This window comes from Saccostrea cucullata, unplaced genomic scaffold (assembly GCF_032062105.1).
Source record: "Saccostrea cucullata isolate Sc308-1 unplaced genomic scaffold, CSIRO_AGI_Scuc_v1 ctg11, whole genome shotgun sequence".
In the NCBI taxonomy this organism is placed as follows: Eukaryota; Metazoa; Mollusca; class Bivalvia; order Ostreida; family Ostreidae; genus Saccostrea; species Saccostrea cuccullata.
The window spans coordinates 451,812-558,011 of NW_026933222.1; the positions used below are offsets into that span (position 1 = coordinate 451,812).

Below are 106,200 nucleotides of genomic sequence, written 5' to 3' on the forward strand. Positions count from 1 at the left end.
ACCCCCGGGGGTGGGGCGCGGGCCACAATAAGGAATCCCTTCTATACATTATAAGTCTTTCTAATGCAACATGTGAATTTATATGGACAGAAGAGGAAAACGTCATGCTTTCAAAATATGAACTTCATTTGAATAAGAATCTTTGTATATCAATTAACCAGTGGTCGAAGTTAGACAACAGGCATTTTAAATTTTAGCGCGCAATTTCTGTGTGGATACAAAATTGTCCAATCAGAAGACAAGTTTCATTTACTGCTGACTAACACATGATTCAGATCACATGATAACAGTTTTGTCAACAAGATAGTGACAATGAGGATGCTTTTGCTTTTAATTTTTCTTGTCGGTCTAGGTATGTATTTAAGTGGATTATTGACACATTTTTACTTTATAAAAAATAGAAATTTCACATAATAAGGGGATAGTTCGCGTGAAGAAAGTGCAACATAACGATATTGTGTAATCTTTGAAAATGAAAATTGAACAATCATGCGCAACGTTATAATAGTTCTGGTTTTTGTAAGTTACATTTGATCAAGGTATTGGTTACCAGAATTACAATGTATAAACAAATGATTTAGGAAGACGGAGCAGTTTGAAAATGATTACCTAAAATTTTATTTTAAAATTCTTGATTGATCTCAGCTGACTGGAAAATTATAAGTTTTAACACACATTGAAATCGCCCAAATGGGATATATATTGGGAAATATCCCAAATGGGCTATAAATTTACAGTGCAAAAATTGAAATTTTTTATTTTGGCATTAAATATCATAAATCCGCATCAAAACACTTAGAAATTAAGGAATAACCTTTGGTAAGCAAGTTTTTCTGCAATCCTACCGTTAGTTAGATTGATCCCCAAGAAGTTAAGGAACTTCTGAGGGATCGATCTCCTAATCAAATGACATACAGGAAAACTTGTCAACCAAAAGTTATTCCTTTTTAAGTGTCCTGATGCAGATTTATGATATTTTTAGCCAAAATAAAATTTTTCAATTTTTGCACTGTAAATTTATAGCCCATTTGGGATATTATATCCTAAACGGACTATTATATTCCATTTGGGCGATTAGTCCCAACCTGACATAAGCATTTTTAATATGCTGGATAGATGTTTGATACTAACATTTTAACTAAATATAGACTAATGTACAATTAACTGAATGTTCAAAAGTTTGAAATGTATCAATCATTGTGCTTTGCTTATTAATTAAGTTAATAACTTGAATATTTTTCTTAACCACCTTTTTGGCACTGTGGTTATCAGCTCTACATGCTCTAAGAGTCATGTGTAGAGTAACTAAGGAGGCAATTCTTTCGTTCTGGATTTGAGGTCACTGTGTGAAAGTTGAGATCAGTCCTTTATAATGAAGTGTTACATAAGTAGACCCTTTCACAAGAAGCGTTGTTCTACTCTTTTGCAAGGCAAAATGATATATTTGGTGACATTAAAAGCAAATGTTAAGAAATCATCATTTAAATGTCTATCAACAGACACTTTGCCATACATTAATATTAATTTAATTGACCTGCAGAAGAGTAGTACCATAGTTACTGTATAAGGGCTTATTGACAGTATCAAATTTATGATGTATATCATAACAACAACCAGGGTTAATGTACGTGAAATTGGCCAATAGGAACTAATATGTGCATGACATACTGTCTACTTCAGCAACTTCCCGAAAAGCTAAAACTATGATTCAGAAATGTATCTCAGTCCCATGTACTGATCACTGTAGAATGCAATAACCTGTACTTTGGATATGTTTATAGGTTTCACAAGTTTTAATGTTGAATTGTTTGCGTCACATCATATTTGCAGTTTAGATTATAATTAGGTTGTATAAGAGCCTCATGTGAACACTGATCCTCTTAATGGCTTGATGTTTAAGATCAGTGGATACATTCCTCATGAATATATAATTTTCCCCAAATATAACTTTATTGAAGTATTGCTGCTCTAACAAGTTTCATAGCAAAATATCAAGTTACCTTATAAAGAATTTGTTCAAAATTACAGAGGATGGTAAAGATTAATGGTTACAGTTAAGGACATGACAAATCACATATTGTAATCAGTTTCTCTTCATAATATTACAGTTTTCAGTAGAACCGTATTTCAGGAAATATTTATCTTGAGTTTACTAATACTATATCATTATATGTTCATAATATATCTTAAGAAACAGATTTTGCACTATTTTTTACAAACCTGTATTTTTGGGAAAAATTTTTTTCTTAGGTCAAATAGAAATGAAAATGAATTCCAGACACACAAAATAAAATACTTGTATACATATTTTAGGGCAAAACTTAGTCTGAAGGCTATTTTATAAACTCTGTTTATTTTTCAGCTGCCAGCACTCCTCTGGTAGGAAAGAATGAATGTTCATGGGGCCCATCCTATTGGTGCAGTCATGCAAAAAATGCCAAAGCCTGTGGTGCAGTGCAGCACTGCCTGGATACAGTGTGGAGCAAACAGACCATAGCTGAGGATCCCCAGGTTGTCTAGCTACTTACAGTTGTAATAAATAATACATGACAATTCTGTATCTCATGTTTTACAGTGGAGACAATATTGGAAATCAATGCTTACACAAGTGTTTATGTTTTTAAAAAAAACAGAGTTGAAAGGTTTTCGTTGTAGTTCAATTAAATTTAAATCAATAAATTTTAATATTTGAAATTTTATTTTTTAAACATGTTAAAAAAGTGATTAATTATCAATTTGCCCTGCTTTTTAGGACTGTTTGTTGAAATAATAGAAATGTACAATTTAGATAATAGGTCCTTTTCTGAAAGTTAAAAAAATTTCAATGATATTCAAACTTAAATTTTTCAATGAACTTTTACTTATAGTCAACAAGCTGTAGCCTTTGCAAAATGGTTGTCAAGGAGACAAGGAAAATGCTGAAAAATAAAAGTACAGAAGTAAGTATGGTTTTCAAATTTTACATACCAGTAATGGCTAAAAATAAAAAAAAAAAACAAATGCAAAAATTATGCAAATTTATTTTAATTTAGTTTGAATTTTGTGAGTATTGATATATCATATTATTTTCATTTCTAGAAGATAGTTGATTTCTTCACCATGGCCTGTCAGTTCATGCCAGATGAAAACCTGAAGAAAGAAGTAAGGTTTAGAATTTTTTTCCATGTCTTTTTGTTTGATTTATAAGGGAAAAACTGCAGCTTTTAGTTCTGTTTAAAACAATTTTATATTTCTTATTTTCCAGTGCAGTTTCCTTGCCTCTGACTCAAAGATGTTGATCAAACTTTTGGAGAGTAAGATTGTAAGTGAAAAACTAGAATTGTTTTGACAAGAGACTAGTATATAAACTGTTCAGTAACTATTAGTTTTCAGCGGAGGTTACATGTTTTCCGAGGGGTGTCAATTAAACATGTTACCCTCATAACAATTTTATTATACTGAAAGGATTATTTAGGACGTGCAAAAAAAAAAAAACCGTCGATCGTCTTTACGTTCATGTATATATTTTTTACTAATTCCTTATTGTTTGTTTGTGCGAGTCATTTATCATATAAATTTTCCTTGCCTCATGTTTCTTCACTCGCAAGCATGTATCGTCTGTCGTTTGTTGTTTTCAAGTAAGCTTATCAAACTTTTGGAGAGTAAGATTGTAAGTGAAAAACATAATTTCCACGCATGTGGCATTTGTGTTACCCGTTGTCACGTGTGTTGCTAAGGCTAGTATTTATTGTTACCTGATCTAAAAAAAAATTTAACATGAAAGTATAATAATATTCATTGTTGCTGATAAAAAAAAAAATCAGGTAGTTCACACAAACATATACAATCACTTCCTGAATTTTATGTGTAAAAGATCCCATTGCTTGTCACATGATATGGTTCTATAATTACTTGTGAATTACAGTAATATGCATTTATCACTCAATGACATGGGGTGGTGACCTATAATTGCTGTAAATTACAATAACATGGATTGACAATGCAAAAAAAACCCAAAATCATCAGATATCAGGGTGTGTTACTTATTGAATTCAGATCAAAGCTTTTCCCCCATAAAATTAAACAAAAGAGACTGCTTTTGTCAGTTTAGGTGACCTTGTAATTGAATCATCCTAAAGCTTCATCAGTTTACAAATAACATACTAGGTACATGTACTAGTAGACGAATACTACCGTAGATTGTAAGATACTTGTCAAACTTCAGGCTCATAGTGCAGGTTCCTGGATTGAAAAAAAATAGTTTTTTTTATCTGTGGTCAGAAAACATTAGTATGGGTAAAAGGAAATAAATCACATGATTTTTGCATTTATTTAGAAATTCCCAAATGACTGAAAACTTGTTTACTTCTTTCATTTGATTATCAATAATTCAAAGGTCAATAATGTTATGCAAGAAATATTTCCTTGTATATATTTACTGGTAATGCTTAGTTTGAATTAAAACAAAAGTCCACAATTTTTGATCAGCTGTGTTTATATTTAGACATGGATAGGGAAGTAATGTCTAGTTCATTTGTTTAATGAGGAAACAATTTAATTATTGCTTTGTTATTTACTTCCAGTCTGATGGTCAGCTGTGTGCCGCTGTCAAGCAGTGCAAAGGTTTTGAAGACAGAACCCATGAGGTAGAAACAGAATACCATTACAAAAACTTAAATATTTTATAAATATGTTCTCTTGAGTCAAAGACTAACACTGTGTCCATATACAGAAGTGAAAAAACATTACAATATATACTCTGGCCACTCTTTTACAGTAACACTACCCCTTTATTTCCTACACTACACATTTCACAGTTTACTCCCTGGTTGATGGACATTAAGCCTGTCATTATTTTTTTTTAAAGGAAAATTATGAACGTTTCTTGCTTGCTTTGAAAGTCGGGGAAATAGGGTAAAAATAAAGCCCATACTATATTCAAAGAGAATTTTAAATACAATGTGGTTTTATGTTTTCAGCTTCCCCCAAAAGTCCCTGAGATGCCTGGTAACACAACAAAGATCTGTAAGGATTGTGTGGCCTTTTTTGGTGACATCAAACAGATGATATCTGACAATGCTACAGTTGTAAGTGAACCTAATCTTGTTATTTTATCATCAACAACAAAAAAAATTTAACTTCACCCATGTGTATATTCAAACAAATATCAAACAAAATTTCGTTGCTATGTGTTATGTTTGCTATGGCAACAGCCGGAAAAGTTTGAAAAATGTAGTGTGTACCACTTTAAATCTTGACTGTGGCTTAGGCAAAAAAAAAATTTCTTGGTTCTAGAAAAAGGAAACAAACCTTTTTATTCTAAATCAATAAAATAAAAACATGACACCTTGATATCACTTATACTGTAAAGAAACTGTTTAGAATATATTGTACAATGTAAGTGGTAAAAGGTACATTTGGATTACATTTAAAATGCTGAAATATGCTGAAAAACACACCGTATCCACTAATGGTAGGTGTTATATGCTCAAACTCAATCAACGTTTTAAAGTTTAAAAACAATGAAAATGTTTGAAAGTATATAGGTATAAGCAATATTATTCTATAATAACTTTTATGGTTGCCATGGTAACACAGTGTAACCATGCAAAACTACATATATTCTCTAAGATTGGGTTAATTCTTTTAACTGTTGAGGAAAAACATGAAAATTCAAGATAAAATATGCATCCTTAGGACCTTGCAACACCAAAACCACAAGAAAAAGTGGGTATAATTATTACTTGCAGTGTTACCATGGAAACAAAGTACCAGTGCTTGAAGGTGAATTATTTTTCGCTGCATTAAGAATTAAATTGAAATTTAATCAAGTAACAAATTAAAGGACTCAGCTTGTATAGAACTTATCTGTTAGAACTAAAGTTGAATATCATATATTGATAAAATTTGATGAAGAAAGCAACATTGTTGCTATAAAAACCAAGAAGGGAAAATGTTCGATTTTGTGAACTTTATATCAATATTAAACCCTGTGTGCCAACTTATTGCATCCACTTAGAGATGTGTGATGACAGTCAAAATTAAAAGTCAGGTAAGCTGTTAATAAATATCAATCATAATAGTTTTGGGAATTCTACATTTTGTTAAAGTCCAAGGAAAGAAAATATTTTTAAGGTTTTTAAGCATATATTTTCTGCTTATTTCAAAATAGCAACGCTCTAGTTAAAGAATCAAATCTGAATTTTTTCAAAGTGGAAAACTATAAAGCACACCAACATCTTTAAAAATTGATCATTTTACAGGAAATGTGCTTTTTCAACAAGACAAGGAACACACACAACATACAGAATTTACTTTAAGGCTCTCTGTGATATAAAAACCTTGGCAACCATTGCCAACCAAAATGAAATATTAATTTTGTTCTTGGAATATGTTTCAACCTCTTTCACTTTATGTCACATTTTATCCTATAATTGCTTTTTATTTTTACGATAGCCATTGACTTTATAAAATTCAATGAAATTTTTTTTTACTTTTGAATTGTTTGTTACTATATAACGTATGTAATAGTTGATTTACCAAACATGTTTATCATGCATTTGAGACATCTGACCTTCAAATTTTGGAAACAGTTATCGCCATAAATAGTTTGCTTTACAGCAAATGTTAACTATTGTTTTACAAACATGTTAAAAAATGATTTTTCTTGAACTTTTATACAGGTTGCATTCAATGGTAACTATAAAACATAGCAACCAATTTTTGCCTGATTTCAGTTTAGGGTATCAATGACTTTTATCATAGAGAGTTTGGAGAAATTCTGAGACTATGCGTGCCACAGCTCCTATATAAATTTCAAGTCATTACAGAGAATTGCTCTTAATCATCAACAACAACAAAAATTTAATTACGTGTATATTCAAACTGCTATAGCATATTTTGAAGTAGTTTCTGTACATGTAAGTCTTTATGTTTAATTATAGGAGCAGATAAAAGATATGTTAAAGAATGTAGTGTGTACACAGCTGTCTTCTTCAGAGGGTCTGGTAAGGAATGCTTACATGCTTGCCCATATCAACTGGGTTTTAATATTCTGTTTATGTAACAAAATTCAGTGATTTAAAGCAAAATGTCATACAAAATATCATCTGTATATCCAAATTGTATCTATATTCAAGTTATTTCATACCATACATATATTCTCTAATTTGTTTTCTTTTAAGTTTATGATTTTGATAAAATTTATGCATCTTTTAATCTCATTGGCCCTAAATGATGTAAAAAGCTTAAGAATTTCAAAAGGATATTAGACTGTTTTTCCCCCAGCAATCTGTAGAAATATTTTACACGTTATTGATTACCTATATGATTCAGTAATTATTTTATATTTACAGTGTGATTTTGTTGTTGATGAGCTCGTCCCAGAACTTTTGCAGGTGCTTGGTGGAGAGGTGGTACGTAAATCTAAGAAGTAGTCATTCTGATTATTTTAAGGCAAAAAAAAATTAATTTCTTGGTTCTCAGGTCCTCCCTCATCTCTTCCAAGGGTGCCTCATTGACCCTTTTTATTGCTAAATCAATAAAATATAAACACTAAATCACCTCCCTCATCATTTTTTGAGGTTTTGTACAATGGAAAAAGCTGCCTCATCAACAATCTGAAAAAAAAATTTAAATATATATTTCTTATAAAAAAAAGGCCTGAGAACCAAGTAATTAACTTTGCATGGCCTAAAGTTGATATTTTTTCTAAATAAATCAGAAAGAACCTTAAGTTCTTTTCCTATCAAGTGATTCAAGTTTCATAGTAATCTTGACATTTATAGCATCACTTAAAGAGACCTTTACACTGCAACACTCAAAGTGTCCTTGACACTGCAACACTCAAAGTGACCTTGACACAGCATCACCCAAAGACACCTTGACACTGCAACACTCAAAGTGACTCTGACACTGCAACATGTTGCCTCAACATGCTGGTTAATAGTTTGGTAATTCTGTTGTCTTTGTGAAAGTGGACTATGTTATGATCTTTTCTTTTTTTTTCTTATTTAGGAGCCTCAGGTCCTTTGTAACATGCTTGGTTTCTGCCAAGGAACCAACATTTATAAGGCACTGGTCTCAAGAATTCAATTTAGGACAGAACTGAAGAAAATTAACAAGGTATGATGTTGTAAATCAAAAATATTTTTCTTGTAGACCTGTCTGAACTCTGGATTTATGTTTGAAGAGAATCAATGTAGGAAATATTATTTGTAACATATTTTAACAATTTGTAGTTAAAATCAATTTGTAAAAAAATTTAATTTCTACAATGCTTTATAGGTTTATATGAGAAACAAAGATGAAAAGTGTGACATGTGTCACACAGTTTTTATGGAAATCCAGAATGTGCTGAAAGATAAACTAAATCAGGTAATTTTTTTCCCCTTGTTAATGAATTTCTGAATACTTGTAGGGTAAGATTGGTGGGACTGAAGAATGTGACATGTGTAAGGAGGTCATGACAAAGGTCAGGGATATGGACCGTGACCCCGCTAACCAGGTAACATTGAAACTATGTCAGTGATAAATCATAAAGCAGGTCAGGGTATTGAATCCTTGTATTGAAATATAGTAGGGAAATAAACACTTGGATTTAAAAATGGTGTTCATTAACTGACATTTTTTAAGGAAATTTTGATGTGCTAGTAAGTACTGTACATGTACTTGCATTTTTAGCTCACCTCAACGAAGTTAGGGGAGCTTATGTAATACCCTCGGCGTTGGCGTTCTGGGTTAAGGTTAAGTTTTTTGGAGCAGTTTTCTTTTTAAGTACTTCTATGTCCTATATTGATTAGACATGCATGGAAGATGTTTCTAATGTGTTTCATTGTACAAGTCAAAGTTTCAGATGCTGCAGTTTCAGCAAAGGAATGACCAGGTTAATGTTTTTGGAGCAGGTTAACATTTTTGGTGCAGTTTTGGGTGTAGGTCTCATTTTCGAGTAACTACATGTATAAGCCCTATGTTGACCAAACTTGCACAGATGATACATATAAGGATGTACACTACCAGACTTGCTTCGGATGCTGAATCTGACCTACATTTTCCAGTTGAGTGAACAGGTAAATGTTTTTGTTGCAGGTCTTATCTCCAAGTAACTATAAGCCCTGCTTGGACCAAACTTGCATGGATGATACATCTAAAGATATACACTACCAGACTTGCTTTGGATGCTGAATGTGACCTACATTTTCCAGTTGAGTGAACAGGTTAATGTTTTTGGTGCAGGTCTCATCTCCAAGTAACTATAAGACCTATGTTGACCAAACTTGCATGTATGATACATCTAAGAATGCACATTACCAGGCTTGCTTCGGATGCTGAATCTGATCTATATTTTCTGGTTGAGTGAACAGGTTAATGTTTTTGGTGCAGGTTTCATTTCCAAGATACTATGAGCCCTGTAATGACCAAACTTGCATGGATGGTATATCTTAGGATGCATACTACTAGATGTGCTTCGGATGCTGAATGTGACCTACATTTTCCGGTTGAGTGAACAAGTCAATGTTTTTGGTGCAGGTTTCATCTCCAAGTAACTATAAGCCCTATGTTGACCAAACTTGCATGGATGATACATCTAAGGATGCGTATTACCAGGCCTGCTTTGGATGCTGAATGTGACCTACATTTTCCAGCTGAGTGATTAGGTTAAAGTTTTTGGTGCAGGTTTCATTTCCATGATACTATGAGCCCTATAATGACCAAACTTGCATGGACGATACATCTAAGGTTGTATTCTACCAGACTTGCTTCGGATGCTGAATCTGACCTACATTTTCCGGTTGAGTGAACAGGTAAATGTTTTTGTTGCAGGTCTTATCTCCAAGTAACTATAAGCCCTGCTTGGACCAAACTTGCATGGATGATACATCTAAAGATGTACACTACCAGACTTGCTTCGGATGCTGACTCTGACCTACATTTTCCAGTTGAGTGAACAGGTTAATGTTTTTGGTGCAGGTCTTATCTCCAAGTAACTATAAGCCCTATGTTGACCAAACTTGCATGTATGATACATCTAAGAATGCACATTACCAGGCTTGCTTCGGATGCTGAATCTAACCTATATTTTCTGGTTGAGTGAACAGGTTAATGTTTTTGGTGCAGGTTTCATTTCCAAGATACTATGAGCCCTATAATGACCAAACTTGCATGGATGGTACATCTTAGGATGCATACTACTAGATGTGCTTCGGATGCTGAATGTGACCTACATTTTCCGGTTGAGTGAACAAGTCAATGTTTTTGGTGCAGGTTTCATCTCCAAGTAACTATAAGCCCTATGTTGACCAAACTTGCATGGATGATACATCTAAGGATGCGTATTACCAGGCCTGCTTTGGATGCTGAATGTGACCTACAATTTCCAGCTGAGTGATTAGGTTAAAGTTTTTGGTGCAGGTTTCATTTCCAAGATACTATGAGCCCTATAATGACCAAACTTGCATGGACGATACATCTAAGGTTGCATTCTACCAGGCTTGCTTCGGATGCTGAATCTGACTTACATTTTTTTGGATGAGTGAAGAGGTTAAATTTTCATGCAAGTTTCATTTCTTAGTAACTATTAGCCCTATGTTGTTCAAACTTGCATGGATGATACATCTTATGATGCACACTAATGGATTCGCTCTAGATGCTGAATTCAACATACATCTTTCAGATAATGTACCAGGTAAAAGTTATGGGTGCAGTTCTATTACCAAGAAACTATAAGGCTTATATAAACCAAACTTGCCCAAATGATGCATCAAGGGATGAAAACTCACAACTTGCTACAGATGCTGGATTTTAATCACATTTTTGTAACAAAGAACTAGTTTGAAGTTTTTATATAGGTCTATTCCAAAGTATCAGATCAAAATTACATAAATTTTGAATGTACACTTTTTGTTGGGTTATTGTGTGACTTTGCCTTACTTAAAGACAACATTCGTTGAGGTGAGCTCTGTAATCTCTGATTACCTATGTTTCTTTTTACAGGAGAAGGTTAAAAATTTTATCAAGACAGAATTATGTGAGAAACTTGGAGCTTTGGCAGATCAGGTATGTATACACCAGTATATGTTTTCTTTTTAAAAGTTACATTATGGAAACAGTAGTTGCTTTAACAGAGCACTTGAATGAAAAAACTATTTGTTCTTGCCATGGATGTTTATTGGTCAACATTTTGTATTGAATTACTCAAAGTCCTAAATATTTGACAGAACATGTAAAAGTATTATAATGAATTACTTGTTGATTATTTTTGTTAGTTTGTTTCTGTTTCTCTTTCACAGTGTAAGACAGCAGTGGATGAGTATGGAGGTATTCTCTTTGAGCTGATTGCCAGTGAACTGGTAAGTTACAGTAGATCACTAAATTTTAATGACACCTTATTTTAGCAAGATAGTCATAACTCTTTATTAGCTAGATAAAATTTTCACAATTAGTGGTTATTGCTCTATAAGATTATAAGATGTTTTGAAATGGAATGAAATTTTCGTAAGCACACTGTTTTGCATAAGTATGTGAAAATAACATTCTCATGAATCAAAAGCAATTAACAGTAAACATTTTTTTTTTAAGAAACATAAACTTCCTACTCTATACACTGTATTTGGCATGAAGCTTTAAACACATCAATTTTCTTACATAGGACCCTGCCTCAGTCTGTACCATGCTGGGATTCTGTAAGTCTGCATCATATGTTGCTGCCAAACCAATCTTACCAGGGGTACAGATGAAACCAAAGGTGGAGATACAGGCAAAACCAAAAGCTGGAGAGTTGTGTGATTTGTGCCAGATGGCAATCAATGAGCTGGATTCAATGATTACCAAAAATTCAACTACAGTATGTTTGATAATTAAAGTTTTTACTTTTTAAAATCACATATTAAGGACAAAGAAAATCCTTTCAATATGATTTGTGTTCATTATCTGTTGGACAGTAACATGTTTTTGTATATTTCTTTACAGCAAGAGATAGAACAAGCCCTTGCTGCTGTATGTGACCGTTTGCCAGCCCAGTTCAAAGATGAATGTAAAGACTTCGTGAAGCAGTATGCTCCAGCTATTCTGGATATCATTGGACAAGAGTTAGATCCCCTTAGAGTCTGCACACTTCTCAAATTGTGTACATCTGAGTCCAAGAAACTAGGCAAGATTCTCATTCTTACATTGCAGTATATTTAAGAACGCTTAAAAGGAACAGAATCATATAGACAAGTTCATTCATAATTTGTATTTGTTTTGTATAAAATAAAAACCAAGACATAGGCTCTGGTATTTGAAAGAGCAATACTTTGGCCATTTAAAGGCATTTGGGAATGATGTAACCATAAACGTGGATTTTCCATTCACAAGGGTAGAATGAGGTGTGTTTTCTTTTTAATTACAGACATTAAAAAATTGGAACAACCTCTCCATTCCACAACCGAGTGTGTGTTGTGTGAAATGGTTATGAAGGAGGTAGACACCATGCTTCAGGGAAGTCAGGTCAAAGAGGAGATCGAGGTGGCCCTTAAGTCTGTGTGTAATCGTCTGTCCTCCGCTGAGTTAACTAAAGAATGCACCAGCTTTGTCATGCAGTACACAGAAATTTTGGTTGACTTGTTGGTCAAGATGCCTCCTAAGGAAGTCTGCACCACTCTGGGCCTGTGCACTGCTGCCAAGAAGCAAGCCAAACAAGAACTACACCATGTCAAACTGATCTCAACAAAAAAGAATGGTGGGAAAATATTTCTGTTCTGCTTTTAATCTGGCACTGCAAATTTTTACTCTTCATTTTATCAAATCATGCTAAATATAATTTTATTTTGATTTTTCATTTGGACTTATCTTATTTATATATAAATTTAATAGCTACATTTTCAATTACCTATTTAATTAGGAAGATTCATTAACTTATTCAGAGGTGTCCTGTTTCTTTTTAAGTTCCAGGTCTTTTACACCTTGACAGTACAGCCTCAGTGGAGTGTGTTATATGTGAATATGTGATGTCAGAGGTGGATGATATTTTGAAAGAGAACCGCAGCAGACAGGCCATTGAGAATGCCCTACAGACTGTGTGCTCTAAACTCCCCTCCACCATCAGTAAGGAATGCTCTGACTTTGTGAACCAGTATGCAGACCTTGTGATCAATCTTCTCATCCAAGAGGGGGATCCAAAAACTGTCTGCACAGAACTGAAGCTGTGCCAAGCCGGTGATTTAAAAACAAAGCAGCACCTAGGTAAGGACTAAACATGCAATATCTATACCTGAAAATTTGGTACTGCATACAGTGAAGTTGTCACCCTTGTTAGCTCACCTGAGCCGAAGGCTCAAATGAGCTTTTCTGATCACATTTTGTCTGGTGTCCGTCTGTTTGTCCATCTGTCTGTCTGTCTGTCTGTAAACTTTTCACATTTTCGACTTCTTCTCAAGAACCGCTAGGCTAATTTCAACCAAACTTGCCACAAAGCTTCTTTGGATGAAGGGGATTCAAGTTTGTTCAAATGAAGGGCCAAGCCCTCATTCAAGGGGAGATAATTGGGAATTAATGAAAATTTGGTGGTATGCTTTAAAAATCTTCTCAAGAACCAGTGTGCCAGGAAAGATGATACTTATGGGGAAACATCCTCAGGTAGTGTAGATTCAAGTTTGTTCAAATCATGACCCCCGGGGGTAGGGCGGGGCCACAATGGCCGACCAGAGTTTTACATAGAAAAAGATAGGAAAATTCTCTAAATATCTTCTTCTCAAGAATAACAAAGCCATAATTGATCATATTTAATCAATTTATGCTAAATATTATTTTATTTCTATTTTTTCGTACATATCTTTATTCATAAGGTATAAATTTAATAGCTACATTTTTGGATTACCTGTTTTATTATTTAGAAACCTTAATAACCATATCCTGTTTCATATTAAATTCCAGGTCTGTTGCACCTTGCCAGTACAGCCTCAGTGGAGTGTGTTATATGTGAATATGTTATGTCAGAAGTGGATGACATTTTGAAAGAGAACCGCAGCAGACAAGCCATTGAGAATGCCCTACAGACCGTGTGCTCTAAACTCCCCTCCACCATCAGTAAGGAATGCTCTGACTTTGTGAACCAGTATGCAGACCTTGTGATTGATCTTCTTATCCAAGAGGGGGATCCAAAGACTGTCTGCACGGAACTGAAGCTGTGCCAAGCCGGTGATTTAAAAACAAAGCAGCACCTGGGTAAGGACTAAACATGCAATATCTTTACCTGAAAATTTGATACTGCATACAGTGAAGTTGTCACCCTTGTTTTATTTTTGCATCTTTGCCCCATTCACAAATTGGTGAATTTAAAAAAGAATGGGGCAAAATAATAAAATACAGTACAATTTCTTGAGCAGAACTTTGATTAGGGGAATTTAAAATGGGACAAATCATTTACAATTGTGAAAAGGCAAAATTAAACCAGTATGCAGTATTAAAGGCAGTACAATTTTAAATAATTGCATTCTTGATTATTTTGTCTGATTTGGATTTTTTAGAAGTTTTATGCTCCTTTAGAAGTATCGACTTTGTATTAGTTTTTGCTATAGTTACGATGTGATATATGTATTTTTTTTAGCATCAAGTGTTGGGGCATCACCAGAATGCATTCTCTGTGAATTTGTTATGAGAGAAGTAGACAACATTCTTCAACAGAACCGCAGCAGAGAAGCCATTGAGAATGCTCTTAAGATGGTGTGCTCTAAACTTCCCTCCACCATTAGTCAGGAGTGCACTGACTTTGTTAACCAGTATGCAGACCTTGTCATTAACTTAATCATACAAGAGGGAGATCCAAAGATGGTCTGCACAGCTCTGAAACTCTGCTCAAGTGACCTGAAGAAGGCACTTATTGATTCCATACAGTTCCTTCCCATCCCAGGGCAAGGTAAAGTTAAAGTAAATGTTATTTTATGTTTTATGAGTATTCTATGAGAAAAAAGCTGAGCAACAGAGGTAATTCAAACTGATTCAGTACACAAGAGGTGTAAATGAAAGGTAAAATTTAAGTGTTATCATATAAAATATCTGTTTTCATGATGGACAAGAAGATTAGTGTATTTAATACAGAACAAAGTTTTCAAATATTAAAAGACTGTAAACATCACATATTTTCTGTGGATGAAGAATTGTTGAGTAGTTATGTATGTAACATTTCACATTTCATGGTGGACATGAATTCCTTGGCCTCTTCATACCTTGAAAAGAACGAAAATTAAACTCCAGGAAAAGAACAAGGTTCACCTTTGCCTTTTTTTGGCCATGTGAATTTCTGAAAAATTGAAACTGCTTAGTTTTTGTTAACAATGCATTGAAAAACACTTAGATCTTTTGTGATTGTGTATCTATCAAAAATGACGTTATTTTCTGGCAAGTCAATGCATTATGATGTCACAAAATGCGTCAATTACCTCATATTCTGAAAAAGACTACAAAAACGGCCACTTTTTAAAGCAATTTCTCGATAATTGATATATAGAGCACAACCTCTGATCTAAAATATGCAACTAGTAAATGAAAGAACTGTTTCTGAGGATTACAAGACACGTTTTATTTTTTTAGATCAGAGAGTGTGCTCATATTGTTCTTCATTGAAAGTACTCAAATATACCTATTGACCTTAAAATTCAAGTACATTGCATTCTCAAAAAGCCAGTTCTCCAAGACCTGGACTCTTAGGAGAAAATCTTTAATAGGAAATGAGAGCACTAAGTTTCTATTTTACTTTAATGCTTCAAATGGAACATCAAGTGTTAATCAATCAATTGGAATATCTACAGGGCCATTTTATACTTAAAGTACTAAAATGATTTGCATCATACATATATTTGGATTTTACTCATGTCTCATTAATCAGTGATGGAAATTATAATCTTTTATTTTTGTTTTCAGTTTCTGGTGTAAAGCTGGGAGATGAGAAATGTGAAGTATGTGAGATGATTTTGAATTACTTGGATGAAGCCCTGAAGGAGAACAAGACAGTAGCTGCCGTGGAGGCCCTGTTAGATCAAGTCTGTAACTTCCTACCCACCACATTCAAAGAGGAGGTAAACACATATCTGTGATGTTCTGTTCCTTATGATTAAATTTATTATTCTAGTAAAAAGATTTAAATGGAATGTATTTAATAACTTGTATATTTTTTAAGGAGGGGAGGTATCTTTTGTACCTTATATGAACTTTTAGGGCACTCTTTGTACATGCAAGTTAATGTGCAAGCACAAAGCATAAGCTAAATCTTGAGCAAGAGCTATCATTTAAGAATTACAGTATAAGAATGATTAAGATGACCACCAACTTTGTTTACTTTTAGCTCACCTGAGCCGAAGGCTCAAGTGAGCTTTTCTGATCACATTTTGTCTGGCGTCCGTCTTTCTAGCTGTCTGTCTGTAAACTTTTCACATTTTCGACTTCTTCTCAAGAACCGCTAGGGTAATTTCAACCAAACTTGCCACAAAGCATCTTGGGTGAAGGGGATTCAGTTTGTTCAAATGAAGGGCCAAGCCCTCATTCAAGGGGAGATAATTGGGAATTAATGAAAATTTGGAGGTATACTTTAAAAATCTTCTCAAGAACCACTGTGCCAGGAAAGATGAAACTTATGGGGAAACATCCTCACGTAATGTAGATTCAGGTTTGTTCAAGTCATGACCCCCGGGGGTAGGGCGGGGCAATAATGGTCGACCAAAGTTTTGCATAGAAACATATAGGAAAATTCTTTAAAAATCTTCTTCTCAAGAATAGCAAAGCTATATAATTGATCATATTTATATGGAAGCATCCTCAGGTAGTGTAGATTCAAGTTTGTTCAAGTCATGGCCCCCCGGGGGTAGGGTGGGGCCACAATGGGTGACCAAAGTTTTGCATAGAAATACATGTATATAGGAAAATTCTTTAAAAATCTTCTGCTGAAGAATAACAAAGCCATAATTGATCATATTTATATGGAAGCATCCTCAGGAAGTGTAGATTCAAGTTTGTTCAAATCATGACCATCGGGGGTAGGGTTGGGCCACAATGGCCGACCAAAGTTTTACATAGAAATATATAGGAGAATTCTTTAAAAATCATCTTCTCGAGAATAGCAAACCCATGATTGGTCATGGGACTACTTTTGGATTAAACTTTTCAATAATAAACTAATTTCTATTTTTTCCTAGCCACAGTGCTCAGGTGAGCAATGTGGCCCATGGGCCTCTTGTTATTATGATACTGAGTAGTAAATTTCATTGCAGTGTGACACACTGGTGGCTCAGTATGGACCTGTTATTGCCCAGCTGATTTCTCAACTCATGGACCCCAAAAAGATTTGTGAGGTATGGCACATTTTTTGTGGTTCTTCATTTTGTCTTACACTAGTACTGAAAAGATGAATACTTTAACTTTCCCTTTTGCCTTACACTTTTTTTGTAGGAGATAAAACTGTGTGCCTCCAAATCTCAGGTGAAACAGTCACCCATTTACCATCTGATGAAGAAACTGAACAGTGCCAATAAAGACACCAAGTTGTACTTTAAAAATAAACAACATCTACTGGGCGAGAAAGAGTGCACATTTGGGCCATCTTACTGGTGTGCCAGCCAGGAAAATGCCAAGAAGTGTCAGGTATGTAATAATTCTAGTACTGGGTTTATTTTAAAGCCTAATCACTTTGCTGTAAGTGTCAATGATTTTAAGTGTGTTTGCTATGAGATATTTAGTCTTACCGAATATTTTATTCACACTATTTAAAGAGATATCAAATCACTGACGACATTGGATAATGATTTGCATGGAAATTAATGTCTATACTTTATGATTGTTTTTATCCTATTTTAGGCTGAGGAGCACTGCAGAACAAAAGTATGGAATAGAAATTAAAGCAATTCAGCAAGACACAGGAGATTAAAATAATAGACTTGGTGAATTAAGACCAGAAATAACCATTTTAAAACCCATATAATGGTTCAAAATGTGATATCATTTAGTGATTGCCATTTTGTGTATATACATCCTTGTAGATTTATATTTTCTAAGAAATCTACAAAGTACGTTTTTTCGTTATTTATGCTTTATTTTAAGTGAATTTCTGTTTGGAGTTTTCTGTATTGTAAGTGTACATGTATTATAAAGCACTGTAAAGTAAATACAGTTATAAATATGGGCTTACTATATACAGCAATCCAAAGTGTACATATACCACTCTCATAAACAGGACACTGTGAATCATTTTTATTGAAAAAATCAAATAGACTGATGTCCAGTCAGTAAATAATTTAGTAATCTGAACAATAATTTTTTTTCCAAAATGTTTTTCTAAGTATTGAAGGTGACTGTATTTTTTTGTCACAGATATTATAATATGAGAATATCAATATTATGTTTATTGAGTGTATAATTGTATACTTATCAGGTAATACATGTACATGTATGATATTGATTCTAGTGTGAAAGATTGAAAATTTATCTCCTACATCCATCTTTTGAAATATATTGTAATATAAATGGGTAATATTTGTAGATCAATCAAGTAATAACATATAAATTATTTTCTTCCTAACAGAACTGCAAATTGACTTAAATTGTACTTTTGAGGTATCAAATCATGACTATTTTAAGTTGCAGAAATTATCCATTACCGAATGTGTGTCAGTTTATTGCCTTCTTGCTTTAGTGTAATATCTCATTGCCCTTAAATCTTCATTATTTTTATTTTATTGATGTGAATCTTTTCTCAGTTGTATATATGAGTGCAAAGAGGGCAGGTACCCTTGATATGTAGAATATAGAACAATTCACCAAAAATATACTTAATAATTATTAACCAAGTATTTCTGTTTATGGATGATGTATGCACTAATTTTTTTTATTTGTATATTTAGTGCTAATGGAACTTTATAATAATAATTTCAGGATCTGTTACATTCCAATTACAGGTAAAACAAGATACTGATAAGATTATGATCTGAATCGTAGAGATGTTTCTCAAAAGTTGTACTAAATTTGTATCAGAACCCCAGTTTAATCATTTACCCCGGTACTAAGAAAAATTCATGGTTGGATGTTCTACTTTTCAAATTGTTTTTGATCTAAAATTTTTACCATTAAAGTTCAAATATGTTAATTTCTTTGTTTTGTTACTTATATAAAGTACAAGAAATTCTCTGGAATCTTCATTCCATATGAAATTTATGTATGAAATACACAATCACTGATATTTATAAAAAAGAGGCAAGGCAAAAGACTGTTGTGCTGGTTTCTACTAGTACATGTACTAAAAAAATGTATTGGCTTTGATTTACCCTAAGATACATATAAGAAAATTTACCTGTTCATTTGTAGTTGGTTTTATTTACAAAAGTAAGAGCCATATGTACATATGTATCGCATTCAGAGCCAAGTTCAATGCTACAATGGACATAGCATTTCATAATGTTCTGCTACAGTACCAGTGCATCTCTTCTTCAAACGATTTTCAAGTACACCAACTGAAGAGAATTTTAGAGCCACATTTTAATGGTTAATGTGAGCGCAATGTTCAGAATATAATGGTCCTATAAACATGATAAAGCTGAAAATGATTCTAAAGGAGGAGTTATCTTTGACCACTATACATATATAGTTGTCTCCCTTATCATACTCCTTCTTTCAGTCTTTATATGTATAAGCCCCAACTGTAGATTCAAGTTTGTTCAAATCATGACCCCCGGGGGTAGAGCGGGGCCAACATGGCCGACCAAAGTTTTACATAGAAATATATATAGGAATATTCTTTAAAAATCTTCTTCTCAAGAATGACAAAGCCATAATTTATCATATATATATGGAAGCATGCTCAGGTAGTGTAGTTTCAAGTTTGTTCAAATCATGACCCCCCGGGGTAGGGTGGGGCCAAAATGGCCGACCAAAGTTTTACATAGAAATATATAGGAAAATTCTTTTAAAATCTTCTTCTCAAGAATGACAAAGCCATAATTCATCATATTTATATGGAAGCATGCTCAGGTAGTGTAGATTCAAGTTTGTTCAAATCCTGACCCCCCAGGGTAGGGCGGGGCCAAAATGGCTGACAAAAGTTTTACATAGAAATATATAGAAAAATTCTTTAAACATCTTCTTCTCAAGAATGACAATGCCATAATTCATCATATTTATATGGAAGCATGCTTAAGTAGTGTAGATTCAAGTTTGTTCAAATCATGACCCCCAGGGGTAGGGCGGAGCCAAAATGGCCGACCAAAGTTTTTAAAGATATATATAGGAAAATTCTTTAAAAATCATTTTCTAAAAAATAGCAAATCCATGATTGGTCATGGGACTACATTTTCTCCTTTTCCTACCCTTAGTGCTCAGGTGAGTGATGTGGCCCATGGGCCTCTTGTTGTTTTTGGAGTTTTGCTTTGAATACAGAGAGGACAGCTAAGAAAATGAATTTGCAATTTTTTAATTCACTATAAAGTTGTGAAACATATTCATATATAAACATGCTAAATATCTATAAGTAACAAAGTGGAAACAATGAAACCAACACCAAACAAAAGTAAATAAAACATTTCTTAGAGAACTTTAACAAAAGGAATGCTCTAACAGTAAACTTAACCAGAAAAAAAAAACTCATCACAACTGTACAAGTAATAAATAAATATTGCTTAGAATGTTCTAAAATACTGTAAAGGTACTTTTTTCCAAGGGACATAATTCTGCAAAATCATTTTAATTTCTGTTCATTCTGTGGGTAAAACCTGGATCTATTTACCTTTTATGTTTGTCTGAAAGAGTAAATTTACATACACTGTGACAAATTTCTAACATGGAATATGTTACAAAGTATAAATCAATCCCACATGGAAAAAAGTATGTCTACAGTTATAACACAACCAAATATAAATGTGCAGTATGTGGAAGGATATGTGTAGAAATATAATATATATATAATACATATATATATATATATATATATATATATATATATATATATATATATATATATATATATATATATATATAATACAAATACAAAATATTCTTTAACATTTTAATTGGCATTGTATATTCTTGCAGAAATGCACTTATCAACATTCACAAAATTGCACCTTCAAATATTAATGAGCATTTCTGGAGAAAAGTGACAAAACAGAGTATTAGTAAAGCTGGAAGCACAGAACTGGTAATGCTGTTGTAAATATTAAATCAATGTAAAATATGGCAATTTAAAAAAAAACAGAAAGGATTTCATTTAACAGTCATCAAAGACTTCAATAACATGGATTTCACATTTCATAATAATGTTTTAAGATAACAATAAGACATATAATTGGATGTTGTACAAAGTACAAGATGGATTTCAAATAAACAAGATTTTCATTTAAGACTGAAGAAGATATAGACTTGTTTTTCTCATTTAAAAAGGGTATATGTATTAAGTATTGCAACAAGTAATCATTATGCCTTTCTATAATAGTAAAAGACAGGTTATATAAATACAGAATTAATAAATATTGGTATAATTGTCAATCACTTGATTAAGCACAAACATTGTCTACTTCCATTTTGCTTTTTTGGTATTTTTCCCTACTGTCTGTTTATATATTGCATTTTCTCTAATCACCATGATGAACAGAACTGAATGCTTTTTCTGAGGTCACAGTCAAGGTCACACGATCCTTGGTGTCATTTGAAAGCACTTAATTAGTGGAGTATGCATACCAAATATGAAGTCTCCATCTCCTATAATTAAAAAATAATGGCGAAAGAAAACTATTTTTAGCATACAGGTCATAGTCATTGTCACAAGGTTAATGACCTTGGTGTCAGTTGAAATTGCCTAATTAGTGGAGTATGCATACCATATATAAAGTCTCTATCCCTTATGGTTCAAAAGTTATGGCGAAAGTTCAAGTTGACAACAGACAGATAAACAGACAGACAGGACAAAAACAATGTACGCCCCAAATCAAAAAATACTTTTGAAGCAAATCTTATTATAAGATGCGATGCCAAGTTACTTGATAAGGATTAATATTGCATCAAGATAGCCAAAAAGTATGGTTGGCAGCCCCACATACTGTAACATCTGTGTGCTCTATCATTCTACTTGTGGTGCACTGAAAAAAAGATTCCTTGTACAAATTGCAGGTATAGCACCAAGATCATCTGTCAAAAAAAAAAAATTCTCAGTTTTTGTGACAACTCCATTAACATTTTAAATCAATGTTTTAAACTTTAAACCAACTTCTATTGTTAGGTCTAAGGCACAATTTATGTTTAACTGGCACAATTTATGTTTAACAAAATTCAAATAATTAACAGATTAAATAATAAGTCGTTTTAAAACCAAGAAAACAATGCTTGAAAAAAGCGATCTGTAAAGCACCAGCCTGTATTTGTAGAAAGACGAGCAGCAAGGCACTATGCAGTGATAAGACTCATTTAAAGAAAGGAAAAAATTACATGTAAAGAGTGAAATTATGTATAAAACAAGCTAAGTATATAAAAACTTTGGAATTCCTAGATCTGACCAATCTTTAAGCTTGGCAATAGAAAAACAAACATAACAGAAAATCATGAGCAGTGTGTGTAATATCCTAATAACTTAAAAAAAAACATACATTATTTAATAATAAATCATTCATCCAGCTGTGACTACTGATAAATCACATATCTTCGAGGTGTAAAATTTTCAAGGTTTGAGGAAAAAATATTGGTTTGTGGGGATTTGATTTTGTGGTTGGAAATTTTTTTAGTAGTAATGCTTATGAAATTTTACATTTCATGGTGGTCATTTTATAGGTCTCTCCATACCTTGAAAACAATGAAAATTAAACCCCACAAAAATTAGTGAATTCACAGTATGTGTTGGATTTCTTTTAAAAAAAATGCTTCCTCTGGTTTACATGGAAACAGCATACCTGGAATTCATATTTCTATTAAACTTAAAGCTATCCTTGATGATGTAAACAAATAAACTACAGACAAAGTAAAAAGGAAATAAATAAACATAAAGCTTCCTTCTTGGATTTCTATAATGCATGGAAACATTTGTAGAAGTAGTTTCATACAAAATAATCTTATTCAAATACACTTAAAAACCTTCTATTTACAATAACAATAAGCTTACATAAATAATTAAATTACAGTATGTAAATGAAATGCATCTATGCTGAGATTCTACAGGAATGCTTTCTTTGTGTCCTAGAAGGCATGCTTTAGCCAGCCACCCACTTTCTATCTGTCCTTAAGGGCATGCTCCAACCAGTCATCTTCTACATCATCATCAGAGTGGTCGTCTGACTGGAGCAGTTGTGTATATTTAATCTCATTGTCTTGTTTAGGCTGACAACATCTCTGTAGTAGGAAGAATACAGGACACCAGCCAACAGACAGAATAGAAAGTGCCCTAAACAGTATGCGGATGCCATACTGATCATACATGACACCAGACACCAGGCTCCCAACTCCAAAACCAACACCGAAATAAGCGGAAGACAAAACGGACCTGATTGCTCTGTCTATAGTAGGACTAACTCGGAATGCTTTGTTACTCAGCACGACAAACCACATCATGGTGTGGGTCACGGCATGGAAAATTTCAACAGGAAGGACAGCCCAAGGGGTCCACAAATACGAGTAATAAAGCAGGCGTCCAGCAAGGCACAACAACGAAATGCTGATCATTCCACCATTACCTAATATCTTAACCAATCTGGAACTAAAAACCAGAACCACCAATTCAGAGAGACTTGCAACAAGTATGCATAAACCCATGGTGATTTCTTTCCCTTTCAAGTCCTGAATCAACCAAAAAAGAAAGTTGCTATGTGATGCAAAAATAAAACCCATGATGACCAAGGTGAGCATGTATAGCAGGCCTCCACATGTGCAGCACACTTTTCTCATTGCTGTTCCCAACTTACTCTTGTACTTAGATTTTGGGGCATTTGGAACAGGGTAGAGAAAACTTATCAGAAATGTGATCCCAAGTAGAGCTCCAAATGCATAAAAATGAAACATGAAAGGATAAACTTTTAAATCAAAGAGACATGTGGTGTTGTCAACCACTAAAGTCACAATGACAGGGAAGAACATGTTGGCCAAGGAGCTCCATACTCTGTGCTTGCCATACTTTTCCATGTCATCAATTTGCTCTAAAAATTCAAACCATGAGTCGTCTGCAATTTTTTCAACAGGTGAACAGAAAGCTTCTCCAACAATGAGTATCACTAGCACAACAATGAAGAGGTTTTGCTTGGCCTGCTCTATCTTTTCATGAATTTTTTTCAAAATTGCATCTGATATGTTTTTAGTGGATATTTCTCTTCTCTGTCGGACTGACACACCATATCTGCTTAAAAAATCTTTTATCACAGCTTTTTCATCTTCAGATAGAAATTTTCTTAGTGAATCTATTGCCTCTTTATTCTCTGCTATTAACTTATATTTTTGAAAAATGTCTTCTGCTGTGAGCATCTTCACCTTTTCCTTTTCCATAATACCAGTGTTGATTAAAATGGCCTTGACCTGGTTAAGAACTTGATCCTCATCATCCTTCTTTTCTTTGGTTGGAACAGTTCTTACAACAGTACTACTCACAGTTGTTGGAGAGGTAGTAAATGGGACTGGTGAACCGACTGTAGAACTCTTTGGCATTAAACTGTGTACTGGTGGCAAGCTGTGTGTGCTGTTAATATGAATAGGTGATTGTGTCACTGGCAATGATGGTGTACTCTTTTGTGTTGATTGTGAGTCACAACTCTCCATTGATGGACTATAGTTTGTTAGCAAGGTCAGAGGTAAGTATGTAACTGCCATCATAAACAAGGCTATCATCAAAACTAACCTTCTTCTGTGAAACTGAATTGCACACTTTGACCATATAGGAGCAAATATAAAGGTTGAAAATGTTTTTGCTCCAATTACGAATCCTGTCTGTGTTGCTGTTAGTCCCAGAAGTCGTAAATATATCGTTAGGAATGGAAGAAGACATGATTTACTGGCTGAAAAGAAGAAGCTGAATAGGTTGCAGAGGAAGATGGATCGTGTTAGGTTAACTGGTGCTGTTACTTCAACTGGCATTTTGTTATTTGGGGCTGGGATGGTCTCTCTATTTCACATCAAAAGTTTTAGCTGTTCAGGTCCTGAAAAACATTTTAAATATTTTGAACCCTATATGCTACAAATATCCTTACAAAGTAAGAAACACATGAATAAATCAATGATTGTCAGAATAACATTCTCACATGTCAGTTTTGACTTATGGCTGCTGTGGTGAAGTGAGCAACATCTGGGGATCAAAATAAAATATGCCTAGATTAACCTGTACTTGATGAAATATTTGTGACTTTTTTAATATCATAATAATGCTTGAACTTGAAATGCAATTTTAAAAATTTTGGTATTTTGAACTATGACACTTCCAATGCCATGGCTATACCTGTATGCATTAGAAGTCACAATCACTTATTCTTGTTGTAATTAAAACCCTCTTTAATTTTGAATACTTGGATATCCAGAAGATTTTTCTTAGTCCCATTCCACTGGAAGCAGCAAATTTTCTCTCTTTATAGTAGCACTGATTGACACGATATTCTAACACGTCAAATATCAAAATCATAAAAAAAAAAACACCTGAAAAAATGATTGTCAGAAAATTCAGACTAGCTTGAGTAGGCCAGGTCATAAAAAAATTCAAAACTTATTTTTTAAAAAAGAAATTGGTACATCATAATATAGCTAATAAATAACACTCCATGTTAGAGGAAGCGGAGAGTGAAAATGCACATAATATAGATTTGCCTTGCATTTTTTGCTACTACTAGCTTAATTCAGACTTAAGATAACTTAGGTATTTTATCAATAATTGCCATTGCAGCAACCTACATTGAAACACATAGTTAAAAGTTTATGATAAATTTAATAAGTCTGGATCTATTAAACTATACATAACAATCTGTCCTGCAATAATATTTGTCCTACTCCTAGCCCTAAGGCTACATGTTTGTTCATTGTAATTCTGCATGAAAACATTTGTACATCACGGAATTTTTTGCAATACACAATTATTAATTAGCTATTGCAAAAGAAGCTTGCACTGGCACTTACATTCGAACAGATACATTTCCTGACCACTAAACAGTCAACCAGCTTTCTGACATTGCAACATGTTTCCAACTGTTTGCTTCCGATTGTCGTAATTGATGGCGTGGCGAATTTCACATTTAAAATAAAATAATATATTTCAATCTAGGGATGTTTAAAGTTTTTATATAACATTTCATATAAAATTATGCTATTCAAAAGGAGCAATAATTATACTTAACGATATTTGCGAATTTGAAAGTTGATTTTACGACATTTATTGCCAGCGTGTACTTGGAAACATGGCGTCGATGTTTGGAAAATCGTCAGGTGCTCCTGCGTCAGTGATGCAGCCAGCTCAACCTGCACAAATGGATCGTTCCGAACCAGAAGATGATAGACCCAAATATCCCAAGAAAGTGTCGTTTGCACAGTTTGACCCTTCTGCACAACACCAAATCAATTCTGTAAGTCTGACAGCTACTTGTCATCTTATGATTTTCCTTGATTATCACCTGTTGAGTAACCAAGTAAAACATTTATTTAAGATTTTTTTGGCTTTATGTATTTACAGTACTGTAATCTGCAATTTTTTCAAAGTTTCTGTGTGTATAGATATTTTCAGAAAAAATTACATTTATGGACACTTAAATTTGCTCCTTTGCTGTATATAAAACAATTTATTATTGTTATGTACAAGTAATTAACTTTTATTCAAAAGTTTGATAATGTTGTACAGAAAGAAATGAGCATGTTGACACTTGCTAGGATTTGAAACACCAGCAAACCGAAAGCAACCGAAAGTATAGCCTTATTGAGATTTACACAAAACTTAAAATGAGAAAATCATTTGTTCCTCAATTATCGATAAATGATGAAAAAGGTACATGAATTTCATCATGTCTAAATTTATCCCACCGTACATTATGATAATTACAAAAATAGCAAGTAGTGAAAAGCATCAATGACATAGAGATAAACAAAGAGTAGAAAGGATATTTCAGTTCACATTGTTGACCAATTTAGACATTTTTTTGAGTCCACATGGAAAAACTAAACTCTCAATTATTTTTTGCAATATTTAGCAACACAGTAGATTAATTATGAATAAGCAACAATTTTATTGAAAAAAAAATACAAACAATTAAATGAAATTTACAGGGCTCTCACACCCATTTTTGGTACTGGGGCCGGGGCCATTGAAATTGGGGAAAAAACGATGTTTTTATAAAAATTGGGAAATTTTTACCAGTCATAATTTAAACTCTTACATCATTGTCTTGCTCTTAGTAGAAATATTTTTTTCTACACTGACAACAGCACTGCAGGGATTAAACTTAACTTTTTGACCACTGTAGCAAATATCAGCAGATTTATTTTTACTATCAAATTGTAATATTGAACTTTTACTAGCATTTTTCTCCTCATAGTGATTCATATAAGATTTAAATAATCTATTAAAAAAAGATAATAATTTACCTCTTGGAAGCATTTAGGCCGTTTTTACAGATGCAACATGAGTAAATGAGTTGTGTAATTAAAAAAATCATCTTTATAAATTTAAAATTCAATCATTAAATACACTGGGAATATATTTTTTTGGAAAATTAAAACTTTTTTACAAAAAAATCGTAAATAATTTAATGAAATATCTAACATTACATTGTACATTTTAAGACCCTTTTTTCTCCCACAGGTCGCTTTTAACTCGCATTTTTTTATTTTAATTCTCATTTAAAGAGTATTTTCCATTAATTTTGAGCCCTGACATCATAGATCTTCATATTCTGCGACATGTTGTGAATGAAGAAGGCATACCTACTTTACTACAGACGGCTTTCGTTTTCATACTAAACAGGCATATAAACAAACTATTTGATTTTATCTTAACAAAAAAGATATGCTTTTTTGTTACAGTAATAAATTTGAAGCAATCATACATTGGGAATTTTTACACTTTGGGAAAAAGGTACCTTTTTCACATTGGGAATGGGGCCGAATATCGGCCCCAATTATAGAGAATCGAGAGCCCTGAATTTTCATGCCATGAAACTATAGTTTCCACCCTCTGTAGGTAAACATGACTTATATCTGATATCATATTTTTGTCACTGAAACAGTTCAGGTATTTTTGATTTTGGTAAAAAAAAGAGTAGTTTGAAAGCTCAGTATTCCTTAGTGCATTGGGGTATGCATCATGAGGAATCCTATTTTTATTTTCTTATCATAAAACAAACTTTTATGTTTGATATACAGTCAATGCATGCTAAATGTGTTCATGCATGCACTGAAAAGTGTGTAATGTCAGTAGCAGAATGATCAATCCAAAACTACATTTGAGAGGTGTATAGAGTTGTATAAAAATGAAACTGCAATCACCCCAATGGTTTCAGTGTTGTACATATTAATCCCTTACAATGGATTTTCTCAATAACATTTCAGATGTTTAACAGTCCCATGTTTCGAGAATTGGAGGCACAAGTGAAAGTCAATACAGACATTTTGGATAGAATGAACAAGTAAGATTCCTTACCTGAAAGTCATGCAATACAATACAAATTCTTTGGCACAGCATGGTAGTTTTGTTTCAAGTAAAACTCTTGCTTTGTTTTCAGCAATTGTGTATGAATTATTTGCCCAAAATAAATATGTCACCATATTTACAAAATTCATACCATGATGATTTATTTTTTTTTATTTGTGGAAAAGGTATACATATGGTTGGTTTTTGATTGTTTCATTTCATTTTAATCAGGCAAATGGAAGATGAGAGAAAAGAAAGGATCAAAGCCAAGCAAACAGCTCATATTCCAGAGGCACTCAAAGGGAGGTAAGTCTAATGCTGAATAAGACAGAAGTATATGTATTATTTGATTTAAAAGAACCAATCTTACAGAAAAAAATTAAATATGTATTCAATATATAATAGTGGTCAGGAAATGACAAGCATCATGAAGACGGTGGAAGATCTGATATTGATGGGTGAAGAAGTTGAAGAGGAGGAGGATGAAGAAGAGAAAGATGTTAAAGAAGGACAGGAAGCAGAAGAAGGTGATGATGAGGAAGATGAAGACGAAGATGATGAGGAAGACGAGGAAGATGAAGATGATGATGAATACAGAAGGAGAACACCGTGAGTTATCTTCCTTGGCAATATTCAAATCTACCTTGTTAAAGAATCAAAGAATTTTAAACTTGGATATGAAAATGCTTTTAACACAATAAAAGAATGAAAAAGCAGATATAAGTTAGTGTTTTTACATCGAATATTTTTCAGACTGAATAAGTTACAGATCTTGGACTCACACAGCAAGGCAGCTCTTACCGGCCACAGTTTGGCTGCTTACGTTTCTACCCTAGACGAAGAAAATCTTAAAAAGTTCACATCTAAAATCACACAGGACTGTCAACTATGGCTGTCAAGATTGTTCAGGTATGCAAGAAGAAAGAAACACAAGGTTTGGACAAGATCAAAGAAAAAAAGATTATTTTTTGCAATTTACAGAGGTTAACTTGGTTGGACCAGTTTGTAACTAGAGGATACTAGTTCATTTTTGAAAATTTGCAATGTATTTAAAGCCACTAATACCAAGTATTTGCGTTTTTATATCTTCTTAAGGTTAAGTTTTGAAAACCAACAATTCAAGGTCTGTTTGTTTTTCAGGTTTCCAGATTCCTCTCCATTTTATCATGATGAACACAAAGATGGCCTCGTGAGGATCTGCAGAATGGCCCTTTATCAGAAGTACCCTAAGTATCCAGTGGAGGGATTTGAGGCCCTGTACTCCAGGCCCCCAGTCATATACATCAGCTCCGCAGCCATGCCAGGTCTCAGCAACTACCTCTGTTTGCAGGTAAAGACTTTATATATTTTATTTGTTAAATAAGAAATGCATTTATATTTTAAAACAATATTTGTTTCCCTTTGTAAATCTTTTGTGTTTCTTTGTTAAGTATAGTGTAAACATGAAAATTTATTCATGGGTCTTATGTACCCATGCTTGTAGGATGCCCAAAAGTATTTTTTTCAAAATCTGTTCACTGCATGTATATTGTTTACATGTGATGACAGTTTTGTTTTATGATGTATTAATCCTTTGTGTTTCCATATTATCCTCCATTTGTAATGTACCATGCTGCACTAGAAGTGTAAAGAATAGTGTAAACATGGAAATTTATTGATGGGTCTTATGTACCTATGCTTGGATCAGGGACATAAAAAATTAATGTTGCAATGTACTTTTTTTTTTTTGAAATAAACAAAGCATTTACTGCTTCAGAATATTCGAATATTCGAATATATTGGAGATATTCGAATATAAATTCATGTGATGACATTGGCAAAAACTAGTTTTATCAGAAATTACTTTAAGATTTTATTTAAAACAAAATTAAAATGGATTACCTCAAGAATGTGTCTATTAAAATGATATAATTATTCATTTGGTCATTTAAAAAATTGTCCAGTACTTATAATTAGTTTGTATTGTTGAAAGGACACATTTTTGTTTATGCATACATCATTTAAAATCATTATCAGGAAATTAATTAGCTAAAAGTAATTGCTTTTAATGCATTAGATAAGTATAAAGAAGGGTTATCAGTGTACACTTTGGTAAGATGATTAATCAATTAACTTATTAAAAGAATCTTTTGAATTTTCAGGGGGAAATTTTTTTATTACATTTTGGATATAAACTCTTCATATATTCTGAAAAATATTTTAGAACATAATTAAAGTGCATTTACAAAACTCTACATGAAATTTTATTCTAAATAAACATAAAAAGTATATATTGCTTTTGAAGATATATTATGTAATGCAAGATGTATAAAAATTTAAAAATATAAAAACAGAAATACCATATGATTTTGACAATTTTTTTTTACATATGAAATGTTTTATACAAGATTCATTGAAATCGCACAATCTGAACTATCAAGATGACATTTCTGCTATAAATGATTACATCATCCAAATGTCCAACATCTTTCTTTATGTGTCATACTAAATCATGATCAGTAAAATGTTTAATTTCATACCAGTGAGTCCTAAAATTAAAAGCTGAATTTTAATCAGAATTACATAACTTTCCGCCAAGAAGATAGAAAGCTAAAAATACACATGGGTTATTCCAGTGAAAGTTTGCAAAATGCTTTTTTAATCAACTTGCAGTATTTGACTTACCGTATATACTCGCTTATAAGTCGGTTCGCCTATAAGTCGGTTGTATTTAATAAGCTTGCTTGGTTTTGTGTGAAAATAAAAAATCAGATGTTATAATTTTAATTTTTTACGTATAAAGCCATACTTTTAATAGCTGGCCTATAAGTTGGACAAAGAGTTTTAGACCAGAGATTAATTCCCCAAAAACCGACTTATAGGCGAGTATATATGGTAGTATGAATGTGGAATGGCATACAATATCTATAACATTATTCCATGAGCTGATGTTAAATTTATGACCAGGTTCTCCCCATTTGGGTTCTGTGGATAACTTACAGGAATTAAGGAAGATCTGTAAAGAACATAAAATCTGGCTCCATGTGGAAGGGTGAGTCATTTTAATAACATTTTGTCATGTAGTGGGCTGCATAGGATACTTTCTCAAATAAATGATAAAAATTAATCACACAATAGACAGTGTGATATTAATAATTGTTTTTTTTTTCTGTTTATACATGGATTTACAAATATTTGTGCATTTATAGGAATATAAAAGAGAGAGAAAATTGTATCATCTTTCATTTTTTTTTTGTGGTTTCAGAAACAACTTGGCTATCTTGGCCACAGTGTCGGTGCCCACGGCAGTAGAGCCAGCCACCTCCGGAGACAGCATGACGCTACGACTCGGGAAGTGGATCGGAATCCCGGGCCTGCCCTATATCGTATCCTCTTTGTTTGAGAATTTCAAATATATATTTTTTTGCATACTTTTGCATATTTACCTGTAATCTAAAGCCAAAAATGGCATGGATGAGAAGGGCATTGGATGGAGAATGTATAAATGTTAATCTCCTATGATTGATCTTCAGCCACATACACATGTATTCATAACAGCAAGTGTTGGGGTGGAGGATAATATCCCCAGTAAATATAGTTTGCTGGTATAATAAATTTGACAATCAGTAGACCTTAACACTTTTAAGACCCTGTATAAGAACACGGACCCTGCTCTGGAGATTGCTGCAGGTCTGAATACATTTACCCCAGAAATAAAGCTGAACTGTCTGCCATTTTGGATTGTCCTTCAGAGTATGGGGCATGATGGGATTGTGGACAGAATCAAGCACTGCTGTACACTAGTATGTGTGAAAATTCTCTTTCTTATAATGATGATTTAGATATCTAAAGCAGTTTTAAACTCCATTACAAAGATTTTTTAGAGGAATTTCTCAAATGAGTTTTGTTTTTCAGGCAGAGAAAATGCATGACATTCTACAAAAACTTCCAACTATAAAAGAGATTGTAAGTCTCATTCAATTCTTGCAATGCATGGTACTGCTGTTATAAGTTTTCTGGACATAAATGTAAATAGAATTCGAGTTACTTGAGATTTATCCTTTTAGAAATTCATAAAATGTTTTTCTCATCCCCAGGGGGAAGAAAAGACAGAAGAAAAAGAGGCCAAAACCATCAAAGATCTCTTATTTGTTGCTATTGATGCTCTGGTAAGTAATCAATTTCAAAATACTGATTAGTTTCTGATCAAGCTGCAATCTTTTAATATGATTTTAAAAATTGAAGATTTTTCTTATATTCCTGTAGTTTGTGTTCAAGATGGCTAGTCCCACTGTTGTGTTCAAATATATAGAAGACAGCACCACTGGTGGTATGTTGGATAAGTCAAATTAAAATCACCATTCTCAGACATTTTTCTTAAATGCAGATTTGAATGGGAGGATTTTTCCTCTTTTTATCAACAATAAGTTATTTACATGAGACATTAGTTTATTCTACTGTTATCCTGTAGGTATAATTAAAATCTCACAAAAATACCAAATATATGTGTAGTTTTAATTTTTCTTAGACACAGCATACATAATGATCTTCATGCTTACATGAAATAATTGCCAGAAAAAAATATATATGTGTAATACTACAGGCAGGAATAAAGATGTATTCTGTTGAAAATAGTTTTCTTTCCTTTTCTCCTTGTTTTTGATTTCAAAGTAATATGATATCAATAGATTTTGGCAAGCATCTAGAAATTTAGAACCAAAATAAGTGCAAATCATACCTTCTTCTTTAAGTGAATATCAAGTTAAATATTTTGTAACAAATACAGCAGACTGCAGTATAAACATAGTATTTATATTACAAGTTTGTTTGATATGATTTGTTGAATTTTCTTTTTAGCTGTGGAGATAGCTCCTTATTCCCCCGTTACTTCACAAGAGGATATAGAAGAAAAAGAAAAATTGAAAACATACTATGATGCACTAAATTTATGGGTATGTAAATTCTACTATTACGTTACTATTAATGCTAAAGAATGTTTAATTTGTTGTTTTTTTTTATCCAAGTATGTAATGTAGAGTTGAACTTCAGTATCTCAAAGAATTATTCTTTACGTATTTTACTCTGGTATCTTTAATGATTAGCTATCTCAAAATTTACATCTTTGTCTCATCAAGATGAGATATAACTTTGTATCCTTTACAGCTCTGTGATACTCTATATCTGGAAAATCCAAATGTCCATTTAGAACTGATAGATGTGGAGCATGAAGGAAACTGTATCAAGTTCTCTCCCCTTGACACAGCACAAGGTTTGTATCGAATTTTTTCCCTTGAATCAGCACAAGGCTTGTATCTGTTTTAAGTTCTCTCCCCTTGACACAGCACAAGATCTGTTTCAAGTTCTATTCCTTGGCACAGAACAAAAACTGTATAACAAGTACATGTATTTTCTGCAGTTTTCCATTTTTTGTGGACTTTGTTTTTTCCAGAACACTATAAGTATTGCACTAATTCAGTCTGACAGTTTGATTTAATTTTTGTCATAATTGAATAGTGCATGTTACATGAAAAAAAAACCCAGTATGCTTACCTTACTGTGGCATGAAATGAAAATGATTTGAAAATAATTCATTAAGATTAATTTAATGAGGGAGGGTTAAGTTTAAGTTCTTAAGCCCTCAAAAAAAGGTCACTCAAAACAAAAATACTAAAGTGTGTGTATGTTTTGCCACATCCTTAACATATGGGGTAAACTGATCGTGAGTCAGACGCGATCATGAGTCGGACACCAACTTTGTTCAACATTTACTTTCGCATCCTTTGCTTTATGAATAAACTATCAACAGATATCGTTTTTGTTGTCTTTTGGTTATTAGAGTTATCGCGCTTTACACACAGTGTCATCCGGGTCTTTCTGCTGCAGTGTCAAGAAGTGGCAACTTCAAACACGGTAAAATGAGGCACCCATTAGGGGATTTTAACCCTTTTTGATACATGTATCTTTTTATTCATTTCATTTCTGTATTTTAAGACTATTTTTTCTTAAAATTTCTACATATAATATTTGTAACAGATGTTTATTTCATAAAAAAAGTATATTTTAATTTATATTTGCGGAGATAATATTGTGTCTCATGAAATAATCAAGATGGCTAAATTGATATTAAGTCGGACAGCTATATCATATCAATTGATATTGACAGCTTGTCCGACTCAAGATCATTAATTAAAATATGCAATGGTTGCTTGAAAACAATCACTATTGAAATTTGAAACTACTGGGGCAATTGAAAAAAACTAAATCTAATGAGAAAAAGAATATGTTGTATTGCTTTCATCATATTATTAATAAATGAATACCGGCATATTTATATATGTAGACCTACCTTTTAAAAATACCCACAAGGTTCAAAATTTGGAAAGTGTGTATTCTATAATTTAGTCATAAAAATCGGCATATATTTTAAAGACATTTAAATAATTATTTGAATCGACAAGTTTATTTCTATAAAAAATTTAAAAAATAAATGATTAATTTACGCGTTCACGTATCTTTTTATATTGTCATTTCAGTCAAAGTCAAATATGAAGAAAGTCGCCGTTTTTGGTGTGTATGCGGTGGGCATGCACCACTGGGGAGGGACGGAATTAAGGGTTGGTAACATATACTTCGCCAGAAATGAACTTTTAAACCCCAAAGATAAGCATGCTGTGGCGGTGTATGCAGATACAGATTGCTCCCATAAATGAGCCTACTTCTGCCGGAAAGATGCACTCCAATTGTGTAAACTCTTTGAGCTCCAGTGTATATACAATGTACCAAAAATTTTCTTCCACCACCAACACTTTTCCCAACTTTAACCTATACTACGACTTATCTGTGGAAAGTAGGGGGGGGGGGGGGGGCTAAACTTACGAAGATATGTTCAATGTCTATATTAAGTATGTATTTGGAAAAAAATTTGCCTATGCAATACTATGGAAATACAGATTTATCCAAGTTGACAAATAGAGTACCTATCCAACTTTAATGAATTTTTCATTTAAATAATTTATTTAAAATTCAATAAGGCATATACATGCTTTTGAAATTTTGCAATAAGCTTTTGTTTTAACATTGTTCAAAGGACAAAATTTTGGTGAAAACGTCATGCTAAATTATTTTGATGTTTAATTTACTCGTGAATCGCTTCTTTTCGATAGATTCAATAAATTATCCCATCGATTGTGCTGCTTGCGCGTCTCATTATCAAGTTGTAAAACTATGTACGACTTTCGATCACATGGTGTCCGACTTACGGTCACTCGCAACTTTTTCTTAATTCGAAAGATTTTATTCAATTCGGAACATATTAAAGCATTAAAGGACATAAAAACGCTAGATGAGTCCCGATGGAGAACATCAAAGCAAAGTTTATCACTGTACACTCATTGGATTAAATACAGTTCATGTTAAAAAAAATATGTGTCCGACTCACGATCAGTTAACCCTATGTTTCTAATCTTGTACATAAATTTTTGCTGCAAATTGAAAATGCTGAAATTACAAGAAAGCAGAAATTAATTTGCTACCTTATAAAAATTCCAACCACAGAAAATACCTGGTATACAATAGTTCTCAACAGCTCAAGATTTGAAGTTTTCTTCCCTTGAAACTACATGTACATAAAGTTTGTTTAAATCTCTTTCTCTCCCTTTGTCAGAACACTGGATTTATAAACTACCAGTAAATCCTATTTCCTCAACAGAGAGAAATTCATAAATTCCTATTTCAACTTGACTACTATATCAATATTTTTTTCTCTTTTAGTGAAGGGTACAGTGGAAGAAGATATTGAAAAATTTGGTGAAAATTTAAAAAAGCAAATCGTAAGTCCAATTTCTAAACTTAAATTTTTAACTCATATGAGCTGAAAGCTTTAGTGAGCCTCCCTGACCATATATTATCTTATGTCCAACTATCTACATGTATCTTGATAATTTTCTGTAAAATTTTTAATTTACATTACCGGTATTACCTAAACATTTTTAATACTTTTTCTTAAAAAAAAAAGTAATAAGTCAATTTCTATCAAGTATTCCACAAAACATTCTAAGGGGAAGGATCAGGACAAGTTTGGGCTACCCGGCTAGGTCTCATACATGTTTGAAGTATAAAGTTATATGTAATTAGATACGATAGTTTAAGATAGCAATTTATTAAATTTGATAGTACTTATAAATTTAAACATAAGAAGTTCAACATACTTCTCAATTTTCAGGCAATTCTTGATGCGACAGTTCTACAGAGAGACAGGTTTTGTGCAATCGTGGAGGCTCAAGACAATCTGCGTATTGTTGAGGTTCCTAATTGGGCTGGATTAGGGGTCGTGCAGTAAGTTATCAAGGAAACACCTTAACATCAATTGTTCAGTTTGTAATTCGACTTATTTCTTCAAAAAAATAAAAAAATATTTTAATCTATAAAACCAACATTTTTTTCTTGGTTTGTATCGACTGTAAAGATGATTGGAATGTGTTTTATCTTGAATTTTTAGGATTTGCTAATATTTTCTTAGATATATGCCTGAGGAATGGAGAGAGAGGATGACAGATTTGCCAGACAATGCTAAACGAGACATAAATAATATCAATACTGAGCTTGTAAAGCAGCTTCAATCCAAGGACACAGCATTCTCATTAGGTGGGACCCTATAGATGATAGCATAATGGCAATAAAAAAACACCTTTTTTTAAATCAATCTGCTTTTCTGTAGCCTAACTTAAAATTGCATTGAAAAAAAAATTATCTTCAGCTTTAAATAGAAATGTAAATAGTTTTTTTGTATATTGGATTGTATATTGTTATACATGTAGGTTATAACGATGAGAACATTGGGTGTGTGAAGTTTGGCCTGATTACAGACGACACAGATCTGGAGGATCTGATTGGTCTAGTGTGTTCACTCGGCAAAGAGATCGAGGAATCCTCTAAGGTGAGGCTTATTTACAGGGTCACTTTGACAATGGTCTTGTGTTATAATCTTTCATCCAGGGAATTTTCAGTAATTTAAAATTTATTTAACAAATATTAGGGATATAATTACCTGTATTCATACAATGCTAATTAAACTTTTATTTCAAAAATTGGAATTAAATGTCTGTCTTTTTCAGGAAACATTGTTTATTAGAGAAAAACTTTCATGTGAAACAAGATTTTATGATCCAAAGTAGCTATTAAGGTTATTCATACTCAAAAGTTTAACAAATGTTATTTCAGTACTTGGAGAAATTATCGGAGAAAATCCAGAAAGGAATAGAGGAGGCTAATATAGAACTACACAAAGAAATGGACGAAAAGCTACAGCAAGAGGTAAAGCTGGCGGAGATTTTATCTTACTATTTATAGTTATTACTAGTTATTTTTATTCCTATATTTAAAGCTGTTCAATTTAATTTTTAAAAAATATTTTCCACACTTTACAGGGTGTTCTAAGACAGGTACCATTGGTTGGTTCCCTACTAAACTGGTGGTCTCCTCCTCCAAAGGATGCAGTGAAGGGACGCACATTTAGTCTCAGCTCTGGTAAAAAATTACTCATAAAACGGTTTACTTTTGCTATTGTCAAGAAGAAAAAAATATGAAATACATTGTACAGTTAACACATAGCGACCATATTTGTAATGAATTGACGCATACATATAACAAAGTGATTTTCATTCAAAATTTGCAAACTTATTGGATATATGGAATTATGTTTTTAAAGTAGCAAAAATATCTATCATGAATATCTATCCTGAATATCCCTGGCTTTTTGTTATAGACATGTTTTACTGTGTAGAATTTTGATCCAGGATATTTTTAGGAATTACGTTTGTAAAGAATCACAATTGTTGGACCTTAGCAATTCCCTTCAAGTGTCTTTTACTTTACATTGTACTTTGGAAAAATACTTTATCCATGCATTAATATTTTTTATTTTGTTTACAATACATATACCAGTACCTAAGCATTATGATGTTTCTTATAGTAATACTTTATGAGATGTTGTGTCAGTTTCTAATTGTCTGTAAATATTACTTGTAGGCACTATGGCTAGCACTGAGAAGACTTACAAATACCACATGCAAGTTCAGGAAGATGATGCCCCTCCCCCTGCTGTGACCCCCTCTCCAAACCAGACCCCAAATTCCTTCAAAGATGTTCTGAAACCGGTAAAATCTCAAACCAAGTCCGCTGGTGATGTTAAAGCTAATCTCACTCAACAATATAACTCCTCCTCTTCCACTCAGGTAGTACTAACTAGCACTCCTTTATCTGTATTACGGTACTAATGATTATGTATGTACATGATTAGAGGTAGCATACCCTGGTAGTCACTGTTTTCTTAATATTAATCAAATTATCCACAAGTAAAAATACTAGAATTTGAATAAGTTTTCATTTCAGTACCCATGATCTGTGAAATGAGGTCTTAAACTGAAAATGTATGACAGCTTATGGCAAAGATTAAACTTTCTCAAATGCAAGTCAAACTCAATAGTCGTTAAGGGGTCAGAAATGTTGTTACCCAGAGAAAGGATGGTCAAAAGTTATGGTCAAGGATAAATTTTGGTAATTTTTGAAAAATTGAGTTTTATTTTAATACACCCCCCACCCAATAGGTCTTGTCACAAAGAATTCATGTGTAAAAATATGAAACCCATAGCTCAAAGTACCTCCAACCAATCAAATGATATTGGTTAGGTTAAAATTTGCAGATTGACTGACGGACAGGGAAAAAATTAATATACTATGTAACCCCAAATCATAGATTAAGGGGGCATATAAAAGGTTGGAAACTGCTAGTATAGATTGATTCGTAGACCCTGATTTCAAACTCTCTTTTCCATTTTTGTAAAACATGGTTGTATAAAGTAAACTTACAGTAAATACATGAATGCATCAAAATTACATTTTGTCTTCAAGAAGTGCATAATAAGGAAATATTAATTGACTCTGACTAATTTTGGTCATCTCTGAAGATTTGCTTTGCTATAACCATGTTTTGTCTTATGTACTCAGAATAATAATACCAATATATAATCAAACTTAAGAAATGAATTTGGAATCTGAAAAGAGGTGCATAAAGTAGTGATTTTTAAATTGATTTTTTCAGAGTTCTAGTCCCAGTTCACCACAGACAGAACAGAAACCTAAAGAAACTCAATTTGTAGAAAACCAGTAAGTTATTATTATTATTATTTTTTTTGGGGGGGGGGGGGTATTAGTTGTGAGATATCAAAGTTTTAATTGTAAGGTATATACATGTAGCTATAAACAGAGATAAAGTTAAAAACAACAGGTACATTTGTTGATGGTATGGTCCTCCATGGTTGCTTAGTTTATCAGTCAATGTCATCACTGATACCAGGATTTACAGTACTATGACACAGTTCATTCTGGTGTTCAGTCATATGTCACTGATGCCTCAGACTGTCAATGTTTGTCATAGATAATAATTATTTAGCAGTTATGTTGTTGTCATGTTTATATATGCACTCTATCCATGGTCAATTTTACATTTATTGACTTTCACATATTTAAAACTTGTCAACAAGGACATGCATTTCACAATTCACATTAACACATATACCATAGTTTTTCAGTTGCTAAAGGGGCGTCACATTGCTTACATTTTTTTTTCTTTTTCAGACAGACCCCTGACTTGAAGTAAAACAACATTCCATTATTGTTCCATATAAAGCTGTGATATGGTCAAACGTTTTGTCCTGAATGTAACAATGTGTATTGTCATCGTTTGTGACAAAAGCTTATTTGTAAATCTGTTTTTATTGATTAATGTATTAAAGGAAAGCAGTGAATATTGAATGTTTTCAGAATGAATGAGTTAAGTATTTATTATATTATACCTATTTATTTGTATGGGTTATATGAAAATACTGTTCTTTGCAAACAGATGTCTGATCTTGTACGTGTAATATATATTTAATGTACAAGCTACAGAAAGTGGGTTCAAAAAACATTTCTTTCCTTAAGGAGGCTTACTCTTTACACACATTTTACATACATGTATTTACATAATCAATTTTTTGAGTGATTTTTGAAATCAGCTTTTGCTTTACATTAATAACATTTTTTCAGTGCTACTGATTTTCACTCCCTATTAATGTTACTGAATTATACATGTATAAAAATGCTCACCCCATTTTGAACTAGCTCAACACTATATTTAGGTAAGGCTTGTATTTCAACAATGTGCCCATTCTTTACGTTCATTGTTGAGATTTACCTTCCGTTTGTAAAATTAATTTGCTTGCAGCAGATCAATTACTCTCTTCATACAGTATTTATTTACATTCATTTGTATTATTTATTTTATTACACCATTACTTTAGATACCATTTCTAACCTACATTATCATATCTATTTATGTACAATGTACATATGACTTTGTGGAATGCATAACTGGTTTACAATTTAGTGGTGTTTTCCTTGAGTTATCTCCCATTTCTATGTATTTTATTTTGTCAATCAAAACTGTGTTTTATTTGGGGAATTCCTCTTTTTATAGGACCTGGTTTACTTACATGTATTGAATGTTTATTAATTTTAGAATAAAATGGAATCCATATTTATCTGAAATCCAACGATGTTTTAACTTTGTATAATGATGATATGCAGAAAGTATTAGTTTTACACCGAAGTTAAATTGAACTTTTTTGATCACCTTTGTAATACTGTCTGTTAATGTACATGTATTTATGTTCCATTGTCAGTGTAAACTTCTCTTATTTTTTCTATTGGCTATAGACCAGAAGAGCTTACATATGTAGCTGTCTGCAAATAATTTTTCAAAATGATATAATTCTGAATATTTTTTGTTTTTGTGCAGCCATCATGTTGACATTCAAAATGATTCTCCTCAAAAAGTTTTGCTCTGATTTTGTATTGATACACAAGTAAACAATTCAAAAATATGAGAAGTATTTTTTTTTCTGCTTATTATTTATTTAGAGCTATGTATGCAGTCACAAATTTTCCACGGAAATTTGTCCCATCATACTCAATATACATGTACAGGTAAAGCATATACCCTGGTAGCAAGAATCTAGGAATTCTGCATGATTTTCTTACCATGGATTAAAAGAAATAGAGATTTCACAGAATTATGACCTAGCTGATGGTAAAAGTATGTCTACAGTACAACTGATGTACATGATTCTATTGATTGTTAATGATCTAGATGCCGGTAAACAAAGATACCGGTACATCTTTCTTTTTTAGTACACACCACTAGAGCTACAGTCTTGTCATAGACTTCTAGTTCTTTTCTTTTAACCATCCTGAAACTGTTTGTCATGTGTCATCAAAGTGGGATAAGAATGTTTTTCTTTGGATCTGAATATCAAGCATTTTTTCTTTCTTTTTTCTGATGAGATAATGGTACATGTACTTTGGATTATGACTGGATAAATTCTACATACATGTATTCAGATTGACTGAGTGCCATGTCATATTAACCAAGAAGATTTTTTTTTTTAATTTCTAAAATTTAAGGATTTGTAGAAAACCAATTTGGATGTTATCTAAAAAGTATAATTGTAGTGTTTGTTTAAATTATAATTCCATTAGGTGACACAAATTATTTTCATTGAAGTGATAAGTTGTAATTTTTACAACATTCAATACATGCATTTTCAGTGTAACTTATATGATCTATATATAACTATTTTTTCCTCATTTACAATCCAAGCAAATTTACTACAGTAAAATTTATATATATGTATTTGTATATTTTTTATTTCAGTATTTCTGGCTTTTAAAAGTTTATCATGTATACTAAATTGCATAAGTCTGCACATGTATATTAAATTCTATTTTTTTATTATCATGCTTTAATTATTAGAATCTCAGAAATAAAAAAAGGAATAATTTGCACATTTCTAAATATATTCAAAAATATATTATCAATAGCATGTATTGAATATTATGAGGGAAATATTTATTTATATGTATCAAATTATGTTGTTTGATGTACAAGATTGTTATTGGTATTCTAATAAATCGGTTAGAGAAAAGAATTACTATGAGTCCTATGTTTGTTCTATTACGTACACATTGTATTCACTCACCTCTGTTGAGACAGAATCTCAACAGGGATTAGGTATTCACAAAATAAACAATCATGTAAAGCAGGGACCTATATACTAAAGTTAGTATATAGGTCCATGTGTAAAGTTCTATTATAAAAATGGTGGAAAGGGTTAAAAATCACACAACAGTAAAATTTTAATTCTTTTAATTTTAATAATACATGTACTTGTTTTAAATATATAAGATGAATTTGCAGATTGTTCATTCTCACATTCTTCCGATTTAATTAAAGTCAGAAATCGCAGCAAAACAGTTAAAAACTTTTATCATTTAAAAAATCTTGAAGAACTGTTGCATTTCATTAAAATTGGTTAAAAAACAGAATTTTCATTCCTCAAGAAGTTTAAATCATTCAAATATGGCATATTCAAAGTTGACAGTGAACACCAAGACATGCAACAAAATATTCCGCGAAAATATATGCTAATAAGTGTATTTGACCAATCAAAAACGCCGTTACTTCTACGTTTGCTGATACATGTTTACACTCGCAACCATAGACGGAATACACAATAACATTCAGACCAATCGTTATAAGCCAAAATATTTATGTCTGTGTATGCTGTTGCCTAGTCGTTCAGCCAAACTAATATATTCATCTGTAAATGCACATGTTTCATACTTTCATTTCATAAAAATCTTTCGAGCCTTTGAAATCTCTCAAAATATGCATTAATTGCTCGAAATAGTTTTTTAATGTTCACTTTTATTAAAAGTGTGCAAAGGATTGACAAGCTTGGGCATATCTCACTAACTGCCGGTTCGCGGGAAAACAGATAATTATCCTGTTGGACGGTTAACACTTGTTAGGAGATCAAGGTAAATTTTCGTCTCTTAATTAAAATTTAATTATTGTTTGGCATTAATTATTTAATCATGGCATGCATACCTCTTCATATGATTACACGTGTAACTGTAAAGTGACCGGCTGTGAATTCATGATGGCTTTATTCATATGCAAATGAGTTCTCTTGACGCCCTTTTAAAAGCAAGTCTATGCTTATATGTGCCACATATATATAAATGTAACTTAATAAACAGTAGTCTGAACTTGAATTTAGCTAATATTTTCAATTGCTAAGTTCAAGAACATACACTTTATTACCGAGGAAAGAACTTAAAGCTTTTTAAAATTGACATTAAGTGGAAAATATTTAAAAAGGTAATGTATTGAAAATTGAATTTTATTTTTAAAAAATGTATTAATTAATTTGCAATACTTGCATTAATTTTAGAAAGTAAAAAAAATTATTTTGACCTTTGGTTGAAGTTAATAAAATCCTTTCCATGAATGAAATGTACAATTTTGCAATAAATTTTATTTCATGTTTCTGGATTTTTCTTGCAGGTTCAATTCATCTTAGTTGGTCAAACTTAAACCGCCAAAACGAAGTACCCACAGGCTTACGCGGTGAACCGTCACCAGGGTCAGGGGGCCAAAAAGATGCCAATTCTCACACGTGATCACCTTGCAGCCAGATTTCGGCAGAACTGGATGAACAAGTACCCCCTGGATACCTGCAGCAATGGCGGTATCAACCTGGATGACAGTCTCACCAGTCTCAACTGGCTGCAGAATCTCAACATCATGAAGATTACCTCCCCCACCCCTCCCCCCAGTCCCGGGCCATGCAACAATTATTTCAACATGGACAATAACAACAAGAATATGAAAGTGAATCCTAACCATGTTCTCAATGTGTCTTGTGCTCCACCTCAGTGTAAAATTGAACCCAAGTTTCACCTCGGGGATCCCGCCCCTCCGTCAAGTTTAGGGGGAGATTCTATTGACTATAAAACCAATCCCTACGTGAAACCTCCATACAGTTACGCTACCCTCATCTGTATGGCTATGAAGGAAACCAAGAAAAGTAAAATAACCTTGTCAGCGATTTACAACTGGATTACTGACAACTTTATGTACTACAGACTAGCTGACCCAAGCTGGCAGGTTGGTATTTAGTCCATATCTCTTAACTTGAAGGGGAAAGATATCATTCAAAATGTCTATCAATCTCAAGTAGCATTCCATAAAATAAGATAAGCAATACGATAAAACACTTTATGCAGGACTTTATCAAATGAACAGCCACTTGTAACGGTAATAGAGTTTTGCAGGCAAACTATATTGTATTCCATTATTCGATTTATGTCTTCAGAATTCCATTCGTCACAACCTGTCACTCAACAAGTGTTTCCAGAAAGTTCCCCGCCGAAAGGATGAACCCGGGAAAGGAGGATTCTGGAGAATCAATCCCGAGTATAATGACATGATAGAAAACGGAATATTTAAAAAGAGGAGAAACAGCCGAGACACACCTTGTCTACCTCCCACAAAGAAGATCAAACGTGAAGAGGAGGACGAATACTCCAGTTGTTCTAAAGTAAAGAGTAAAGAGGGACTTGTTCACTTTGGAAACCATGAAGATCAAGATCATCTAAAAGGTGATTTTAACTGGACCTCCATCTTAAATCAGGATATAGAAATAGGAGGGGTTAGAGTGAAAACAGAAGATTTATTAGATTCCAATGACAGCTGTGATTCATCTCCTATGGTAGCCATGAGTCCGCCATCTTCAGAGTGCAATTCAGACGATTTCACAATAGAGGATCTGTTCTCTCAAACGGAGCTCTCAAACGATACAACCCCCCTGGACTTTGTTACAAATGATCCTTTAGATTTAACCATAAATGGACAGCATATAGGTGTCCCCCAGTGGTGGGAACAGAGTTTAAATCTGTCTGGAAGTTTTAAGACAGAGCCTGAAAGTGAAGAGAAAAGTGGACTACATACCCCCATTGCCCCCTCCCCCGCCCCAGAGGATCACACAGACAATGAGCATCCCTGGGCCATGAATGGCTTCGATGATATCGGGGATGCCTTTGATGTAGACAATTTGTTTGACCTCGAAAATATTCCTAGTCCAAAAATTTAAAACAGAAGTTCCACATCCTGTCATCCCCAATGCGAATTATTGTAAATTATTCTATTATTTTACATTAACCTTTGGGTATTTTTTAAATCATGTTTTAACTGGTCAGTGTATAGGATTTGCCTTTTCATTTTTCTAATCATCTATTTATTGAGAAAATTGGAACAAAGTCCATAACTTCATTGTAAAGTGAATGGAGTTTATTCCACGATTTTCTCGGGCCATATTTTATGAATCATGATATAGAAACAGTAGATATATACCTAACTGTTTGAAGTGCGAGTGGCAAGTCTTGATGGAGAGAATATTTTTGCTAATCATTTTTCCCCTAGATGTGGTGTACATACACATTTTTGTATTTTTTCCTGAAATATGCAACTTCCAACTTTAAAACCAGAGTTGCCATAAATATAAAGCAGCACTATAAAGTATCCATTTCAATGTTAAACCAAAGGGCAATTTTTCTTTCGCTTTTCTGTAAAAGTTGTCTTCATTGGTGACCAATATTGCAGTAGAAAAACTTGTTTGGAGAAAAAGAGTTGTATATTTCTTCAACAACAAGACGACAGCAAACCAAGTATTATTTATTGAATCCGTCCATTTTTATCTGAATGATCAGAAACGGGTGCATTTGTTAGACTTCTTTGTTAACAATTTATTGTAAAAAATTATTTATTGTTAGTGTATATTTCCAGTCCACTTTTGATAAGTGTGTATTGTCTGTGATATTTTCAGTGTTGGATAGTTGCAGAATTTTATTTCTTCCTTCAAAAAACTCGACCTACTCTCACAGGTATAACCAAGTACATGTACTGATTTTCAGTATTCCTGTAGTACTGTGAAAGTGGGTTGAGGGTAGTGGACATTTGACACCCTTCAGTATTACTGGCTCACTGTGTGCCCAGAATGTCAGAAAATTCATTCTATATATGTATTTTTTGAAGAAAAAAACTTTAAAGACAAAGAAATAAAGAAAAATATTTACAAAGATGAACATGGTTTTGCTTCAATTTTTTAATAAAAATATACATTGCATTGATTCCAGGTATTTGATCCCAGTCGGAAAAATTGTGAAATCTCTCTCTCAAAGGAAAATCAATGAAAATGAATGAAATAGCTAATGAAAGAGGAAAGAAAAATCATTAAAGGGAATCTGACAAATTATCAATTATGCAAATCAGAATTTCCTGTCATTTGAAGAATGGCTGAACTAATGTAATATTACACAAGTATCTGATTCAAATAAATTTCCTTTTTGGGGAGGTGAAAGATTAGAAAAATATTGGAATTTAACACGAGATGAATGGATCTGCATTACAGTGGTATTGAATGAACAGCTCTAACCCCGTAATGTAACACAATGCAGTTGGTCAGCTGGTTCGAACATGCTCTAGTTACAATGGGCTTTTTAATGTCTATTGAATGATTGTAAAACCTTATAGTATACCCCAGCAGACATTGCTGACGTATATAACATGAATAGCTTTTAAAAAACTTCAGAATTTTTATTGTGCTGAAGCAGCATATCGTTGAATATTGATTGAAACTCAAATAAAAGTCCCCATTTGACACTTATGGAAAATCAATTATTATTAGGATGGAATTTATTGAACAGGTTAATGACTTTTCTCTACAACGTACTCCAAAAACATTGGTTTTCAACCTTGTCAAGCAATGATAAAACAATTAAGATAAAGTTATCTGAATGAAAAGGTCATGAATTGTCTTTATAATCATTCTCAATCTTTGGGACTGAATAAAATAAACCTCCAGAAAAATCTTTTTCATTCAATATTCAGCTCAGGAATGTTTAGAAATTTCCACATGTACGCAACAAATTTTTGTAAAATATCAACATGCAGATTTTTCTGAAGAAAAAAAAAACATTTATGACGAGTAGAACAGATCAGAAGCTAACAAAGATGAAAACACATTTTACCTTCAAGACTTAAAATGATTATGTGACATTTAGTAATATAATTTTATAGAATTTTGCTGAAATAATAAAGTACATGTATTAATTACAAATTGCCTGCAAAAATAATGCCAATGGCTACACTATATCATGTTTGTCGGCAATAAGTAGTTTCAATTCCAAGGATCGCCTTTTAAGTACCAGTATTTTTTCCCTAACTGATAAATGCAACCAAATAAAATTGCTGGATCAAAGAGGATGATATTAGCAAACTTGTTCCTCAGTATCATTAAAGACTAGATTGCAGCTTTCAAAATATATATCTGAACATTTTCAAATTTCCAGACAGGGTAATAATATTTAACAATCGTAAACTGTGAACATGATTTTAAAGAACTCTTCCTATATCCATTTCACCTGTACCGTTAAGAACCAAGAACATTTAATTATTAATCGCCTCACACAATCCTATTCTTTTGATCAAAATCTGCCTACGTCTTTTCACTTCATAATTAAAGCTGTTACACTCTTACTATTAGAACGTCACAGTTGTGTGATTTTTTGTGGCGTAGATCCACGAGACTAATTATTATTTAATGAATCTGCGATTCTGTTTGTACACGTTTAAGATATCTTTAATTTCATGTGTACTGTTTATGCATTTCATTTCTTACATAAGAAAAAACCAATGAAGCACAATGTTCCATTGTATAGAAAGACGATTAAGTAATTCATGCATTTAACTATCCTTTCCTATCTTAATTAAAATCTGAACTGAAAAGTAAGGGCAAAGAGAAAAGCAGTCAGGTGTAATTCTTATTCTGATAAAGAAAATTCTCCTAAAGAATGTTGAAGACATTAGCTTTAGAGCGACCAACAACCTCTATACCATGTAACATTTTGTCAAGCTAGTGGTACACATAGTACTGACTGTGTATAAGGCTTAGCTTTCAAATCAATACACATTTTCAATGAATTTCAAGTACTCCATACTGTAATACCAAAAGATGTAGAACATACATGTGTGTATTAGGTAATTAATTTCTGCTTGGGATTAAAACCCGTCTAATGCCTCTGTATTGGTTAATCAACACAAAGATAAAAATAGTTTTCAATGTTGTGTCTCAACAAAGTAAACAATGTTAAAGTTTAAAATTGTGTATGCTTTAGAAGAGCGAGCTAATCATTAAAATCAACGGACTACTACAAATATGTTAAACAGTGCGATCTAGGTCAATCCTCTGAGAGGTTAAGCTTATTGGATACATATTATGTGTTACTCTGTTGGTATAGTATTAAATATTGGAAGGAAATTCATATTTGTTTTCGCTACCCCTAACCTGCAAATTTTTTTTTATCAAAAGCACTGGACTTGACTAAGAATAGAGATATTTAATGTCCTATTCCAACCATTTAAATATTTGAATTGCCTAAATTTGTTTTGAAAATGACACCTTTAAAACCCTTGATCTGCAAAACGGTGATGTTCTATATAGGTCTTGAGATTTTGTTTGCAAACTTTCCTTTAAATTACAAATTCAATACATTAGACTTGATCAGACCTTTTTCTTGCTATTAAATTAAGATCTTTTTAAAGGAAAAATCCATACTTCCTACCAAATTGTGGCAGCTTTCAGGGGTAAAAAAAATCAAGTATCAGTTCTGTAAAATTCCATGAATGCTATACCCTGATATTACAATTGATTTTTTTCAAAGATAAAGCCAGGAAAACCGATACACTCTTTTAATCAAAGATTTAAAACCTTATATGACATGACACAAATCTCATTAAATTTACACATGATCTTCAAATCTTAAAAAATGAGAATGTATAAGTGTATTGATGAAAGTTCACAGTATCCCACAAGTAGTGGTATTGTTATTACTCGTATTAAAAGTTACAGAACTTCCTTATTTTGTAAAATGTGTTCCAAAGTAAATATGACGAATGAAATATGGCATTTTAGAGAGCTGGGTTTATCCCTCTAGGTGTAGTCTCTGGGGTTAAGTCCTCCATTACTAACAAATTCAAACTTCCAGACATAATGAATCAGCCATAACTACTGTTTGGACGAAACTACCAACACCGCCAAGGGAGGGAACTTGTTCTTGACCTAAAAAGAGATCATGAAGTTAGTTACAATGGGTGATCAAACAATGACAATCAATAAATGGATATTTCTCTTATCTCAACATTTTCCCCTCCAGAAAGCAAACCACAGGGTTGTCGATAAAGTTCAGTGTCAATTAGTGCGATATGAATCTATCAATCATTTCTTTATAAAATATATCTCATTAAAACAATCTTTCTTTGATTTTTTAAAACATTCTGTAAAAATCAATGTCAGGAATAATAGTGATCAATATATATTTACTTCACATAAAATCTATATTTATCAATATAGGTATGGTATAGACTAAAATATACCAAAAAAAATCTTTTACAAAAATTTCTCTTGCAATTTAAGTTTTGAAAAAGGGTCCATGATATTCTTATAGTAATTAATAAATTCCAACTGTTTATACATAGACTTTTGAGTTTGGTTGATGTTATTTGTCAAAAATTGTGAAAAACAATATACTAGTACATATGTAAATTTCAAAAATTCCTTAATTGAAAAAAAATTCAACAAGATGCCTCAAGGTCAAAGGTAAGTAATTTGAATAAATTTGACTATAGTATTATAATGAATTGAACTAAATGTAACCATTTTTAAGCTGTGTATAGGACTGTTCAGATTATGGGGATTAAATGGAGACAAATGATGATTCACCTTAATCAGTACATACATAATCAGATTTACAAATATTTAAATGTGATTTCCTTCAAATGAATGAATGTGTCTTACAAACATGTAATAATAAATTTGATATCAGGAGTAATATGGGAAAACAAGGGGGATATTTATGATTCAGGTTATGTATTTTACATAATAAAATATGTTCAAATCAAATCAAATCAAATATGGGAAAACAAGGGAGATATTTATGATTCAGGTTCATTCAAAATGTCTTGTCATATTGGGTGCTAGAATAAAATTTACTGGTTGTGGCACAAACAACTTATAGACAATTCTTAAAATATGTATGCAGCAATGATTCAAACAAGAATGCCATTTTAAAACCAGAAGTCTCTGTCGAGACTGTAGCTCTACTGGTTTGTATTTATCAAAAACCATTGCACTATTTTATGTATCTTTATGTAGTCTACTTGTTTGCCAACTTAGTTTGAAATCAAACTAAAACTGTAGAAGGAGTAGAGTTTGAAAGGAATTTCACAGAAAATTCCATTTTTAGTAACCATGGCAACACCGTTCATCGAAATCAAAAACCGATGCACTATTCTATGTATCTTAGTGTAGTCTACTTGTGTGCCAAGGTATATTGAAATCAGACCAAAACTGTAGAAGGAGTAGCGTTTTTAAGGAATTTCACAGAAAATTCTATTTTTAGTAACCATGGCAACACCGTTCATCGAAATCAAAAACCGATGCACTATTCTATGTATCTTAGTGTAGTCTACTTGTGTGCCAAGTTATATTGAAATCAGACTAAAATTGTAGGAGGAGAAGCGTTTTGAAAAATTGTTTACAGACAGACGGACAGACAGACAGCTAGACAGACAGACAGCTAGACAGACGGACGGACGCTGGACGCATTACTATCGCATAAGCTCTTCTGGTCTCTGACCAGTAGAGCTAAAAATTGAAGAGTTATATGGCCTACAATGCCCACAAATACTAAATCAGACGAATGATTTTATTATAACAAGAGATGTTTGTGACCCCCCCCCCCTTTTTTTTTAACATAAATACCAAATTTCAGTATGTGCAACCTGTCTGCCAAGAAAATAAAATGAGAACTGCAAAAAATTGGAATTTTGGAAGTCCAAGGGGCATAACTCTGTCAAAAATTGCTTGGTCAAACCCAAATTAGAACTTGACTGAGATATTCTTAATTGATAAATCTCATTTGAGTAAGTGCAACCTTTGCAAAGAAAATCAGTGGAGACTTTTGGTGGTCCAACAGACAGACACACCTACCGATCGACAGACAGCATCCAATCAATACACTTTCCCTTCATTGAAAAGGACATAATAAATATCAATGTTTCATTTTCCACAAGAGCCTTCATGGTCACCTGAGTATAATACAGCCACAGCTGTTACGTGTCCCTAGAATGTCAATTTAATAAATTATAATAATTATAAAATATGAAATGCAAAATAGATGTACATTGTACCATGATATGGTGCACAAGATGGTGGAATTATAGCAAAACACAATTTTAAAAGAATTTAGTATGCATTGTCACAATAAGATCACGCCACCCTAACACAAGATGCCTTGACCCTGACCAGGGTTTCCATTTTTATGCAAAGTTTTTAATGGACAAACATTCAAAAGGGAATTAAACAAAGCTTAAACAGAAAAGGAGCTACCTTATCATAAAAATTTTGAAGTTTTTCAAGAGTATTCTAATAGGCTAAGCATTATCAGTCCTCTATCTGGTGACTGATTAAGAGACAATGAACAGGACACTTCACATTGTTTACTTTGTTTTTAATGGGTTTGATATTGAGCTAAGGGGGTACTGTTTGCTTCCCTCTTCATAATTCAGAAGAAGAGACTCCTAGAAGATAAACCTCAATGTACTCTTATAGAAAACTCAGCAAATAAACCAAGTCTGCTCAATACATACAGGGGACATTTCACAGATACCCATCATAGGAAATGATGACCCCAGCCTTATAGCTCAACAAAGAAATAATCAAATTGTAAAACGGGAAAAGAAATTTCTACTCATAGAATTTACAGGTAGAGACAAATGTTAACAGAAAGGATTTACAGATTAAATTTATGTATTACAAGGTTCAACCTCAAAACCTCCAATAAATACCATACTCAAGCCTTTAAACTGTAAATAGTTTGGGTGGAATAATATTATCCATTAACCCCTTCATACGTCAATATCAACTTATAGAAAACCAGTACCCATTTAAATCTCAGACTGGGGGCAAACATGAGAGCACATGATTTCCAATCTAAGACCAAAGTGAGATGTACATAGATGGTATTTAAAGTAATATTAAAATGACAGGTCCTCTTGTTGTTATCTGGGACTTTTACCTACTGTGTGAAAAGCTCTCGTACAATGAAGCTTGTTTAAACACTACAAGACCACAATGAACTTAAAGTCGCTGTTACATCATAAAATTCAATAGAATTCTGACATTTATCATGATGGGATTCATTTCTAGAATCTTAAAGTGCACAAGTGAATGAATAGAATTGTGGGTGGTGCGTGTAGCATTCCTCCTTTTTGTTAAATATTAAAAATCATAATGTGCACAGTGTGTGATTTTGTTATGTGTTTGTCTATCTTCTTAATTCATAAATGCCAACATATGGCATTTCAATATTGCATGTACAGAAAAAAATGAATGAAAAGAAAAGCAAGGAGAGAAAGGGATTCAGCAAGTATCTATACACATCATCAACATTAATTATATCTATAAATTATAACTGCAATCTATATGATTTATCACCTGTTATCATGAACACATACAAGAAGCCCTCAAAGATAAAACAAAAATAAAGTGAAGAAAACATGTTTAAAGGAAATACATGTAAATCTTGACTGGGACAAACTGCATTTCAAGGGAGTGGGGAAAATAGGAATCACTACCCTATCAGTAAAATTTTATCCCCCCCCCCCTTTAAAAAAAATCTGCACACAACTGTAATGCAATGTGGAATGTCCATGAAGTAAATTAGGTTTCTCAAATATAAGTGTTTAGTTTGCACTGAGATTGTCTGACGTAATACACCACAAAGAAGAGCGTCAGACTAAGTAAATACTGAGGTATGAGTATTGCCAATGTAACTGTCAATACAGCTAAATCATCAAGGAATTTAATGCCACAAAAAGGCCACTGATTCCAAGAAAAAAGTGAGATAGCAAGAAAATCAAAATAACTACAATGTATCTTTAAAATTAGCAAAGCATATCCATGCTAACTTGTGCTTTAGATTTTTGAAATCTGTAATTCTATACATTAATTTGGTATATTGGTAAGGAAAGAATACAGTTATGAAATAACACATATCTATTTCCAAAGTTTAATGGTAATTCATTACTTTTGAGCTTTTAATATATACAGAATTTTGTTTAAAAACAAATCTTGTTGAATAACTTATCATACACATATATACCACATCTGAAATTTCCTATTTTCACTGGTTGCCCAATATGGTACATCAAGCACAGCTTCCTTCAAATCAAATTTTTTTTCATAATTTTTATTTAATGCATAATTTACATGTAAATGCATCATTGAAAACTTCAGTTATGCATGTAAATAACAATGCTTTTAAAATATTTAAGAAATGAAATCTTAGAAATTACATGCAAAACACAAATTTATATCAATTTATATACTCTTTATGTTATGAGGAACATTTATCTGCATATCTCTATTTGTAATCTTTTTTAACTTTTTAAATTGAAAAGCATTCAATAGGTTTAAACTTACATTAGAAATCAATACCGATTTAAATTAGGGACCATTTTTAAATTCTAGAATTAATATAACATTTACCAGTATAAACTGGATATGTTGCACAGTGTACATACATGTACATGTATGTGCAAGTTTATTTTTTTATGTGGTTTAATCTAATGAGCAATGCACTTCTAAAAAGAAATACATGTTCATGCATATTCATGAAGTAGTGATATACTAACAATATTGTATATATTCATACATCTTTCAAATTGAGATTGAACTATTTCATACATATTGATATCATCAAACTTTTCTGGCACAATAAATTCATGAAAAGAATCCATGCTGCATATTAGTTGCATTATAAATATACAGCACACAAAACTCCATAAATTTTCATGCTTTGATGTTTTCTTTTAAGAGCAGTATATTCCAACTGTTTTTCTCTGAATCGCTTAATAAAAGATTAAAGTTCTAAAATCCCATACATAAAACCTTGTCATGTTTATATGTACTGAAATTCTAAGTGATCAAAGAGACATAACTCTTCTTTTACTACACTTTTACAATTTATTTCACTTTCTGAGGACAATGACCATCTTTCAAACTGTCAACATATTACATAAATAACAATGTTAAAATCAGATTTGTTGTTTATTTTAAAGCTGAAAGCACACAGCTAACTTTTATATGGGTTTTCATTCAAGTTTAAAGAAGGATGGGAGGACTTATCTGTCCAGAAAAAAAAATGTTGTAAATCATTTTCATAAATTGTTGATTTCTTTCTATCATATAAATCATTGATTTTTTGATTGATTCATAATTTTGGATTCACTTCATTTACAGCTTGTAGAGGAGACGCAAAAAGATCCAAAGTAGGGTGTTAAGTCCAGGTATTCTATGTGCTATCATTTTTTTTTTAAATCTACATATATATAGGAAAAAATAGTAAAATTGATTCTCTATCTTAAAGCTGGAATCTTCTTAAAGAAAATTCAACAAAACACAATAATGCCTAATTCTCTTAAAAAAAAATAATAATAATAAAAAGAATCAACTCCACAATTTCATTCTTACTTTAATTTTAGGATACTTAAAGAAAATGAAATTTCAACAAGTGTCATGAAATAAAACCTTGAGAAATCATTTAATGACAGTAAAATGAAAATGAAATGATTTTTAAAATGTTCATCTAATGAACCAATTATTATATGTTCACCTTGGTTGTATCACAGTAAATCAGACATTTCCTTCATGAACTGATCATATGCATCGTCCTTCGTTTTTGTTGGTGCTGTCGTAACGGCTGGTGCTGCCATCTGGGACATACTTAATGGCCGCCTCTCCTCCTCTTTGGCTGTAACAAGATATTTAATTATCAACAATCTATGACCAGTTAACTTAATATACATTTAATAGTGGTGTCTCTAACAAAGTAAAATTACAACATTATCAAAATATGATGCAAGAATATGCCTACCAGCATAATTCATACATGATGCACTTTCCTATGCATACATTCTAATATGTGTTATGTTTGAAAACTTGCATGACATTGTAATTTATGAGATGTAGCTAGAAAATTGCTCTTCATGGCTAATGTTTCTTGTCATAACTGACTTAAAAATCATATCCTCTTTACAAACTGAATGCCATTCTAGATATCAAATAATTGGTAGCATTATTTCTTAATCTCTTAGCTGAATATTGATTCGACAAGAAAGTATACTCTGCACATTCGATGTTTTAAATGTACAGGAATATGCATAGGTATGACAGGTTTAAAATCTGCACATCATAGTTTAAAAGATGCTTCAATCAATATTATGCTCAAATATAACATACCCTCCAAAAGAAACATAATCTGCATGTAAAAAGTATTGAAAGCTATTGTATCAATGTTTACATAAGGAAACTCACTGTGGGTTCTTATTCTGCCCTTGGAATCCTTTCCTTCTCTCTTCACCTTCAGAGCTGTAGGCATGAATCTGGTAACATCACCCATCAAGTTCTTGATCTGTGGTTTGGCCTCTATGGTGGCCATATTCTTCTTTTCTTCCTCCCCTGACTTTCGTGGAGGCTTCATGATGCTTGGAGGAGCACTGAGGACATTAGGGTTAGGCCCCACCCCTGGAGGTGGGGGTAGCCCTGGGGGTAACACTCCAGGGGGACCGGAAGGAGGCCGCATTATCCTGGGAGGAGGAACTCCTGAAATAATTCATTAAATTGGTTAAATGATAGCAACAAAAACTGTCGAAAACTATAAGGATTTATCAAATATCAAAGGTAACTAAAACAGATAGGTGTTTCAGAAAATATAACTTGGCACACATTGTAAAAAGCCTGAGAGTCTTTGATGTCATCTCCCACAAAAAAGCAATATCATACATGTGACAGAATTGAACACTCTCAACTGGAGATTTGAAATTTTTCAGCTTGAGTTTGGGTCTCAAAGCTGGAGATTTTTTATCGATGTTTTTTTCAAATCGCAGAAGACCATCCAACCCCCTAGAAAATACCTCCTCCATCTTCTTTATTTAATAATTTTGATTTCACAAATTCTTATTTAAAAATATATATACTGTAAATCACTTTTTATTCGCGAGAACTTTATTTTTGCGTAATTACGCGAGACACTGTGGTCGCGAAAATTTATTTCTTGCGTATAATAGTATTCCTTAAGATTATATAGAGCGATGACCACAATTCGTGAAAATTTTGTCTCGCTTATAAAGAATCAATGCCTATCTTGCGAAAATAAGGTGTCGCAAAAATTTAGTGATCTACAGTATAATAAAATCTTTTTTTAAATGGAGTGAAACAGTATTAAAAACAAAATCAATTCATTTAATTTAATTCAGAGTTAATATATCATCAGGGACCTATATAGTAGTTAGGTCCCTGATATCATCATTAAAACATTGGATAAATTAATTTTTTTTTTTTTGATTTGGTATTGGTACATTAAACAGTAGGTTAAGTAAAACATAGGTTTTTGTAACTAAATTATTCTATGTCATTAAATTATTATTAAATGGAATATGAATAGATTAAATTAACCTCTCCAAAAATACAATAAATTAAAATCAGGTACATATTATTTAGCAACACCCTGTAGTGTGATCTATTTTTAGCTACAATGTCGCCTACATTATAACTGTATCTTTTAACATTGTTTAATGACCACTGCAGCATTAAAAGATGGCAATTGGGTATGTTAGCAACTAATTACAATGTTCTGTACTCGGTAATAAACATAGATGGTCATTTATACAGTTGATATATCACTATGTTTACAACCTAATTATACGACCTCATGTTGATTCCTACGAAGCCTACTGCTGTGAAAATTTATTCCTCTCCTGTTGTTATCTCAATTTCTTGTCAATTTCAGCAATTATACTAAGAAACATGATAAAATTAATGCAAAAAATGTTCAATTTGAGGAATTTTAAACACGGAAGATTTAAAAGTTAATCGGGAGGGGCGGAAGAGGGATGCAAAATCGGGAGATTTTGTCTCCCGTCGGAAGAATCACATGTATGCAATATCAAAATAACAAAGTATGAGTTTGTGAAACAAATAAATCAAAATCAAGCATAATCACAAAGGTCACCAAGTTAGTAATTTCTGCCTTGAAAACAAACATTAAAGACTGAATAGTTACATCACATATTAAGTTTCACAAATCATTTAGATGTCTTACCTGGGGGAGCAGGTGGCATTCTTTGCCCTGGCAACTGTAAGTTTGGAGGTAAACCTGGCGGGGGTCCAGGTGGCAGCCCCTGGGGCCTTCCAGGAGGGGGACCAGGAGGCAACATTCTAGGTGGTGCCCCAGGGGGACCACTTCTCAAAGGTGGAGGTCTGAACATCATTGGGGGTACACCGGGAGGGGGACCTGCATAAGGTTAACAAATTGTCTCACTGATTTTTGTAAAAAGTTCTCTCAAGCACTGGTGCTGTATTTCATTTGGGTAAGTAATATTCTTTTGAAAACTCCTTTCACATTCTTATCCTAAAATACCCTGGTATCTCATTTCCAATTCTATCAATTCTTGTTAAACCAGAATCGTAAAATATCTCATGTGAATTAATTGTTTCTTACTTCTGAGATGAATTTTCTTAAATAAAAAAAGATATTATGTTAAGTCAAGATTGGAAATTCCAAATTAAAAATATGAATATTCAAAGTATGAATTCTCTCAGCAAAATCTGCACAAATATTCACCTGGAGGTACACCGGGGGGTACACCGGGGGGTGCGCCAGGTGGGGGTCCAGGGGGAACTAATCTCCCAGCCTGCTGTGTGTCTGTCCCCTCTACTGGGGTGCCCTCAGTCAAACGTGATGTAACTTCCTGTGATTTTTCTGTCTTTTCATCATCAGAGTCTGACTTGTCACTATCTCTTCTTCTCTGAAAATCAAAATATCATCCAGTGTTATCAAGTTCAACAGTCTGCTCATAATTTTCAAATTATCTTAATAAACGTTTAATGTGAACTTCCATGTCTCAAATTGCATGGATATGCCAAACTAAAATCCAAACTACTCTTTCTTTAATCATTTTAACTTCAGCATCTTAAACTCTTGGATAAATTTTTTTTGACGTATGTCCCATCCAATTCTAAATAATAAAGTTAACCTCTTTTTTCTCCTTGGTTGGAGCCTGCTGGCCTGCTAACTTTAACATCTTCGCCTGAAGGGGAGTAACTCCAGCTGCCTTTGGTCGAGCGTATTTTAGTCTGGTGTCCTTCTCCTCTTCCTCCGGATTTCTCGAGTCATCGTCTATAAATCGGATCTTCTTCTGTTTACTTCCTGCTAGTAAAAGTTAAATTAAAATTTGTTTCTAATGTTTCTTAATATGTAAAAATCAACTACTACAGCACCCCCAGTCCCACCTTTTTCAAATTAAATAGAGAAATTCATAACATTACTTTACAGCTTTTTTCTGTACTTATGTTCACAGTCACCTGAAGAATGATCTGTTTCCATGGGATGTTCTGTAACGTCATGTGGATGTTCTACATCTACATCAACTGTACCAATATTTTCTTCAATGCCTGCAAGGTAGTAAACCACATTGCAGAAAAATCCAAATGAATGCTTTTACAAAATTTGCAATAGATGCTGTTGAAACTTTTCCACTGATGAGGAATTTCATGATAAGGCTAAGGATTAGTACTGACCTTTAGCAGGGTCATATTCTTCTTCATCTTCACTGTCACTCAAGATAGGAGGTGGGCCAGGGGGCGGGCCTGGTGGTGGGCGTCGCCTCGCTGCTTCCAAGTCAAAATTTGATAGACTTTTCCTTTACAAGTAATGCAAAATAAAATCAATCTTAAGATCAGTTCAATGCATTTGTAATGAAAATTATATGATTTACTTTATATTGACTATCAATGTGTCAAATCCTTGGCATTGTTTTTATTATTTTTTTTTAATTTACATTTTATACTGGTAAATTGAGAAATGACATTAGTTTTAATGTAACTATGAACTCTTTCAAATTTATCACTCGAAAAATAACTGTCAGACTACAACTAGGAAATAATACACACTCATATGTGGTTTTCTTCAGTATTCCATGAGGTTTATCTTGGCTCATTGGTAATGGTATATCCCCTGGTAAGGGTATCATTGATGTAGCTGCAGAAGAAGGTAAAGCATGATATACTTACATGTCTGCCCAAAGCACATTTAGTTTGTATATGTATACTTATATGTAAGTTATAAGTTACTCACTTGTGTCGTGCTGTGGCAATGCTGGTAAAGGAATCTGGTCTAATTTTACTCTCTCCGCATTCTTTACTTGCTCTACAAAAAAATATATATAAAAATAATTTCTTGTATTTGTAACGCATACATATCTTTTAAATATACTTTCAAAATAAGGAGTAAAGTGTTAAAGTGACTGATTTATCATTCTTTTACTTACCATAATATACTTGAAGTTTTTCTCTTTTTCTGTCATATTCAACCTCTTGTTTCTGTAAATCTTTTGCCAATTCTGGATTTTCTTTTTCCTTGAAAGAAAATCACAAATATTTTAACTGATAATGATATCAAAATTCATTTTTCTTCATATAATAAAAACATGTGATACAACAGGGTATATAAAAATTACTTACATAAAGTTTTAAAACCCTTTGAAAAGTTTCCTTGAGTTTTTTCCTCTTATCTTTGAGGACTTTTTCGCTAAGTTTAGGTGCATCAATAGGGTTAAATTCTGAAAGACAAATATTTCTTTCAAAATTACAGGCAGTTCAATTTAAAACATTTTTTATAAAATTGAAAATACTTTTCTTAAATGTTTTACACTTGATATAATATGCCACTTTACTTCATTATAATTAAAATAAAAAAAGAAACACAGAAAGTGCTTTTCTATAGAAAACATGAGTTATCAAAGACTATTGTCATTTATCAGAAAGGCAAATTTGCTAATTAAATAAACACAGGGCACAGGACTTCCTTAAAGAAAACTACTCCAGAAACTTAAATCTGGGATACCAAAATAGAGAATAGCATAGAATTGAAACTAGCTGAAAAATCTTACCCATAAGATCAATGACTTCCATTTCTTGCAATAATTTCAGAGGATCTTTTCCTTTTAATACAGCTGTTCGCACCATCATTCGCTGTTTCTTATTCTGAAAAATTACAAGAATATTCTCAAAATCTTGTCTTTTCTGCCAGAGATTAATCTAGGTTTTTGGGGAAACTACCCTTTCTTGAGAAATTGGGAAAATCAGTCGGGGTCTGGGAACCACTCAAGTGAGTGCAGGGCAAGCCCTGCTTGCGCGACAATTGAATTTCAGCATTTTTATGACCATTTAAAGTGCTTAAAGTAACACAGTAAAACCATATTTCTCATATAATGAAAAATTTTACTTTAAATTTTCAGTTTTTATGAAGGAAAAAAATATTTGAGGTTTTTATCATTATAAGGGGAATATTTTTCTCATCAAGAGGGGAAAATTTGATCTTCAGGTGGAATTTTCTATAGGGGAAAAACACTGAATTTTGGTAGTAAATCCCTGTCTGCATACATCATGTAGCTTCAAGATGCACATGCAACTTGTTTCTTTGTTTACATTTTAGTTAGAGATTATGTTTCATCACATCACAAAATTTCAATCTACAAATCAGAATTGTAATCAGTAATATTTTGATAAAACTCTCTCTGCCAGTCAATAGTAAAAATAAAACAAATGTCAACACTTTTCTAAGGATCTAATATCAATTACCCCCAGTTAAGTTGATTCTCTATCAGTGTTTTCCTTTTATTTCAAAATAAAGGGTTAGAGATAAGTTTATGTCTCCATGCTCATTATCACTTTGTACCAATTTATATATTCTACAACTTCTGGACTTGCCTTTTTCAATTCCTTTTTTCTGGCCTCTTTTCCTGAAAGCAGATATTGATTACATGTATTACAATGAATTAGTAGAGCACTATAATAAATCATGACAAGAATCTTTAAAATTATGTTTATCTTATATTGTGTATAATAATTAATAAATGAATTCTGATATTTGATTGATATGTAATTGCAATGTTTATTTGGTATTCACAAAAATACATATTGATGCTACTCTGAAACCAATTTTGCAAGATAGAAAAGTACCCGAGGCCTTCTGATTGCACTCTAGTTAGAATAATCTAACTGTGTCTCGGTACAGGCTCTCACCACAGTTAGAATACGTCCCATATACTTGCAACGTAGCAAATCGGAGTGGATCCGCTCCGAAACGATTTTGAAGAATATAAAATGATTTGCACTGGGAATAACTACCAAAATAATCAAAACAAACCTTCTTGAGATTGCTTATGCCTTTTATCCCAAAAAATAATCCATATAAATACGTAAAACCAATTAATTTTCTCAACGTTTTTCTCTCCATTCAAATGTTTACATTCGGAACTCTCTAGATTGTTCCTAGTAAATGCACTATCGCCCGTGTTTCTTTCTGCTACATTACAAATACACGGAACGAATTCTATCGTTAAACCGGGTCCGTAGGACAATATCATTTTAACGATAGAACATTCTATCTAATTGCACTCGGAATACTTCGGGTACTTTTCTATTGTCATCCGGGTGAGTTATCTTTTCTTGGGCGAAGAGATTCACACTGTGCAGAAAGCTGGGGTTTTAGTTGGATAAAAGCTAATTTCGATGGATATATCTGGAATATTTTAGCCTGGATAAGTACTAGGACATTCTTTGCGCTAGTTCCTTTCAGGATTTGTGTAACTTTTCTCAAGTAAGTTGTTTTTTGACTTTTTAAAAATCGGGTTCTACTTTCGATTCTTCCCTTGTGTATTTTTATATGTGCAGTAGAGAACAGAGTGGATAAGATGCCCCTGTGCTTGCACTAACACCAAATGAGTTTAACCCATGAAGCTGCTACTGATTTACCAATTCTATTTTATTTAAAAGCAAAAAAGCAAATGTAGCAGTAATTCATTACTGTAAACCTTACTGTATGATAAAAATATCAAAACTTACTGGCTTGGTCAGTAGGATTCATGAATTTCCCACTTTTTGTGGTGTTGATTGACCTTCTCCCCATTTTTACTCTTTATGTGACTTCGGTGCAAAAAAATAAATAAATGTGAATTAATCAAAAGCAATATCAAACAAATAAAGCTATCATTCCTCTCACAGCTCTGTAAACATTGCTTGATTTATGTTTCTTCTCTGCAGGTTTTAGTGGCCACACTTTTATTTTTCACTCAGCCGAAAATTGGATTTTCACATTTTTACGACTTCTATATTACTGTTAGAGTTCGTTAAAATATTTTTTTTTATACATGTAAGGAAAAAAATAAATCAAAATTTAGTTTAATTCTATTAAAAAACGTATACCTCAACTTATATTTCATAATATTTTTGCGTATAATATTTACAATATTTTACGACAAACCGGAATAAGTCAGCGTCATACCGGTGCGTCGATTTACCCAAAAGGACCCAAAAGAACCCAAAAGGACCCAAAAGGAACCCAAAAGGACCCAAAAGGAACCCAAAAGGACCCAAAAGGACCCAAAAGGAAATTAAGAACGACCCAAAAGGACTTGAAATAAAGAGATTAAATGGATATAACTCATTCTTCAATACTGGTGAATTTTTAAAATATATTTCTTTTCTCCTTTATTTTCCAATAAATAAAGTGTAAGCAGATAGATTGATATTGATATGATTTGATACTTGTGTAAGGATATAGCATAAATAGTTTTATGAATATGAGTTGAGGAATAAAAAAATATTGATCATTGTTGTATTGCATTTAGGGGAATTCAGATGCAGAAAATGTGACATAATTCTTGAATAGGCATAAAGATGTTGTTTTATTTAAAAATAAAATCATTTGGCATGATATTTGTGTACATTATCTTAGCATATAAATGAAATAATATATTTATTTTGTCAAACATGCTTAAATTATCCTAATTATTTTTTTCTGAACGTAAAAATTTGTGGTTTATGTTCGTAACGGATGGTGTCCATATGCATTGAAGTTTTTGACACCTCTCTACAAACATTAAATAATTTGTCAAGTTCAATTTCTGTGTTTAATTAATGAGTATGTGTGATAAATTATTTTAAACAATATGCTTCATGAACATAACTCAGTTCTTTTCGTAATTATAAAATGATCTCTGATTGTAAAATGTTTGGTGTCTTGACCGTTACGAACATAATAGCTTTCAGTATGATTGCTAAAATAACAGCCAATGAATCATAAGTTTGTCTCAGGAAGTCCGTAGCAGTGGTATGATTATAAATTGAAAAAGAAAGTAGAAAGGTTGCGCAGCTGTCTGCTAAAAAAACATGGCGATGCTCATTGTGTCCATGTGGAAAAAAAGAAGTTACGTACATAATAGATTCGGTAAGTATTTTCATATTGTATCAATTTTAGTGAATGATTAACACATAAATACAGTCATTGTATCTTTATACTACGTAGCTATTAATCAGAAACTAAAATATGTCGCTTATGACTATACAAAATGCATAAATCTGTCCGAGTCGAGCACTTTTGGTTTAACATTTGACTTTTGATTCGCGTCTTTTGTTACGAACATAAGTGTTTTTGCATTATTTGTAAAATCTATTAATATAAAGTTATATTGTACTATATTTTATTCTATATTTGTTAGTTTTGTTCTGTTCTTATCAAAGGATGAATACTTATTGAATATTTGTTTTAATATTGCCATATCATTTACGCAATTACGTTCGTAACAGACACGAAAACTTGAAGTAGTGACATAATTTGTACTTTAATTGCCTTCTTTCTGGTTTTATCAAGGATACATAATAAATATAATTAAACAGCATATGTGTTGATTACATCATGTTGTATTTTGTTTTTTATATTTTTTTTCTTTTAGATTTACAAGAAATGACTGAATTATGTTCGTAACAATGACACAAAGATCCAAGACTCAAAATAGAAGACCTAGGATATTTAACAATCCATCTGACAATTTACTTGTCTGCATTAATACTGTTTGAAAGCTAGTCTATTATTAAGCTTTGAAAGGAAATATTAAAGTATTAAAGACAAGTGTTCGATTGTCTTGTTATTTTTTTTGTTCCTTTTTAAAGCCTGATTCGGAGTTAGGTGTCCATGTTACTTACATAATTTCTCCTTTTTTGAAACTAGATATAAAAATTGTGACATTTTAAATAAATTCCATTTAATATAACATTAAACATGATTTCATCATACCTTATTGATTACATTATTTTCATATTTTAACAACTTGTTAAATTCTAGTAACATGTTACTTGTTTAGTGCTTATGTAAGTAACGGTGTCCATTGGTAATCTTATATATATTTTCTATTTATAATGGAATAAGGCAGAAATAAGTCATGCAATAAAACATGCAAACTAGTGTTTATATACTTCAAAAAGGATTCACCAGAAAAGAATAGCTTATTGATTTAAAAAACAGTCACTGTGGACACCAAGTTACGTACATAAAATTTCAGACATGCTTGTACATTTGGACACCTATCTCCTCTTTAAGACTTCAGATTATCTTCCCAACAATTTTTTTCAGAAGCAGGAAGGGTACTGACTCAAATAATATACATAAATTATGAAATTGGTTATTTTGTAAAAATAGCCCTTTGGTCACACATCTGAACTCAGTACTGAAGAATGAGTTATATATAATGAATACTTTCATATTTTATTAAAACTAAAACTAGTTTTTTGAGGGTAAAGTGCGTGTTTGGGTTGAGGTGGGAGGCCCCCCCATCCCCCCCTCCCCCCCCCACCCATATACCATATGCCTAGAACATGTCATTAAATAAACTTATTTCTTTATTTATCAAATATCATATAATATATAAGATATAATAAAACAGAATGAGAAATAGAATAATACAGTGCACTTTGTTAAATTCAGCTAAAAGAAATCAAAGCATATCTGACCAGATTTAATGATTGATGTGTTATAAAAGTCGTATGTTATTTCTTTAAGAAAAGTTGCAACAATATAAATGTATGTTTTTGCCAATTTTTAGGTAAATTTATAATATAATATTCATAATTTAATTCAAATTATTAATTTTCAATGTATTATAATATATTAATTCGAGTCCTTTTGATTTCCTTTTGGGTCCTTTTGGGTTCCTTTTGGGTCCTTTTGGGTTCCTTTTGGGTCTTTTTGGGTCCTTTTGGGTTCCTTTTGGGTCCTTTTGGGTCCTTTTGGGTAAATCGACGCACCCGCGTCATACAAATGCTTTTTATCACGGGAACAATAATATTTGCGATAAGAAGAAAGTCAACATTGACAAAATTTAGGGTGTAGATAAAAAAAAAAACAAGTAGAGCTTTTTTAAAAAGCTTCCCGTCTTTAGCAACAATCTTAAACTGTAAACTGATCTACACTATCAGGCCGTATAATTCTTTTGAATTTCTTGATTTTGTATTTTACTGGCATTAGCCCTACCACGGTTGTTGCTCGGTCATCTCCGTAAACTTTGACTCGCCGAGAGCTTTCGGCAAACCTCGGCTGATTCCATTTCCTTCTTCAAACAAGAAAGGGGAAAAGAATAGTAACAAATTGTAAAGCCTGCAAGCAATAAAAATCAATTTTATTTATAATGAAGTTAAAGAGATCTTTTTATTTTTTGCTATACAAAAAATCATGTTATTAGGAATTAATTACTGCTGATTTTGTTGTTCGTTTTGTCATTTTTTTTTTAAGATTGAAAATCTTGCAAAATTGTTAAGTCGTACGAAAATTAGATCATCAAAAAGTTATCTCCCTTGCATTGAACAGCATTTCAACCAATGAAATAATTGAAAATTTTCTCATCATGCATTTTCTACCAATCACAAAAGAGAGGAAGTGCATAGTCCGAAGACTGTAAAAAACTTCAACTATACAATACCGTCTTCCAAGGAAGACGGTAATAAATAGTATAAATAAAATAGGAAAACAAAATGAGTACAACAAGCATTCAGAAAGCAGACATTGACAACAAACTTGAAAGGGTTTGTATCATGATCTTAATAAGTTAATTATTTATCTATGCGATGTGTTGGCGTGCTGTTCGACATTGAACAGGTTGGGCACACACCGCCAAATGGTCATTTAACCCCCGTTTGGTGGTCATTCGCCCATATCGGCGTCTTTATTAACCACCAAATGGGAGAGAAAAATCGTTCTGTTCAGTTCTCTGGAATGACGTGAAATGGCGCATAATTTCAACTCACGGGGAATAAAATATAGATATTTATCTGTACAACTCCGCCATGGCCGGTCCCAAGCCCGGATGAGAAAGGAGGAGGGTTGGGCGTGGGGCCAGCAACCCCACCCCGTAAAAACTTTACCGCTACAGAAACGACAACAAGGGAATATAATTCAACTGGCCAATGGAGCGAAGCGGACCAAGCAACTGGACTTATGAAGGCTGGGGATCAAATCCGAGAGGACGTCTCTAGCCAGACTGCGGAGCTCCTGACGCCCAAACGATGCATGAGAGTTGGTTTTTGGAACGTGAGGACTCTGTTTCAAGCAGGAAGATTAGCACAAGCAGTACATGAGATGAACAGCTATGGCCTCTGCATGCTGGGAGTTTCAGAATCAAGATGGACAGGGACAGGAAAGCAGCGAATGAGCTCAGGCGAAACCATCATCTGGTCAGGCAGACAGGATGGAAACCACCAGGAAGGTGTTGCCCTCATCATCAGTAAGAAGCACACCAACAGCCTGTTACAATGGAAGCCAATTAATGAACGACTGCTCTATGTAAGAATGGACTCCAAGTACACCAAGCTGTCAGTCATCGTTGCATATGCACCAACGGAAGTAGCAGACGAGGAAGACAAGGAGGAATTCTACAGTGCTTTACAGACTGCAGTGGAGGACATCCCAAGACATGATGTTCTTCTGTTGTTGGGAGACTTCAATGCACAGGTTGGCAGTAACAACGAAAACAGGGAGAGAATCATGGGACAACATGGTACAGGGCAGTTAAATGACAACGGTGAGAGACTAATTGGGTTTTGTGAAGAGAACACCCTCGTCTTAGGCGGTACTCTTTTTGCACACAAGACCATCCACAAGCTCACTTGGACATCACCAGATGGGAGAACGCAGAACCAGATCGACCACATTGTGATAAACAGCAAGTGGAAGCGCTCCCTTCAGGATGTAAGAGTTATGCGAAATGCAGATGTTGGTAGTGACCACAACCTACTCGTGGCAAAGCTGACACTTAAGCTGAGGAAGACCAAGATTGGCAGCAGCAGGAACCGGCGTTTTGATGTTGGCATGCTGACAGACCCAGCGCTTAAGCAGCAGTACAACTTGGCACTAAAGAATCGTTTCAGTATCCTCAAAGACAAAACAGCACTCACCATCGATAGTTTCAACAACGCAGTAACAGAAGCTGCAAAAGAGACCATTGGATACAGAAAGAGCAAAAAGAAAGAATGGATGTCCACAGACACATGGAAAGCCATTGAGGAGAGAAAACAGTTGAAGAAGAGAGTCCTGGACACCAAGTCCCCAAGATTGAAAGAGAGAGCAGAAATGCAGTACAGAGAGAAAGACAGACAAGTCAAGACCTCGGCAAGAAGAGACAAGCGGCAGTACACAGAAAAACTAGCAGATGAAGCGGAAGCAGCCGCTGAAAGGAAGGACATGAAGACTGTCTACATGATTACTAAGAAACTAAGAGGAGACAGAGGACAGAATCAGGACCTCCCACTGAAGGCAAGCGATGGCACATTAATCACTGAAGAGCAAGCCAAGCTAGCGAGATGGAGGGATCATTTCCAGCAGACCCTGAATCAGCCTGACCCACCAGCTCTTGCAGAAATCAGCGAGGCAGAAGAGGACCTGGACATCAATCTGGGACCCATCTCACTACAGGAAGTGAAGGACGCCATCTGCAAGTTGAAGAATGGCAAGGCACCAGGAGAGGATGGAGTCTGCGCTGAGATGTTGAAGGCAGAGGAACAGGACACCCCACGACTTCTTCAAAGTATTCTCCAAGACATCTGGGACAATGAGGAAATTCCAGACAACTGGAGAAAAGGAGTCATTGTAAAACTCCCAAAGAAAGGGGACCTGTCAGACTGCAACAATTGGAGAGGAATCACTTTGCTGTCCCTCACGAGCAAGATCTTTAGCCGCATCATCCTCCAGCGCACTACCACAGCAGTGGACACCATCCTACGACAGGAGCAGGCTGGATTTAGAAAAGGACGATCTTGCATTGACCACATCTTCGTTCTCCGCCAGATACTTGAGCAGTCGCACGAGTGGAACAGCCCACTTTACCTGGTGTTTGTTGACTTTGAGAAGGCCTTTGATAGCCTTCATAGAGCATCCCTCTGGAGAATCTTACGACACTATGGCATCCCGCAGAAACTGGTGAACATCATCCAGTCCCTCTACGAAAACATCGAGTGCCAAGTAATACATGACAACAAACTGACAGAACCCTTCGGAGTGGACACTGGCGTGAAGCAAGGCTGCATACTGTCTCCAATGCTCTTCTCCCTTGCAGTGGATTGGCTCATGCGCAACGTCACCGAAGGAAGACGGCAGGGCATTCAGTGGACTCTGACCACAGTCCTAGAGGACCTGGACTATGCTGATGACCTGGGGCTTCTATCTAGTAGACATCAGGACATACAGCAAAAGACGGAGACCCTCAGCGAAATAGCCAACACCATAGGACTCAGAGTTAACACCAAGAAAACGCAGGTCATGAGGAAAAATGCCAGAAACACAGACCCAATCACAGTCAACGGGAGGCAGCTGGAGAACGTAGAGGAATTCACCTACTTGGGCAGCAAAATGACAACAGACGGTGATTGCGAGCAAGAGATTAAGACCAGACTCAGCAAAGCCAACCAAGCTTTTGCCATGCTCAAACCCGTTTGGAAATCTACAAGCCTTAGCATCCAGACAAAAATCAGATTATTCCGGAGTAATGTCCTCAGTGTGCTGCTATATGGATCTGAGTGCTGGAAGACCACTGTCACCATTGAGAAGAAACTCGAAGTGTTCCAGACCAAGTGCCTACGTCGCATCATGAAGATCTTCTGGCCCAACACTATTTCCAATGAAAATCTCCGAAACATGGCAAGTATGGAGACTCTGGCAGAGATGATCCAAAGGCGACGCTGGAGATGGTTGGGACATGTCTGCCGCATGCCTACCAGCTCCATTACCAGGACAGCTCTTGGCTGGACACCACAGGGGAAGAGGAACAGAGGGCGCCCAAAGGAGACTTGGCGGCGCACCATTGAGAGAGACCTGAGGAACAGAGGACTCACCCTGCAGACAGCCCCCAGAGCAGCAGCCGACAGAGCCAATTGGAGAGCCCTTGCTGTCGCCTCAAGTGCCAGACGGCGCAGAGAGGACTGAGTGAGAGTGATTTATCTGTACTCTGAACGAAAAAAATTAAAATTTCAACGCGGACTTTTTTGCGCAGTGTCGTTCAAATAATTGACAAAATCGTCACCTATGTAAACAAATGTAACGTTTCTCTGTTTTAACTTTAAAAGAAAAATTCCCTCCGTCTCGCGCGTAGATGAGCCTATCAATCGTGTTGATCACTTCATATTTCTGTCATCCGGGCAACCGATCAATTATCTAAACCAATCAAAAATGACGATCTTTTCCAAACTTGGGTCAAAAGATTGAATTAACTACGGAGACCCATAAGTGTTAATTTTCAAAAAGTAAAATACGAGGAATGGTAAGAATTCGCTTTTATTTAGTTTATTTCGTAAGCAATGGCTTTATTCTTTATAAAAATGCGATATGCAGTGAATTCATGTTAAAATAATCACTCGAAAACCATAATTTTGGAATAAAAACAGGAATAATTGCAAATGTCACTTTGTAAATCTTTTATTCAAAAATATTTAATAAATATAGTAGATACAACATAGATAAGCATACTAAACCACAAAGTGTCGCACAGAAATCGCAACTTCGTCCTAAAAGAAAATAAAGAATAAATGTTACATTCAAATGTAGGAAAAATGAATATTATGGCACTAAGTGCCCACCATACGAATAAGATTCGAGGAGCTCGTGTTTAACGGGATTTTTTAAAGATTCATATAGACGCAGATCAAAAGATCGTTTGAAAAGTTACTTCTCTAGACTAACACCTCTTGTTTAAATGTATTTTTTACCGAACTATACACAACAAAATATTTTTTTTGTATTGTTTGAGCAAATAGTTCGGCCGTCACGAACAGCTGTGGGTTTCGTTTTTACGAAGTTCCACAGAAATTCCACATGGAAAATTGACTAAATGTTATTAAATGTGCGATGAATATGTTAATTAAAATTCCCAAATGCCTAAGTAAATGCGCTTTTGCTTCATTTCAATGAAAATTGGATTTGAATAAAAAAGACCACCATTTGGTGGTTAATAAAGACGCCGATATGGGCGAATGACCACCAAACGGGGGTTAAATGACCATTTGGCGGTGTGTGCCCAACCTGTTGAATCACAATTTGAAGTTGAAACTAGGATGCGAAAGAATTTTTTTCAGCATTCCAGGAAAATCACTATATTTAACTATAAAGCTAAATCTACCTATATAGCTTTATTTACCTATATAATATAGCTTTATTTAGCTATTTCAGAGTTAATGTCTGTTTTATGGAAAGCAGACAAAAAGATTGTCCATCAAAAGGGCGATAAATGACCATTTGGTGGGGTGTGCTAAACCTGAGTAACAGTGTTTTTACTGTCTCTCAGGTCCATGCACCAGTATCCCACATACACAGTAACCCGAATAAATAACATTTTGCAAGAAATGAGTAGATCTACTGTATTTTAATTTTTTTTAAGTGATACTTTCGTAACCAGGATATGTTGTGGGATTGTGTATTTATCCTTTAATGTGATGATGGTGCTACCATTAGAGTGAATACAATTACCTTTTTAGTATTCTCTTTATAAAATATAGTAGACCTGCATGTGACATTTGGTGTGTCAAGACTCTTCTTGATCAGTTGATGTCACATATGAAGTCATACATAAGTTGGTATTAATAAACCAGTGACTGAATATTTCAGCTGATTTGAAAAAAGAAGAATTTATTTACTATATACCTGAAATATTTCAATTAAATCAAGGCAATTTTATTTTTTGTTTAACAGTCTTGTAAGAATATAGCTTACTGAATCGTTGGGATTCCAGAAATTACTGCTGAAAAAAAAATCATTCGGATCAATGTGCAAAGTCTGAATTTCTCTTCATCCTGGAGTTGCTGTAAGAGCTATAATTTTAGAGCTCACAGTGACAAGTGACACTGTGTGCCCTTAGCTGCACTCGCTATCAATAAAGCTACAGAAAGGTTACAGTACAAACTATTGAAAATCAGTTTTATGATGAAGGTCAAAAGTTAATTTAAACAAGATGTGTTTGTGAAACACTATGCGCCTGGCAGCAAAAAAGTTGGAAAAAGCTATTTTTAGTATATAGGTCACAGTCAAGGTCACAAGGTCATTGACCTTGGTGTTGTTTGTAAGAACTTAATTAGTGGGGTATGCATACTAAATATGAACTCCCTATCTCCTATGCTTTAAAAGTTATGGCAAAAAGTGGAAAAAACCTTTTTTAGTATAAAGGTCACAGTCAAGGTCACATGGTCATTGACCTTGGTGTTGTTTGAAAGAACTTTATTAGTGGAGTAAGCATACTAAATATGAAGTCCCTATCTCTTATGGTTCAAAAGTTATGGCAAAAAGTGGAAAAAGCTTTTTTTAGCATATAGGTCACAGTCAAGGTCACAAGGTCATTGACCTTGATGTCATTTGAAGGAACTTTATTAGTGGAGTATGCATACCAAATATGAAGTCTCTATCTCTTATGGTTCAAAGGTTATGACAAACAGTGGAATAACCTATTTTTAGCATATAGGTCACAGTCAAGGTCACAAGGTCATTGACCTTGCTGTCATTTGAAAGAACCTTTTTAGTGGAGTATGCATACCAAATATGAAGTCTCTATCTCTTATGGTTCAAAAGTTATGACAAACAGTTGAAAAACCTATTTTTAGCATATAGGTCACAGTCAAGGTCACAAGGTCATTGACCTTGATGTCATTTGAAAGAACTTTATTAGAGGAGTATGCATAATAATTATGAAGTCTCTATCTCTTATGGTTCAAAAGTTATGACAAACAGTTGAAAAACCTATTTTTAGCATATAGGTCACATTCAAGGTCACAAGGTCATTGACCTTGATGTCATTTGAAAGAACCTTTTTAGTGGAGTGTGCATACCAAATATGAAGTCTCTATCTCTTATGGTTCAAAAGTTATAACAAACAGTTGAAAAACCTATTTTTAGCATATAGGTCACAGTCAATGTCACAAGGTCATTGACCTTGATGTCATTTGAAAGAACTTTATTATAGGAGTATGCATACTAATTATGAAGTCCCTATCTCTTATGGTTCAAAAGTTATGACAAACAGTTGAAAAACCTATTTTTAGCATATAGGTCACATTCAAGGTCACAAGGTCATTGACCTTGGTGTCATTTGAAAGAACTTTATTAGAGTAGTATGCATACCAAATATGAAGTCTCTATCTCTTACGGTTCAAAAGTTTTGGCCAAGGTTAAAGTTGACAACAGACAGACAGACAAACAGACAAACAGACAGGACAAAAACAATATGCGCCCGAAAAAATTCGGGCGCATAAAAATCCACTACTATAAATCTGCATGCTTTTTTATTGCAGGAAAAGAATAATTTACTAAATTTGAAGGAAGCCTTGAATAAGAGCAACACCAACACCAACAACATGCTGACAATTCTGCAAAGCTTTGAAAATCGTCTTAGAAAACTTGAAAATACAGTAGAGCCTGTATACAATGAAACTGAGATGTTAAGAAGAAGACAAGAACGTATCCTAATTGTAAATAATTGAACTACTGTTTGTTTTCAGTTCCATTCGGTCTGAAATCTTAAGATAATATGATAATAAGTTTCATTTGGTTTGCACTAATGTCAATTTTCAAACTGTTACTATGCCTACAAATTTGTTTTCATATAATAGACTATAGAACAAAAGAATATTTTTTCATTATTTCCATGCTGACATCTTTATTTTTCTACTGTCTTTTTTTTTGGTGAGGATGTAGTTGACTTAGAGGACCAGTCATTTTCTGTCAAGGTGACCTTCCCTTGTGTTGCATTGGTCCACAGCATCTTCAGTCTATTTGATGCACCCCTGAATAAGTGAGAGATCTTCTATCCACCAACTAGGAGACTAGCTTTGGAGCCATACAACCACAGCCATTTTCTTGATAATGAAAAAGAGTGTGATTTTTCATGAAATTCTCTAAAATAAATTGCTACATCAGTCATCTCCTATTGTTTTAAACTTTTTTTATTCACTGCAAGGTACATCAATTTTTATTCTTATTAAATGAATTTGAGTTTAGAATGATGTTATAGACACTTAAAAAAAAGATATTTCTGTAAAATTCATTCAAAATCAAATTCTTTTCTATGAATATTCTATGCATCCAAGGCTTTCCAAAGAATTTTCCTTACAAGGTTTCTAGATATAGAGAAGACTATGGTAACCCTTGACAATGTGCTGGGCTACTATCATGTGGCTAAGGAAGTTGAAGAATTCATAAAAGAAGGGTACATTTTTAATATATTTGTAAAATCATATTTTGGAGGGGTGAAATTTTCGTGGTTTGAGGAAAACATATTGGTTCATGGTGATTTGATATCGTGGTTGAAGAACTGTTCAGTACTACTTCATTTGTAAATTTGCATTTCGTGGTGGACATAGATTCTTGGTTTTCTTCATACCTTTAAAACCACGAAAATTAAACCACCACCAAAATTAGTGATTTCACAGTACATGAATGTGTGGATCTTATATTAAATTAGATTTATAATTATTCGAAACATTTTACATTTTTATGATACTGTTTAACTCAGTTGGTATGTCAACAGTTTTAGATTGACATAAGTTAAAGCCATATAATGCGTAACTGATCAAAAAAATATATTTTTCAAAAATACAAAATTAAGTAAAGAATTATAGTTGATACATTTAGATTAAAGCTTTTCATACAATTCTGAACACAGAGAACACCTCCTTTCATCTAATAATACGATTTTATCTTCTCTGTAATGTGTTATTTAAATCTTTTGTATTTTCTTGCAGAGTAAAAAAAATGGTTTGTATTATTTGCCAAATTAAATTGTGATATCTTTATAACGCAATTGATTTAGATTTTGTAATTTATGGAAAAGTTCTATCTTTATATAAAGTAATGATACAAATAATAAGTTCTTATAATTTTAGTCCGATAATTTTCATTGTACATACGCCATATATGGCTTTAAAGAAAAAAGCAATGTGGTGGATGGCTTTCTATTTATAAATATTTTATATTGCCTTTGCAGGCCTCACAACTGCGGATTAGAAAAGTATTTATCAATAATGGACAGACTGGTGCAGGCTCATAACTACTTCAACAAACATAACCCAACCAGCCTGGAGCTTACAGATGTGGTAAGATGTGCTATCAAATCTTCCTTATCTCTTATGCTAACTATTTATTTTAATTACATCAAAACATACTGTATACAGGGAAATTTTCAAGAAAATACAAAAATAGGGGTCATTAAAAAAGCTTCTTCTCAAGAACCACTGGGCCAGAAAAGCTGAAACTTATGTGGAAGCATCCTGGAGTAGTGAATTGAAATTAAAACACAGCATAATTTTTTACATAGAAATATATAGGAATAATCTTTAGAAATCATCCTTTCAAGAACCAATGGACCAGAAAAGCTGAAAAAAGGGAAAAAATAATGGGGTACTGTAGAGGCGAAAATAACCCCATATACAGTAGATAATAATCATTAAAAATGCTGAGTTAAGGAATATTATAATAGTAAACACAAATGCTTCTGAACATCAATAGTTTCTGAGTTGTGTGATGTGATGTGAATGCCCTTTTTAGATACAAGTGTATGTCCTGTGCATGTTCAGTATACTGTGTTTTTATGTTCTTTATCATTACTGTGTATTTTGAGGAAGGGAGTATAACTTCTGATGTTATTAATCCTATTTTAGTTGCGTTTTATTTGTGCCGAGTTTATGTCCTCGACATGATCTCAACAGATGAAGGTAACTCACTCGATAAATCAGTGATTGAACTCGTAAGGAATCTTCAGGTTAAATTTATTCTACACAAAATTCATTATTGGTACCTCTGCTTCTTTAGTTGTTTTAACTTCCAGTTTACATCTGTTGAAGGCATATCCTTTTTAATCTTCAAGTTGTTAATTCTGTGCAGAGTCCATAAAAAAAAAGGGGTTTGTATAATTTGCTCAATTTACTTTAAACCCTTATTACCACATACAGCATAAAGTCTTCTGAATTAATTTTGTAATTTTTCTATTTCAGAAGGCTGCTTTATTTCTTTAATGAGCCTTTGTGAATACTGAAAATATCTTATTCTTTTACATTTATATCTTTATTATCATATTTAGTTTAAATAAGATAGTTAAAAAATGAAGTAATAATCATGGCTGTTCAATAACACTAAGAACATAGAGTACATGAAGGATTACACCAAAGCTAGATCAACCATGCTGATCAGATCCCTGCAAGGGTAAGATATACAAATAAAACCCAAAGAGCTTCTCAGCCAGGAAGAAATATGTAAAGGCACAAGTCAACATGCAATTTCTAAATTATCCATTTTCAATAAGTCCTGATTTTTGTAGAGTCTGATTAAAGCCAGTCCGACTATTTCACTTCGTTTGTAGGAACAAATGAAGTGAAATGAAGGGCCACGCCCTCATAGGGAGATAATTGGGAATTAATGAAAATTTGGTATATTTAAAAATCATTTCCATGTATCACTATGCAAGGAAAGATGAAACTTTTGGATTAAACATCCTCAGGTAGTGTAGATTCAAGTTTGTTTCATGAGGGAAATGTCCGTCAAAGTTTTACATAGAAATATATAGGAAAATTCTTTAAAAATCTTCTTCTCAAGAATGACAAAGCCGTGATTCATCATATTTATATGGGAGCATGCTCCTGGTCAGTTAACAAATTTGTTCAATATATGAATGTACTTATTTCAGTGAAACAGTTTTACATAGAAATATATAGGAAAATTCTTTAAAAATCTTCTTTAACCTGACAAAGCCATAATTCATTTTTATTATCTCAGGTACTTTTCAAGTTTGTTCAAATCAGAAAGGGGTAGGGGGTGCCACAATGGTCATCCAATGTTTTTAGAAATATATGAAAATTCTTTAAAATCTTCTTCCACAAGGACAAAGCCATAATTTCATATTAAAAAAAGTATGCTAGATATTAAACTTTAAGTTTTTTTGTAGTCCAAAAACAAAGTTTTACATAGAAATATATAGGAAAATTCTTTAAAAATCTTCTTCTCAAGAATGACAAAATAAAAATTTATATGGAAGCATTCTTTTTTACTTTTTTTACTGGGTATTTTGGTTTAAAAAAGATTCTTGAAAAATATATATAGGAATTTTTTTTAAAAATCTGAATAAAAAGAGCAAATCCATGATTGGTCATGGGACTACTTTTGGATTTAAACTGTTAAAAAGCCATTTTTTGAAAGATTGATTTCAATAGTGCTCAGGTGAGCGATGTGGCCCATGGGCCTCTTGTTTTTATTGCAGGCTGGTAAGATAAAAGCTTCTAAAGATACTCCTGGCAGGAAGAGTTACAGGAAAATGGCGTGAGTTCATAATTATAGTTCGTATACATGAATATAAACACTATATTCAAATCCGTAGGGAAGTTGTGTTATTGCGTTTCTGTTCAGCATGATATTGTAATGATCCAAAAACTATGCATGCTTTCTTAGTACAGTGTAGTATGATCAAATGTATCTTTTCTGTCATGGATGGATTAGCAGATATTTAGAGCTTTCCATTCAATTTTAAAACTTTACAAAAAGGACACAGAAATTTACAATTGTAAAAACTATATTTACGATAAGTTTTTGTACTGTTAATCAACAACAAAATTCGTAATAAACTTGAGAAAAGTTTAACATATTCTACTGTATATTAGGTAATTTCTTTAAGCCTCTTAATTCTGTGGATCTCATAAATAATTTTAATTATTTGGCAATGTTAATCAATTTAGAGTATTGGTAGCTGTTAAAAGGCACTTCAGGTACTGGCATTGAGAGGTTTTCTAAACAAAAAAGTTTACATTCAATATACTTGTTAGCCAATTAGCTTATTAAAAGTTTTCAGTCCTTCAAGCCGTTCTTTGCCTACTGCTGTACATTGAAATCTTGCATTCTTCAAATGGCTTCTTGGAAAAGAATTTTCAAAAATTTTATTCGTGGAAATTTTATTCATCATGGTCATATAGGGAAATTACCTTAATATTTTTGAAAGATGAATAACTAAATGTTGAATTGTCACTTTAAAATTCTCTTAATTTATATTTGCTTCATCAGTTCTGGAATTAAAAAGGCAGCTTATAAACTTACAATGGTTTTATTTACAGAAACATGTATTGTATTTATTAAATCTGACTTATTATAAAATGAAATATGCATTTTTAATTGCTTGAAAGCTTTAAGAACTCATAACAACACAAGAACAGTAAAATTATTGCAAGCAGTTCTACAACATCTATTAGTTTACTGTAAAAGTTTATTTTTCTCAATTTTCTATTACAAAAATAACAGTTCTCCTGTTGGTTTATGATAAAACTGTAGTAGAATTTTTCTACAATAAAGAAAAAATAAAAATATCACTGACTAAGGAATGAATATGTACATTCTCTTCAATGAAATTATTTCAATTGAACTACAGTTATTGTAGGATATTGTACTAAGTTGCATTTATATTTTTCATATTCTTACATGATCACTTTATCATTATAAAAGTGGTAAAGGCATATTTCATTATCAGGTAAGGTATATAATTTAAAGTTACTGACACTTAGTGATATTGTGTAAAATAAATATTTGCCTCATTATTTGAAGAAAAAAATCTTACAGTCACTTGAAGTTAGTCACAGAAACTCTGATGATATACTATAGTGGTATGTTTATTGAAGAATTTTTTGGTAAACATCAATAGCATTAGGTCCACCACAAACCAATAAACTGTTCCCCTCACATGCCATTGTGCATTTTGTACTTGGAGTTACAGGGAAAATCAACTGATTTCCACAGAAACATTGATTGCCATACTGAAATAATAATATAAATGATATAATCTTTACTTTGAGCTTCTTGATTGCAAAGAAATGATAAAAACTTTGAATAATTTTTTATTCTACTACATTGTACTACAAGTTGTAGACCAGCTGAACTTTTGCATTGATAAACTGTTGTTTTTGCTTGTCTGTAAACAGTCCTCAAATACCTCTTCTACAAATTTTATCTGGTAAGAGAGAAATCAGATACAAACGTTTTTGATTTTTTTATTTTATGATTTTTTTTTCGTAAATAAATGAAAGTTATTGCTCTACATGTATTGCTAGATTTGGAATGATAAGTGCAGCTGTACTTAGTATGCTAAGTACCTGTATGTATGAAAAAAGAAAATCATATTACTACATAATTTTAAAACTTTGTTCAAGTTTAGACTATATCTAGAAAATTCTGTGGATCAATCAGCTTTTGATTTAAATGAAATGTGCCATTTTTGAATTCACTTGTGCTGAAAGCTCAAGTGAACTTTTTTGATCACCCATCCTCTGTCTGTCTGTCTAGCTCTCCATCTCATCTGTAAACTTTTCACATTTTTCAAAAAAAACCCAATGGTTTAATTTTAACCAAAATTGGTTCTGTAACATAACATTATGGGGAGTTAAAAATTGTTAAAATGAAGGGTAAAGACCCTTACAAGGGGAAAAAATCAGCAAAAGATAATAGGGTGGGGTCATTAAAGTCTTCTCAGAACCACTGGGCCAGAAAAGCTGCATGAAACTTACCATATATGGAAGCATCCAAAGGTAGTGTAGATTCTAAATTGTTCAAGTCATGACACCCCCCAAGAGTAGGATGGGGTCACTATAGGTATCACATGACTTCAAGGGGGGGGATGTCTGTTGAAGAACAGCAGGACTAAAGATTTTCAGGTGAGCATTGTGGCCCATGGGTCTCTTGTTTTCATTTCATTTTCATCATGCCAGATGTGTTTTTCCTGTACCTCAACCCCAAAATATGTATAGCCTTTACAGAACTGCTGACAGTGCCATGGACTGTTTGGTTTTAACACTCCTGCCTTGGCTCGCAAAAACCGTCCTGGGATTTCTGTCATACAACCAAGTTGAATATAGTTTGCTACAATGTTATTAATAGTTTAAGCTTAAATTTGGAGGAAACAACAAATAGACAAGTAAATGTGCATGTATTAATGAATAAACCAAACATGTAAAATAGTATTTTAGATAGAAAAAAAAGGTTTTTAAAAAATGGGGGAAATCTAAGTTGAAAAAAACAAAAAAAACCTTTTTTGATCTAAGTTAAAGGTACCCCCCCCCCCCCCCCCAAATTTCTTTTTTCACAAAAAATCTTAGATAACTTTCAATATCCCACCTCTCAAGATCAAAAATACACAAGTTAAATCAACTGTTGGAGTATTTTGCAAAGGAAGTCAAAGGTCAAGGTCATGTGGACTGTGAATTGGTATTTCTTCAATTATGTTTTATGGCAAACAGTGCAAAGGCTAAATAGCAAAGACTTGCCTGTTTAAAAATTCTGTATGTCAGTATTTTGAAAAGTAGGTCAAAGGACAACTTCAAAATTCACAAAATCAGTGACCATTGTATTTTACAAAAGCAAATTGTCAAAGAATGTATGTGCAAAATATAAATTCCAATTCTTAAGTGTGACAGACAGACAGTTAGACAGATGATACTCATTTTTACGGGCCCATAGCGAGACAGATGCAAATTTTTACGCACAAAAAATGATAAATAACCTATATACTCAAATATTTCATTAACTTTAAAAAGAAGCAATTGTTTTAATTTTATATAGTAGGTTTATTAGCTTCAACGACAAAAACTTCATTTTCAAAGGTTAATGTTTTCAAAAAATCTTTATTGAATACAAGAATCTATGATTAAAAATTTTAAAGCCAATTCAAAATTATCTAAATATGCATTCTACTAAACACGAAAAAATATTAATTTTGAAAAACCTCAGAAATTTAACCTACATTGGACTGTGACCTGTTTAGTGAAATAAAGCAGCTGAAAGAAGAATATGACCAACATTGAGAAACAAATGTGTTTATCCTCAATATCTAAATGATGGCAAGATCTTTAAAAATGTTATTAATAATAATTTCTAAAATTAAATGTTTAAAAAACAATTTTCGAATTTAGAATAAAATTACACAAGAACTGTTGATTTTAACAACGTTTAACTTGTATATTCAACGATTATTGTTATGTCTCTTTGCATGTGACATTGTTTTCTTAAGTGTGAATGCGAGACAGAAAAAAAAAAACTTTTATGAACACAAGGTTTATTATTCTTAATTTTCAAAGGTTAATTTTTTCAAAAAATGTTTATTGAATACAAGAATCTATAACTTTAAAGCCAAGAATCATGCATTCGTATTACCTGAATGAACACTGGATAGAAGTAGTGTAAAGCAGGAAAGAAGAATTACCAGCATTGTCATGTTTTATCCTCAATATTAGTAGTATAGTGTTTGGCATTTTTCTTTATTTTCATTCTTTTTTCTGAAAGCAAAAAAAATTAGAAATGAAAGGATCAAGTAACAATATAATTGTCATCTTACATGAATATCAGGTTGAATGAATGAAGCTTATGTTACCACAACATATCAAATATGCTTCATCAGATTTTTGGAATGAAAACCAAAGGTTTTGAAATGGAACAAAGGGATAAACCATGAGAAGACAGTGTCATTTTATTTTATTATGGTGAATATTTTCTGCATAGAAAAAGAATTAGAAGTTAAGATATAATCATAAAATTAAGTATCTTAATTTGTTCTTTAAAAAATTTGACAGTCTTCACTCTTGTCAGTGGTCAAATCAGAAATAAAAAAAAAAACAAAGATATCAGTATACATGTAGCTTTATATTTTAATCCCCTTGCAACGGAGTTTAGTGGATATTGTAATAAGCTTGTTTGTGTGTGTGTTTAAGTTTGTCCTGTCTGCATCAGAATCAATGTCAAATGCTGCCTTTATATATAGATATGCTCGCTTTGTGGTGTAGTGTCCTTGTTTTATCTTGATAAGTTGATATATCTTCCAAAAATTACTATCAAACTATCAAAAATTAAGCTTCAAATCTATCAACTTGTTTTATTGAAATAATAAAAAGTTTGGTTTTTTTTATCTCCCTACTTTTAGCCATTCCTTTAAAAGAAGGGCAGCCACAGCACTGATGCAGTCTCCATTTGACCCTGGTAAGACATTAAACATACATTTACAAGACTCTAATTAAATTAAGAAATTTGAGTTTTACAAAATTGATTTCAGTATGCTGAATATAAGATGAACACAAATGGTGACTTTAGAAATTCATTGAACTCCTTTGGACCTTAGAAAATTATATCTTCGAATTTTTTTTTCACTGACAGATATGTAAAAAACAAACTCAGGGTTTAGTAATTGCAGTTTCAGATGGGGCAAAAGTGGCCATAGCTTGAGAAGTCAAGAATATAAGTTACCTTTAAGGCCTATGGACCTGTTGTAATAACTTTGTCCAAACAAAAAAAAAAAAAAAATTGATTTTAATTTGTACCTTCAAGCGTATAGGTGACAAGATTCCAACACATTTATCTACCATATAGAAAAAGAATTCACTAGAAAAATAAGAGATCTCCAAGATTGTACTTCAGTGTATTATCATAGACTTTGACAAAACCTCTTGTTCATTGAAGGACACAGGAGACAGGGTTCACACACTGATATCCCAAAGGAAGAAAACCTGGAGGTAGAAGTGGACATCTACATCACAGAGTTGTCTGCTCTTCTTAAGCTCATTCAGGTACACTGAGATCAAGTCGGATGTCAGAAATTTTTAGTAATGTATAAATATGTTTTAGCAAATGTGTTAGCTATGACTTCATTATTTATTTCAGAGTGAGGCTCAGCTGATGTCGGGTATCATTGCAGACAAGCATCACAGACAGGTGTTTGATAACATTATACAGGAAGGACTGGACGCTGTCGTCAAAAATGGAGAAGTAAACATTTCTTCTGGCTCCTTACCTAAACCAATTTATTAGTGGATATACCGGTAATTACTTCTTTGTAAGATGAAATATTGTTTTGCAGTTGTTAGCAAGGAATGCAAAGAAGAGTATAGAAAAACATGACTTCATCAATGTTCTGTCGGTATTCCCTGTGGTTAAACATTTGAGGTCCATCAAACCAGAATTTGATCTCACTCTTGAGGTAATGGCCTCTCTCTATTAATGTTAGTATAAATCATACCCAACAATGCCAGTAAATTGATACATAACTTATTTATACCAGTATTCTTTTGTATGGAGCTCATTGCAAAGACACAGTAGACACCTTAAGAAAAGATGGAAATCAGTCTGTATTAAGAAAATACCCTCAGTAGTAACAACATAGGGAACTGAGACATTCCTCCTAATCTGAACAAAATATTGGATCACACATAAAGATGGATGTTCCTGATACATGCATAAATTTATATAATTTTTTTTTCAGGGATGTGCGACACCCACCAGAGCTAAACTGACTTCTTTGTTATCGACTTTAGGCAGTACAGTAAGTATCATCCTCAGTAGTAGACAGTATTGATGTTTGATGAATATTCTAAGAATTTTGTATTACATGTATGTCTACAGCTCTAGTACCTTCATATTAAACTTTGTAGGGTGCAAAAGCTCTAGAAGAATTTGCTGTTAGCATTAAGGTATGTTCTTAAAATGAAATAGTTAAAGTAGTAAATACTTCAAATTGACAGAACTGGTTGTGATTTTCTAATCAGAGATAAATATATCAACATAAAGAGAATCTACATGTGTACATGCATTAATATCAAATTATTGTTATTTTGATTGACCTGTGATTGAAAAAAAAATTTTAATTGATATAAATATTTATTGGAAGTGCAAAATTTTTATTGCATAATCCAAAATATATAAGTGATGGCCATGGAGTAGTCCGAGTATACATGAATTATTTTTTTTTCCTCCTAAACAGACTGACCCAGAGAAGGCATCAATGCCTAAAGATGGAACAGTGCATGAATTGACAAATAGGGTAAAAATAAGAATTATTTAAATTTGGAAAGTGAAAAGTGGTTTCATTTACTATTTTTGGTCAAATGATCCTCAGATACTAGTACTTGGTAACTGATGTTTGCTATATCAAAGATATCAGTAAAAATGACATTCATGTTAAAATACATGTAGTATATAAATAACATGATATCCAAGTTAGAGATATTAGTAAGCATGATTTTTGGATTTAGAAAAGTCAAAATACATAAACCTGATATATAAATACACTTGAGTGATCAAAGATTTAACTGTTCATTTGTTTCAGACCATCATATTTCTGGAACCACTCCTAGATTATGCAGACACTGCAGGAGCTATGCTACTTCTTCATGGTGGGTATAATTTTGTTAATTAAAATCTATCAAATTCTCTGTCAGTGTGAAATTTTTTTATTCAAAAATATTATGGGATTCATCCAGGTAGAAAATGTATGGATACCATAAGTAGATTGTGTAAAGATTGTTTCTAAAAAATACATTTAAAGTTCATATGGCAAATTTCTGCATTCATGTTTATATTAAAACTACCACTGGAAAGAGTAAAAGTACATTGGGATATTAATGACCATTTTTTTCCCTCAGGAGAACAAGCAGCTCCTTCAGAGGCTGTTGATGCTAAAAAGAGTAAACTTAAACTTGCAGACTATATCAGTGAGTAATGTTTGCATCTTTTCTCAGAGAGAGAGAGAGAGAGAGAGAGAGAGAGAGAGAGAGAGAGAGAGAGAGAGAGAGAGGGCAAATATTGATTATGATTTCCAATGACTATTTGATTAATGTTATTGAAAGAAGAAGGATAGAGAGATGGAGATGCATATTACATGTTTACCTCTTTATACATACCTGTACATTTTATCTAAACACCTGTAATGCACCTCATTTGAATTTCATTTTGAAGCCAAAACCTTGTCAGCTCTGGGTCTGAACTTGAGCAATAAAGCAGAGACATACAGTGACCCGACCCTGAGACCCGTGTTCATGCTGAATAATTATCACTACATCCTTAAGTCACTCAAAAGGTGAGGAGAGTTAGTCCATCTGATCAAGATTGCATCAAGATTCCCTACAAATTTAAAAGAATTTTTATCCATTTTCTTTATTTTTGCTATATGCCTGTTGAATAGTATTGATGTTGAGATATTTTGACTTTCTAAATAATTTCTCAAAGTTAACGCTTGAAAAAAGTAAAATAAATATATTGACATTTAAGGTATCACTTATAAAAAAAAAACAGGTTGAAATTTATGTAAAAATGCTGTATTTTGAATTGAAGTATTGAGTTTTACATGTCAAGTAAACATTTTTTAAACCAGATCTGGTTTATTGGATCTTATTCACACCTGGAATAAAGATGTGGGACAATTCTATGAGGACAGAATCAATGAACAAAAGAAATCTTACTCAGAAAGGTTTGATTCTTTCATTCAAGTTCTAAGTCACCGATAATCTTTGAATATTGATTATCTTTAGCTGTACCATTTTTAATCTTGCAAATAAATTGCATTGGATAAGTAGGAATTCTTTTTTCCATTTATTGGTGAATTATTGCATGTACCGGTAAGCAATTTTTGGAATGGGGGATAGATAAGTGGATAAAATATCGCATTTTCATTACTTCTCTTATTTGAAAGACCTAAAAATGTTTTTAGAAAAAAAAAAAACGATTTTGTTTTACAATTGTATACGGTTTGTAATGAAACAGAAAAAAGAATTTGATGCCTGTTTTTCAGTTGGAGCAGGGTAATGCATTATATCACTGAAGTGAATGAACCAATATCTCAACAGAGAATCCAGGCCATGGAATCTAGCAAAGAAAGGGTCAGTCAATCACCTAATATAAAAACAAATGATAAGACTAACAACAAGCAATGAGAAAAATTTAATTTGCAAAATAAATAAGATTTACATGAATGTTAACTTTATTTTCAGTTTAATGTAAACTTTTCACTGGATATTGCTTGATTTAATTAAATCATTGGCAATTTTAAAACTTGATTAAATTTCTTTGTGAATTTGAATTTGTTAAATTACTGGCAATGTTAAAACTGCTATAAGATATTTATGGGACTTTGACAATGACAGGGCTTTGTGATCCCTGTGAGTATTCCCTGTACCTGGAGTGACTTATTATCAAGTCTAGCCTTATTGTTCTAAAGTGGTTATACAGTGTAACAAAATTTGATATTATAATTTGTAAATTTGCTGCCTTGTGCTATAATAGTGTATTTGATACATGTATGCATTTTCTTGACTATGATTTTATGTATTGAAATCTGTATGTAATATACAGTTCTAGAAAGGATAGCCTCTACATGACATTTTCTTTGAATTCCAGTATGCCATTATGTTCATGTTACAACATGTAGCTACATATATAACATATATATTCACTTCAGCTGTGGAATTATTTTTGCATTCTACATTCATTGTATAAATTATTTTTGTTAAAAACTTATATACCCTTACTTTAAATAGGTCAAATTCCTATGAAGAATTTAATTAATTAAAAAATTCAAATTACCGGTATTATTTAAATATGTGCCCTGACTTGATTCTCTCAATTTTCATTTGTTTATGGACTTCATATATTTCATGTACAAATACTTCTGTCATCATTTAATCAAAAGAATAATGAAAAGGAATTACATGTAGTTCAATGTGAAATAAAATGCAAATTTACTTATGGTACATGTAAGCAAGACACACTTAGACTAATCAAAATATTTATTTTTACTTTTAGTTGAAAGACAAGGAAAAACAAAACATAAAAGACAAATTTTCTGTGAGTATGCAAATTTACATTAATATATATAGTAAAAAGAAAGAAAAGTTTGTGCCTTCTTTGAAGTTTAAGTAAGTACTGTAGATTCCTAATTATACATGTGGAATAAATTATTGTTTAATTTCTCGAGAAGCACATCCATGAAATAAAATTGCTCGCTTTTATTTTTATTTTGCTGAGCTATACTGTATGTAAAATCTCTTGATCATCCTTCCATTTGCGAATTATTATTCTTGTGATTTGACATTGAAGAACCAATTTGCGATAATAAGTACTCTCAAAAAATAAAGAAATCTACAGTAAGTAAAAGTGATATGCTGTAAATTGTGGCATCTCTTGCCTCTGTACATGTACTTGTGCCTTCATAACTTGCAGGTACTTACATCTTAAATGTCAATATTTCCAGGGTTTCAACAAAGAGTTGGAGGACATTCTACGAAGTCAGAAAGGATATGCCATTCCTGACCCAGAATTACGTGAACAAATGAAGAAAGACAACAAGGACTTTATCATTCCTTCCTACAGAATGTTCCTGGATAAATATAAAAGACTTAACTTTACAAAAAATCCCACAAAATACATTAAATACTCTGTACAGGACGTGGCGGAAGTGGTGGATAAACTGTTTGATATGTCTGCTTAATTTGTCTAATAATGGTATATTGGCTTGTAACAATTTGTTATTCTTTAAGTACTTGTGATAATATGAATACTAAGCATGAATCTGTTGCAGTTTTATAAGTTACATGTATTCATGTATTGCAGATGATAAGTGAGTAAAATAATAATAACATACAAACTAAATCCAACTACTGGGTAAAAATAACTAACATGATTTTTTTTTATATGAAGATCAAAGCAATATTATTGTTACAAACTTGAGAGAAATATGAAATATGTAGAATGACTTCTGGTATTCAGGTTCTTGATAATTAACACTATCAACACAAACCCTTATGACCAATAAGCCCAAAATAAAGTTGAAAAAAAATATTCAGAAGAAATATTTCTGTACGACCAAATATACAGAATTATATAATAAATCATTATTGTACAGGACGTCAATAATTCAATTTTGCTTCAATCAAAGCTAATAAAAAATTTTCCATTGCAAATATGAACAACAAAAGTTTATAAATGTTTTATTTTTCTGTCATTGAAATAGTTAATTACAAAATGTTCCAATGTCAAACACGCAGTTCATATTGCTTTGAATAATGTAAATATATCATAATATATATAAAATATTATCTATATAAATTAACTATTCAAATTAAATGGAACTCTATTACAGAATGAAGTAAAATTTTACAGAACAGTTGTATAATGTAACACAAGTGAATTAACAGGAATTTAGGATGACAAATACATCAAAAGAATTTTTCTGAGTCACACTCAAATAGAAAATATGTCATGTTGGAGATTGCGCCATCTGTAGATACCATTGATTACAAAAACATTGATTATTCATTAAAAAAAACAAAAAAAAAACATGATATATAGTTTATTTCATGATTAGAAAGGATGATGCTTTTTTTTTACATTTAAAAATACATTGGTGTATCTCATGCAGTTTTAATTTCATGTTGCTAGTCCACAAACTTTTTAATAACCCCTCGTATATTTGAAAAAAATTACAAATAAGATACAAAAAATATCATTTAATTTTAAGGGTACCCTATCTTGCAAAGTAAGTACATTGAACTATATATGACCAATAACTTAACATGATAGAGTGCCATCCAGACTCCTGATTTTTATGTACAATATTTTATTGAAGATTTTTGATTAAAAGAAATATAGAATTTCAACTGTAGTTTTTTTTTTCAAATAGAACATGATACTATGAACAATATACATTCAGTTTTGCTTGAAAATATCATGTAAATCTACACTTTATCTCGTATTTTTTTAAAGCTCATATATACACCATATACAATGTAGCTTTAAAATATTTGTTTTGAAAAAAAATAGACATGAAACAAGATAGATATCATTAAAAGACCTGTAGATCTTATAGGTTTCAGAAGTTAACATCATTAGGCTGATTGACTTCCAGGGCAGAAAAGGCACCGACAAGGAACTCATCTTAGTCAAAATGCAGATTGCTAACTATATGATTATTTGTATATTGTCTCACTATGTATTAGATTTAACATGTGTAGGACAAAATCTTCTGAAGACGTTAAACTTACACCCCCTTTATTTTAATTTCGGATTTTACACCGCATCTGCTTCGAATATTACAATTAAAAAGAACCCGGATACGGTTACCATGATTTCACACGAGTTGTAGGCCGCGGATGCTTTGGATGAACGGAGATAGGAGAGCTTAAAAAAGGCATATGAGAGGAAAAAAAGAAACGAAAAAACCAGGTAAAGAGATTTTAATGCATTAAATGGCAATGTCCCGAGTTTATATTTACGTTTTTTAAAACTAAATGACACGTGGAAATGCATCGTATTAATTTTTTTTAATTTGTTTACCATCATGATCATCGTTGAACCAACGCCAGCATGTTGACTCAGGACCACTAGCATTAAAATGGTGTTTCTTTACAAACAGAAAACTATGTTTTAGTTTTAAAACTGTACTGAAATCAAGTTCTAAAATTTTCAAACTCGCAGAATAGTAGTTGATCTAAATTCATAGAAATAGAATAGGGTAGCCGCTAGGACCCAATAATGGTCAATATCATCAATTGATGAAGGAAAAATTATTGCAACTCTGCTTGAAAAAAAGTTATTCTTAGAAGAAAGGACATATTAAGTAAAACCATTGAAAATTTTTGAGACACACATAAAACATGTGTGTAGACTAGTCTTGGTTTTGATAGAAGCCAAAACGAAAACCTAATTAATAATAATAATAATAATAACTTTATTTAAAGAAGGTAACCTGGTTAGTGCATGCACTATTCTTCCCCAGGGCCTTCTATATATATCAAATACAAAAAATTTACAGAATACAATTCATCATATATAATAGTAATATGTTTAAGGAATTACAATAACAAGATCATGAATATAGTGTCCATGTATAGTTAATTAACAATCATAATACAAGGCCAACATTTTTTTATTAATTGTTTTACGGGAATTTTTTTCAAAAAATTGAGTCGGGGGGTCGAAATAAAAATAAAAATAAAATCTTCAAATTCAAGCAGTTGGTCAGAAAAATAAAAATAAAACGAAAAATTGTAACAATCTTTATTATTTTTTAAATTAAGAATGGAAATGTTTTTTCACCTTATTTTGGCAGAAAAGGGTGTTATTTGAAAAAAATTAATGCATGCAAAACAATTATATCATACTTTTTTTAGCATTCAATAAACTATAAGATTTGAGGATTTATGAGTAGCTATCATATGGCAAGAATATAGTAAGGCTTTTAATGGATTAGTTAAATTATTTCACAAGTTAGACTAATTTAAAAAATCTGTGTATCTTTTTTCAATGCAATTCAAATTAATATACACATAGGTAGATAAAATATATCTTATATTTCTCTTGAAAACATATTCAAATATCCACAACTTTTGAATAAAAAAAAAAACAGGTCATATTTGTATGGAAGTATCATCTGCAGCTTTGTTTTTCCCTATTGGTTTTTTTTTTTTTTTTGGTAAAGAAAGTTGTTATTACTCAGTAATTTGTTACATAACAAGCCAAATTTCATTTTGAATCGTAATATGTTTGATTAATATGATATTAAGGAGTGAAAGTTGTGACTCGAATTTCCTCAGTCACGCCACTTTCTGCAGTGTATGTTCAGTCGTTTCATGTAAAATAAAACATGACTGCCTTAAAAATAAGTTTCAGAACAATCTTCAAGTCGTATTTCAATACATTGAAACAATTGTCAACGATAATACATACTTAAAACCTCTCAAAACAAGGGGCTGGCAGAACCGCACTTTCCACGTGGCCCTCCGCATAACATTTGATCACTTTGATTGCTGTTTCGTCTATTTTATTCAATCTTTCATTAAAAGTTAATCTGAAATTAATACTTTTTTCTAATAAATGACATATCACTTTTTAAAATGACTGAGTCGATTTAAAAATATATTAAACACTACGACTCTGACATTTTGCCGCTAACTGTTATGCAGTACAGTGACTATATCCACACTTCACATTCATGCTCATTAGTTTTGTCAACTGTGATTGGATGGATACATTTACCTTAGCCAATGACAATTGACGTTTTGAAAGGCTTGTAAAAAATTTGTTGACGTTTCTTTTATTTTTTCAGTGACTATAAATAAGCTATCGGCGGGAGAAACAAAAATAAAACTTGAAGAAGAGACTTTTATTTTTATTTCATTTTAGCCCAAATTAGGGTCGGCGCTCCCGTAAAACGGTAAATAAAAAAATGTTGGCCCAATATACAATATCGAAACCTTATTGTGCTCAAATAATATTGTGCGGCAGCTGATAATGCAATTTTCTATATTACGCTTAAAAGTTCGTAGAGATTGAGAGAGTCTAATGTGTTGGGGAAGTTTATTCCATAGATGTACACCTGAATACTGAAAAGATGCCTTGAATAAGTTTGTATGAAATTTAGGCAATATTAGATCATAATTACTTTCAGATCGAAGGTTATAAGAAGATAAAGAATGAAATTCAAATAAATTACAAAGATATTGGGGAGTCGTTCCACTGAAAATTTTGTATAATAATACGAATTTGTATAGATCAACCAGCTCATAAACTGTTAACCATCCAACTTTCTCAAACAGTGGTTTAGAAGAAGAATCGGGACTTGCGTCAAGAATTATCCTTGCTGCCTTTTCTGTAATTTAAATAGTCTGTCCATGTCCTGCTTGGGGGCATTACCCCAGATAGTCAAACAATAGTTAATGGATGGTAAAATATAGGCATTGTAATATAGTATTCTGGTATGTAGAGGGAGAAATTTCTTAATCCTTCGAAGAGTAAATAACTTATAATTTACCGTTTTACAAACCGAATCAATATGATTTGCATACTGTAACTTATAGCAAATCGCAAAATACCTAAAGGATTACATTGTTTGTGACGAGCTGACGCTTTGCTTGTCGAGAACTTTAAATACTACGTCACATTCTCGCCACATCAAAGGACGTAACGGAGATCGCGTCTCTCCCACGCTAAAGTCGGTCAGCTGCAACATACAGCTTGCTTTCGGGGTTCAAAAAATGGAGTAGACAGTCCCGATGTCGTTTTCTTGAATGTTACCTGCAAAGTTTAAAGTTTTTTTTAAACCTTAAATTCAAAAATGTAAAGATTTTTTTCAGTCCATTACGAATATTTTAATTGGTCGATTATTTTATTCTATTATCGCAAAATTTACTTTTTTTCATATTTGCGAACAAGTATAAAAGTCGAGTAGTGCATGATTCATTGATCATTAGATTTATTAGTTACGCGTATCAACCCAAGTCATGCATGCTGAGATTGTTGCAATTTGGTACAAAATATACTGGTGAAAAATGGATACCCTCTTTATGCGTATATTCGAGAGAAAAGATAAAGAGGGAAGGCCTGGGAAGACGTGTCCATTTACCTTCAAATTTTAACGATTGAAGTTCAATTTATTTTTAAGTTTTAACGAATGTTGTATGTACAAGGTAAATAATACCAAACGACGGAAAATATCTAATTATCATGGGCGTCGGAAGCAAATTAAAGTGGGGGCTAATGGTAAGAAATTTTTTTTTAGACCTCCCAAAAAAACTTTATAAGCAAAACACACACACACACACACACACACACACACACACACACACACACACACACACACAAAAACAAGGGATGTGTATTTTCCAAACACAAAACTCCTATTTCGTGGGTATACCTATGCAGCAATGTTCAATGTCTACACTAAGTCTAACTTTGACCCCCCCCCCCCCCCCCCCCCCCCCACCTCTCCGCTCGCCCGGTTTCGACGCCTATGTCAAAAAGCCTAAATTTAATTCCTAGAGATGGACCTGGCAGATTTTGAAAAATAAATAGACTGTTCTCGAAAAAAATTAAAAATAAATGCACAATAATTTTCACGAATTGATATTTTCAGTATATACATGTACTAAAATAACATGAAACTGTTTACTTAAGCGGTTGTAAAGTATCTTAATTAAAACGTAAAGCCTTTCAATTAACCTTTAATTCGAACAATATGTTTGAAACGAAAAAAAAAGTAGGGTGGGTCGAGGGCTGGCCCTTATGTTATGTGCCCGTCAGATCTAACGTATTTGAAGGGAAAAACGAATCGGATTTAACGAGAGCATACCCCCTCCCCCTTACACTTTTGTCGCCAATTACTTGTCTGTGCTGAAAGCTCAAGTGACCTTTTCTGATCACATTTTGTCCGACGTCTGTTTATCCGTCTTTAAACTTTTCACATTTTCGAGTTCTTCTCTAGAACCACTGGGCCAATGTTAACCAAACTTGCCACAAGGCATTTTTTGGTAAACGGTATTCAAGTCTATTCAAATGAAGGGCGACTTCTAAGAGGAGATAATTCAGAAAATGTGAAAATTTGCAATTGATGACATGTTTTAAAAATCATCTCAAGAAACACAGTGCCAAGAATGTTGAATCTTATGGGAGAAAATTTCAAGAAGTGTAGATTCAAGTTTGTTCACATATACCCCCATCCCCTTTAAAGGTAGATTGGGACCACTTATGGATTTAATGGATTTAAACTTTCAATATTGAGCTGATTTCTGCTATTTTCTTAGCCACGGTGCTCAGGTAAGCGATGTACCCCATGGGCCTCTTGTAGTTCCACTGCGTTAGTACAATATAAATATATATTCATTGAATCGCATAATTATTAAAAGTTGTCTTAGCATTCGATAAAGTTGTCCCACAGTTGCTGAAATCGCACCTGTTTTTTCCATTCTAACCCCCCCCCCATATATGGAGGATATGTTGCTGTTTGCAAAAACTTTGCGTACGTAGTGCTCAGTATGGGTTCCCTGTTATGGGTATTCACATGTTCTTACAGAAATCTCAGTTTTATAAAGGATTGCGAAAATGTACTTTTGAGTACTTTTCTACATAATGCACAGTATTTAAAAATTCTGCAGCAGTGCATGTATGTCGTATATGATCAATCAGAATGGATTTAATGTGTGCTTACTGATAATTAAAAAATCAGAGACTGGGTGATAAACAAACGAAAATACCTGATCATATTTTAAAGATCACCGATGCAATAGAGAGAGAGAGAGAGAGAGAGAGAGAGAGAGAGCAAAACTATGCACCCGTTCTAATTTAGTATTTTGACATAATCATTGACAATTGTGAATAGGCATACTTCTCTTCTTGACAGAAATGTTCTTTTATATACGGATACTTAAAGTACAAGTACATATTATACTGGTATAATACGGCTGTTTGGGGTATACATGTAAAAAAAAAATCTATGTATATTAAGTTCTCAAGTCTCAAGTTCATTGTTTGATACATAAACGGAATATTTTTCTTTTCCACAGAAAAATCATTTCACATCAACAGTACTAGTGATTTGAAACAATTAAATTAAATTGATCATGTACATCATTTTATATCGCATGTATACCGTGCCATAAACACAAATGGTAAATGCTATAAAATTAAATTTTCACGGCTTTAATTTATTATGGACTCTAAAAAATGCATATAATATAAATAATGCTCTTTTCAAACTGTTTAAAAAGATTTGTGTTTTCTGTCCCCTTTTGTAAACCCGTTTAACGTCGGCGATGTGTATTGCAGCTGACCGACTTTAGCGTGGGAGAGACGCGATCTCGGTTACGTCCTTTGATGTGGCGAGAATGTGACGTAGAATTTAAAGTTCTCGACAAGCAAAGCGTCAGCTCGTCACAAACAATGTAATCCCTTAGGTATTTTGCGATTTGCTCTATCATCAATATGTACACCAAGAATTTTTTCAGTTTCAACCATTTCAATTGTTTTCTATGAGGCATAAAGTTGTAAATTTGGATTATCTAATTTTGATTTTCTTTGCTGTGTTCCCATTAACATACATTTTGTTTTATCTACATTCAAAACCATTTGATTTTGAGCACACCATTTCTCAATCTCACTAAGATCTGAATTTAGTGTATTTTCTAAACATCTTGCATTATTATTATTAGAATACAGAGTTACATCATCAGCAAACATATCAATATTTGAATTGTTTACATGTAATGGAAGGTCATTTATGTACAATAAGAATAAAAGTGGGCCCAAAATTGACCCTTGTGGCACTCCTGCTGTGACGGGTAGAATATTGGAGACACATGATCCAAATTTAACACACTGGGTCCGATCGTAAAGCTATGATTTAAACCACTTTATAGCTGTTTGGTCAAATTTGATATGCACTCAATTGAACACACTCAAATTGAAGAAGGTTAGTTCATTTCATTCTCAAATATCAGGAATTTTATTCCTTTATGATCTTTCATTTCATAGGTACAAGTGTATGACTACAAACTTGACTACATGCCCATGATCCTTAGTCCTCTGTAACAACAAAAATATCCTGAAAGGAAAAATATTTTAGATAAACTAAATTATTATTTTTAAAGGAGAATATAAGGGTCATGGACATGTAGTCAAGTGTGCATTCATTTGCATTCAAGTCACATTCTTAATGCATAGTGGAAGTAGTACCAGTTTATAAAACCAATGTCCCTGGTTTTGTCTATGCTATAGACAAACCCAATGGATTAAAAAAAAACTATTTTGAGCCACTCACTCATAAAACTTCAGAATGCGACTTGTTGATGGTCTTGGTTGTGATAAAATCCAAGGAAACAGCAGTGCTTGATGTCCACTTGTTGCAGAACAAATACATTGAAGAAGGTAATTTTTTATTTTCAAATATTCAGGTGTTTCATTCTTAATAACTTTTTTTTTTCTTAGCTACAACTTTGTTTTATTGTTTTCTCAGGAGAATATGAGAAGCATTGGCATGGAGTCAAGTGTGCATTCAGTTTCACTCAAGTCTAATTCTGAATGAGTAGTGTAAGTGGTATCAGTTGCCAATGTCCCTGGCTTTGTCTGTTTAATAGATGAACCCAGTGGATTAAAAAAAACTGTTTTGAGCCACTCAGTCATAAATCTTCAGAATGCGACTTGTACATAGTCTTGGTTGTGATAAAAGCTAAAGAAACAACAGTGCTTGATGTCCACTTGTAACAGCACAGACACAATACACTGAAAAAGGTATTTTTAATCTCTCATTCATATGTTTTTATTGTTAATTTCATCTATGCCGTAGCTGTGAATCACAGTAAATTTCTATTTACCAGAGGAACATAAAAAGCATATGCATGGAGACAAGAACTAAAGTGCTGTTGCTCAGCTGATACAATCAAATCACATTCTGAATGAGTAGTTTAAGTGGTACCAGTTGCCAATATTCCTGGTTTTGTCTATGCTTTAGACAATTCCAGGGGATGAAAAACTGTTTTGAGCTAGGGCTGTATCAATATATCGATATATCGATACGTATCGATATTCAAGAAAAATATTGTATCGAAAAATTACTTCCAATACGTATCGGACAAGAAGTTTTTGTAGTAATTCTGCTAAAAAGATGGGAATTTTAATCAGCAAAGATTATATTTCACTTTTTTGCATTAAAACTGATCAATTATTATAGATTAATAAAAGAAATAACACAGTTTTTATAGTCATTATAAAATACATAACAATTTTATTTGAACATGTTGATTTTACAGTCATTAAAAGTTTCGATTGGAAGTGTTTTATTTACTGACTATGGGATAAGAACTTTGAAATGGGTAATAAAACACTAATTTTTTTTATGAAATCCATAATTTAAATGATTAATAAGCCTTTTTTGATGGACTTGTTTTAGAATCCAATATATCGCCTATCGCTTTAAAAAATATTGTATCGTATCGTATCGAAATTTTTTGCTCAATACACAGCCCTATTTTGAGCCCCTCATAAAACTTCAGAATGTGAGATGTACATAGTCTTGGTTGTGATAAAATCCCAGAAACAACAGTGCTTGGTGTGCACTTGCTTGCAGCATAAACACATTGAAGAAGGTAAGTTCATTTCATTTTTAAATATTCATGCATTTTCATTCTTACTAACCATCTTTTCTTAGCTACAAGTCGATGTATTATTGTTTTTTCAAGAGAATATGAGGAGCATTAAGTGGCATGGAGTCAAGAGTTCATTCAGTTGCACTCAGATCACATTCTGAATGAATACTGCATAGTGTAAGTGGATCCAGTTGTTGCCAGTGTCCCTGGTTTTATCTTTCTATAGACAAACCCAGTGAATTAAAAACTGTTTTAAGCCACTCACTCATAAAACTTCAGAATGTGAGATGTACATAGTCTTGGTTGTGATAAAATCCAAGAAACAACAGTGCTTGATGTCCACTTGTTGCAGCACAAAGATACATTGAAGAAGGTAAGTTTGTTTCATTTTCAAATATTCGGGTGTTCTGTTGTCATTCTTACTAACCCTCTTTTCTTAGCTACAAGTCGATGTATTATTGTTTTCTCAGGAGAATATGAGAAGCATTGGTATGGAGTCAAATGTGCATTCAGTTTCACTCAAATCACATTCTGAATGAATACTGGGTAGTGTAAGTGGTACTAGTTGCCAATGTCCCTGGTTTTGTCTATGCTTTAGACAAACGCAGTGGATTAAAAAACTATTTTGAGCCACTCACTCATAAAACTTCAGAATGTTACTTGCAGATAGTCTTGGTTGTGATAAAAGCCAAGGAAACAGCAGTGCTTGATTTCCACTTGTTGCAGCACAGACACAATACACTGGAAAAGTATTATTTTTAATCTCTCATACATAGTTGTATTGTTAATTTCATCTATGCCGTAGCTGTAAATCACAGTAAATTTCTATTTACAGAAGAACAAGAACATAAGAAGCATATGCATGGTGACAAAAACTGAAGTGCCATTGCTGATGCAATCAAATCACATTCTGAATGAGTAGTTTAAGTGGTACCAGTTGCCAATGTTCCTGGTTTTGTCTATACTATAGACAAACCCAGGGGATTAAAAAAACTGTTTTGAGCCACTCATAAAACTTCAGAATGTGACTTGTTCATAGTTTTGGTTGTGATAGAATCCCAGAAACAACAGTGCTTGATGTGCTTTAGCTTGCAGCACAAACACATTGAAAAAGGTAAGTTCGTTTTATTTTCAAATATTCAGGTTTTGTCATTCTTAATAACCTTTTATTTTTAGCTACACGTCGATGTATTATTGTTTTCCCAGGAGAATATGAGGAGCATTGGCATGGAGTAAAGTGTTCATGCAGTTGCACTTAAGTCACATTCTGAAAAAGTAGTGTACATGGTACCAGTTGCCAATGTCCCTGGTTTTGTCTATGCTATAGACAAACCCAGTGAATTAAAAACTGCATGTTTTGAGCCAATCACTCATAAAATTTCAGAATGTGACTTGTTGTTAGTATTGATTGTGATAAAGCCAAGGAAACAACAGTGCTTGATGTCCACTTGTTGCAGCAGACACAATGAAGAAGGTAAGTTCATTTCATTTTCAAATATTCAGATGTTTTCATTCTTAATGACCTTTTTTTTCTTAGCTACAGGTCATTGTTTGAATTTGGCCATCAAATCTTAAAGGAAGTTTGCTGTGTTATAGTTTCTCTAAACAACTGTGTAATACAAGTAGTGATCCATACACTTGTTATGTGTACTTTGATAATCAAAATCTACCCAAATTCTTGAACATGGACTACTTAGTAATTGGCATATTTGTTGAACATTGTATAATCGGTTTTAAAGCTTTATAACAGTAAAGTTGTAAGTTTGTAATTAGATTAGATGCAAAAATATGTTGCTTGCATTGAAAGTTACCAAAATCAAGATCCTGTTACTTTTTCAAAAGAATGGGCATAAAAAAGTGTGTAAAATTAGAGCGTAAATGTATTTTTATTTGTTTAAAAAGCTTTAAGAACTCAAAAATGTTGCAAAAATGCAGCAAAATTACAACAAGCAGTGCTTAAGTCACCTAGGTGACCTATGACTATCTGTTTTTGTCTGTTGTCGTTTGTCATGCATCAGCTTTTGAACATATTTAGCTTCTTTTCTGGTCCGAAAGTCAGGGGTCCTGGTGTTAGGGTAAGGCTCAATTGATTATATAGTGAAAATTCTTTGAAATCTTCTCCTCTGCTCCTGGGTATTAAGCTAATGAATATTGTACATAGTTATTATAAAGAAGGTTGCCTTCATACCATAACTCCCTATGACCACCCGCCCTTCTAAAAGAGTCCTTTCGACCCCCTCCTTCTAGATCTGTTTCCTTTTTACACTCGAAAAAAAATGGTACAAGGACCCAGGGTGCTTCTGGAAGGACCCCCAATCTCCGAATTTACACCCCAGGTCCAAGAATATTTTGTGTTGTCTCCTTTCATAAATTATTCTTTTAACACACATTTACAATGTATTCCACAGGCCTATTTAAATTAAAAAAAATAAATAAAATAAAATAAAGTAGAATAAACGTACCCGAGTTTTTATAACATAATGACTCCATATGAGACAAAATAATTTTAATCTACATCTGACATGAACTAAGCATTAATAATGAAGCTATTTTAGAAGAAAAATCCCTTTTAAGCTCCTGTATCATATTTGGTTGCTTATTTTATTATAGCATAGATGTGAACAAGGGCATACTTTTTCTAATTTCACTCGTTCTAGAAATTTAAGAACAAAAGTTGTAAGGGATATTAGCTACAGTTGGAAACATGAGGTAAATTTTGCACAACAGATGAAGCCCGTTATGCAAATTATTCGCGTTTCAAACTGTCGTAGATGAACTGGCATATCCAATAAAAAAAAACAAAAACGAGACAATGATTCCTTAAGGTAGGATTCTTCTCACTTTTCTTGTATTTAAAAATTAATGAAATTTTCACAGAATCAAGAGGACAATGTCACTAAATGATGGTATCAGTGAGATTAAATTTGACCATTTGATATTTGAGGCAAGGTCAGGTAAAGGTCATTACCTTTTTCCTGGACATTAAGAATAAAAAAATACTGTTTCCAAACATGCGATCTCTACTTGTAATTCAATAGATTGAATGTTTTTCTTTTTGCATAAAAAGATACTACCATATAGGGCCTATAAGATGATATTACCAAATTGACATGGATAATTTAAATAAAATGGATATTAGCTAATCCGAATTTCCTCTACTTTTCTTAAATTTTTAGGATTTATTAGTTATTTTTTATGCTTCCTATATTAAACTTTTTCCACTTTACACATATACAAGGGCTGTTCAATAAATAATGTCCTCGGTGCTCAGAAAGAAGCAAACGACGCTTATCAATGATTTAGTCTTCATGATTTTATTTATTAATCTCTTTTAATTCAAACACATGTCCGTAACATTTTTTATCCAATTTCTGATTGTTTTTAGAACTCATTTTTGGGTATGACCCTTAGTATACTGGAAAATGGCAGATCCAATGATTTCCTGGACTTGTTTTTTCCTTCTGAAAGGTGTTTTTTTTCAAGTTTAGAAATAGAAACAAGTCAAAAGATCAAAGATCTGGCAAATATTGTTAATGTGAAAAAACATTAACTTTCTGTTTATCCCGAAAACCCATTTACTCTTCAGGGCATGCGGGTTTGGCCGCTGTCGTGAAGAAATTCAATGTAGTTGATTCCTGATTCTGGATCCTTCCACTAATTAACATTTTGATTTTTTTTTTTTGAAAAAAAAAATGCTTTGTAGACTCCTCCAGATTTTAAACTGTCTCTCCGAATACGAATTTGAACAACAATACCACCAATATTTAAGAAAATTACATATTAATCTGTCTTTGTGCTCTTGCATACCTTTGCTCTTGTCCGACCTTCGCCGTTTTTATCAAGTACATCTTATGGTAAATTTTGTTTTGATGGTTTTAAGCAATAGATTCATGTTCCAATATCTGTTTGAATATAAAACAAACGTGGATAACTACAATTACTGATATTTTAAAATAATTGTTAAGACTTTCGTACACGCTGTCGTTTTCACTCATTTTTTAAAATATAGGGTGACCTTTGAGTACCAAGCTTTTTTACTGTCAAACGTTTCCTAATAACAGTGTAAACTACTCCCGATTTGATGTCTATCAAATTTGCTATGTGTCTTAAAGCCAATCATACACCATCAAATATTATTTGTTGAAATTTGGCCATCAGTACATAAGATGTTATATTTTTTGTTGGCAAGGAGGGTACCTATCTTTGATGCCCATTATATAATTTTTTTTTATCTGGCATTGAAATCCACCTGCTCATTTGTCTATAAAACATGCATCGGTTGCTGTAAATGTCACATATTTCAGTGAATATTTCTTTGGGATTTTTAACAAGTTTTACAGCAGCTTTAATGTAGCTTTTATTTTCACTCTAGTTTACCGATTCTTTACCATTCATTTATAATGCAGTGTCTCGAACAGCCCTTGTTTCCCAGCTTCTCACGATGAAACTATGTGATGAAAAGAGGTCACATAAACTGTTATAAATTCAGTAAAGATTCAATAATGAGAGAAAGTCAAGATTTATGTTATATGATATCTGTATTGTATATCATACAGTTCAGGACATTATTTATTGAACAGCCCTTAAGTAAAGTTGTCATATAAAGGTACAAAATGATACAAAAACTAAAAGTTTTGATCGTTTACTAAGAGAAAAATAATATTTTTAATGGAATTTTGGCTCAAATTTGTACTTCGATTTGAAACATTTAAAAGCCAACATAGTTCTAGTATGTGTGAAAAATCTTATTTATTTGATATATTTTGAAACTTTAGTCCCTTATTATTATTTTAACTTACATTTGAAAATTTCGTCTAGTCTTTGATTGCGTAAAAATTATAGCTAAATTTAATGCTGTATAATAATTTTGAGAGGCAGAAAAGAAGATATTTTCATATGCCACCATTCCGCCAAAAATACAGTCCCTGCTAGTTTTCAAACGCAGTTTACCATTTCTATTTAAAATTGTATAATTGTGATGAGGAAAGAAAAATATGATCTTTTAAATCTCTAACATCTAAATATATAAGACATATCAACAAATGTACTTTGAATATTCCATCTAGCCAGAAACCAGAGAAGAATCCTACCTTAATTATCTTGCAATGGTTTCTATCAATTGATGTAAATTTTTTTCTGTACATACACTGCAGATTCAACTCGGCCAATTCTGTAACAGTTCTGTTGAATGCCAACGAATGCAAATAACATATGTATGGTTATATGCGCGGGCCAATAAATCCGTTACATTAAAAATTTAAATCTAAAGTTTAAATTATCTATAACTAGATAGTTACAGAAAAGTTTTAATTTTAGATTTAAACTTTTAATATAACAAATCTAACCAAATTCACCCACATTTCCTGAGACCCTCTACAGCGCATTAAATTTAACTGTACATTAAATCTGTTTGTTACGTCCATGTACATGTGCAACATCTTCTGAATAATGGATTTGTGTAATGATGATCTTTCTAATCTTTAATGTTAATAGAATTCAAGGACAGGTCAAGCCATTTCTACACTGCAGACATGGCAAAACTTAATTTAATGATGCTGAGAGTATGCAACAAAGGACTGATTTATGAAGATATCAGTATACATTTAGTCCATATATCAAGTAACAGAGGAAAACATTACTTCTTACTTTTCATTAAGTGCATTTATTAATTTTAAAATTGACACATATTCCTGAGATTATGGAAAAAATGATGAGGAATGTCAACTAATAGTGCACTGAGGTAACTGTGCTAATATAGCAAAATGGATTTTAAGAAGTCCGAAGATTCACTGAATAATATGCAGCATGTTTCTCTCTGATCCACCGCACAAGACTTTTGACATTGGCATACACCCCTGGGGAATTTGGACGCCCACAGCCGTATCCCCACGAAGTTACACCCAATACAGTGTATTTACCTGGGGAAAAAGGTATATAAAGCATTAGAAATTAAAAAGGGAAGTTCTGGCTATTAATTTGGAACAGAATATCGCGTTAAATGTCACTCTCTTATTAAGATTAAAAGAAATGCTTACCATTGACTTTACAGACCAGAGGACCACCACTGTCCCCTTGACAGGTATCAGAGCCTCCATTAATGTAACCTGCACAAAACGTGCTGTCCGTTATGTTGTAGCCTTTCATTTCCATAAGTCTTTTGCAGGTTGTCTGGTTTACAATAGGAATTTGTGCATATTTCAGAAGATGTGGAAATATTTCTGAAATGTCATTGAAAATTTGCTTCTACATTTGCATTTTATACATATTACTGCAGTGTTTTTATGACACATGTACATTTTAATCATGCATTCTAAAACAAAAGGCACGGGGGTCTAGACATGCTCTTCTGACAAATCACTGCCCAGAAAAACACATACATGTAAGGTTCATGACGTACATGTACCAAGCATTTTTAGTGTTAAGTGGATAGATGGCCGTTGAGGTAGGTACGTTATTTAATGAATATATAGATTACATGATTGTACATGTATGAGTTACTTAATGCTTCACATAAATGCAATGATAGTATTATCGGTATCAATATAAAGACCACTTTGAATCATTATTATTTTAAATGAATTAAGTGTACGAGTGATACTCCAGTTAATCAATATCATTTCTTTTGGTTAAAGGTGCATTTTGCATTAGTTTGTTATATTGTTAACGAGTGTATCTCACTGTTTTTTTTTTTTATATTTCAATATTGTGAACTTCATACAAATGTTGATTAATTGGTATATTTTCTCGACACCTGAAATTAAAGTTAAAATGTTCAAAGGAAAATTGTAATAATGTTTACATCGCTTATTTTTTTTTCAGTGTTAAATATAAACTGGAGAAATTATTGCAGGGGGCCTCCGAGTATATTTAACTATTACCGGTACATTAATTACTTACAATTTAATTTACTGTTCTAGGATATAGAAAAGAAGATAATACTGAGTGTCCCTTTAAAGATTACTTTAAATTGTACAAATATAGATTTTAAATGATTGATACATAGTTTACGCAAGTCATATTGTGATATTTATAAGCGATTCAGATATGAAATATAAAGTAATTTTTCTTTCAAATCGATTGACTCATATTATATTTTAAATATCAAATAAATACATAATTAAATGCAAATTATCACAAACCATATTTAGTTCTGCCCCATCCAGATATGTAACAATCAAGGTTTTCACTGTACACTGTATCTTCTGGTGGCAGACAGGCAGGCTGAACATGTGAACCCATTGTTATGCCATGGTCACGCTTAGGTTTTACTTTTAGTAAAGCTATGTCATTGTGAAGACTTCCATCTGCAGAAATGTATTGTTTTTAACAATGAAGGTTCGATCATTTTCCATTTCACACACACATATACATACATATCTATATAACATCTTACCATCGTATCTTATGTATTCAGGATGGTTGTAAATTTCTTCGATTTCAAATTCCTCCTCGTTTGAATCTGTTACTTCATTGTTCCAGTCACCAACTCTTATCAACAGCTCTGATTTCAAAGCTCTTCTTAAAAAAAGATGTTTGAAGATGGTTAGGTTTGGTTATACTCGTTATGATTTGAATTTCTTTTTTTACGTAATAGTAAAGGTAAAAAGAAACACATCTTGACATACTTGTAATTTGGAAAAAGGAAAACATTTTCAAAACTCTTCTTCTCAAGAAGAGCAAGGGTATTATTGGTCATATTTATATGAAAGCATCTGCAGGTGGTGTATATTTAAGTTTGATAAAATCATGACACTGGGGGTGGTAGGGAGGGGCCACAATGGACAATCAAAGTTTTACATAGAAATATATGTAAAAAGTCTTATACAATTTTCCAACTATACAAGGTAAATATTATTCAGGTTACCAGTTTAATGTAGAACTATAAGACATTTTGCTGATTTTTGAAGAAAACAAGATGTGTTTGTGAAACACTATGCGCCCGGCGGCAACAAAGTTAAAAAATATATTTTTAGCATATAGGTCACAGTCAAAGTCACAATGTCATTGATCTTGGTGTCATTTGAAAGAACTTTATTAGGGAAGTATGCATACAAAATATGAATTCTATATCTCTCATGATTCAAAAGTTATGGTGAATGTTCAAAAAATCTATTTTTAGCATACACGACGCAGTCAAGGTCACAAGGTCATTGACCTTGGTGTCATTTGAAAGAATTTAATTAGTGAAGTATGCATACTAAATATGAAGTCTCTATCTTTTATGGTTCAAAAGTTATAACGAAGGTTAAAGTTTGCCGAAAAAAATATTTTTAGCATATAGGTCACAGTCAAGGTCACAAGGTAATTAACCTTGATGTCATTTGAAAGAACTTAATTGGTGGAATATGCATACCAAATATGAAGTTTCAACCATTCATGGTTCAAAAGTTATGGCGAAGGTTAAAGTTTGCAGACAAAAGACAGACAGGACAAAAACAATATACGCCTCGGATCTTTTGATCCGGGCGCATAAAAAGGATTGTGTTATTTATTCCTAAGACGTCATAATGTCCCAGCTACTCACGACCAACTAATGGGTTGCCTTTTCCGAAGGGTTGAATATATTCCCTATGCAGAGGAAAATCAAGGTTGTGATAGATGCACCAGAAAGGCATAATAGATAATGAGGTTTTGTGATTTTTACTTTCGGGGAATAACTTCAAATGAGTTTCAACAGCACATGAATTCAAAGTATATATTTGTAAAGCAATAACTTTCTAAGTAATATAGTATAGCACGTGCTTGTTGATGTACATTGGGAAAATTTACATTATGAATATTTAAAAACTTACGTTTCAAAACAATGTGCAGCACTAAGAATCCAGAATGAACTGAGAATAGTTCCTCCACAGTGTGGTCTAGTATTTGTTTCATTACGAATTTTCCTAATGCCCACTTGCCAGGGGAACATTCCTTGGGTCGCAGAGTGTCCTGAAACTATTGGCAAAAATACGGGTGTTCTTTCTGCCGTGTCTCTTCTTCGTCTGGATCTGATCAGTGATTCGTTTGGATGCTGGCCGCAATCTTGAATAAATAAAAAAAAATATCCTTATTCGACATGTTATTTTATTTATCTTGTTAGATACAAACTGCCTGTGCAAAACGAAATGACCAAAATTTTGGATTTATTAAGGTCAAGATCTAGTAAATGTCTTTTTCCTGTACTTTACGACTCTTATAGAATTATGTAGAAAGAAAAGTATTCTCATGAAGTTCAATTTGAAATCACATGAAAGGTTGTCCCGATACCTATATTAAGGAGGCTCTAAACACTGCACACTAAAGAGCTCTATTTATTGGGTAGTTTTATGCAGTTAGAGAGATTTGGTTTTAGCATAGGAAGGACATGGAGATAACGAACAGTATTTAATCTCAAAGTCCATAAAACAATATAAAACTAGTGCTAATTGTAACGGGAACCGTTACAGATGTTCCCCAAACGCTCCCCAACTCCCTTTTGGTGCCTTATTCCCTGTAAGCTTGATTAAATAAGACAAACGCCATACATTTAAGACTTTAACAAAGTTTTACCAGAAGTATTCAATT

General features: G+C 32.7%; 8 protein-coding genes and 1 long non-coding RNA gene across 11 annotated transcripts; 5 read left to right on the forward strand and 4 right to left on the reverse strand.

Annotated features, from left to right (window-relative positions):
* Window positions 1-244: 244 nt before the first annotated feature.
* LOC134237718 (prosaposin-like) lies at window positions 245-19,087 on the forward strand. 2 transcript variants are annotated; one of them, XM_062719864.1, is made up of 22 exons: window positions 245-352; window positions 2,363-2,511; window positions 2,868-2,939; window positions 3,079-3,141; window positions 3,245-3,301; window positions 4,563-4,625; window positions 4,959-5,066; window positions 6,924-6,986; window positions 7,335-7,394; window positions 7,996-8,103; window positions 8,399-8,485; window positions 10,972-11,034; window positions 11,268-11,327; window positions 11,627-11,821; window positions 11,947-12,127; window positions 12,368-12,697; window positions 12,910-13,200; window positions 14,564-14,872; window positions 15,877-16,031; window positions 17,220-17,300; window positions 17,398-17,589; window positions 17,803-19,087. In XM_062719864.1, exons 1-22 carry the CDS (start codon window positions 313-315, stop codon window positions 17,842-17,844), a joined length of 2,769 nt encoding a protein of 922 aa, XP_062575848.1. In that variant the 5' UTR covers window positions 245-312; the 3' UTR covers window positions 17,845-19,087. The 2 variants fall into 2 exon arrangements, with proteins under 2 accessions (XP_062575848.1, XP_062575849.1); XM_062719865.1 differs by lacking the exon at window positions 12,910-13,200 and adding an exon at window positions 13,891-14,181.
* A 3,794-nt stretch (window positions 19,088-22,881) lies between these two features.
* LOC134237719 (major facilitator superfamily domain-containing protein 6-like) lies at window positions 22,882-26,188 on the reverse strand. The gene is made up of 2 exons (XM_062719866.1): window positions 26,062-26,188; window positions 22,882-25,097 (listed from the first exon to the last, which is right to left on the reverse strand). The coding sequence occupies exon 2, from the start codon at window positions 25,033-25,035 to the stop codon at window positions 23,188-23,190; it is 1,848 nt and encodes a 615-aa protein (XP_062575850.1). The 5' UTR covers window positions 25,036-25,097; window positions 26,062-26,188; the 3' UTR covers window positions 22,882-23,187.
* Window positions 26,189-26,248: 60 nt separating this feature from the next.
* Window positions 26,249-41,415, forward strand: LOC134237720 (pyridoxal-dependent decarboxylase domain-containing protein 1-like). Its single transcript, XM_062719867.1, is given in 24 exon segments — window positions 26,249-26,504; window positions 28,480-28,556; window positions 28,793-28,867; window positions 28,967-29,170; window positions 29,315-29,470; window positions 29,702-29,896; window positions 30,141-30,198; window positions 31,423-31,592; window positions 31,806-31,926; window positions 32,188-32,343; window positions 32,456-32,506; window positions 32,638-32,709; window positions 32,807-32,870; window positions 33,398-33,492; window positions 33,704-33,809; window positions 36,311-36,369; window positions 36,762-36,874; window positions 37,059-37,183; window positions 37,357-37,475; window positions 37,760-37,852; window positions 37,966-38,065; window positions 38,567-38,772; window positions 39,639-39,703; window positions 40,175-41,415. Coding segments are annotated over 24 exon segments (2,667 nt in total). The 5' UTR covers window positions 26,249-26,339; the 3' UTR covers window positions 40,197-41,415.
* A 1,753-nt stretch (window positions 41,416-43,168) lies between these two features.
* Window positions 43,169-46,564, forward strand: LOC134237722 (forkhead box protein J1-B-like). The gene is made up of 3 exons (XM_062719868.1): window positions 43,169-43,456; window positions 43,986-44,588; window positions 44,797-46,564. Exons 2-3 carry the CDS (start codon window positions 44,082-44,084, stop codon window positions 45,571-45,573), a joined length of 1,284 nt encoding a protein of 427 aa, XP_062575852.1. The 5' UTR covers window positions 43,169-43,456; window positions 43,986-44,081; the 3' UTR covers window positions 45,574-46,564.
* Window positions 46,565-49,213: 2,649 nt separating this feature from the next.
* LOC134237723 (WW domain-binding protein 11-like) lies at window positions 49,214-62,758 on the reverse strand. 2 transcript variants are annotated; one of them, XM_062719870.1, is made up of 15 exons: window positions 62,506-62,758; window positions 61,369-61,400; window positions 60,549-60,642; window positions 60,121-60,218; window positions 59,928-60,015; window positions 59,735-59,806; window positions 59,551-59,638; window positions 59,179-59,300; window positions 58,963-59,052; window positions 58,635-58,807; window positions 58,223-58,406; window positions 57,701-57,892; window positions 55,915-56,202; window positions 55,214-55,351; window positions 49,214-49,599 (listed from the first exon to the last, which is right to left on the reverse strand). In XM_062719870.1, the coding sequence occupies exons 1-14, from the start codon at window positions 62,567-62,569 to the stop codon at window positions 55,224-55,226; spliced, it is 1,713 nt and encodes a 570-aa protein (XP_062575854.1). In that variant the 5' UTR covers window positions 62,570-62,758; the 3' UTR covers window positions 49,214-49,599; window positions 55,214-55,223. The 2 variants fall into 2 exon arrangements, with proteins under 2 accessions (XP_062575854.1, XP_062575853.1); XM_062719869.1 differs by having other exon boundaries at window positions 58,635-58,810.
* Window positions 62,759-66,440: 3,682 nt separating this feature from the next.
* On the forward strand, window positions 66,441-88,375 carry LOC134237729 (exocyst complex component 7-like). Its single transcript, XM_062719877.1, has 22 exons — window positions 66,441-66,516; window positions 73,255-73,420; window positions 74,084-74,168; window positions 74,946-75,054; window positions 76,074-76,159; window positions 76,288-76,312; window positions 77,211-77,269; window positions 77,683-77,712; window positions 81,900-81,955; window positions 82,433-82,539; window positions 82,634-82,738; window positions 82,830-82,949; window positions 83,232-83,291; window positions 83,401-83,439; window positions 83,730-83,789; window positions 84,075-84,141; window positions 84,391-84,459; window positions 84,704-84,824; window positions 85,119-85,214; window positions 85,536-85,623; window positions 86,546-86,587; window positions 86,994-88,375. Exons 1-22 carry the CDS (start codon window positions 66,466-66,468, stop codon window positions 87,228-87,230), a joined length of 1,878 nt encoding a protein of 625 aa, XP_062575861.1. The 5' UTR covers window positions 66,441-66,465; the 3' UTR covers window positions 87,231-88,375.
* Window positions 78,200-81,217, reverse strand: LOC134237724 (uncharacterized). The gene is made up of 3 exons (XM_062719872.1): window positions 81,137-81,217; window positions 79,713-79,846; window positions 78,200-78,747 (listed from the first exon to the last, which is right to left on the reverse strand). The coding sequence occupies exons 1-3, from the start codon at window positions 81,195-81,197 to the stop codon at window positions 78,604-78,606; spliced, it is 339 nt and encodes a 112-aa protein (XP_062575856.1). The 5' UTR covers window positions 81,198-81,217; the 3' UTR covers window positions 78,200-78,603.
* A 7,380-nt stretch (window positions 88,376-95,755) lies between the features above and the next one.
* Window positions 95,756-96,826, forward strand: LOC134237739 (uncharacterized). Its single transcript, XR_009985866.1, has 3 exons — window positions 95,756-95,800; window positions 96,562-96,654; window positions 96,748-96,826. It is a non-coding gene; the product is annotated as an uncharacterized LOC134237739 (long non-coding RNA).
* Window positions 96,827-102,297: 5,471 nt separating this feature from the next.
* Window positions 102,298-105,678, reverse strand: LOC134237731 (trypsin-1-like; the record flags this gene model as incomplete). The annotated part of the gene is made up of 5 exons (XM_062719878.1): window positions 102,298-102,572; window positions 102,690-102,872; window positions 103,794-103,958; window positions 104,048-104,172; window positions 105,447-105,678. Coding segments are annotated over 5 exons (854 nt in total), but the record flags the coding sequence as incomplete, so codon positions are not given.
* Between the last annotated feature and the right edge of the window lie 522 nt (window positions 105,679-106,200).

Coding starts and splice junctions, on each gene's coding strand:
- LOC134237729 (XM_062719877.1), top strand. CDS start 66,466: ATGAGTACAACAAGCATTCAGAAAGCAGACATTGACAACAAACTTGAA. Junction 82,950..83,231: donor AATTTGATCTCACTCTTGAG/GTAATGGCCTCT, acceptor TTTTTTTTTCAG/GGATGTGCGACACCCACCAG. Junction 84,825..85,118: donor ATCCTTAAGTCACTCAAAAG/GTGAGGAGAGTT, acceptor TTTTTAAACCAG/ATCTGGTTTATTGGATCTTA.
- LOC134237722 (XM_062719868.1), top strand. CDS start 44,082: ATGCCAATTCTCACACGTGATCACCTTGCAGCCAGATTTCGGCAGAAC. Junction 44,589..44,796: donor TAGCTGACCCAAGCTGGCAG/GTTGGTATTTAG, acceptor TTATGTCTTCAG/AATTCCATTCGTCACAACCT.
- LOC134237723 (XM_062719869.1), bottom strand. CDS start 62,569: ATGGGGAGAAGGTCAATCAACACCACAAAAAGTGGGAAATTCATGAAT. Junction 60,219..60,548: donor GGAAGTCATTGATCTTATGG/GTAAGATTTTTC, acceptor TTTGTCTTTCAG/AATTTAACCCTATTGATGCA. Junction 55,352..55,914: donor GGGCAGAATAAGAACCCACA/GTGAGTTTCCTT, acceptor ATCTTGTTACAG/CCAAAGAGGAGGAGAGGCGG.
- LOC134237724 (XM_062719872.1), bottom strand. CDS start 81,197: ATGACAATGCTGGTAATTCTTCTTTCCTGCTTTACACTACTTCTATCC. Junction 79,847..81,136: donor TCTATCCAGTGTTCATTCAG/GTAATACGAATG, acceptor ATAACATTGTAG/CAAACTATATTCAACTTGGT. Junction 78,748..79,712: donor ATACATATTTTGGGGTTGAG/GTACAGGAAAAA, acceptor TTATTATTTCAG/TATGGCAATCAATGTTTCTG.
- LOC134237718 (XM_062719864.1), top strand. CDS start 313: ATGAGGATGCTTTTGCTTTTAATTTTTCTTGTCGGTCTAG. Junction 13,201..14,563: donor AAAAACAAAGCAGCACCTAG/GTAAGGACTAAA, acceptor TATTTTTTTTAG/CATCAAGTGTTGGGGCATCA. Junction 16,032..17,219: donor CCACCACATTCAAAGAGGAG/GTAAACACATAT, acceptor ATTTCATTGCAG/TGTGACACACTGGTGGCTCA.
- LOC134237719 (XM_062719866.1), bottom strand. CDS start 25,035: ATGCCAGTTGAAGTAACAGCACCAGTTAACCTAACACGATCCATCTTC.